Source organism: Gossypium hirsutum, chromosome D08 (assembly GCF_007990345.1).
Source record: "Gossypium hirsutum isolate 1008001.06 chromosome D08, Gossypium_hirsutum_v2.1, whole genome shotgun sequence".
NCBI classification, from domain to species: domain Eukaryota; kingdom Viridiplantae; phylum Streptophyta; class Magnoliopsida; order Malvales; family Malvaceae; genus Gossypium; species Gossypium hirsutum.
Genome location: NC_053444.1, coordinates 35951047 through 36095225, shown reverse-complemented (window position 1 = coordinate 36095225; position 144179 = coordinate 35951047). Strand labels below are relative to the sequence as shown.

The following is a 144179-nucleotide window of genomic DNA, read 5'->3' as shown; positions in this document are numbered from 1 at the left end:
CCATATATTATGCATATTGTTTGAGTGTCAATGCTTAATAATTGTTGACTTTGGGTGAATAATTCCATTGCCTTTTTCGATAAAAAATAATTCATTGATTTAATTATGAACAAATTTATAGTCTTAATATTTAGATTGTTACCGTCAAATATTTTCGGTAGTTGTCCATACTTATTATTTTTAAGCGGATGAAATAATTTTGGTGGAGCCAATATGGAGATCAACAATATTTGAAATTGTGTCTTGTTTGATCACTCACTCCCAGAAAGAAGTCATCTACCTACTCAGGTGTGAATGGTCTTCAAGTGTGAACGCATCTTTAAGCTTTAAGGGGCTTAGCTGAGTGTAACAACCTCGTACTAATTGAGTAAATAATGGAATGGGCCTTATGGTGTACGTCTTTAATGCATTGGATAAAAATAGTCTTCTTCATGACAATCTGTCACGTCACGCTACTGGACAAGAGGACCTTTCCTATATTAGCAATGAAGATGGGATCATTTTCCAGCACCCTAAAGTTACACTAAGTAGTTTTCCTCTCAACCGACCTATCTTCTTGTCTTTGTTCCGGCTCTTAGCCTCTTTAAAACCTTGGTCTACTTATTGTTCCTCTTTCTCCTCCTCTTTTATTGTACATCGTATCAATATGGTCAAGATCTAACTATTTTATTAAGAATAAGAACAATAGAGTTGTCATAATGAGCAACAAATTCACGCTATCGACAACAACTTGGACAAGATCTACAAATACTCGACTGAAGCAAAATATAATAGGTGGCAAAACATGGAATTGTTTGGCGTACAATTGGGAAGTTGAGTCGACCGTGTTGTATTCAAAATCCCGCGAACAAATTGGCCTGTTCAAGTGGGAAAAGCCAATTAGATTCTGTCAAAGGAGATAGTGATTGGATTTAAACTACCCACACAGTTGAAGCCATTAATTCGAATTGGGCTCGCAAGGCTGTCGAAGTCTTAAATTATGGGCACGTGTCACGTGGTTACAAATTTGACAATGGTCGATTTGCAGGTGGTACCAAAACTGACTACAGGAGGAAAAGCTGGTGACTTGAGGCATCCTCAATCACTATAACCAACTTATTGATTGGAAGGAAAGACCTTCTTTCAAGGATCGATTCAAGTTCGGGGTGTACTAAAACTAAGGCTAAGCTTAAAAATATTTTATTTACCATTTATTTTATTTGCTTAAATTTATTTTTGCAATTTCAAATATGTTTTTATTTTATTTTATTAAACTACGTATTTACTTATTTTATTATCTTTATCAATTTAAACCCTTTTTTTTTATTTTTCAGCATTGCCATACATAGATTGTGGGCACGGCTGTGATTGCGACTGTGACAGTGATTCTAGTTACGAAAAAGGCAAAATTGGATAACCAATCCCTGTAGATTCGACCCTGCTGTTATATACTACTATTTAGTGTTATCTTGTCGTAAGAATTTATATTTGGTAGTTTTGACGCCCGTCAATTACCTTACTGGATGAATCGTTTCCCATGCACACAACTCCACCTTTAATAGAATTGTATGTAGAGAACCATTCTCTGTTGGGACACATGTGGAAAGGACATCCCAAATCTGGGATCCACTCAAACATAAGCTCGAAGTTTTTGCTTGTTGACACTAATAAGAAATCATCACCACTTTTGTTAGCCAAATTAGCACCAGCTACATCTTCTCGTTACTTTCAGCATCCCTTTTATTTCTCAGCTTATAACAATCTTCTTTGATGTGCCTAACTTCTTACAATAACGACACTTTTTGTCTCACTTCTTTGATGTTACAAAAACTAAAGTTTGCCTATTTACCTTGCTATCCGAACCAAAAACTCATTGTTGAGTTTTTCTTTACTCAACAAATGACCATTCACATCCTCGAACGAGAGTTTGTCTCTACCATAAATCAAGGTCTCCTTGAAAGACTTGAATGAAGAGGGTAAAGAGCATAATAATGGCATAGCCTGATCTTCATCGTCAATATCAACCTCAACATTCTTTAAATCATTCAAAAGAGTAATAAATTGACTAATGTGATCTCTATGAAGTTCACTTTTGTTCATGTGAAATGTAAATAGATGTTGTTTGTAATATCCTTAAACTGGGTCTAGTAGTTTCAAGTATATTTTTCGGGTTCCAAGTGTGAAACTAGAAATTTATAGGGTTTTTAGTATTTTTTTAATTTAATTTAGGAGGTTAATTTCACCTAAAATCGATTAAACAATAATCTAGAAAATTAAAAAAATTATTTTAAAGATTTTAAATAATCATTAGTGAAAATAATCAATTTGGGTTGAAAAAGAATTTTAAAATAATTTTTATTAGGGGTAATTTGAGTAAAATTTAAATATGAATTAAATAGGATTTAATTGTAAAACAAGGGAAATTTTAGAGTCTTTATATGGAAAATAAACTTTAAAGTTTAGAATTTTGGAGGGAAAGGATTAAATGGTAAAGTAAGGGAAATGTGGGAGTGGCCATTAGGCAAATTTCCGAATTTTTAAATTTCTGGTGGGTGGTTTTAGTTTTAAAACTAATGTATCTAGTCCACTTCTCACACATTTTACATTAGATTAGAGAGTTTTAAAATTTGTTTTCTTTGCATGATTTTAAAGATCTATCATCAGAGAATAGATCCAACCAATTTTCTTTTCAAAATACTCTCTCAATTTACCCAAAATTATTCTCAAAAGTAGCCAAAAATATTCTGAAATTTCTCAAGTTTCTTGAATCAAGATTTTCAATCAACGAATTTAGAGCGAATCAAAGGTAATCTTCAATCCTAAACTTGTTTTTTATGATGATTATAAATATTTTTACATGATTTGAGAGTCAATTAAAGGATTTTTATCAATGTCATCTTCTTCCAAGAACACATGGTTTTTTAATGGTGGATGTTGAATTTTGAGAGGAAATCCACAAATCAAAGGATGTTCCAACTCAAAATGGATCTATTAAAAGGTTTTTGATCTTATTTATCAAGATTAAACATGATTTGTGAGGTAATTTAAAGAAATCTGAATTTTATCATCTTCATGAATCGATTTTCCAGAATTTTGTGAAATTGATTTAAATATGAAATTGATGCTTATTATAAGAGTATTTGGTCTAGTATTGATGATTGAAAGTGTTTAGGAGGGCTGGAGAGATCAATTTTGTGAGAAATTGAGTTTTCAACTTGATGTTACAAATCTGATAAGCTATCTTTGTGAGAGGATTTCGATTAGTATAGTTAATTAAAATTCGTGTTTATTATAGCATTGAAAAGGTGGTAATGTCTACTTTATCTCTGTTGAAGCTTCGAATCTTGAAGAGGACCGAGCTAACTAGAATTGAAGCTTGGATTTGCTTGGTTGATCACTTGTTTGTGGTAGAATAAATTTTGTAGTGAGTGTTTCTAAGGGTGATTTGGTAAATTGAACCTTATTTATATTTAATTAGTAGTTTAATTGATGATTTCAATGGATTAATTATGTTTGAATGGCTGATTTTTGCAAGATTGATATTATATGTACAAGAGTTGAATTTTTATTGAATAATGGTAAGTAAGCATTTAGGTGGTTTTGTGTAATTTAATTGATATTATATGTACAAGAGTTGAATTTTTATTGAATAATGGTAAGTAAGCATTTAGGTGGCTTTGTGTAATTTAATTAGGCTAATTATATTGATGATTAAAGCATTTTTACTGGAGTTTTTGATCATGATATATTGGTGTTACAATTGGTAATTGAACATTGGAAAATGGCAAATGAAATGCTTGATTTAATTGGATGTTAAATGGCTATGTTACATGTTACAGATAAGCATTTTGTCACACTAAATTGAGCACAATAATGACTGATTTATATGCTATGTTCGATTGAATATATTGGCAACATGCATGGTGGATCCATTAGATATAGTTGGCATGCCATAGGATTTGTGAGTACTCACTTTTATTTGTGACATTGTGAGCATATGACTCTAGGTGGACTGGTTTGTTTGAAGTAGATAAAGGAGTGTTGTGCATGAGTCTCCACTCATTAAGTTATTTGAGGAGCTATAAGGGAGCGTGTGCTTCGGCCCGCTTAACTCGATGGACTGTATTTGATATTTGTGAGAGTTCGGAGATCCATTCATCCGATGTATGATCGTCTGATTAAGCCATGAGAAGTGTATGCCAATATATTTATGTGGGATTATTGTTAAATCATTCGATGTTTGTAAGTCATGAATAATTTATTCTTGATATTGTTAAAGCATATGGAAATTAAATTGACATGTTTCATTATTATGGCTGATAATTGGTGATTGATTGGATGTGATTTAAGTATGATTTGAATGTTGATTTACTAGTCGTTTTTATTAACATTCATTGAGCTTTTTAAAGCTCACACCTTCAGAATTCATGCAGTTAACCAATAGGCTTGAGGAGCTAGGGAGCTGAGCAAGAGAGTTCCAAGAGATTTAAGCTTGGTAGAGACTTTATTACACGTTTTAGAGACTGTAATCGAGCATTGTGGAACTCCCGAGAATTAGTTTAATTTTGGTTGTAATTGGACTTTGGACATTGGACATTTTATTTTGAGGCATGTTTGAGTTTAATTATTGAATGATTTACAAGGTATTGTTGCTTGATAACACGATGATTGATAACACGGTGTGTGAGGCATGAAATTTATACTAATGATTGTTTAAATGAAGCTTCCACGAAGTGAGTTACTAGGGATTAAGGTATGCCACTTGTTTGATTTATTCAATGTTTGTTATGCATGAAATTGATTGCCTAATTCTATATAATTGAGGCTTAATTGATATCAATAAATTTAATTGAAGGTGTATGTATATGTATGTTAATTAATCGTAGTTAAATCAGGTTTAATTTCTAATTAAAATATACAAAATCGGGTTTTAAAATGAGTTTTTTGCAAAAATAGATGCAATGGTTTTCACACGGGTGTTTGCTTGTCCACACAGGCGTGTGCTTGTCTACACGGGCATGTGCTTCTCCACACGGGCGTGTGGGTAAGTGACACGAACGTGTGGAAACTAGAGCTATCACACATGGGCATGTGTGATCGACCTAAAAGTTTTTCACGACGCAAACACAGTCATTTAATGGCACATGGTCTAGGGGTCACAGCCGTGTAGGTTTTGAGGGGGTTTGAATTTTTGTCATTTTAAATTGGTATTCTAATTTGTTTAAGTTACAATTTAGTCCTAAAAATTGATTAGTTTAATTAGAGCCTTAGATGATAAGGAAACTTGGTAAAATTTTAGGATTAGTCTTGTAATAGGTAAAATTCAATAAAAACACACTTGATTTATAATTTGGAATAGGTCCTAATTGTTTGTATTTGTTACAATTTAGTCCCTATTAATAAAACTTGAATTAGACATAGTAAACAAACTCAAATTAAGTTGAACTTTTTAGTATTATCATATGTGGTAAAATGACAAAAATACCCTTAAGTTAAATTACCTAGGAAAAAATTAAAATTGGCTCATAATTTGCTTTCACATTAATAAATAACTAATAATTAGATAAGATTGATGTGTTATAAGGTCGGGGTGTGTCTTGGGTGGTTGTTAGCCGAATAGTCACTTAGTCGGGGTGTGTCTTGGGCTCATAATTTAATGTTTTGAATTTGGGCTAGTCCGTCTCGATCGAGTTTAGGGTGTCGCATTGTTTCAATAATAAATAGTTAGCCAGAGACTTAGTCGCATAAAAAGTTTCTAACTTTTTCCACAATGAGGATGAGGTTTTCTCCATTAATACCTCCTATAATACCTTATTCGTGAGGCACAGCTGGATTGTAGACAGGACATTTTCATCAACCTCTTCCCATTCTATTTAATCTAGATTCTCGGGCTTTTTCCAGGTAATGACCTTTTTCAAGCCAGTTTGAACTAGAATTATCATCATCCGAACTTACCACAGATTGAAATTTGTGACACCATCAAACTTCTCAATGTCAAACCTTGTTGCTACCATCATTGAACGGGTTGATCTACAAAAATTGAACTAGCTTTGATGCCACTTATTGGGGATCGACCCAATTAAGCAACAAACAAGTAAAAAATAGCTGAAGAAATTAAGAATTTGAACACACAAATTTAATGTGAAAAAACCCCACCAAAGAGGATAAAAAAACCACGGGCAAAGATAATTTTACTATAATGGAAAAAGAACGAAGAGTACAAAAGATGAAGATAAAAACTAAACCCTAAAACCCGAAAATAAACCTCAAAACGTAAATACAAAATTCTCCAAAAGTGTTTTGAGTTTTAATTTTTAATGGGTGTATATTTTAATATTGTAAAAGAGCCTATTTATAGGCTAAATTCGTAGGTCAAATAATAATAAAATAATCTAGACTAATCAGAGTTCGACTAAAACAAATAAACAGAGCTTAACTAGGAGATTATCTCTCAAATTTGACTGAAATGTGAGGCATACTCAACACATATTGAATCAATGAAATGTATGGGAATAATATTATAAAATCACATTTCGATGTTTTTACAACTTTCCTTAAATTAGTATCAATTATACTTACAATATTAATTCCTTACATACATTTATATGCATTATTATAATTAAATGTGATTGTTATAATTGATGACCTACCTTTTCTTTTATTCATAACAACTCCTATATCGACCAAATGTGAACTCTCTAATCTGGCTAAGATGTTACGGTCAGATTTTGAAGGCTACATTAGTCACCGAGATAGCCTAGTAAAATTATTGGGGTTTTTAAAATGGTCTCTTTAAAAAATTTGCTTACCTTAGAAGAAAACATGTTATCTCTTTTCACTAACACATACAAGTTTTGAAAACTAGTTGATTTTAACATTTTCCTTGTAATAGCAACTATTTTTTAAAACTTGGTTGATTTCCAATTTATTTACTTTTCAAAATCTCATTTACAAAATATTGCAGCAAAAAAGTGATGTTCAAATAAGTTTTAATGAAAACCGAATTTCATGCATCTTTAATTCAATTCCAAAGTTTCATAAGTTTAAACAACTTAAATGTCATGCATGCCAAAATTAACCCAAAACTTAAATCTGATGTTATAGTTCAAATAAAACAACACAATTCCCAAATAATAGAAATTATAATATTATGTCTAAAATATTTTTAATGAAAATAATCCGAGCCGAGACATTCAAATGCCGAGTTCGTGTCCTAACCTTGCGGGTTGTCTGTAAAGATTGAAATAAGAGGGGTGAGCTTAAAGAGCGTAGTGTGAGTTTAAACAGAAGAAAATCAACGCAAAAACAATAAAAATGACATGAAAATAATAGTTCCCAGAACAACCACACCGTATAGCAATACAAAATTTAACAGTTTATTTGAGCATTCTTATGAATGTCAATGCAATTCATGTTTAGCAGTAAAGTTCCTACCCAAACTCCACTACACACCACAGTAAGAGTTCCCCAAAACTCATTTATCCCTACACACCGAATTGTGGATAAACCACTAATATTGCAGATAAAGTGCCAGTAAAAATAGTGGGTAAACCACCATAAATTTCTGATAAAAAATTGTGGATATACTTTTAGTAAACATAGTGTTTGCAGATTTAGAACTGTCAATACTTCCTCCTTTCATATCGTCTCAGTCCCTATGCTATGCAACATGGCACGCTAATAGCGGTACAATATAGAAATAGTAGTCATGCTTATCATGCAATCAGTTTAACAGTAACAATAGGCATACTAAACATGCAATCAGTAAGACAAAAGCAGTGATAACAGTAAGAGATCGTTGAGTATACAGTGACAGTTTGCATGTGTCACATATCATGCATATAACAGTAATAATTCAGTCAATCAAATCATGTATTCCAAAAGATACATGATATTAGGGTCTTAATTTAGTGTATAAAAACTCTAAAAACAATTCGAGGACTATACAAGGACTAAACTGAACATATCACAAATTTCTGGGCAAAGTTATAAAACAAGGGTCACACTGCCGTGTGACAGCCTGATGCCTTTGGAAAAAATACTCAGTCGTGTGGCCATGCCATGTAACAGCGTGAAGTCGTGTAAAAAATGATAAGATTTCCTACGATCAGGACACGACTATGTAATAGGCTGAGGTCACGTGATTCATGAAAGTTCCTAAGATTTACAGGTGCAAATGGCCGTGTAGCCCACCCGTGTGGTAGACCGTATGGCCCTAAAACTTTATACAGTTTGCCACCGACAATACAGCAAAACAAGTTTTTAGCAGCATTTTTAGCGGCGTTTGGATAAAAAATGCCACTATAGATAGAGCATTAACGCCGCTATAGGTCGACCTTTAGCGGCGCTTTGCAAAAACTTAAGCACAATGCCATCGTTTTATGTTGAGCTTTAGTGGCATTAGTGGCGCTTTATGTAAAACGTCGTTATAGATCGACCTTTAGCGGCGCTTTTTAAAAAACGCCACAAAAAAATTAAGCACAACACCGTCGTTTTATGTTGAAAATCGTCGCTATAAATCGAGCTTTAGCGGCGCTTTATCAAAAACGCCGCAAAAAACATTTTATCTGTCTATTTATTATTTAACTGGTTTGTTTATATTAATTAAAATATAATTTATTTTTAATTAAATATTTAAATTCTTCAGAAAAAAATAATGACACGTATAAAAAATTTGAAAGTAAAAACATAGAAAAATATTTGTTAAAAATGGAAAAAAATTAAAATACTGTTATTTAAAAATAATTTAAAATACTATTATTATGTTCAAGGTATATGGTTTAAGGTTTAAGATTTAAGATTTAGGAGTTACTATTTTAAGGTTTAGGGATTATGGGTTTATGGTTTATGGTTTAATGGTTAGGGTTTAAGATTTAGGGGTTAGGGGTTTATGGTTTATAGTTTATCATTTAGGGTTTAAGGGATAAGGGTTAGGGGTTTAGGGTTTAGATTAATTAGTATTTTTTTTAATTTATATATTAAATAATTTCTTATATAATTGTAAAAGAGATAGTATTAATTTTAATATATTATTTTATAGTTAGGGTCTTATTACTGTTCATGGTTTTAGGGGTTAGGTTATTAGGGTTTAAGGGTTAGGATTTTTTATAAAATGACAAAAAAATTAATTTATTTTAGGGTTTAAGTAAACAATAAAATTCTCTTTTAATTACTTTTGTCCCTTGTAATATATATTTGGGGTTTAGGGTGTAGGTTTATGGTTTGAGGTTTAAGGTTTAGGATTTATGATTTAGTGTTAAGAATTTAGTGTTTACGGTTTAGGTTGTAGGTTTATAGTTTAGTGTTTATGATTTAGGGTTTAGGGTTTGATGTTTATGGTTTAAAGGTTAAAGGGTTAGGGTTAGGGTTTATGATTTAAAGTTTAAAGTTTAGGGTTTATGGGCTTAAGGATTATGATTTAAGGTTTAAGGTTTGATTTTAAATAAAATGGTGCTGTTTTTCTCCCTATATTCTTACCCATCATCCAATTGGTCATCATGTATTCTTTTCGACAACTTGTGCACTATTTCATCCTCTTTTATTTATTATTTAGCTAGTTTCTATATATTAATTAAAATACAATTTATTTTTAATTTAATATTTAAAATCTTCAGAAAAATTAATGACACGTAGAAAAAATTTGAAAGTAAAAACATAGAAAAATATATGTTAAAAATGAAAAAATTTAAAATACTATTATTTAAAATAATTTTAAAGTGTTTTAGGTATATGACTAATTAAGTTTTTTAATTTATATATTAAATAATTTATTATATAATTGTAAAAGAGATAATATGAATTTTAATATATTAAAATTATCATTATAGTTTTTAAAGCTTTTTTTGTCATATTTTGAAATTTTTTGTTTTTGTTTTCTTACATAAAAAATTATATAAAATTTTAAAATTTATCTAATTATTTTAAATATTACTTAAATTTTCAAAAATTATTTATTTAAAATTGATATGAATTATATAATAATTAAATATAAAATTGTAAAACAAGTCAATCATTACTGACGTTTATGAGAAAAACACCGCAAAAGGTAAGCAATAGCGGCATTTGGACCAAAAACGCCGCAATTATGTATTAATTTTTTTCAAAACTACGCTGTTTCACTACAAGAATTTAATTTTTTAGTAGCATTTTTACTGAAAACACCGCAAAAGTTATACAATTAGTGACGTTTTTTATAAGCGCTGCAAATATTGCAAAACCAATTTGACTTAAAGCTTCCTTTTCTGAGAGATTTACCAAAAAAAGCCAAATTTTTTTATAAAATTACCGAAATAGGCCGGTTCTTTAATTATTTACCGGACTGGGCCGTTTCCCCCAAAATCGTGCCACGTTGGAGCGATGTCAGGGGACGGGGCAGAAGGTCGCGCTGACTTGGACACGATGTCGACGTGCGCGTGAACAGTGCCCAACGGTCAAAAAATTGACCGTTGCCCCCCCCAAACGGTCAAATTTTTTTTTTACTATATAAACCCCCAACCCCTTTTATTTTCACAAACAAATTCAATATCAATTTCTTTCAAAAATTCTCTCAATTCCTTTCAAAATTTCTCTCAATTCCCTTCAAAATTTCCTTCAATTTCCTTCCAAAATTCTCTCAAACTCTCAAATTCCTTCCAAAATCCTCTCAATTTCCTTCAAAAAATCTCCAAATACATATTAAATTTCTTTTTCCATTAAATTTAATTTTTTTAAGAAAATTTTAAAATTTTTTATTTTTTTTAAATAATTTTAAAATTTTTAATATTTTCAACAATGGCCGGATCATTGATTCGTCTTGATAGGAATCACATATCGGTGGAGCAAATGAACATGGTAAGTATTAAATTTAAATTTTAAATTTTTTTAAGATATTTTTATTTATGTATTTTTAGATATTTATTAATATATTTTTTGTTATAAAAGGCTGAAGATCGGGTATTGGAATGCAATATTCGGAATATGCATGCTCCATCACCGTTAATAGAGAACTACCTGCGGGAAGCGGGATTTTGGCACGTGGCGGCGGTAGGCCGGGGATGCAAGTTGGAGCCGAAACTGATCAGTGCGTTGATCGAGAGGTGGAGACCTGAGACGCATACATTTCATCTTCCATGTGGAGAATGCACTATCACTCTAGAAGATGTCCATCTGCATTTGGGATTGCCGGTGGATGGGCACCCAGTGACCGGGTCTGCCCAATCTAGCAATTGGGAGGCGGTGTGCTACGAGCTTTTGGGCGCCGTTCCGGATAAAATGGATGGAGGTAAGGTGGAGATGGGCTGGTTACGTGCCACCTTCCCCGGTCTGAATGAAAATTCAACCGAGATTGAAAGAATCCGATATGCTCGATCATACATTCTTCAAATAATTGGAGGCTATCTCATGGTCGACACATCACGGAGCCGTGTACATCTAAGGAGGCTGCTAAAACTCGTTGATTTTAGAGCAGCCGGTGAATTTAGTTGGGGGTCTGCCGTCTTGGCAACATTATATCGGGAGATGTGCGGGGCGACCAAACCGAGGAGAGCAAAAATCGGAGGTTGCCTGTCACTACTGCAATCATGGGCACGGTTTCGCTTTCCATTTCTATGTCCTCAAGTGAACCACCCATATACATTCCCACTCGTAACGAGGTAAATTTTATATTACATTTTGAAATTGATATGTAGATTTTGTAAGAATAAAAGAATGCTAAAAATTTATTTAATTAGGTGGAACCATTCGGCAAGTTATCGTGGAATACCGACTGAACTTGAAGATATACGGCTTCTATTGGAGCAACGCTCGGAAGCAGAAGTAAGTATTATTGCAAATAGATATTTCCATACATTCGCTAGTGGATTGATATTTAGTATTTAGTATTATGTATATATGTGATATTTCTATCATGTTCATGTAGTTTCAATGGACACCATACGAGGATCTGGCAGTCCGGGCAGTAATCCCGGAAGAGTTTTTACAAAATCCGAACGTTTGGCACGTGAAAGTGGTGTTGATCAACTATGCAACCGTGGAGCCCCACCAGACAGACAGAGTCCTACGACAGTTTGGATGTAGACAACCGATCCCTGCGGACCCTGAGGAGTTTGACGAGCACCACAAAATCGACCTTCGGCTATTAGGTACGGATTGGCCGTTGTACTGGTCAGTGTACACAGAAATGTGGGAAAATCGGAATGAATATCTACCTACTCGAGAACCAATCATCGTTCCCGAGTTAGCGTGCGTTCCAGAATACATGCCATGGTTTAGGGCCCATGGGAAGCCGTATTTACTTACGCCGGAGGAGAGGCGGCGGCAAATACGTGTCGGAAGGGAAAGGCGCGGGCCTCAAAATCCAAGGGGACAAAACTACGAGGGCAGCCCCTCAACGAGGCCCAGACATTCACCCGGTTCATCATCAGCGACCATGCAATCACCGTCCCCAACGAGAGCACCAACGCAGTCACCTGGCGCAGCCATTCAACAGATGATACCCACGCATTCACCTTTCCCTATGATGCCAGGTATGTTTCCTAGCCCTTATATGTACCCTAACCCGTACATGTATCCTTTTCCGAATCCTATGGCAGGTTGGAGCCAAATGCCCGGATCAGCTCCATTTCCTGTAATGCCGAGCGGACCACCAATAACTAGGCCATCGGTGCAGGAGGGGTCGCAAGGGGGGCCGTCGGGGAGCTCTCCTTTTTACCAATCGCCAGCAACGCATGGCTTTCAAACTCCGTCGCCGTTCATGATGCAAACACCTCCGCATACACTATTCTTTGAAGGTGGATCATCGTCCCAAGTCCGACAACCAGATGCCGAACCGGAAGAACCAGAATCCCCACCGGGGGAACAACAACCGCCGCTGGAAGCTAGAGAAATGAGGAATCCAGCGCGTAACCGTCGACGGCCGCCATGTGGAACTGAATCCCTCGGTCATAGACATTGATTACCGTATTAAAATTAATCATTTGATGTAATGAATTGTAGTAATTTATGATGATGTAATACAAATAGAATTTTTTCCGAGTTATTTTGACATTATTTGATTAAAATCCCTAACCCTACTTAATTAAAAACCCTAATTTAATTAAATTAAAAACCCTAACCTAACCTAATTAAATTAAAAACCCTAACCTAACCTAATTAAATTAAAAACCCTAACCTTATTTTAATTAAATTAAAAACCCTAACCTAACCTACTTAAATTAAAACCTTAACCTAACCTAATTTAATTAAAAACCCTAACCTAATTTAATTAAAAACCCTAACCTAACCTACTTAAATTAAAAACCCTAACCTAATTTAATTAAATTAAAAACCCTAACCTAATTTAATTAAAAATCCTAACCTAATTAAATTAAAAACCCTAACCTAATTTAATTAAATTAAAAACCCTAACCTAATTTAATTAAAAACCCTAACCTTCAATTAAAAACCCTAACCTTAAATTAAAAACCCTAACCTACTTAAATTAAAAACCCTAACCTTATTTAATTAAATTAAAAACCCTAACCCTACCCTAACCTAATTTAATTAAAAACCCTAACCTACTTAAATTAAAAACCCTAACCTAATTTAATTAAATTAAAAACCCTAACCTACTTAAATTAAAAACCCTAACCTTATTTAATTAAATTAAAAACCCTAACCCTACCCTAACCTAATTTAATTAAAAACCCTAACCTACTTAAATTAAAAACCCTAACCTAATTTAATTAAATTAAAAACCCTAACCTACTTAAATTAAAAACCCTAACCTTATTTAATTAAATTAAAAACCCTAACCCTACCCTAACCTAATTTAATTAAAAACCTTAACCTACTTAAATTAAAAACCCTAACCTAATTTAATTAAATTAAAAACCCTAACCTAATTTAATTAAAAACCCTAACCTTAAATTAAAAACCCTAACCTAACCTAATTTAATTAAAAACCCTAACCTACTTAAATTAAAAACCCTAACCTAATTTAATTAAATTAAAAACCCTAACCTAATTTAATTAAAAACCCTAATTAAATTGTAGTTTTACATAATGTTGGATTTCGTAAAATATTTTGACTGGTACTAACATTTAAGAAATTGTAGTAATTTGATAATTTAACCAAAATTTAATACAATTATCAATACATAATTGAATAAAAGGTAATTTCTTCTATAATTACATTCAACTATTGCGATTAGGGCATGATCGACTTGTATGGCCTGGGTTCCTACACCATCCGCACAATTTCTATTGACTGGCTATTTCTCGGATATCCATATTGTTCCGTATTCTAGTGGAGAAAGGTCGACCTTTCGGCTTGCGACGCAATTCTCTATTCGATAACAGCTTAAAAGGAGCAAGAGATACGGGCGGCTACTTACGTTCATCTGGGACCGGTGGGAAAACGTGTCTCCATACGTTGTACATGTTTTCTAATTTGTACACTTCGTCCACATAACTCAGCGGATCCAGACGGAGATTCTGACAGGCTGCAATAACATGAGCACATGGATAACGAAGTGCATCGAACTTCCCACAGTCACAGGTCCTGTTTCGCAAGTGTACACGATATTGGCCGCCAACAACGCCTTGGTGCGGTCTGTCGAACTCCGTCACGTGAAACCATAAATTGTCTCGATCGTGACACACAGCGTGCATGATATTTGCCCTCGCCTTCGCCTTGTTCATTTCTTGAACTACCTTACTGCACCATACATGCCCACCCTGCACCTGGCCTGCATAAGAAGCTGCTCGCTTTGGAAATAGCGCCACTAAACGAAAATATGTCTCTCGCACAACCGCTGTTATCGGTAGATGGCGCGTTCCTTTAAGAACAGAATTTATGCATTCTGCCAGGTTCGACGTCATATGGCCATATCGTAGGCCTCCGTCGTATGCTTGTGCCCACTGTTCGAAACGTATGTTGCAAAGGTAGTCCGCCCCTTCCCTGTTTTGGGATTGCAAGATTGCCAACATCTCGTGGAAACGATCTTTATTCATTTCATACCCTACCAATATAAGAACATAGCGAATATTTTATACCCCTTCTACGAATAAAACTAATTCAATTTAACAAACGAAATAATACAGTTATACAGTAAATACCCATGTTGGTCACTTGTCGTCGTTCCGTCTTAGATGGATATTGCCTGTAGTAGTTCGAAGCAATGTGTCTCAGGCAATATCTATGGTCTGTACGCTGCCACAAGCTTCCCTCTCGATCAAATGCAGCTAGTATACCAGCGCCCCGATCTGAAATAACACAGATATCAGGTTGGGGGCACACATGCCTCCTTAACCTAGAGAGAAAGAAATCCCAGTCATCAGACGACTCCCCCGGTGTTATTGCATATGCAATTGGAAGAATTCTCCCACCGTCGTCCTGTGCCACTGCAACCAGTAACCGATGAGTGTACCTACCGAACATGAAGGTACCGTCAATTTGTACCAACGGCTTGCAGTACGGAAATACGTCTCGACATTGCTTAAAGGTCAAAAATAGGCGTTTGAACACTTGGCATCCACGTAGCAATCAGCCGTTGTAGTACGCATGTTCCGTTTGAAGGTCTGTGATGGCACCTGGGACGTATCTCTCTAGCACCTGACACCATTGCCATATTTCATTATAAGAGGCGTCCCACCCACTATGCATCTTCTCCAATGCCTTTTACTTAGCTATCCAAGCCTTGCGGTAAGAGGGCGTGTACCCCATTTGGCTACGGATATTGGCAATTATCACCGGCACTGAAGTCCGAGGATCTGCTTTTATCGTGGGCAGTATCAAGCTAGCCAACATAGCTGAATCCATTTTCGGATGATCTTCTGAAACACCTGCATAGGGAGGGAGTACATTAAGTAATGCAACATTGGAAAATCCAAAAATTATTCATACACATTCAATACTGTACCTGCAGCACATGTATGTGGACCTTTGTACTTTTTGATCTCCCACAACCCTGTCCTCTTCCTTAACGAGGCGACGATTTTCCATGAACATGTGCCGTCTTGCACCGCACACTTCGCCTTAAACTTATCAAATTTTGATTTAACGACGTGGTAATTAACGCCGTTTTTGATGCTATGCTGTTTCAAAGCACCAATAAAACTATCCTTATTGGTAAACTGATTACCAACTTCAAGTTCACCAACATCTACTCCCGAACTTGTACGATCGCGCACCCGGTGTGGTAGATCTGGAAACTCTAACGCATCATCTGCTGATAGATCGACATTATGCATCTGCACTCATATCACCATCTTCACCTTCTATTGGAATAGGCTCCAGTTCAGAAAATAATCCCACCTCTGCACCATCCGGCCTGGGCTCTCGAGGTGGATCCACATCGGACTTACCTTCTAACCCACAATCATCTGCAGCGTACGACGTCCCCTCACCGGTTGATGTCGTAGGTAGTACGTCATCCCTTCTTCTGGGCATTTGATAACGCCCCCAATTGGATGTAGATTGCCATCCAGTAGAACTTGATGCGGTTCTCCAGCTCGTATTTCTAGCGTCAACCGTCGAGCCACCGACGTACATGTCCCATCCACCGACAGAGTGTCTTAGGGGGATGTGCATTCGACATCGCTACCGAACATGGGTTGTTCCGTATTTTGTAACACGCTAACCGAGTGTCAACCAGGGGTCGTGTATACATCTCGAACACCGGACAGAAATACATCATTTGGTGACGTAAATTGTACATATAACTCAATATAAGTTGCTCCGCTAGCAAGATGAGTCTGCACCATTGCCTCCAAGCTACGAGCACCTTTTATGTCGAACGAGTCATATGTCACCGGATCAACAAAAGAACAAAATCGATACGTCATTGACTGAACTTTCATTGGCGTGGTTCCGGAGATTTTACGCCTAATTCTTTTACGGAGTTCTGTCAAATCTATGTTTTGGCTAAATGACAGTCGCATCGTATTCTCCGACAAAAAAACAACACCATTCTCGGTGTGGCAAACCTCACCATCGTAGTAAATAACAGCACTAATACGTTCACTCATTTTGAAACTCTAAATTTCCTAACCCTAACATAAAATGTTTCTGCTCTGAGTTATGCATTCTAAGAAAATTCTCTGCCTAATTTATAGCCTCAGCCCAAACTTGCTACTGTAGCGAAATCGCGTCCACGAGGGCGCGATTTGACACTATTTGCTCAGAAACGTAAAAAAAAAATATTTCCTACATGACCAACTGTAGCGAAATCGCGTCCACGAGGGCGCGATTTGACACTATTTGCTCAGAAACGTCAAAAAAAAATTATTTCCTACATGACCAACTGTAACGAAATCGCGTCCACGAGGGCGCGATTTCACAATTTCTTCTCATATAGCATCCTTGTATCAGCGATTTTATACTACTTCCTCAGAAAACGTCAAAAAAATTATTTCTCACATGACCACTGTAGCGAAATCGCGTCCACGAGGCCACTATTTCATAATTTCTTCTTAAATAGCATCCTAGTAGAAGCGATTTCCCACTATTTAACCAGAAACGTAAACTCGAAAAAAAATTTTCCTGGACCCTAACTCCTAAAAAGCCTGCACCCTAAACCTTAAAAGCCATAAAACCCAGGCGTAAAAATCAGGGTCAAAATCGCGTTCCCGATACCGCGCTAAGTGACAGGAGGTCGCGTCCACGTCAGCGCGACCTGCTGACGTGGACGCGACCTCCTGTCACTTAGCGCGGTATCGGGAACGCGATTTTGAGGGAAATGGCTCAGTCCAATAAATAATTAAAAAATCGGCCTATTTCTATAATTTTAAAAAAAATTGGGCTTTTTTTGGTAAATCCCTCTCCTTTTTTTTCCCAAATCAGATTTGACTTAAATGCCAAAATTTCATTTCCCCAAGATTTTCCCTCCCATTAATCGCTGCTTAGTTTTCCCTCCCATTTCAAAACCCCCTTTAGAAAATGGTTTTATAAAAAATCCCTTTTTCCCACTTTCCCTCCTCCAAGTTTTCCCTCTTCTATTTTCATTTTTTTTTTCCTTTCAGAACAAATAAGATTTTGAATCTCTTCTTTTGCTTCTGTAAGAAACCATCAAACTCTTTTTTTTTCCCAATCTTCCAAAATATGGAAGTCCATACATCTTTTCCTCAAACCCTAATGACAGCTGATCTACCTCCTTCAGAATCTATAGTTTCTCATGAGCATGTTGATGGGTTCCGTCGAGTTTTGCCATTGGTTCCCGATTCTTTGTCTGGGTCTTCATCTGTTTCTCCAATGGCCGTTGATTCTATTAGTACTGAAGCCAGGGAAAATCCCATTGAAGAAGAAACCGCCGCCGGTCCTTCGCCGGCACCGGCTTCTTCTACTGAATCCGAGCCGTCTAAGAAACCTGAAAACTGTCCGCAAGAGGAAGAAGAAGACGAGAGATGGCCTCATGGTGTCCGAATCCAGGCCTGAAGGTTTACCACCTTCTCAAGGAGGGAAATATGTTCGGTTTGGATCGACTTCCATGCCTACTCAAAAGATTAATAATAGTTCTCAGGGTGATGTGTTCTCTGTTGTTTCTCAGGTTAAGAGATTTTTTCTTTATTTTTGTTGTTCTCCTTAGTTGAGTTGTTCTCCCCCCCCCACACCTTTTTAGTTGGTGATAAAAATTACTTATTGGCTTATTTGTGTTTGGTGCAGGGGATTGGGAGGTTATCTTTGGTAGCTGCATCCGCTGCAAATGTTGTCCAAGCAGGGACGAAGGAGTTCACCTCCAAGGTATTTTTGGGAATTTTAATTATGATTATTGTATTGCATGTCGATATCTTACACTGATTAGTGATGATATTCTCTGATGTTGAATCCTTTTTTATTGATATTTGGATGTTAAAGCTTCTTTTAGATGTGTTGTCATGGTTTATCTTTATACGGTTATTTGATAAATTGTTTTTGACTATATGATTTTACACAAGATGCATGATGAACAATCACAATCCTTATTTGCTCCATAATTAGGCCCCGAATGGTATGTGAAAATACTTGATGTATATAGGACCTAATGTTTAAATATACTATATTGAATAGCGGATTGAGCCTTAGCTTAGTTAGCAACCTCTTTGTTAACAAGGAGAATGTGGGTTTGCACATATGCTCATTTTATTTTTTTATTGATGGGTGAGGGAGTTTATGAGTAGTTTAGGTTTTGTATAAAAGATGTACCATATTGAATAAAATTATGTAAATATAATCAAAATCCTTAATTAATTAATTAATTATTTTTGTTTCTATAACCAAACTATGAGAGAAAGAAAAGAGAGTAGAACAAAAGGGAAAAAAGGAGGAAATTGTAGCAGCAAGTTTCTCTTCCAAGTTAAATTCTTTGACTTCAACTATGCCCCTCAATCAATGGGTTAAAGTTTGTCAACAACAGTTTAAATGTTTAATTTCACTTTATTGCTCTCGTAGTATCTTGTTTAATTTCCAAACTAAAGATAACTTTCACTCCATTTCACCTATTTTCGTTTCTTGTTAATTTACCTTTTTCTGCAAATTAAAGTTTCCAAAGGCACTGTTAGGGTCAAAGATGCTCCTTTAACTTGCTGGATAGCTGGAATGCAATATTCTTTATTTATTAAACCACTAGGCTGCTTGATTATGACAGTTCCATGGAAAAATATAAGAACTTATTAGAATTGTATAAATTGTTCTTTATATTTCTTCTCTTTTCATATAATTTATTATTCATATTTCTTATTGCTTTGCTATTAGAGAATATAGCTGCTGCAAAATAACATGTTTTTTAAGTTTTTTGGTTACAATTTTATGGTATAAGATATAGAAAAAAATCAGTTGAACAAAAGGCATAATTGCATTTTAAAAAGTAACATAAATAGATTAAAAAGATAAAATAACATATAGAAATGTAAAATATTATTAATAAGAATGATATTGATTGAACTATGACGTTACTAGGTAGCTTGGATATAATTATGGGAGAAGTTAGTGTTTAAATGATAAGTTATACCAAAGTAGTACAATATATCAATTCCTTTTACATATTGGAATCTTTGAAAGAGAGGTTTATTGGGTTGTAATTTTATGATAGAAGGTGAAGTAATTGCATTTAAAAATGTAACATAAATAAGATTAAAAAGATAAAATAGCATATAGAAATATAAATATTTATTGATAAAAATTGTGAAGGAAGATTTGCTCGCTAGATTTATGAAATTGAGAATCCTTTCTTAATTAAAAGAATGAAATTGATTATGTCATTATTAGGTATCCTGGATATTATTGTGGAGAAGTTATCGTTGAAATCTTAATTTATACAAAAGTAGTACAAGATATCAACTCCTTTTATTGATTGGAATTTTTGACGGTCTATTGGGTCATATTGTGACTCTTGCTTTGGGATTACCTGGGTTAATTTTGGGCTAACTTCTTGATGTTATGGTTATAGCTTGATGGTTTTGATCTTTTTGTTGCTATATGTACACGGGCTTCGGTTTCTAGAAGTAGATACACAAGGCAGGAATATGATGCTGCCACATTTGCAGGTTAAGGAGGGTGGCTATGATGCCAGGATTAATGAAACGGTTAGTGTTGTCATTGCAAAGACGAGTGAAATTGGCCAGAAGACTTGGGGCATCATGAAAGGAGTCATGGAAATAGCTTCACAGAAGGTTGAGGAATACACTAAATATGGCTTGAACTGGAAAAATGATGGTAACTGGCAACGAAACGATAGCGAGAAGAATGGATATTATCAGGAGTTTAAACAGGAGAATAAGGGATGGAATTCTACTTCTGGTGGACAAACCTCCTCCGGTGTAAATTATAATTCTCATAACTCAAATTCTGGTTGGACATTATTTACTGTTTTTAAAGTTTTTATGTTTCTGTAAATGTAATCTTTTATTTGGAATTGAAAAAAGAAATTTAAAGACATTGTTTTATACAGTAAGGCCTTGTTTGATAAGTCACTGAAAAAATTAAATCAATGAAAATTAAATCATGCTACAGGAAATTTGAATGTTACAAATTTGCCAAAGTTAGTGGCATTTTTTATAAACGTTGCTAAAGAATTATATTTTTAGCGGTGTTTGTGATAAAAGTGCTGTTAAAGGTTATGATCTTTAGTGGCGTTTGTGATAAAAGTGCCGTTAAAAGTCATATTTTTTAGCGGCGTTTGTGGGTAAAGTGTTGCTAAAAGTTATGTTCTATAGTGACGTTTTTTCACATAAACGCTGCAAAATTTAGCGGCGTTGTCTATAACGGCATTTTTTGTGGTGCTTGTGAAAGCGCCGCTAAAAAGTGTCGCTATAGGCCTAAAAAACGCTGCTAAAAGCCTGTTTTGCTGCAGTGCGATTCACTTGGTAAAGAACACTTACCTTTCACCACGAGTCCGATCAACAATCCTTACAATTAGTTCTGACCCGGTTCATCTAAATTCGATCCTTTAATGGTAAATGCACACAATTAATGATTGGTATCAAAGATTTGGCAAGATCCAAAAGAAATTGATTAATCGAACCAAAAGACTAATGAATTTTAGTCTAATGCCATGCTAGCTTATTATTTTCATATCTTTCTCACTAAAAATCTAGTTAATGGGTTAATTATTGTCATTTGTGTCAAGACTAAAACTTTACAATTTGAAAAGTATAAGGACATAGAATGATCTAGTTTGATAATATGGACAAAATTTACAATTGTACACATAGTACAAAACTAGTAATTGAATTTAATCAAACAAATTTAACTTTTACTGTCTAGGTCAAGATTAAAATTTCAAAATTTGAAAAGTATATGACTAAATTTGACCAATTCGAAAAGTAAAATGACTAAAATTGGTCAAATAAAGTATAGAGACTAAATCAACAACTTTTGCAAAGTATAAAGACTAATAATAGAATTTAACCAAAAAAAACTTGGACAATATAATTTATGTATTAATGGTTTAATATGTAAACTTCAATTATATCTCTTAATTTAAGGAATAATTATTAAATATGAAAATAATTGTTTATAGTAAGTTTTGCCTTTAATGAATTCTTTCTTAAAATTAATTTAAAATTAAGTTTGATTTTGTAAAAAAAAAAACCATTACATTTTTACTATTAGTCATTTTATCATATCTTTATGCAAATGTAAATTACAATTTGTAAATATATAAATTACATAATTTGTTAAATAATTATGGTACCCTAAAATGAAATGTGGAGCAATAAATATGAATGACATAAATAACATAAATTGTTAAGATAATATTAATTAATTTTAACATACATAATTATTTTAAAATATTATTCTATTTTATATAATTAGTTTAACAATTTTTTCTATAATGAGTTATTATTCAATTATTAAAGATTTATTTTTTATCATGTATTATGAAAACATTTGTTTGTGGTAATATTTTCTTAATCAATTCTTTAAAATTATGTCAACCTATTTTCTTATGCAAATGTAAATTACTTAAATTACATGTTTAGAGTTTTTAATTTTTAGCAAATAAATATTAAAAGATAATTAATATTTAGTCTTCATAATTAGAATATAAATACACATAATTTTCTTTTTCACAAAACAACATTACTCTAGTACACAAACTATTATAACTTTCGTAACTTTGGAGATCCTATTGTAAGAATTTTCCTCAACTCGCTCAAATCATTTTTTAGTTTTTCTTCTTCTAAACAACATCATTAATTATTATATTATGAATAAATTTTTGTTTTGATCACTTAACTAAAAAAAGTTACAATTTTGTCACTGAAATATTCAAAAGTTTTCATTTAAGTAATCGAACTATTAAAGTGGATGTTGTATAGCTTTCTCTATCTACATTACCTGCACCAATCAACGGCTCTTTTTCACATTCTCTTCTACAATTCAATTTCTTTTTATATGAAACAACTTTAGACGTCACGAATTTGAGAATCAAAATTCAAACAGTTTTTTCTTCGATCTTCGACACTGACTGTTAGATTGACTTGGATCTAAGATATGTTCTTCTACTCGTCGATGATTACTGATCGACAGCACCGATAATCCAATAGTAACTTGGAGCTCGCTGGTGAAACTTTTTTTTTTAAATCAGCAACCCAGTGACTTAAATAAAAACTTCTAAATAGTTTGGTGACTTAAATGAAAACTTTTGAATAGTTCAATGACCAAATTGTAACTTTTTGTAGTTAAGTTATCAAAACAAAAAATTATCCATAATTTACTGACTAATGATATAATTTACTTTTTTTTTATAATTTGGACAATTTTAACATGACAAAAGACTTAGTTGAAATGACGTATTGATTTACACTATCTCAAATTTGATCCATAGTCACCTTTATAATATATATATATATATATATATATATTATAAGCTTTACTATAAAAAGATTTGGTTAAAATATGGAGTTAGTTCTTATAAAAATTTGAGATTTTATCACATTTCGAAAATCGGGTTAGTGAAACCAAGAGTGGTCATGTTCTATTTTTGAATTAAAGTTGTGAAAATTTTGTCAAGTGAGCTAATTCGGTTTAGTGGGTAGGTGTTGGGGTTGTGTGTGTAAGGTTTTGGGTTTGAATCCTTTCCCTTGAATTTTTATTATTTTTGTCTTAACCCCTATCCTTGAAAGTTTGGTTTAAAAATAATTTTCGCTCAATTGATGATAAGAATGAGCTTATTGGTTTAATGGTAAGGCTTCAATTTACCCTTTGGTCTTATGTTTAGATCCTTGTGCGTGCAAATAAGAATATTTTTGCTCATTTCTTGCTTGTGTCGTCTATGTGTTAGAGATTGTGTTAAATTCGAACTCTAGAAAATATAATAAGTGGTCAGAAAATCAGCTTCGATAGGATTTCTTTTGTTTAAATTTTATTCTTATTTGATTTTATTTCTAAGATAATTTTTCTAAAAATTTCTCTCTCCCACTTTCCCTCTTGGCCGTTCCACTTTTCCCATTTTCTCTCATGTCAGATTTATGTTCCCTTTGCTTTCTTCCTCTCATTTGATACAATAATGAAAAAAAAAGAGAAAAAAAATACCTTTTTCATAATTCTATGATTTTCTTTCAATGATTTCCTTTTTTCGTTGTGTACCTTTTGATTGTTCATTGACGCTTTTATTTCGTGGTGTCCTTTGCGCGTTTGAGGAAGTTCGGTAAGGTTTCATTTTGTTGTGTCATACCGTTATTGAGATTAGGAAGTAAATTTTTGGTTTAATTGTTTGGTATTGTTAGGAGGAGATCGAGAAGGAAACGATTTTTCATTGGGAAACTAAGGATTTTGGACATGCCGCTATTGTGTAGGGTACTAGATTTCTCACTGGTGGGATTGCTTCAGAAATCAATAAGGTGTGTAGCGGAAAACTCAAAATATAGTGAACGATGCGATGTCGAAAAACCTACTGTCGATGCCGCATTGCCATGTGGACCACAATTTGGGTTACTTAGGCCGTGTGGGGCACACGGGCGTGGTCAGTTGGGCCGTGTAGGCCATACAGACATGTGGGGCCATTTTTTAGAAATTTCACTTAGGGTCGTATTTATCTATGATGCTTATTTAGCAACTCCATAGGGTCCATATTGTGTAAATAGGACTTGAAAACATGATATCCAATAGTATGATGCCGTAAGTAATGTTGAGAAGGTATGTGATATATATGTGTGCGTGAATGATATACTGATAAATATATGTGTGTGCGTGAATGATATACTGATAATTCTGATGGCATGTGTCTATTTTATTATGTTTATATATGATGTCTGATTATGTTAATTTGTATATCTCTGAATCTGCTATATGACCATACATGTGACATTATGGAGAACTGGTTTGCTTTTGATTTTGCGATATATCTATTATGCAAAAGCATGGAATTCCATGCCTTCTTATTTCAGTTATTGTACTACTGCATGTCTTACATGCTTTTCATTCTGATTTTGTATATGCATGTCATGTCACATTGCATGGGGTTAGGTCAATATGGTAAGGAGGGATTTTGGCAGTTTAATGATCTGCACTATCTGGTGGTTTAATCACACACTTCTGTTCTGGCAGCTTGACTGCAAATATAGTGGCTTGACCATATATATATATGATTTGAGAGTTTAACTGCAACTCTGGTGGCATTGTCCACAATTATCTATTAGTGTGTTTTTGGATGGATGAGTCCTGAGGAACTATAATATGGTGTGTAGCAGAGTTGGGTAGGAAGTTTTTTGAAAATTTTTCATTCTGTTTTCTAAAAATATTGCATCGACATTATCATACATGCACAAAGTTTGTAATTCGAGTTTGGTGAAATTCTCTGCGACATTTTGAATTGTTTATTGTGCTATTTGTGTTTTTGTTTAAGTTTAGTTACAAAGCTTATAGCTCACCCCGCTTCATTTCATCATTTCAGGTAATTGACAGGGTTAAGATTGGGCGGTGTTTAGGAACTCGAATTGGCTTTCTCGCATAAATGGTTTGACTTGTTAATAATTGAACTTTTCTAGACTTTTGGTTTTTTGTTTAATTTTCGAATTTAATTTTGGTCTTGGTTTTGGTTTTTAGGGTGATTTTTATTTTCCAATTAAAGATTTCCATATGATTTTTGTTAATTAAAAATAAATGTTTGGTTTACAAAAATTAAACAAGCTAAGGATTTTCCGCTACAAATTTCAAATGAGTTTTACGAAAATTAATAACGAATGTTTCAGAATATGCCCAATTGGCAAGCTATACATTTTCACTTATCGAGATCACGATTTTCGAATCAACTACTCTGAAATTTCTGTTGCAAATCTAAGTATCAAATTAAGCATTTTTCCATGAAATAAAAAAACTCTACGCGTGATTTCATAAATAACTTGTAAGTGTTTTGTCGAAAATAATATTTTCAGGACTTACGATTTCTAAAACTAGATTTAAATTTCTGAGTTTTTAAATAAACTAATGTAATTTCTCTAGATTCAACCATAACATTTTTCTAATTTAAAATTCCCACTCCAACCATTAACTTTGTTAATATTTTTTTTGTCAAAATTTATCAACTTGACATATTAATTAGGTTGTTATCAGATGACATTGTATATGATTGACAGAAAATAAACATGGTATGTTAACAAATTCTGATAGAAATTACCAAAAACGATAATGATTGGATTACGATTTTCAATTTGAAAAAGTAAAAGGATTAGATTTTTAACTTTTAAAATATAGGCGCTAAATCAAAAATTCTATAGAAATACATGGACTAATAAAATATTTGAACCAAATAATTTTGAATATGTTACCATTAAATAAATGATTAATTCATGATTTGGCTCCTGAAGTATACTATTTTCTCACTTTGGTACAAACTTTTTTTTTTCAATTTGATACCTAAAGTATTTCTCCATTATAGTTTTTAGTCCAATTTCTTAACACTGATTAAAAAAAATTCAACCAATTAATTCATGTCATATGTCTTTAACTTCCACAAAATAAATTTCTAAAAATTCATTTTTTTCAAATAAAAAATATATTTTGGCAAAAAAATTAAAAGAAAAACATCAATTCCCCTCTAAACCCGTCCCTCACCACTGGGGGTGTTCAAATTTTGGTTAAAACTGAATTAACTAGTCAAACCGATCTAACTTGGTTAATCAGTCGGTTAACTGCTCTAATTTGATCGGAGGTCGGTCATTGATTGTTTGGAAGTTCGATTATTGATTAATTCGGTTCGAAATCGGGTAATTAACCAAATTAACCAAACTTAATAATTAATAATATAAATTATATGTAGTTTTAATTTGATTAATTTGGTCAAATGAACATTATCAATTTATTTTTTTAATATGTTTTATAACTGTTTAACTAAAAAAAATAGATAAATTTCAGTTAATTCGGTTAATCGACGAAATTAACCGAAATATTTTGGTTCAGTTAACAGTTAAAGAATTAAAAAGTTCAATTAATTTGGTTAATACTATTTTGGTTTAGTCAACCGTTTGAACACCCTACCACCACCGGTGTTCATCACCAAGACTTAAATCGTCTGACTTGCCAAACATAGTTGCACACCAGTTGTCCCACCTGCGCAACACCGTTTCACACCGTTGCCATTTGCACGACTCCTTTGCCCCAAGCCTTAGATCATTCACACGACTCCATTGCCATTCGTGCGACTTTATGATAAACGTCAGAAATCGAAGCAAGAAAAGATGGAGAAAAGCGGGGAAAATTTTAGAGAAGATGAGAGAATATTGAAATATTTCTTCTGATTTTCGATAACTGCCTCCCATGCAGCACATGCAATTTAAAAGGAAATAACAAAACCAGACGTGACACATTTCAGTTATTTTCAAAACGCACCGTTCTACTAATTCCCAAAACTCTCCGTTTTAATTAAACTATTTTAACTAATTCCTTCCTGCTAACATTTTGACTCGTAACAATATTTCCTCCCACAAACACATTCTTGACCTCAAGGATAAAATTGAGAAAATTTGGATTGAATTGCAGTAAGTGGTTCCCATGTCGCATCCTCCGGAAACGAATTAACCCATTCGACTAACACTTCAGTCACAGCTTGGTTTCCTCTCTTGACTATTCTTCTGTCTAAAATGCGGATTGGTTCCTTAGGCAAAGCACCGTGATCATCCACCAGAGGTAAAAGAGCTTGAGTTGGGGTCGAACCAATGTGTTTCTTCAATTGAGAAACATGAAACGTAGGGTGGATCCGAGAATTTTGCGGAAGTTGCAGAGTATAAGCCACTGCTGCTACCTTTCCAATAGCAGGAAAAGGTCCATAGTACTTTGGCTTGTTTTAATTAAACTATTTTAACTAATTCCTTCCTGCTAACATTTTGACTCATAACACTTCACTGCCTGAAGCCATCGTTTTAACTCTTTAATGCCGTGGACGTTGTTCGTATGACTTATTCCTCCGATGTTGTGGCTTTGCTTTTTTTTTTTTACTTTGATTTGGTTTTTATCTTTTTTGGTTTTAGAATATTGTTGGTTTAGTTCTTTGATCTATTTCTGAAGTTCTTGGATTGATTTGAACACTTATTTTGATTATTCTTGTGGAACTGTTTTCATTCTTTTTTTTCTTTTTTCCCTGTTTAATTCTAATTTAAGATTCATCTGCTTCTTTTTTTCCTTCTTGTTCATTGCATAAATTTGAAGCCATTTTTTTTGTTTATTTACTTCTTGGAAAAAAGAAGAAAGCTTGAATGTAGATTAGGATCTGGACTACTAATTTACTACTTGACTTTGGGATTATTTTTTAAGCCTAATGTAGACGACAAGCCATTTTTTAGCTTTAATCTTCATTGAGCTTAAGGAAGAAGAAGATGGTGTTGATTACTAATTTACAGGACATATGTTGAACAAGATAACAGTTCCTTTAAGGGAGAGTAAAAAATTAAGAAAAAATCATTAAGAAAAACAAATAATAATTAACAAAAATTATAAAATTTTTCCATTTTTTTATAATTTTTATATATTTTTATAGTTATTCCTAATTTTCTATTTTTAAAAGTTTATATAGTTAATAAAAGTAAATGCATGTTTTTATAATATAATGCCACATCATATTATGTAATTAAAGGGAAAAATACCAATAAAAGTCCTTTTTTTTTAAATTACTGAAATGGGCCTATTAAAAATTAATTATAGGAATGGTCCAATTCCCCGAAAACGCGTCCAAGTCAGCGTGTTGTCAGGTGACGAGGCAGGAAAACGCTTCCTCAACAGAGCGCTTTGCCTAGGTGGACATAAAGCGCGCCCTCAAGGGCGCGTTTTGCCCGTGTCTCCTGCTGGTTAAGGTTTTGGGATTTTGTTTTAGGGTTTAGGGTTTAGGGTTAGGGTTTTGTGGTTTTTAGGTTTAGGGGTTTAAAGAAAAAATTAAATAAATAAGGGATTATGGTTTAGGGTTTATTAATTAAATTAATTATAAATTTTTCAAAATAGGATTAGGTTTCGTGTTTATGATTTTTAAAGAAAAACCAATTAAATTAGGGTTTAAGGTTACTTGCGTAAATTAATTAATTTTTAAAAAAAAATTAGTTTAGGGTTTAGTGTTAATTTAAAAAAACTCCCACGTGGACGCTCTTTTGCTATAGTAGCTCCTGAAAAAATAATTTTGAGAAAACGTTTCTGAGCAAATCGTGTCAAAAACGCTTTAAGCAGGACGCTTTGTCAGCAAAAGTACTGAAAGAAGCTCCCACGTAGACGTGCTTTTGCTACAATAGCTCCTAAAAATAATTTCGAGTAGACGTTTCTAAGCAAATAGTGTCAAAAACGCTTTAAGCAGGATGCTTTGACAGCAAAAGTATTGAAAGAAGCTCTCACGTGGACGCGTTTTTGCTACAGTAGCTCCTGTTTGGCCTGAGACTATAAATGAGGTAAAATTTTTTCTTAGATTGCATAAGTTACAGCAAAAAAAAATTAGAGACTCTAAGAAGGATAGAAATTGAAGATGAGTGAACATATTAGTGCTGTTATTTACTATGATAGTGAGGTTCGTCACACCGAGAACGGTGTTATTTTTTTATCGGAGAATACAATGCGACTGATTTTTAACCAGAACATAGATTTGACAGAACTTCGTAAAAGAATTAGGTGTAAAATATTCGGAACGATGCCAATGAAAGTTCTGTCTATTACATATCGGTTTTGTTCTTCTGTTGATTCGGTGACATATGACTCGTTTGACGTAAAAGGTGCTCGTAGCTTGGAGGCAATGGTGTAGACTTATCTCGTTAGTGGAGCACCCTATATGGAGTTATATGTACAATTTACATCGTCAAATGATGCACTTGCGACTGTTGTTCGAGAGGTATACACGACCCCTGCCCGGCACTCGGTTAGTAGGTTACAAAATACGGAACAACCCATGTTTGGTAGCGGTATGGAATACACATCCCTTGCACGACCATCTGTCAGTGGATGGGATATGCACCTCGGTGGGTCGATGTTTGATGCTGGAAATACGTACTAGGGAACGACATCAACTTCTAGTGGTTGGCAATCTACATCCAATTAGGGACGTTATGAAACGCCCAGAAGAAAGGATGATGTACTTCCTACGACGTCCACCAGTGAGGGGACCTCGTACGTTACATATGATGGTGGGTTAGAAGATGACTCCGATGTGGATCCACCTCGAGAGCCCGGGCCCGATGGTGCAGAAATTATATTATTTTTTCAACCTGAGCCTATTCTAACCGAACCTGAGAATGTTGAAGGGGTTCAGATGAAGAAGAAAATCCACGATTTAGGGCATACTCACCTCCAGCCCACATGTATAATGTCAATCTGTCTACAGATGATGCGTTGGAGTTTTCAGATCTACTACACAGGTTGCATGATCGCACAAGTTTGATACTGGATTCGGGTGAATTTGAAGTTGGTAATGAGTTTTCCAACAATGATAGTTTTATTGGTGCATTGAAACAACATATCATTAATAATTGTGTTAACTACCACGTGGTTAAATCCAAAGCTAATAAGTTTGAGGCGAAGTGTGCAGTGCAAGATGGTACATGTTCATGGAAAATCTACGCCTCGTTGAGGAAAATGACAGGGTTGTGGGAGATAAAAAAGTACAAAGGTCCACATACATGTACTGCAAGTACAGTATTTAGGGTTTCTAAATAATACTGTTATTATGTAATGTTGCATTATTTAATGTACTTCGTTGATAGGTATTTCACAAGATCATCCCAAGATGGATTCAGCTATGTTAGCTAGCTTGATACTACCCACGATAAAGGCATATCCCAGGATTTCAGTGCCGGTCTTAATTGCCAATATTTGTAGCCAAATGGGGTACACGCCCTCTTATCGCAAGGCTTGGATAGCTAAGCAGAAGGCGTTGGAGAAGATGCATAGTGGGTGGGAAGCTTCATATAATAAAATATGGTAGTGGTGTCAAGTGTTAGAGAGATACGTCCTAGGTTGCATAACAGACCTTGAAACGGAACATGTGTACTACAACGGCCGATTGCTACGTGGATGGCAAGTGTTCAAATGCCTGTTTTGGACCTTTAAGCAATGCCGAGATGCATTTCCATATTGTAAACCCTTAGTACAAATTGACGGTACCTTTATGTTTGGTAGATATACCTATCAGCTATTGCTAGCAGTGGCACAGGATGGCAGTGGGAGAATTCTTCCAATTGCGTTTGCAATAACATCGGGGGAGTCAGCTGATGACTGAGATTTCTTTCTATCTAGGTTAAGGAGGCATGTGTGCCCCCAACCTGATATTTGTGTTATTTCGGATCGGGGCACTCAAATACTAGCTACAATTGATCGATAGGGAAGTTTATGGCAGTGCACACACCATCGGTATTGTCTAAGGCACGTTGCTTCCAACTACTACAGGAAATATCCATCTAATAGTGAACGACGACAAGTGACCAACATGGGTATTTAGTCTCTATTAATATAATTTCGTTTGTCATTTTGAATTTATTCTAAATGAAATAGTGGTATGTAATATTCGCTATGAACTTATATTGGTAGGGTATGAAATAAATAAAGATCGTTTTCACGAGATGTTGGCAGTTTTGCATTCAATTAACGGCGAAGGCCCGGACTACCTTTGTAACATACCTTTCGAACAGTGGGCACAAGCATACGATGGCGGCCTACGATATGGTCATATGATCTCAAACCTGGTTGAATGCATAAATTTTGTTCTAAAAGGAATGCGCCATCTACCGATAACATCAATTATGCGAGAAACATATTTTCGTTTGGCGGCGCTATTTCCAAAGCGAGCAGTGAGTTATGCAGGCCAGATGCAGGAAGGCCATGTCTGGTGCAGTAAGGTAATGCAAGAAATTAATAAGGCCAAGGCGCGGGCGAACACCATGCACACAGTGTGTCACGATCGAGACAACTTATGGTTTCGCGTGACAGAGTTTGACAGACCGCACCAAGGTGTTATTGGTGGGCAATGTCCAACATTTGAAGACACGTATTCCCACCGGTCCCAGATGAACGTAAGTGGCCGTCTGTATCGCTTGCTCCCTTTAAGCTGTTACTGGATAGAGAATTGCATCGCAAACTAAAGGGTCGACCTTGCTCGACTAGAATGCATAACAATATGGATATCTGAGAAACAGCCAGTCAACAGAAGTTGTGCGGATGGTGTAGGAACCCAGGCCATACAAGCCGATCATGCCCAAATCGCAATAGTTTAACGTTGTTGTAAAAAACTTTGCATTATTTGTATTTTATTAAATCAAATAATATGGAAATATTCAGAATATTGACTTATTTAAAAGAAAATTTATTTTATTAAAAATATTAAAGTAAATTACAATTGCTTTATTCAAAACAGCGTTTTATTTTATTAAATGAAATAATATAGAAATATTCAAAATATTGTGTTATTTAAAAGAATTTCTATTATATTAAAAATGTAAAAGTAAATTTCAATTTTATAATATGAAATAATATAGAAAAATTTCTATTTTATTACATCAAATAATATCAAAATATTCAAAATGTTTGTACAAATATATTAAAGTAAAAATCAATCTCTGTGCCGGCCGGATTCAGTGCCACATGGCGGCCATCGACAATTACGCGCTGGATTCCTTCTTTGTCCAGCTTCCGGCGGGGGTTGTGGTTGCTCCGGCGGGGATTCTGGTTCCTTCGGTAGGGGATCTGGTTGTCAGTGTTGGGACGATGAGCCACCTTGATAGAATAGTGACTGTGGAGGTGTTTGCATCACCAACGGCGAAGCTGTTTGAAACCCATACGGTGATGGAGATTGGTAAAAAGAAGAGCTCCCCAACGGCCCCTTTTGTGATCCCTCGTGCGACGGTGACCTATACATCAGCGGTCCACTCGACGTAATAAAAAATGGAGATAAACCGGGCCATGGACTCCAACCTGCCATAGGACTAGAAAAAGGAAACATATAAGGGTTAGGATACATAAAAGGGCTAGGATACGCACCTAGCATCATCTGAAAAGGCTGTGCTGTGGGTATCGTCGGTTGAAGTGTTGGGCTCGGTGACTGTGTGGGTGCTGTTGCTGGGCCTGCGTGGTCGTCCCTTATTCTTGGATTTAAAGGGCCACATCGTTCCTTTTGGATATGCAATTACCGCTGCCTTTTCTCTGCCGACAGTAAATACGGCTGCCATAGATCCTAAACCATGGCATGTATTCTGGCATGCACGCTAACTCTAGAACAATGATCGGTTCTCGATTAGGTATATAATCATACCGATCTTTCCACATTTAGATGTAGTGTGACCGAAATCTCGGCCAATCCATATGCAATTGTCGTAGGTCGATTTTGTGATGATCATCCAACACCTTAAGTGCCACGAGAATCGGTTGTCGGAATCCAAATTACCGTAATACTCTGTCCAACTGGTGCATCTCTACGGTCGCAAAGTTGACCAATGGGACTTTCACATGCCAAGCGTTTGGATTTTGGAAGTACTCATCTAGAATTACTACCCGAATTGCCGGATCCTCATATGGTGTCCATTGAAACTATATGAATATGATGGAAATGATATACATAATACATAATACTAAATACCAATCGACTATCTCATGATGGAAATATCTATTTTATTTAATACCTACTTGTGCTCCCGACCATTGGTCCAATAGAAGCCGTATATCTTCAAGAGAGGTAGGTAATCGAGCATAACTTGCCGAATGGTTCCACCTAATTAAATAAATTTTTAGCATTCGAATATATTTTAAATCTATGTAATAATTGTAAAATCTAATATAAAATTTACCTTATTATGAGTGGGAATGTATACGGGTGGTCCACTCGAGGACATAAAAATAGAAAGCAAAACTGTGCCCATGACTGCAGTAGTGATAGGCAACTTCTGATTTTCGCTTTATTCGGTCGCGTCGCCCCTCACATCTCTCGATACAACGTTGCCAACACGGCAGACCCCCAACTAAATTCACCAGCAGCTCTAAAATCAACGAGTTTCAGCAACCATCTTAGATGTACAAGGTTCCGTGACAAGTCCGGCATCAGATAACCTCCAATTATCTGAAGACTGTATGCCCAAGCATATCGATTTTTTTCCAGTTCGGTAGAATCATCATCCGGCTCTGAGAATGTGTCTCATAACAACCCATCTCGATCTGACCACAATTAATATTCTTCGGAATAGCGCCCAAAAGCTCGTAGCATACCGCTCTCCAATCACCTGATTGAACAGACCCGGTGACTGCGTACCCGTCCATCAGCAATCCCAATTGCAAATTTACGTCTTCCAAAGTGATAGTGCATTCTCCACATAAAAGATGGAATGTGTGCGTCTCGGGTCTCCACCTCTCAATCAACGCATTGATGAGTTTCGGGTCTAACTTGCATCCCCGACCTACCGTCGCCACGTGCCAAAAACCCGCTTCCCGTAGGTAATTCTCTACCAACGGTGATGGAGGACCATGCATATTACGGATATAGCATTGCAATATCCGATCTACAGATTTTTATAAGAAATAATAAAATAAAAATTATTTAAAAATTATAAGAAATTTCTAATAAAATAAAAATTATTTAAAATTGCATAAATAAAAAAATCTTAAATAATATTTAAAAATTAAATTTAATACTTACCATTTTCATTTGTTCTACGGATATGTTCTTGTTATCGAGACGAATTAATTCTTCGGCCATTGCTAACACGATCAAATTTTTATGATTTAAAAAATTCAAAAAAAATAAAATTAAAGCTTTTTTAAAATAATTAAAAAATTAAAGCTTTTTTAAGAGGAATTTGAGAGGAAATTGAAAGGAATTTGAGAGGAATTTGAGAGAATATTAGAGAGAAATTGAGAGAAAGGATTTAGGTGTGAAAAAAATGAAAGGGGGGTTTTATAGTTTTTTTTACCGTTGGGGTGGTCACCAACGGTAAAAAAAGTAGTCGTTGCTACTGTTCACGCGCGGGCAAAACGCTTCCTCAAGGAAGCGCTTTCTGTTCATGTGGACAAAGCGCTTCCTTGAGGAAGCGTTTTCCTACTTCGTCACCTGACAACGCGCTGACGTGAATGCGTTTTTGGGGAAATAGGGCCATTCCAGTAATTACTTTTTCAATGGGCCCATTTCAGTAATTTTTTAAAAAATAGGGCTTTTATTAGTATTGTGCTCGTAATTAAACTAAAAGCTATAACAATTTTAATGGGGAGGTGGGTTGTGCTTTTTCACCAGGTAGATGACTTCGCCAAGAGGACCCCTTGAGTCCTTATTTGTTTTATCTATAGTGAAGGGCTTTCCTCTCTTATGCGATAGGCGCTTTGGCATAATATAATACGAGGGGCTCGAATTAGTAATGGAGGTTCGCAGATTTCCCATTTGTTGTTTGCAACAACTGTATCCTTTTCGAGGAGGCCACGGCTGCCAGTGCTTTAGTTCTGCGACAGGTTCTTTTGGAGTATGAACAGGCTTCCGGGTTTTCACTGAGTCTAAGTGTTATTTAGGGCTTCCTAGTATGGTGGAATGTAACAAACGGAGAGCTTCTTAGGGGTTGAAGGACCGTTTACGATCTCTGATCGAAAGCTGGTGTGTTTGTCTGCTATCCTAGGGGGAAAGAGGTCTTTATCAAGAGCGTCCTATAATCTATCCCTACTTTTGCTATGTCCTATTTTTTGCCACTTGCTTCTTTCTGTACCAAATTGGAGGGTGCTATTAGCCGATTTTGGTGGAAGCGTCATGGTGGTCGGGGTGGTATTCATTGGGATGCTTGGTCTAAGTTGTGTAAGTCGAAGGATTCTGGTGGTTTAGGCTTTCGAAATTTGGCACAATTTAATGTCGCTCTATTGGCGAAACAAAGCTGGCGTTTAATTAATTATCCTAATTCTTTGTTTGCCAAAGTTATTCAAGCGAAATATTATCCGAGATGTGATTTTATGCATGCTAATTTAGGAACTTACCCTTCTTACCTATGGAAGAGCATTTGAGCTGCGAAGGGTTTGCTTCACTCGGGGCTAAGTTGGCGCGTGGGTACGGGCTCTCATATTCGAGTGTGGGATAATGTCTAGATTCCTGGCTTACCAGAGCACCATTTGCGACATCACGGGGTTAGTCAGTCTAATTTGCATGTGTCCGAATTTATTAATCAGTCCACTAGACAATGGGATGAGCGGTTGCTTACCGATGTCTTGGGAGCTACAGTTGCGAATCTTGGTATAGGGGAATGATGGCTCGGGGGTGTACTTGGTACGGAGGGACTATCGTCTGCTTTAGGCTTCAGACTCTACAGCTATTCCCGACTCCTACAGATTTGTGTACAACAAATTATGGAAAGTACAACTACCAGGAAAAATTAAAATCACAGCTTGGCGAATTTTCAGTGATTACATCCCTAGCTATTACAATTTATACAGCAGACATTTCCGACCTTCTGCTCTATGTCCTTGGTGCCTCGTCTCACCTGAAACTTGTAAGCACATATGTCGTGACTGCCCTTCTGTTACCGGGGTTTGGAACGACCTGCAAATCACATGGCCAGTTGATTTCATTGGAGTATCTTTCCAAGACTGGTTTTATTTTCTTATAGTTATTTCTAACCCTACTGTTTCTAGGCAAATTGTGTGTGCTCTTTGGTAAATTTGGCATGCTCGGAATCAATGTATACATGCAAAAGCTATTTTTCAAGTGCAGGAAATTTTTCGGAAGGTCCTTTGCTATCTCCGGGAACTGGATGTGGTGTAAGAGAGGTTACTTGGTTGGATTCTTGGGGCTGAGTGTTGGCGACCTCGGGAAGGCACAATGCTGAAGGTGAACTTTGATGCTGCTTTTAATGTGCATTCCATGCAGTCATACATAGGACTGATGTTTAGGGACAGATTGGGCAGAGTTATTGGATCCCATTTAGTGCTTACCGAGCATGTTCCTTCGGCTTTTACTGCAGAGGCTCTGGCATGTCTTCATGTCGTTCGGTTGGCTGTGGATCTCGACTTACAAGAGGTGATTTTTTAGGGAGATTCACTCACCGTTATACGAAAGGCCTGCTCTCCTCTGCATGACATCTCAACTATCAGAGCATATATTCAGGTTGTGAAGGCGATGACCTTTCGTCGCTGCTTGTTTGTTCATATCCCCCGTAAGGGTAATTCTTTCGCTCATCTTCTGGCTACGACGGGGCTGTGCGGTGGAGTCTGTTCTTCTTTGAGCAGAGTCATCCCTAATTTTGCTTACCTCGCGGTGGAACGTGAACTGCCGGTGTAATACCCAAATTTTGCCCGGCCCGAGCCCAACTATTAAAACCCAGATATGAAAAAATATCAAATAAATAAAGGTCAAATAATAGTCCAGCTACAATCCAATATAATAGGCCCAATTTCAAAACACCCAAAATTCAAACCTAGACCCAAAATAAACCCTAAACCAAACGTAAACAGATCCCCAATCCCATCAACTGAACCTAAACGGATCCGAACTTGGACCCAATTGGCTAAACCCAGATCACCAGGTCCAAAATGCAACTGAATATCCTAGAATCTCAGAGGGTTCTCGCTAGTGTCGCAACAGGGGATCTGGATCCACGCGCGTGCAACGTCTTTCTTCATGGGTGCTCTTCTGTGGCTCCAGGATGGTGGTGTACCTGCAAACATACACACACAAAAGGAGCAGAGAGAAAAAGCAAAAAATAACAGAACGGGGGCGATTTATTTTTTATTTTTATTTTTATTTTTCATTCTTCTATAAATAGAGACTATAAAAAGACCAAGAGTTAACTGTAACTTTCTTATGCATTCAAAATACAAAAATAAAAAATATAAAGAAGGTGATTTCAGAGTTCTTTTGTTGCTTTTTTTGTATAATAGTTTGTTCTTTTCTCTTCTTTCTTTTTTCGTTTTGCATTTATTGGTTGCTTATTAAAGAAAGAAATAGTAAACGGTAGAGGGGAGGGACGTACCTGGAGGCCGGATTTTCGCCTTCTCTCCGCAGTCATCGGAGTTGAATCGGAGATTGATGGCCTCTGAAAGAGACGAATCGACAGAGCGGCGCATACTTTTTTTTTTTAGTTTAGATTTTCATTTTTAATAAAAGTGATAAGCTTATTTAGGGTTTATTTTAGTTAAAAAGGGGGGTCATTAAAACGCTGACGTTCAGAGTCAATGTAATGACTGCGAAACAGCGCCGTTTGAAGACCCGATCCGATCGGTGACCCGACCCGGGGAGGATCTGCGCATTTTGACTTATTGGTTTATTTGCGCTGAGAGTCCCTTTATGTTTTGTTCAGTTTCAATCGGATTTCTTTCCATTTTTTTTAATTTGTATCGCATATTTAACCTTATTTTCATTTAAATCGATGGTCAAACGGTGCTGTTTCTGCGATTGATTTGGATTATCTCAAAGTTTGCGTATAATTGCTGATTTGGTCCTTCATTTTTAAAATAAAATTTTAATTTAATACTAATTTAGTTTTCTTTATCAAACTTCAACGTTATTTTTTATTCTATTTTTTTATATTATAGTATTTAATATTCTTTATAATATTTATTTTGATAGTGTTTAAGTTTACTATTATTATAGTCTAAATTATAATGAATTATTATTTTAGTTTGCTTTTTTTTTATATTTTCAAAACCATTATACATCAATATTTTGAATCTATTGTATATCATTTTATTTTGTTTTCTTGTTATTATTATTTTATTTTCATTTGAAACTTTGGTTTTAAAATTTATGGATTATTATTTTTAATTTCAAAAACGTTTTCTTCATATTTTATCTTGCTTTCAAAGTTTTTTGAATAAATCTGTTATTATATTCATATTTTTTTATTTTTACTATTGGCTTAATATTATTTTCAAACCTATTAATAGTATTATTTCTAAGATATGATACACTATTCTTTTAAAATTATTATCAATATGTTTTAAATTTACAAACCTTTTTAAAAATTTTTTTATATACTTTTATTTTTTCCAATTTGATACATTATTATTTATTTTATCACACTTAATATATTTTAAGAATTTGACATGTTACTTTATATTTCTCAATAATGTATTTTAGAATATAGTTCCAAATTTTATTTTCACCATGATATCTCGTGACTATTATATCTATATATATAATTTATATGGAATTGTTGGTGTATACAAATAAATGTAAAGTATAATAGATTTCAACTTATAAAATTTTATACGCGTTTCATACATAAGTATCTTATTTCTTAAAGGAAGTTATTTATTTTGCTTGCTTTGGTTTAATTATTTATTATTAAATTGTTTCTAAATATCTTTTTTCAAAAATATCTTTATGAGATTGATTATTGATTTATTAGATACTTAATCATTAATGTTGATGTATTATATGTTTGGTTGCTGCATATTCTAAACTTGGTTTGTTATTCATCATCTGCTTTATATATTGCTATTCAAATTATGTTGTTTGCAAAAATTGCATTTCTTTAAAGCATTACAATCGTTTTATTTCAAATTTCTAAAAAGGGCTTGGTGTTTATGAGTTCTCGAGAGAATTGTGCCCTAACTTACTGGGCTTCAATTCTTCTCAATGAATTTATATCATCAAGTATCCATTTTATTAAAACTATACAATTGTTAAAATAAAGCTCTTAAGATTACAAAATGTTGGATCCTAACTTACTGAATGTGGCATTTTGTTGTCTCGATAAAAATAAAGGCAATATTTGAGGTTTAAGAATTTCGAGAAATTGAATCCTAACTCACTGAATTTTGATTTCTCGATTGACTTAAACAATCAAGTAACCTTCTTTAAACTCATGATTTTCATAAAAAAAGAACACATTTAATTTCGAAGATAGAATTGTAACACCCTAACTCACTGGGTGTGATAATTTATTTCTTCGAAATAAGTACGTCTTATCATTCAAGCTAGTTCATCCAAGTTTTCTAATCAAGGACCGTATTTTTAAAATCTTTTCAAAAATTCGAAAATAAAATATTGAACAATCAAATCGGTACCAATTTTGGGCGTTACGAGGGTGCTAACCCTTCCTCGTGCGTAACTGACTCCCGAACCTATTTTCTCAAATCTCGTAGACAAAATTTGTTTTAAGGTGAGCCGATCACACCCTAATAAAATATCAGTGACGACTCCCATTTATTTTAAAAAGTCGATTCCTTTTTTTCAAATTTAAAAATGGTTTCGACAGCCGGCTTTTAGGATCGACAGGAATAGCTGACTAAGACGATTCTGCACGATTGGGGTTCTTCGGTTGGCTTGGGCAGAGGGACTGCATGGGGCTTGCTGGTTCGGCTGCAGTTGGGTTTGGTTGGTTGGCTCCGAGGGGATCTCTCGCTCTGGACACCGTGGGGTTGTCTGCGATTCGCTGCCGCTACCGTTGGTCACCTCCTTCTCCCCACTTTAGCTGATCGGCAAGCTTGGCGTTGCATCTTTCGGCTTTGGCTGCTGCGAACCACGGATTCTGTTGTTGACAGCTCCTTCCAGGGTTTGTTTTGTTTTTCTTTTGGCGGGAAGTTGCTTGAACTGGATTTGTCTTTGTTTGTTTTTGTTTTTTTGTTTTGGGCTTGGCCCAGGTGTATGTTCGTTTTGTTTTGGATTTCTGCTTGTCTTTTTTTGCTTTGTTTTCCCATAAATGACCCAGTTTACATAATTGGAAAAGAATTTTGAGTACAGGGTCCGGCCATATACCCCTGTCAAGCCCATAAAAATTTGGAAAGTTGAATTAAGGGTAAAAAAGGAATTTAGCACTGTCAAAAGCATCCCCCAATGTAAGAGCCGCGCCACTGCGGCGGCCGATTCCCCCAAAATTCAATTTAAATGTTCCCCGTTTCTCTTGAATCAATCAATTATCCAACCGTTTTTGTTTGCAGATAAAGTGGGAAAGAAAAAGAATGCAGATCCAGGTAAAGTGTAGTTGTGGGGCAGAGAAGTGCCCTGAATGGGCAATTATCGAATTGCAAGGCGTGGTTGAAGTGCAGCCTTCTTTCCAGCATTCTCTCCAAAACCTCCAAATCGGACTGCTTTGCCGCCCTTCTTCCCAGGTTTTTTTTTTGCTTTTTCTTTTAGATTATTACACTGATACGCCCCATTACACTTTCATGTTAACTAAATCTGCAGGAGAATTACACTTTCACGGTCGGCTATCATGAATTAACGGGGTCCAAAGTGGCCCTTAAGAAGCCCATGGTGGTTCTCAAGAAAATTAAGTACATGGACGTGGCTACTTCTTCTTCATCATGCGTAGAGCTCGATGTTGTTGGAGTTATTCGCCACAAGATTTTGTTCAAGACCAGGCCCACGGCCTTGATCTCTGGTTAGCTTTACCTAATCATTTCTGAAAATAAATAAATAACTTTTATTCTCCTCTTGAAGTTGCTAACATAGGCAAAACCTTATCAAGCTTGTATATTTCTGATATTTTATTGTTGTTTTGAACAGGACCACAACCCACAGTTAAGGAAAAGATTAATGCGGCAGGTGCCTGATGGTACTTGAATGTTTCTAACTTGCTAAATGCTTGTTTAATTAACTATGTCAGTGGTGCTTGTTGTTTTGAGATGCTTTCTTTTGTTTTTGCCCCCTTGATCTACTCATCGTCTAGGTAGTCATGTTTTGGCTGTGTAATATTAATTAATTGTTTTATATAAATTTTGATGACACTTGTTAAATCTCCATTAATGAAGTCTTAGCACAGTTGGTAAAAGTGGAGGTTTGGGTTTTAAGTATCTAGATTCAAAATTCATTGTATAGGGTATCTGAATCCCACCATGAGTTGTAAGTTTTAGTTCAGTTACTCAGTTTTAATTTAGATTCTTCCAGTTTTTAGTTTGTTTGTGCTGAACTGTAAAAATTTGATTCTAAACTTTGTGATTATTAAGACATATTTGTATTGGTATCCTTGTGACTTCAAAAATTGGCTAAATCTAGTGTGGTATAATTATGTGTCATGCGAGGCTTAGATTTAAACATGATTCTTGAAAAGTTGGTTCCATGGTATTGTTTCTTGATGTGCTCATTCTTTATGCTATGGCATTTAAAGAGATACTTATCTTCTTCCCTCAACAATTTGTTGTTTATCCACTAACAGCATGCAAACCCAGTTCAAGAAGAAGCTATTTGGATGAAGTGACACCATGTGTTTTATGATATAAATAGCATCATGCATCATGGGATACAACTTGTAAGACATTAGTATCATCTGAATTTCACATATTAACATAAAGCATAGCTGGGCAGAGTATGGAAAAAATTTCTGATTCAACTTTCTATTAGTATAAGATCTAAAGGGATATTTGAAGAAGCTACAAAGCAACTCTAACATCAAATCAAATTTACTGGAAATCATATGTATATATATACTTTACTTGTTTGTATACTGGTGTAAAAACAGATTTAATTATTTTATTTATTTCAATTAAATATAAATAAATGTGTTTACTGGGAATCGAATTTTATTTTTCCTTTTTACTATGTAATGATTAGAAATGTAAGATATATATGAATAGATTCATAGTTTGTACACGGTTTAATAACAAAATGTTACTTTTAACATTAACATAACACACTTTAAAACCCAAGTTACTTCAAAATCAACCCTGAATTGAAATAAAAATACAATATTTAAACATATAAATATATAGGATTACCAATGTTTGATGAAAATATATTTAAAATTTTTAGTCTGAAATAAAACATTAAAATATAAATGAAAAATTAGTTATTATATATAGATTATCAAATAAAAAATAATTATGTCTTATTACAACAATCAATTAGTAAGTTAATTTATAAAGCGGCTTTAGTTCTTAATTAGTCACACTATTACTCAAAATAAAAATATTATTTTATTCTTAATTGTGAAAATTATAATTGTTTAATATCAGGATATAACATTTTTAAATTATGAGTTTATACTTCTATTCATAAATTACAGAAAGATAAGTATGTAGTTTGTTCTCTAAACTTATTCAAAAGTATATTGTTGGTACTTGAATTTTTTTTTTTGTGACCTAGTTGATATCTAAATTTGTAACCTGTCACTTAAGTTGTACATTTGCACTAACATTGTTAGTTTATGTTGACGTGACACTGATGACCATCTAATGATAACACGTGATAGTCTTTCAGTATGACATGTGTTGGAGATAAACTAAAAAAATTAAAAATATATAAGTTAATAAAAAATGTAATATAAAAATTGAATCTAGACAAAATAGCTGTCCAGATGCATCTAAATTTGGACAATTATTTGACCAGATTTATTTTAGATGTATTTTTAGTAAGTTTATATATTTTTAAATTTTTTTAAAAATATATATGTTTTTGGGTTATTGTTATTTTTAAAATATATAAAATATAAAAATATCTACCATTAAATATATATATATAAATTTACAATATAATATATATAAATAAAAAATTTTAAATTTATATATATATAAATATATAAAAGAACTAAAAAGCACATCTACAATGAATTTGACTAAATGTTTGTCCGTATGCATTTGAATTTGGACAACTAGGTTATGGAAAAACATTTTTTTAATTTTTTAATTTATATATTTTAAATTTTAAAATATTAATAATAACCTAATATTTTATAAAAAAATTAAAAACACTAAAAGATACATCTAGAATGAATCTGGATAAATGTGTGTCCCGATTTAGATGTATCTTATATGAATGATGGGTGTCGAAACCACCAAATATAATTGTCTACGCTCTAATTGAATTAAATAGTAGTATAGAGTAGTAGGGTCGATCCCTTAGGGATTGAGATTTCTAATTTTCCTATTTATGTGACAAAATTCTCGAGTCTATGAAGCTATCGTGCCCACGACCTATACGTGCAGAGTTGAAAAATAAATAAAGGGGGAGTTTAGTTGATAAAGAAAAAAAACAAGTATAAAATAATAAGAAAATGAAGGTTGCAAAATAAAATTGAGTAATTTAAATTAAATTGGTAAATCGAATATGTGAATGCTTAGCCTTAGCCTTGGTACACTCCGAACTCGAACCGGTCCTTGAAAATGGATTTCCTTCTTATTAACGATAAGTTAGTTATAGCGACCAAGGACGCCCAACCGCCAACTCTTCCTTGTGTAGTTGGTTTCGGTACGACCTGCAAACCAACACTTACTGATTATCTAACCACGTAACACGCGTTCGTGATTTAAGATCTCGACAGCCTTACATGTAACACCCTAAACTCGGCTTAGATGTTATGACCAGATCTGGAGATGTTACCTTAGTTCATTCTTAATTCCAGAAACACTTTTGATAAACCAGATTCTTATTTATTTAAGTAAACCATTCTCCAATATAAAATTGTTAAATATTTATGGTCATATTCTTATAAAATCTTTTAGTTTTGCAATGGAATTCCTTTTCTAATAGGAGTGTTGGAAAACACGATTTGATTTTAGAAATTCGATATTTTGCAGTCAAAGTAGATTTAGTTTTGGAAACGTTCAAATAGTTAAAATGAAAGTAATACCCAAAATTAAAAATAGTCTCCGGAAACGTCCAAAACAATACAAGAAAACCAAAACAATATAAACAAATTTAAAATAATATAAATAACGAAAAGATGTTTAACCGAGCTCATGTCGCACCGACCTGCATAAGTCTTAGGATTACCTAAGGATCAAACAAACAGAGAATGAGCTTTCAAGCTTAGTGTGTAACATATAAATAAATCAACAGATATCATTTCATACATGTTTCAGATTTCAATCAGGCAAATCTCTTAAAGAAAAACAGTATCAAAACATATCAGAAGCAGATTTACAATCCTACCCCCATCCGATACACACCATCTTCGATTATCCCAACACACTATATAGGGTATTAAATACCCATCCAGTCCCACACACTGCTTAGTGCATGACACTTTTCAAAATATTTGCAACTTAGCTGCCAGATCATTAGGCGATTTATCGCCAAATACATATATACGTGTGGCTAAGCCACCAAATATAACAGATAAATTAAACTTTCCACACTTCTTCCATATACACAAATCCTATCCAAATGCACATGTAGAATTATCAGATATAAAAAATGTACATGTCATACATGCTTTTATAACAGATACAAATCATGCTTATCATATTACAGATTATACATATCGTATTACAGTTTATACTTATCACATTTCAAATCATACTGAGCGACAACATATTAAACATATGTACTTTTAATCGTATTTTACACAACAGAATTCCAAATGTCATGTTTTATAATCTAATTTGCATCATACAGACCCTACGGAAGACTTACGTTCAAATCGTACGACGAGAACAAACCTAGGAAGAAATTCCAAAATTTGGGCACACACGCCCATGTGGTCCACACGGTCCAAATGGCCAGCCCGTGTCTCCCACACAGCCTGGCACATGGCCTCACACATGCCCGTGTAGTCCACATGGCTCAATTGGCCCAAACTGTGTGGCTTAAACATACGACCTACCACACAACCTAACACACGTCCGTGTGGTGTTGACAACCTAATTTTTGGCTTTCGCCGTAGTTGTTTTCTAGGGTTTTCATTACACACCTTGACTGTTTTTTTATGCAAAATCAGCCACGAGACTTCCAGAACCTAAACACATCAATTAGACACCAATTGAGATGATTTACCAAACCCAATTCGCAAAAATCAATATAACCCATATCAAAGTGTAACGAAGAATTTTGACCTAAAACCTCCAATTGATGCCTTAACTTCAAGAAAACAACAACCCAACAGTAATCTAACTCATCGAAGACACGTTTGGTTTAGAGACTCCACCTAAGAAACCAACATCATTACAACAGTACTTATAGCAACCTAAAATCATGAACTACACGCAAACACTACCAACTCTTATTAACTGAAAATAACAATACAACATTTAGATACTTACAATCAGTCCCCTTGAGCACGACAGTTAAAATAACAGCGACAAGGCAAAACGATGGCATCAAGAATGGCTTGAATGCAAAAGGAATGAATCAAAGTAGAAAAAAAAAGAAAAGAAAAGGAAGAAAATTGACTGAAGAAAAAAGTGAAATGCAAGAAGGGATTAAGGGAAAATAAAAAATAAATAAATCGTGGTATGTAAGAGAAGAGTGGAGAATTTTGTTTTTGGAAAAAAAAGAGGAAAATAAAATAATATCAAATAGATTTTTTTAAAAAACAAAATAACCATGTTATCCCACTAATCAAATTTTAAGATAACTATTCAAATTCTCTCAGAATTCTAATTCAATTCAAACTCTTCCCTAACAACGACACAGATGGTAATTTTTTTTTACGCTCACAGGGACTCAAACACAGAATCAAAGGGTAAGCTAACACCTTACCACTAAACCAGCAGGCTCATTCTGTCATAAGTCGGGCAAAAATAGTATTTAAGTCACAAGGACCAAGATAGGAATAGGGACAAAAATAAAAAAAAGAATGAGATTTGAATTCATGACCTCAAACACACATTCAAAGCACTTAACCACTAAAGCAGATCACTTAACTTTGACAGAATTTAACAAACCAAAAATTTAAATTTTTGGGGCATTACAACTCTCCCCCTAAAAGAAATTTCGGCCTTGAAATTTTACCCGATTCAAACAGATGCAAATATTGTTGTCGAATTAGTAATTAGGTTCCCAAGTGGCTTTCTCAGTGCCACGATTCCGCCATAGAACTTTAACCAAAGGGATTGCTTCCTCCTCAAGACTTTAACATCTCAATCCATAATATGAACTAACTTCTTCTCAAAGGTCAAATCCGGTCTTACCTTAATCTCCTCAACAGACACAATATGAGATGGGTAGATTGATACTGCTTCAACATAGAGATGTGGAACACATCGTGAATACGATCTAACTCTGGAGGTAATTCTAACTGATAGGCAATCGGTCCAACTAATTTCAGAATCCGATAAGCCCTAATGAACCTAGGGCTCAACTTACCCTTACGTCCGAGCCGAAGAACTTTCTTTCACGGAGATACCTTAAGAAAGACTTGGCCACCCACAGAATACTCAATATCTCTCCTCTTCATATCCGAATATGACTTCTGTCTATGAGAAGCTGCCTTAAGCTGATCTCAAATAAGTCTAACCTTGTCCTCAGTCTTAGAAACCAACTCAGGACCCAAAACTCGTCTCTCAACCAACTTAGTCCAACACAAAGGGGTACGATACTCACGACTATACAAAGCCTTGTCAGGTGCCATCTGAATACTAGATTGAAAGTTTTTATTATATGCGAACTCAGCTAGTGGAAAAAACTCCTCCCAACTACCATGGAAGTCAATTTCATAAATTTGCATCATATTTTCTAGAATCTGTATCACTCTTTCACATTGACCATTAGTCTGAGGATGGAATGCAGTACTAAAATCAAGTTTCTTCCAAAACTAAGAGTTGAAACGCGGGACCCTATCATAAATAATAGAAATCGGAACATCATGAAGTTTAACAATATCAGAAATGTACAGTTTAGCCAGTTTCTACAAAAAGTAGTGAGTCCTGACTGAAAGAAAGTGAGCAATCTTGGTCAAATGATCCACGATGACCCAAACAAAATCCTTCTTAGTGGGTGTTAAGAGCAACCCATTAATGAAGTTCATAATCACTCATTCCCATTTCCAATGGGGAATCTTAACGGATTGAAGTAAGCCCGAAGGCAGTTAGTACTCAGCCTTAACTTGCTGGCACGTCAGACAACGATAAATGAAGTCTGTTACCTCTCGTTTCAAACCAAGCCACCAGTATAACTCTCGAAGATCTCAATACATCTTATTTTCACTGGGATACATAGCGTATGGGCTGCTATACGTTTTTCGCAGAATAGATTGCCTCAACTCAAAATCGTTAGGCACACAAAGCCTATCACAGTTCTGCCCAAAATTTGAAGTCCTACCTTTTTCAACCTAAAAAAAATCGTGAAATCAAAGAATAATCCTCTAACTATTTAACCCGAATCTGATCAATCCAAGTTGACTTAATTTGCAACTCGACTAACAAACTACCATCATCAAACAGACTTATGCGATCAAACATCGCCCTCAAATCGGTCATCGCTCTACAACTAAAAGCATCGACCACAACATTGACCTTACCCAGGTGATACTCAATATTGCAGTCGTAGTCCTTAAGCAACTCAATCCACCTATGTTAAGGTACAACTCTTTTTTAGTCAAAAGATACTTGAGGCTCTTATGATTGTTGTAAATGATACACCTCCCACCATACAAATAATGCCTTTAGATTTTTAAAGCAAAAAAAACCACATCCAACTCAAGATCGTGCGTGGGATAGTTGTCTTCATGTAACTTAAGCTACCGAGATGCGTAAGCCACTACCTTACCATCTTGCATCAGAACATAACCCAACCCAATGTGAGAAGCATCACTGTAAACTACGAATTCCTTACCAGATTCAGGCTATATAAAAATAAGTGTCTGAGTCAAAACAGATTTCAGCTTCTCAAAACTCGATTGTTACTCATCAACCCATAAAAATGGTGTATTTTTATGCAACAATTTAGTTAAAGGAGTTGCGATAAGCAAAAACCTCTCAACAAATCTTCAATAATAACTTGCTAAACTTAAAAAACTACAGATCTCAGACATATTCCTAGATTGTTTCCACTCAAGCACAACCTCAATCTTTTTAGTGTCAACTTGGATTCCCTCAGCAGACACCAAATAACCAAGAAAAGTAACCTCCCTTAACTAGAACTCACATCTGCTAAACTTAACGTAGAGTTTTTTCTCTTGGAGTAAATTCAGAACTACTCTAAGATGCTCATCATGATCATCTTTTGTCTTAGAATATACCAGAAAACTATGATGAACTAATCCAGATACGGTTGGAACACCCGATTCTTAAGGTCTATAAATACAGCCGGAGCATTCGTCAAATTGAATGACATGACTAAGAACTCATAGTGCCCATAACGAGTCCTATAGGTGGTCTTACGCACATCAACCTCTTTAACCTTTAGCTAATGGTACCTAGGACGAAGGTCTATCTTAGAAAATATAAAGGCCTCACGAAACTAATTGAATAAGTCATCAATCACTGGAAGTGGGTACTTATTCTTTACCGTTAATTTATTCAGCTGACGGTAATCCACACACATCTTTATAGTAATCTTCTTTATAAAAAAATTGGTATTCCCCAAGGGGACACTTTAGGCATAATGAACCCTTGATCGAAAAGTTCTTGAAGCTGAGCTTTCAATTCTATAAGCTCTTTCAATGTCATGTAGTATGGAGCAATAGACATTGGAGTTGTACTCGATAGAATCTCAATACCAAAATCAACCCACCTATCCGGAGGCAGCCCTAACAATTTCTCGGGACAGACATTCAAAATTTCTCTAACTATTTGAATATCCCTAACAAACGAATCCACTGAACTCGAATCTTGCATAAAGGTCAGAAATGCCTCACACTCTTTTCGAACTAACTTTCTGGCTACCAGAGCGAAGATTACATTGGAGAGGTAATCTGAATGCTCATCGACCATTATAATCTCTAAATCATCCTTAGATCTCAGAGTCACTCTTTTAGTGGCACAGTCTAAGCTGACTCGATACTCCACGAGTCAGTCCATTCCCAGTATCAAATCAAATTCTCTAAACGGTAACTCCATCAAATTAGTCGAAAACACAACATCTTGTATCTCCGGTAGAACTCTTCTATAAACCTTATTAACCCGTACTGAATGACCCAGTGGATTAATCACAGAAACCTCACCAGAAGTACTTTCAACTGGATACCCAGATTCAGGGAAACATAACTAGCAATATAAGAGTGTGTTGAGCCTATATCTATCAGTGCAAAATACGTAACAGAATCAATAAAGAACGTACCGACGATAATGTTCACGTTGTCTTTGTCTTCACAGCGTCTTGCCATATATACCAAAGCATGCTATCTAGACTCTATCTAATTTGTACCTCTGTCCGGTACTCTCTAACCCCAAGCCAAACCATTACCCTCTCTGACTTTCCCACGACCTCTAGATGGCTGTTGTATTCTCCTCTGGGTTGAACCAAACTCGGAGTTAGAGCTTGTACCTGATCACAGTGGGGTGACTAATATCTAACGCGATGCTCCATTGACCCGCATCACAAACAAGCTCCTAGTCTTTTCCAACATTTGCCCAGATGACACCTACCACAATAATCCCCACATAAACGAGTCTCAGTAATAGTAATCGATGCCTTAACCCGCGGAGGCCCATCAAATCTAGCCCATTTCTTTAGCCGTTGAATAGAGCTAAAGGGTAAAGGGTCTCAAATCCCTATTAAACTTAGTCCGACCTCTCTTTCTGTCCCTCTTTTTGTGCTTAGTGCGCTTAACCTTCTTAGCAATTTTCACATTGTCCACCAAGACTGTAAAAACTCGCTTCCTCTTGGGAGTTATCAGAACCTTACTATCGTGCCTCAGCCCCTCCTCAGAATCAGTCGTGACTAGCCCACGAGCATATCTGCTTAACCTAAAAACTTTGGCCTTATATTCGACCACAGTTCTACCTCCTTGAGTTAGGCTCATAAACTCGTGTCTACGAGCCTTAACATAACTCGCTCCCACATATTTGTTATGGAAGGCGTTCCAAAAATAATCCCAAGTAATCTGCTCAAGCTGAATACCCTTCTTAATGGTCAACTACCACCATTAGGCTTCATCGCGAAGCAATGACACTGCACCCTTTAATTTCTACTTCGGAGTGAAGTCTATATCGTTCATAATTCTTTCTGTGGCCACCATCCAATATTCAGCCACATTCGGGGTGACCCCAGCAACGCCCCTAAATACCTTAGCTCTATTGAATCAGAGTCGTTTAGTTGCTGACCCTCGACTCCCAGATCAAGAATGGGTACCAACAACCTCTGAAACACTCTCAACATGGCTTCAGACAATGCATTGTCCCCATCCATCTGAGTTTGAGACCTTGTCTCAAAAGTCAGTGTTCCCCAAAGTCTCACTTGTATCCAAATTAAACATACTTTCCATCAAGGATAACTCAGCTCGAGCTCATTTTTGGCACTCGTCGAGCCTATGAGTACCTTGTCCACGTGTTCCACATGTACTAATTATATATTATCTACATTACCATAATTTTATGTATTAGTTTTGATGTTTATTATCAAATATTTTATGTCTAGAACTTTATTAGAAGAGTTTACAAAGTTGTTACAGTCTCTAACTATCGCAAAGTAATTCTAATATTACAGTGTTTTTTCTAAACTAAGAGTTTAGCTAAGACAAAAGTACTTATAGGATCGACACTAGAGGTTCGGTATTCTATAAACTCATTTTTTAGTTTTAAACAGAAAGACTTTTTGTTCGAAAAAACATTTTTTGCAAATAATTTGAACACAAAATCACAACACGAGTTTTGACCCTAGGCTCTGATACCACAAAATGTAACACTTCAAACCTGGCCAGACGTTATGACCAGATTTGGAGATGTTACCTTAGTTCATTCTTAATTCTAGAAACACTTTCGATAAACCAGATTCTCATTTATTTAAGTAAACCCTTCTCCATTATAAAATCGTTAAATATTTATGGTCAAATTTTTATAAAATCTCTTAGTTTTGTAGTGGAATTCCTTATCAAATAAGAGTTTTGGAAAACACAATTTGATTTTGGAAATTCGATATTTTGCAGTTAAAGTAGATGTAGTTTTGGAAACATTCAAACAGTTAAAATGAAAGTAATACCCAAAATTAAAAAAAATCCCCAAAAAGGCCCAAAACAATCCAACAAAATCAAAACAATATAAACCAATTAAAATAACGTAAATAACAAAAAGATGTTTAACCGAGCTCCCATTGTCTCGACCCGCCTAAGTCTGAAGATTACCTGAGGATCAAACAAACAGAGAATAAGCTTCTAAGCTCAGTGTATAACATATAAATAAATCAGCAGATATCATTTCAGACATGCTTCCAGATTTCAATTAGAAAAATCTCATAAACAGAAACAATATTAGAATATATAAGAAGAAAATGTAGGATATAAACTCAAAATATAAGTTTAATAATAATAAATTGAATGATTTGTGTACAATGTAAAAGCCTATATATAGGCTAGCTAAATAAATCTAAATAAAACTCTTAAGTATACTAGAACTCTAATTAATCTAAACAAGAAGTAGTTTTAAACTAAATTTTCTTATTGACATAAAACTCCTAAATAACTTAAACTACTTAATAATTATTAAAAATTCAAAATAATAAAATGGTAAGCTGATAAATACAATATTGGGCTCATATATAATAAAAATTAAGCCCAAAACCCGAATTTTTTGCTTTTGGTTTTCATTTGTTTGTTTTTGCTTTAGGTTTTCATTTTTTTTATTTTTATTGTTCATTTACGCATTCTAACACTTTATTGTTTCTTGTGTTAGTAGGTTAAATCACGTTGCACATTCGTTTCTCAATGCAACAGAATTTTTTAATGTCTAGCCGATTTTGGACTTATAGTGCTATTATGTTTTCTTTGTTAGTTTGATTCTAATATATTATAATTGATTGATATAGGCACTTTTTAAAAGAATAACAAGATTAATTCTTACCTTATTGGGAATTTGATTTTTATTTCTGAGTGCATAACAGTGAGGTTTGGTTAATTTTTCTTTTCTTGAGTGTTATGTTTTTTTCAGGCTTTTCTAATGATTCACAATACTATGGTTGGGAAGTTGAGAAGGGATCAAGAGGTTCAAAATGCTCGAGATCAGTAACGTGACACTATTCTAGACACGATCAGTAAAAAATTAGAACATCTAAGTATAAAAATTGAGTGTTGGAATTGTAATTGGGGAGATAAGATTGATCAACCTCATCTTCGTGCAAATAAGGCTCGACGTGTCTCTCGTGCAAATGATGAAACTTTGGTTAATAATGACCATAAGCAACATTTTTTAGCTAAACCAAAGTTCAATATTCCACTATTCCGAGAGAAGTAAGATCCTGAAGCATATTGTGAGTGGGAATAAAAAATTAAACTTATGTTTCGTTACTATAAATGTCAGGAAGAGGAAAAAGTCCCACGGCGACCCTTGGATTTTCAAATTATGCGTTGATTTGGTGGATTCAACTTGGAATTGATCGTCAAAGAAACTACGAAAGGGTAATTGAAGCATGGGACGAGTTGAAGAAAATTATGCGAAAGTGTTACGTTCCTTCTCATTACTACAAAGAGTCAAAACGAGACTTCAACGCCTTGTTCAAGGTAATCGATTTGTTGATGAGCACTTTAAGGAGATGGAGATGCTTATGTAAAGAGCAAATGTACAAGAAGATGACGAGACTACCATGGTGCGGTTCGTAGATGACTTGAATGTTTCAATAGCCAATGCTCTTAATCTTCAAACCTACATTGATCTTGAGGATGTAGTACACAAGGCCATTGAGATTGAGTAGTAGTTTCAACAATATCAGTCTCGTCCATTTAGTGCTTCACAATATCATAGAGGTACGAGTTCTAATTCTACTTTTAAGAATTCGAAACCCCCTTATGCTACTAATAAGTGGCTGGCAAATTGTGATGAGACTAAACCTTTTGAGTGGAAAAGTGAGGCTCTTATAAAACATTTTTTTTTACATATTCTAAGCAACCCACTTCTACTAAATTTTCACCAAAACAACAAAAAGCTCATGATATGAATGTTTTCCGTGCAAAGGGTGTAAGCACTATAGTTGTGATTGTACCAGGACGAGATTTTTGTTGATTGAAAAAGATCATAAGGGTTTCCAATATCCAATTAAATATCCAACTAGAGAAGAAAGTAAGTATGACTTTGTACCTTTTGTTGATTCTTATCTAGTAGAAAAGATATTTCTGATGACAAACTTTGTGAACCAAAAAAAAGATGATAGTGAGAATTTCTTCCTTGAACCAATGGATTTAGATGAGATAGAAACGTCATGTTCTCCTATTGAGATAGAATATACTGAATTGAATATTCATAATACTTATGAGGGGGATATGGGAAGTGAGGAAAACTCATGTGAAAAAATAGAGAGAAAAGAGACCTTAAGTGATAAAAGTCTACTTAATTGTCCAAATTTAGTGAGTAAAAATCTATATGAGGTAAATTTGGAGAGTTTCCAAGTGGAAAAAGAAAATGAAAAGTAAGAAAATACCCATAAAAAAAGTGAGGAATGATTATGTTTTAACTAACTTTAACTCAAATTTGTTTAGTGGTGTTTGTTTGTTACAGGATTTCAATGATCCTTTGACGGGCTCTCAATTATATTACTCTACTATCGATAGATGATTTTACTTGCGAGAAAGAGGTAAGTTGAACAACGATAATTCTCCACTGGTGCTAGAAGATAAGAAAAGTAATGATACATCGAAAATTGAAATATGTAGGCATACCTTGAATGTTTTTAATAAGTATGCTACTGATTTTATTTTTCCTGACAACATGCTTTCTCATTGGTTAAGTTTCAATAAAAAATGGTCTGAAAGTTCAATTGATTTTATGGGTTTATCTAGGTATTTAAAGTTTACTTTTGGTGCATTCGACAGGTTTATAAAAGAATCTCATGCATTTGATCTTGCAACAAAATCTTCTACCTTAAACTCTAAATATGAATTTTTACGTAATAATATTAAATTACTTGATTTTTATAATTATGTGAAATTCTTAACTCATCATTGGAAATTCTTTTGGATGACCATGAATATTCAAAGAAATTTACAAGTTACTTTTTACTTGAACACTCATGTGCCTAATATTTATTTTTCTAGTGTTGAAGGTTTGTTTTTGAAGGAGAGATACTTGGTCCATGCTGATTTGGGATATCAAAATCGTATCTTTGATCCTGGAGATAGTTTTGGTGCACAAAAAAGCTTAGGTAAGTATTTTATTCATTTTATTGTTATTTATTCTAATCCCTTTTCTTTCTGTGCAGCTAAAGACTCGAGGACGAATCTTCTTGAGGAAGAGGGGAATGATGCGAGTCTCAAGGCACAATTTTAGACCTATGAATGTGATGGACTCACACTACCTCAAGGCCCAACAACAATGTTAAAGGCTAAGCAAATCAAATCAGGATTCGATCAAAGACAAGATTCGAGAATGAATCTTTTCAAGGAAAGGGGGAATGATACATGCACGGATGAGGTGAAATTTATTAAATTCCACTCACCAAACCTGCCAATTTTCAAGCTTGAGAAATCAACAGATTTACGATAACTTTTTTGGATGGGATCCTGATATTTCTAGGTTGATATGTCTCATGGCGTTTGAAGATCTCTCTCTTATCTTCGAAACTTATTTTGAATCACTTAATTTTGAGTTCAGGAGCTCAAGTTATGACCATTTTAGTGAAGACTGCGCATGCAGAATTTCTGAACGGGATTATGACGAGAATTACAAATTTCAGGGTTTTAATTTGAGTTTAAATCATATTGGGTTCGGGTTTTGGGCTTAATTTTTATTATATATGAGTCTAATATTGTATTTGTCAGCTCTTATCATTTTATTATTTTATTATTCCAAATTTTTAATAATTATTAAGTAGTTTAAGTTATTTAGGAGTTTTATGTCAACAAGAAAATTTAGTTTAAAACTACTTCTTGTTTAGATTAATTAGAGTTCTAGTATACTTAAGAGTTTTATTTAGATTTATTTAGCTAACCTATATATAGGCCTTTGCATTGTATACAAATCATTCAATTCGTAATTATTCAACTTATCTTTTGAGTTTATAAATTCTCTTTGAGTTTTTTTTTTAAGAATTTCTCTTGAGTTTCTTTTAGAAGAGTTTTAACAATCTTTCCAGATTGTGGGGATCACTTTCAAACTTTTTCTTACCAAGATTTCTTTCTTAGAGAGGAAATTAGAGCCACTTGAAGGGGGTTATGGATTCTTTATGTTTTCAAGGCTTCTTAGGACTTCTACATACCACGTTTTATCTTTTCATCTATCTTCTTTAGTTTCTTCCTTATTGTTATAATCGTAGATTTGTTATTCTATTTTAATTATCTTAATTATATATTTTAATTGTTTTATCTAACTTAGATTTGATTGTGTTTTAGGTTGTGTCAAAAATCCAAGTTTATTTCCGAACGTCTAGAGCTCTAAGTCAAATCCGCGACTTTGACAAACTTTACGATCCGCTTATGCATTCATCCGTCTCATTCTTTATCACCTAACAACCAACTAAAATCATATTTTTTTCTATTTATAGAGTTTGACAAATTCACAATCAGATTTTTAATCAGCCACTAATTCTGCAACTTTTCAATTTGACCGATTTCATTGCTTCTTATTCCAATTTAGCCCAATTTGCTTGTTTATTTGAACTTCGGTAATGCAATTGCGTCCTGACAAAATTAAAACAATAAGTCACAAGCTTAGTAGTATTCTATTTAAAATTTGATCATAAATAAGTACATTAAACACACAAAATTAGCTTGCTATCACTGAACAACCATTTGTCCACATTTATTCTTGATGTAAAAAATAATTTTTTTGTTAATTTAGATATTTTTAAATTTTTTAATTTATATCTATCACCTGCCATATTGAGAGGTCGCCATGTGTAACCATCGAATCGACCATTAGTGCCACATAAACACAAACTAATGGTGCTAGTGTGGAGGTACCAACCTTAGTGATGGAATGCAAGTTCAGATACCAACTAATCAAAAAAAAAGTTCAAGGGAAAACTACATATTAACTCATTACACAATGAAAAATATAATGGTTATTTGTTTGAAATATTAATAAAGTATTTATTATACCTATAATAAATAACCTAATATTAATCATTCAATATGTCACTTGTCATCCAAGGAAGTCTGCCAACTAAGCCTACCTTCCGTATTTGCTTAAAAACCATGCTATAGATTGTGTGTGTCATATATCTATATCTATACTATTATTTAAACATCTGATTGTGTTGGTATTTGAATCAATCATACATCAACTCAATTGCAAAATTATTAAATTATTCCTACATGTTTTAAATAAATTATATTATTACACAGGTACTTTTACCTTTTTACATTTTCAATAAAATAAGTAAAATATTTGCATATTTTTATATTTGAATCCATTCCATACCATTTATAAAAGGCTTAATGCTTAGTTTGATAATCAAACTATGCATGTTTTTCCACTTTAGTACCCGAATATTTTTTTGTCTGTACTTAAACTATCATTTCGTTACCCAATTCAACCCTTTTTTTTGTAACAACAATAAAAAAATCAATCCCTACATGGTGCCAATTAGAATGTGCACATGGAAATTAAGTTTATTTAAAATAAAAACATTAAATTTAAAATTAAAAAACACATTTGACTTTGACTCATTGTTGATCGATGTTGATCGATGTTGACCATTGTTGATTGAAAGTGACAACTGTTGATCATCCACGTGGTGCTATTAGAACATGCCACGTTTTCTTTTGTTTTTACTTTTTAATATTATATTGATTTAAAATGTGAAAAAAATATAATATATAAATAATTCAAAAGAATTTATAAAATTTATAAAATTATAAAATAAATACATAAATTTTAAAAATTTAAAATAATATATTAAAATTGAAAATTTTACAAAAATTAAAAAATTTATTTAGATTTTAAAAAATTGTTGAAAGAAAACTTAAATGTTGAGAAATATATATTCTACAAAATAATTAAATTTTATTTTGAATTTATATATATATTTCTGAATTTTTAGAATTTAAAATTTTTGAAAAAAAATAAAATTTATGAAAAAATTTCTAGAATATATTTTTGAAAATTTAAGTTTTTTTTTACAATTTTTTAAAATTTAAATATATTTTATTTAATTTTTTAAAATTTTAAAATTTTATATATTATTTTGATTTTTTAAAATTTATATTTTATAATTTTATAAAATTTTAAACTTTTTAAATTTGAATTTATATATTATATATAATTTTTTATATTTTTAATCAATATAATATGTATAATATTAAAAAAAATAAAAAAAGGACATTTGCATGTTCTAATAACACCACGTGAATGGTCAATCGCAGTCAACGTAAGTCAACATGGGTCAACACTAGTCAATGGTTACTCAGTTATGAGTCAAAGCCAAAGGTTTTTTTAAAATTTAAATTTAATGTTTTTATTTTAAATTGCTTAATTGCCACGTGATATGTAAACTCCCCAATCTAACCTAGACGTTATGGTCGAATCATGAAAGTTACATTAGCCACCGAGATGGCTCAGTAAACATTGAGGTTTAGTAAAAAGAGTTAAGTAGTAGTGAAAGCCTCAAGTTTCTTAGAAAAAAAGCATCTCTTATTTTAAAGGCATTGAAACTCAATAAAGTACCAATATGATTTGGATAATCTATCAAACTTTGAAAATTTTGAACAAAACGCTATTGTAAGATTTCAGTATATATATTAATTTAACTTCGTATAAAACTGGTATATTTCGCTTTTAGAAAAAATAATTTTGTTTTAGTTTCAAAATCACATCTAAAATTTAATCCGTTTTAAGAAAACGTTAATTTAATTTAATTATATCATTCATTTAATTTTAATCAACAAAATCAATAGGAAAATTCATATTTATGCCATTTAAAAATAATTTAATATAATGTCTTGAAAACCTTAACCTCTTTTTGTGTTTAATTCTAAAAACATATAAATTCAATCCCAAATTTAACACCTATATGAAAAATAGAAAGTTCATGCCATGATTCATTTGTAAGCAATGCAAAAATCAACAAAGTTTATAAAATGGAGTTTAAAATACTTTTGTATAAAATCCGGTGATAATGCTCCGATTGCCGAGTCCGAGCCCTAATCTCACGAGTTATCTGGAAAGATGGGAAACTAAAGAATAAGCTATAAAGTTTAGTGTGGTCTTAAAACAAAAAACAGATAGCATTTAAACAGTAAAATAGCATACGAATTGCAGAAATCAGAGCATAGCATTTTAATAGTATCATGGCAAATTTTTAGTAAATTAACAATATGCATGAATAACAGTACAATATTCCTACCTATCTGTCTGTTACACTCCACAATAAGAGTTCCCTAGAACTCGTCAATCCCTACACACCAAATTAAAATTTTGCGGCTGAATCACTAGTATAACAATAGATTTAATCAGTGAACCAATCCGACATTTAATTTCTGTACTTCCACCTTCAGTATCCCAATCCCAATGCAATAATATGACATGCTTTTATTAATTAGAAAGCAGTAACTATGGCAATATTAACATGCAAATTTCATGTAATCGGTAACGGATTGTAATTTTAACAGTAGCAATAAATATGCATCAGTAGCAATTGCAGACTTAACACAAAGTTTACGTCTCATACATGATCGACATTGCAATTTAGAAAAATGGCATAATACAAAAGTTAGCTTTACCACACATAGTTTCATACCCACTGAATTGAATCGTCAGTTTTTCAGTACCACAACTAAGTCTATTTTCATATCAGATATGGTATTTCTTAGCAAAACTAAAACCATTAGAACCATTTAATCATTAATAAAATATAAAATCAGCAACCAAATTCTAGAAGAGTCTCATATTCATTCGACCAAATACCAACACATACATGACAATACTAGTCAAGACACACACCTTCACCATAAGGCCGATTGGCACACTTCAAGTTCTAATGTCCATGGAACTAACTAAAAATTTGACTAAGGCAAGTGCACCTATCAATTAATAGTATAGCTACGGTGAGTAAAAATATCGCTCCCATAAAAACTAAAAGTATGAGTAATTACCGTCTTTCTATTATTTAACCGAATAATTCGAGTGATTGATTAAAAACTAAAATTAACTAAATTAATTAATTAATGAACACGAAAAATGACAAAACACGAAAATAATTGAATAACAATCAAGAAGCAAAATAATGCCTAGGAAATAATTTACCTAGATTTCATCTATCACTATCAATCTAAATTACGCAACTGACTCTAGGTTGATTAATTGAATTTTTTTTCTAATTAAAACCCCTATTATTACATTAACTCATGTTATGGATTCCCCTATTAGATTTGAATCTAATCCAGTAGATTTATATCGTCTTATTTTTAGGATTGCATGCAATTTCACTCAATTATGCAAGATCTACTCTTAAGCAGAGTCTATTCTTTCTTTGATTTAAGCACATTAAACATTGATCAATAATCTAAAAATATCTCACCAAGAATTAAGCACACATAATTGAAAACAAGATCTAAGTATTTATTGCGTAAAATAAAAATCAAAAGACAAAATTCATCATTAGGTTCATCTCCCTAGGTATTTAGAATATTAGTTCATACTTGCAAATAAAAACATCCAAAACACAGTATAACCACAAGAAACAAAAAAAACTCATGATGGCTTCTAAGAAATCAAATGCGAGTCTTCAAATCTACTTCAGAATCGACTTCAATGGTATTTTTCGAGTTGTTTTCTTAAATATTCTATGACGACTCACTCCTATCTTTTTATTTTTGTCATATATACTTCTTAGAATGCTAAAAAAACCTAAAAATCACAATTTTTTGTGATTTAGGGTGCAATCCTGTGTAAACGACACTGCCTGCCACATGATTGTGTGGCAGCTTGTGTGGCTCACACGACTGTGTGGAAGGGGTCAGCCTGTATGGCTTCTGTAGGTCGCTCCGATTTTCTATATTTCACTTCTTTTGCTCCAGATGCTCTCTTAAGTGTCAAAACATAAATTTAAAGGATTAGGAGCATAAAAATCACCATTAACATCGAATAATCACCCAAAATCGCATTAAGAATGGAATTAAAACATGTTACTTTTAGCACTTATCAACTTCACTTCCTAGTGTACAAGTTATTATCATGAGATTTAATAGATTTTATAGATCAGTGCCTCATTCCATAACTTCATCTAACTTCTTTGCATTGTGAATAATTGATCTCTCTGGAAATAAATTCACGGGCATATTGTTCATGAAACTGTTTTGAAATTTTTTTAAGTCACAATTTTAAATTCCTAAATAATAAATTTTTGAAGCTTTTATTGAATATATAAGTTTTGAGCATAATTAAAAATTTTTACAATATTTACTTATTAAAATCAAAATTTTATAAGAGCAATGTTAAAATTAATATTTACTTATTAAAAATTCAATATTTGAATATATTCCTTTTCGAAGTTTTAAACATTATTAAAAAAGATTTACAATATTAAACAATGATTTTATCAAATGTTAAATAAGTTATATTTTCTATAATATTTATTTATATTTCTAGCGTTACATTTGACCCATACATCGTATGAATATGCAAGATATGATAAAATATATAATAACATCTTATATGGTAACATATATTTTTCATATATGGTAATATATTTGGAAACGGCTAATTTGCCAAAAAAAAGCTAATTTTTTTTATAAAATTACCGAAATGGGTCGGTTTTTTAATTATTTACCGGAATGGACCATTTTCCCCGAAATCGCATCCACGTCAGCGCGCTGACGTGGACGCGACCTCCTGTCACGTAGCGCGGTACGGGGGATGCGATTTTGACGCTGATTTTACTTTTACGTTTTATGGCTTTTAGGGTTTAGGGTGCAGGCTTTTTAGGAGTTAGGGGTCCCGGAAATTTTTTTTTCGAGTTGACGTATCTGGTTAAATAGTGGGAAATCGCTTCTACCAGGATGCTATTTAAGAAGAAATTGTGAAATAGTGGCCTCGTGGACGCGATTTCGCTCCAGTGGTCATGTAAGAAATAATTTTTTTTTGACGTTTTCTGAGCAAATAGTATAAAATCGCTGATACCAGGATGCTATATGAGAAGAAATTGTGAAATCGCGCCCTCGTGGACGCGATTTCGCTACAGTTGGTCATGTAGGAAATAATTTTTTTGACGTTTCTGAGCAAATAGTGTCAAATCGCGCCCTCGTGGACGCGATTTTTCTACAGTAGCAAGTTTGGGCTGAGGCTATAAATTAGGCAGAAAATGTTCTTAGAATGCATAACTCACAGCAGAAACATTTTAGAGAGGCTAAGAAAGTTAGAGTTTTAAAATGAGTGAACGTATTAGTGTTGTTATTTGCTACGATGGTGAGGTTTGCCACACCGAGAATGGTGTTGTTTTTTTGTCGGAGAATACGGTGCGACTGTCATTTAGCCAAAACATAGATTTGACAGAACTCCGTAAAAGAATTAGGCGTAAAATCTTCGGAACCACGCCAATGAAAGTTCTGTTAATGACGTATCGATTTTGTTCTTCTGTTGATCCGGTGACATATGACTCGTTCGACATAAAAGGTGCTCGTAGCTTGGAGGCAATGGTGCAGACTCATCTTGCTAGCGGAGCAACTTATATTGAGTTATATGTACAATTTACGTCACCAACTGATGTACTTTCGTTCGATGTTCGAGATGTATACACGACCCCTGGCCGACACTCGGTTAGCGTGTTACAAAATATGGAACAGTCCATGTTTGGTAGCGGTGTCGAATGCACATCCCCCCAAGACACTCTGTCGGTGGATGGGACATGTACGTCGGTGGCTCGACGTTTGACGCTGGAAATACTAGCTGGGGAACTGCATCAAGTTCTACTGGATGGCAATCTACATCCAATTGGGGACGTTATCAAATGCTTAGAAGAAGGGATGACGTACTACCTACGACATCAACCGGTGAGGGGACGCCGTACGCTGCAGATGATTTTGGGTTAGAAGGTGACTCCGATGTGGATCCACCTCGAGAGCCCGGGCCGGATGGTGCAGAGGTGAGATTATTTTCTGAATCGGAGCCTATTCCAATAGAAGGTGAAGATGGTGATATGAGTGCAGATGATGAAGAAAATTCACGATTTAGAGCATATTCACCTCCAGCCCACATGCATAATGTCAATCTGTCAGCAGATGATGCGTTAGAGTTTCCAGATCTACCACACCGGGTGCGCGATCGTACAAGTTCAGGGGTAGATCTTGGTGAACTTGAAGTTGGTAATCAGTTTACCAATAAGGATAGTTTTATTGGTGCTTTGAAACAGTATAGCATCAAAAACGGCGTTAATTACCACGTCGTTAAATCAAAATCTGATAAGTTTGAGGCGAAGTGTGCGGTGCAAGACGGCACATGTTCATGGAAAATCGTCGCCTCGTTAAGGAAGAGGACAGGGTTGTGGGAGATCAAAAAGTACAAAGGTCCACATACATGTGCTGCAGGTACAGTATTGAATGTGTTTTTAATTATATTTTTATTTTCCAATGTTGCATTACTTAATGTGCTCCCTCCCTATGTAGGTGTTTCAAAAGATCATCCGAAAATGGATTTAGCTATGTTGGCTAGCTTGATACTGCCCACGATAAAAGCAGATCCTCGAACTTCAGTGCCGGTGATAATTGCCAATATCCGTAGCCAAATGGGGTACACGCCCTTTTACCGTAAGGCTTGGATAGCTAAGCAAAAGGCATTGGAGAAGATGCATAGTGGGTGGGACGCCTCATATAATGAAATATGGCAATGGTGTCAGGTGCTAGAGAGATACGTCCCAAGTGCCATCACAGACCTTGAAACGGAACATGCGTACTACAACGGCCGATTGCTACGTGGATGCCAAGTGTTCAAACGCCTATTTTGGACCTTTAAGCAATGCTGAGACGCATTTCCGTACTGCAAGCTGTTGGTACAAATTGACGGTACCTTCATGTTCGGTAGGTACACTCATCGGCTATTGGTTGCAGTGGCACAGGACGGCGGTGGGAAAATTCTTCCAATTGCATATGCAATAACACCGGGGGAGTCGTCTGATGACTAGGATTTCTTTCTCTCTAGGTTAAGGAGGCATGTGTGCCCCCAACCTGATATCTGTGTTATTTCAGATCGGGGCGCCGATATACTAGCTACATTTGATCGAGAGGGAAGCTTGTGGTAGCGTACACACCATAGATATTGCCTGAGACACGTTGCTTTGAACTACTACAGGTAATATCCATCTAAGACGGAACGACGACAAGTGACTAACATGGGTATTTACTGTATAACTGTATTATTTCGTTTGTCAAATTGAATTAGTTTTATTGGTAGAAGGGGTATAAAATATTCGCTATGTTCTTATATTGGTAGGGTATGAAATGAATAAAAATCGTTTTCACGAGATGTTGGCAATCTTGCGATCCCAAAACAAAGAAGGGGCGGACTACCTTTACAACATACGTTTCGAACAGTGGGTACAAGCATACGACGGAGGCCTACGATATGACCATATGACGTCGAACCTGGCAGAATGAATAAATTCTGTTCTTAAAGGAACGCGCCATCTACCGATAACAGCGGTTGTGCGAGAGACATATTTCCGTTTGGCGGCGCTATTTCCAAAGCGAGCAGCAACTTATTTAGGCGAGATGCAGGGTGGGCATGTATGGTGCAGTAAGGTAGTTCAAGAAATTAACAAGGCGAAGGCGAGGGCAAATATCATGCACGCTGTGTGTCACAATCGAGATAATTTATGGTTTCACGTGACGGAGTTCGACATACTGCACCAAGGCGTTGTTGGCGGGCAATATCGTGTACACTTGCGAAACAGGACCTGTGACTATGGGAAGTTCGATGCACTTCGTTATCCATGCGCTCATGTTATTGCAGCCTGTCAGAAACTCCGTCTGGATCCGCTGAGTTATGTGGACGAAGTGTACAAATTAGAAAACATGTACAACGTATGGAGACACGTTTTCCCACCGGTCCCAGATGAACGTAAGTGGCCACCCGTATCTGTTGCTCCTTTTAAGCTGTTACCGGATAGAAAATTGCGTCGCAAGCCGAAGGGTCGACCTTTCTCCACTAGAATACGGAATAATATGGATATCCGAGAAACAGCCAGTCAACAGAAGTTGTGCGGATGGTGTAGGAACCCAGGCCATACAAGTCGATCATGCCCTAATCGCAATAGTTGAATGTAATTATAGAAGAAATTACCTTTTATTCAATTATTAATTGATAATTGTATTAATTGTTGGTAAAATTATCAAATTACTACAATTTCTTAAATGTTAGTACCAGTCAAAACATTTTACGAAATCCAACATTATGTAAAACTACAATTTCTTAAATGGTTAGTAAGATTATCAAATCCGCAGAGTTATGTTAGGGTTTTTAATTTAATTAAGTTAGGTTATGTTAGGGTTTTTAATTAAATTAGGTTAGGGTTTTTAATTAAATTAGGTTAGGGTTAGGGTTTTTAATTAAGTAGGGTTAGGGTTTTTAATTTAATTAAGTTAGGTTAGGTTTTTTAATTAAGTTATGTTAGGGTTTTTAATTAAATTAGGTTAGGGTTTTTAATTAAATTAGGTTAGGGTTAGGGTTTTTAATCAAATAATGTCAAAATAACTCAGAAAAAATTCTATGTGTATTACATCGTCATAAACTTCTATTTCATTACATCAAATGATAAATTTTAATACGGTAATCAATGTCTATGACCGGGGGATTCGGTTCCACATGGCGGGGGTCGACGGTTACGCGCTGGATTCCTCTTTCCTCTAGCTTCCGGCGACGGTTGTTCTTCCTCGGGTGGTGATTGTTGTTCTTCCGGTTCGGCATCTGCTTGTCGGACTTGGGACGATGATCCACCTTCAAAGAATAGTGTATGTGGAGGTGTTTGCATCATGAACGGCGACGGAGTTTGAAAGCCATGCGTTGCTGGCGATTGGTAAAAAGGAGAGCTCCCGACGGCCCCCATTGCGACCCCTCCTGCGCCGATGGCCTAGTTATCGGTGGTCCGCTCGGCATTACAGGAAATGGAGCTGATCCGGGCATTTGGCTTCAACCTGCCATAGGATTCGGAAAAGGATACATGTACGGGTTAGGGTACATATAAGGGCTAGGAAACATACCTGGCATCATAGGGAAAGGTGAATGCGTGGGTATCATCTGTTGAATTGCTGCGCCAGGTGACTGCGTCGGTGCTCTCGTTGGGGACGGTGATTGCATGGTCGCTGATGATGAACCGGGTGAATGTCTGGGCCTCGTTGAGGGGCTGCCCTCGTAGTCTTGTCCCCTTGGATTTTGAGGCCCGCGCCTTTCCCTTCCGACACGTATTTTCCGCTGCCTCTCCTTCGGCGTAAGTAAATACGGCTTCCCATGGGCCCTAAACCATGGCATGTATTCTGGAACGCACGCTAACTCAGGAACGATGATTGGTTCCCGAGTAGGTAGATATTCATTCCGATTTTCCCACATTTCTATGTACACTGACCAGTATAACGGCCAATCCGTACCTAATAGGCGAAGGTCGATTTTGTGGTGCTCGTCAAACTCCTCAGGGTCCGCAGGGATCGGTTGTCTACATCCAAACTGTCGTAGGACTCTGTCTGTCTGGTGGGGCTCCACGGTTGCATAGTTGATCAACACCACTTTCACGTGCCAAGCGTTCGAATTTTGTAAAAACTCTTCCGGGATTACTGCCCGGACTGCCAGATCCTCGTATGGTGTCCATTGAAACTACATGAACATGATAGAAATATTACATATATACATAATACTAAATACTAAATATCAATCCACTAGCGAATGTATGGAAATATCTATTTGCAATAATACTTACTTCTGCTTCCGACCGTTGCTCCAATAGAAGCCGTATATCTTCAAGTTCAGTCGGTAATCCACGATAACTTGCCGGATGGTTCCACCTAATTAAATAAATTTTTAGCATTCTTTTATTCTTACAAAATCTACATAACAATTTCAAAATGTAATATAAAATTTACCTTGTTACGAGTGGGAATGTATATGGGTGGTACACTCGAGGACGTAGAAATGGAAAGCGAAACTGTGCCCATGATTGCAGTAGTGACAGGCAACCTCCGATTTTTTCTCTCCTCGGTTTGGTCGCCCCGCACATCTCCCGATATAATGTTGCCAAGATGGCAGACCCCCAACTAAATTCACCGGCTGCTCTAAATCAATGAGTTTTAGCAGCCACCTTAGATGTACACGGTTCCATGATGTGTCAGCCATGAGATAGCCTCCAATTATTTGAAGAATGTATGATCGAGCATATCGGATTCTTTCAATCTCGGTTGAATTTTCATTCAGACTGGGGAAGGTGGCACGTAACCAGCCCATCTCCACCTTACCTCCATCCATTTTATCCGGAATGGCGCCCAAAAGCTCGTAGCACACCGCCTCCCAATTGCTAGATTGGGCAGACCCGGTCACTGGGTGCCCATCCATCGGTAATCCCAAATGCAGATGGACATCTTCTAGAGTGATAGTGCACTCTCCACATGGAAGATGAAATGTGTGCGTCTCAGGTCTCCACCTCTCGATCAACGCACTGATCAGTTTCGGCTCCAACTTGCATCCCCGGCCTACCGTCGCCACGTGCCAAAATCCCGCTTCCCGCAGGTAGTTCTCTACTAACGGTGATTGAGGAGCATGCATATTCCAAATATTGCATCCCAATACCCGATCTTCAGCCTTTTATAACAAAAAATAAATTAATAAATATCTAAAAATACATAAATAAAAATATCTTAAATAAAATTTAAAATTTAAATTTAATACTTACCATGTTCATTTGTTCCACCGATTGTGATTCCTATCAAGACGAATCAATGATCCGGCCATTGTTGAAAATATTAAAAATTTTAAAATTATTTAAAAAAATAAAAAAATTTAAAATTTTCTTAAAAAAATGAAATTTAATGGAAAAAGAAATTTAATATGAATTTGGAGATTTTTTGAAGGAAATTGAGAGGATTTTGGAAGGAATTTGAGAGTTTGAGAGAATTTTGGAAGGAAATTGAAAGAAATTTTGAAGGGAATTGAGAGAATTTTTGAAAGGAATTGAGAGAATTTTTGAAGGAAATTGATATTGAATTTGTTTGTGAAAATAAAAGGGGTGGGGGGTTTATATAGTAAAAAAAAAATTTGACCGTTGGGGGGGCAACGGTCAATTTTTTGACCGTTGGGCACTGTTCACGCGCGCGTCCACATCGCGTCCACGTCAGCAGGTCGCGCTGACGTGGACACGACCTCCTGTCACGTCCCCTGACATCGCGCTGACGTAGATGCGATTTCGGAGAAAATGACCCATTCCGGTAAATAATTAAAAAACCGGCTCATTTCGGTGATTTTATAAAAAATTGGCTTTTTTTGGTAAATTAACCTTTGGAAACCTCATTAAATTAGATTTGACCGTTTCAGTTATACTATTCACCTGTAAATACCATCCACATATTCAAAACAATAAACGTCAGTGAACAAACTATTTTCCTATTATTTCTTAAACATTTTCATTTTATTAGATTTTAACAGCTCTTTCTAATTAAATATTGTTCGTAATTAATTGTTTTAGGTTAAGTTTATTTTTATAGCTTTTAGGAGACCAGGACTTGCATAAAAATTCTAAATATCATTATTGGGTGCAGTGATAAAACACGTTTTACTCTAAAAATTAAATTTAAATTTAAAATTTAAAATTTAAAGACGATATTATTGAAAAAGATAATTACAATACAAACTTAGAATATAAATCATAAAATTATTTCTTTCTTAAAAAAAAAACAAAAGAGTGGCTATCTGGCAGGACCAATAGCATCGGAATAAATCCAACAACAACAACATCCATATCTTTCCTAGTTAAGTAATTGTAGTAAAGCATCGGAAGTGGGTTGGTTTGTTATGGCCTTTGTGCTTATCTAAGATTGGCACACAATACTATTATAAACCATAATGGGGTTGGCTCATAGGTTGTGAATCTCCATTAATATATGTAAATATACTTTTCATCTCTAATCTTTGTGCTTATTCTATTTTAATTATAGTTTTAGATATTTTTCTATGTTAAATTTAACATAATTTGTTCTTAGTAGATTCAAATTGATGACACATCTAGTTGAATTGTTGTTAAAGTGATGATGTGACCATTTAGCTTATATGTAAATTTATTATTAGTTGAACATGGCTCGCATAGTCTCAACCGTGTGATTGAATTTGGATCTACTAATAGCATTATAAAAATAGAAGGACCAAATTATGTCAAACTAGAGTAGAGGGATTAAATCGTAAAGTTTAGTATAATAGAGGGACTAAAACATAATTAGACCAACATATTCTCTTTTCTCCCTATAAATATGTAATGAGATCTGCTGTTTTTTGTTGTAGGGAGCAACAAAGGGGGATTTGTTGAACTTTAAAGATATTTCCAGTGGAGGCTAAATGAGTGAAGTTTGAGTGTCATTGCACTGGCAACGGGGGTGCTAGTTTTGAGTCCAGCTCAATCCATGCACTCCCGTTCAATGTATTGCTGAATGTAAAAAGATTTTGCATGAGAAATCTTTAGTGCAACTTGTGCTTCATGCCCTCAAGGAAAATACTGCATCTGCTTAGGTCGATAATCTTTTCTTTTCTTAACATTGTTAAAGAAATTTGAGATATGGCAATATTATTATACGTAATATGTATGTAGTGCATAATATATGATTAATAATTACAAAATCAATATCATTACCCTAGAATTGACTGACTTCTTACTATTATTGTTGTTTGTATTGCCTACCGTAACCTGATTTTTTTCAAAAATATAGGAAAAAAAATCAATTTGGGAATTTAACTTATTGTGCCACATGAAAAGAAATTAGTTATCTTTATAAGGATTAAAAGTGAAATCTAGTGTTTAATATATTTATTACTTGCCATATATTATCTTTTTGATTTTCTTACTCATTAAAATATTTAAATCATATTCCTTATATCCATCAAAATAATTATTAAATCTTTTTTATATCCATGATTCCTTCTTCATATATATGCAAATTTAAAGGTGATAAATAATATTATTTTGTAATAAGAATGTTAATTTCATATTTTTAAAACCAAAATATATACTTGTTAGGGGTGAGTATTCGATCGAGTCGAGTCGAGTCGAATTGAGTCCAAAATATTTCATTTAGCTGAGTTGACAAATCCTATTTTAGCAACCGAACTCAATCCGAATTTTTTCGAATCGAGTCGAGTTAACGAATCTTATTATTTATACTTAATGTTGCATTTAGATGGATCGATTATTTAACTAGTAGACGAAGTACAAGATTATTTAACTACATGAACAATATAATGATTTTGCCTTTTAACTTAATGGGTAAATATTTATCAAAACAACGTAATTTTGTCTTTTCTTAGTCGAATTTTCAGATAACTCGAATTGTGTAATTTATATTCGAGTTAAACCGAAAAACTTAATTTTTTATTCGAATTGACCCGAATAACTTGATTAATACAAATAACTCAAACTATTTAATTTAAAATTTAAATTTTTTATCAAAATTTTCAAATCTAATCAGATTTTTCTCGATTAGAGTGCCAAATGTGGAAATATGAAATTAGAGCATGTTTGGTTGGGTGTATTGGATTAACCAATACACCCCTAATCCGTGGGCCCCACTAATCCCCACTTAATCCCGTGTTTGGTTTGATGTATTGCCTATTACAGGCCTATTACAACACGGATGTAATACTCATTTTCTCTGCTTGAACAACGATTAGCCAATCCGTTTCAAAAGTAAGGATTAGCTAATCGTTTCTGTTTTACCCTCCCCAGCCAAAATCTGCTGCTCCACCCCACCCTCTCCCTCTCAACGTCAACAGCAGTTTTCTTCGAACCAAATCTCCACCGTCTCGCGTTTGGGAAGCGAGAAAGTGCGAGAAAAATGAGCGGACCGGGGAAGAAAGTCTCGATGTCGCGTTCAAAGCATCAAAGAACATTGATTGGGAAGGGATGGCTAAGCTTTTGGTCTCCGATGAGGCTCGCAAAGAGTTCGCTACTCTTCGTCGCACTTTTGATGAAGTTAACTCTACTTTACAAACCAAATTCAGCCAGGTCTTTTTCTTATATTCTCTCTAATCCCTAGCTCCTTTTTAGCATTTTTATTGATTTTTTTCATAGATTTGTTGGGTTAATCCGTTGATTAGATCTTAGGGTTTTAGTTTTTTAATGATGATTTTAATATTTTATATTGAAATAAATTTTCAATAAGGTTGAATTTTTTTGTTCAAGGTTTGATTTTGGAACCTTTTTTTTTTCATTTTTAAGGAAATTTTAGTTTTGTTCAAGGTTTTAGTCCTATCTTGTTAATAATCCGATTTCTTAAGCAGGAACCTGAACCCATTGACTGGGAGTACTATAGAAAAGGAATTGGCTCTCGCCTGATAGATATGTACAAAGAGGCATATGAGAGTAAGTTAATTTGATAGTTATCATATTTGGCCTACTCTCTATCCAATTTTCCAGTCATCCTATATATGGCTATGCTTAGATCAGTTGCAGGTCTGTAAAATCATAAATTGTTTGGCTTCCACATGTTTGTGTTCCTCATGCGGTGCCACTTCCTGAATTTGTTACTTTGAAGATCATCTCTATGGTACAAGGGAACTATTACTTAGTTGGATACTGAATTTGTTATTTGTGTGCAGTTCACTTGTTGAATGCTATTAGCATTTAACAATTTCAGATTAATGCCGTAGATGTTTCATTTCAATAATGCTATTATGTGATCAGATTCTTCTGGAGACCAAAACTTGAGATACTCCTATACTTATGTTCAAAGTAGAATGAAAAATATAGACATCTAGCTACTCAATTCTCACTTGTCTGCAATTTCTAGCAGTCGAAGTAATCATATTTATCATGCTTGTTATAAGCTTTTGAAAAGGAGCTTTGATATGCCCTTTTCATCTAGAACAGTAGTTGCTTGGAATTCTAGACTTGCAACTTTTATTTCTTTTCCTGAAGTATTCATGGCTGGCCTTTTTAATCAAGCGGCAAATTTTAACCTTAATAGGCAAATTTTAATGATAGCTATCAACTTATTTGACCACATACTGGTCCTTAATGGCTATATTATCCTGAAAATCTTCTTGTTTGCCCCTTGAAATTGTTAATGGCTTACGGTTATTGTCTTTTTTCTTTGCAGTAGTTAACATTTACTTTGCAGTAATTGTAGAAGTTTGGGGTTTTACTTGATCTCTTTAGTCAAATAAGATAATGGACAAGAGGAGAAATAGTAAGTTTCATTATCTTTTTTCAAGTTCTCATAGATTTCCAACATCATAAAGCTGTCATTGCTATCTTTGCTTTTTCCTGAAAACATCAAATCAGAAGCTTGTAAGCAATATGAACCTGCAATTGTAATTTGTGTTTTTAGATGTATCTTGATGGTGTTTCATGTTTTCAGTAGGAAAAATAATGAAATTTCGTTTTCAAATATTGCTTCTATACTGCGGCTAGCATCCGAATCCTATGTTTTTGATTAATGTGATAAGTGATAATTATGTTTATTATATGTATATCTAGAGGGAGATTTGTTAATGTTTGCCATGAAATTATATGATAATGTGGTAAGAAGGAAATTTTGTGAAAATATGTTGAAAACCAATGCTAGTTGTTTGAATGAATGAAGTCAAACAGTTATGCATTGAATATATATATGCATATAGCAGAGTTATGCATATGCATTGGATGTATGGTTTTTCTTGTATTGCGCAGATTCTTGGTTGCTTGACTGTTGTTACATTTTTCGGTGCAAGCAACTCGGATGAGACTGAATCAGTAATGAAGTTACTTTGGGACTTAATTAATCCTGGAACTGACTCTAGTGTATGAATTTTAACTGATATTTTTATCTATATATTCTGTAATTTAAATTGGAGCCTAAAAGGATAGGTTTCCTTCTATGTCTCATCAGATTGAAAGGAAAGATTCACTAGCCATTTTAACTGTCATGATATCCGCTTGGTCCTTTCTTCTTTTTACCATTGATGGGTGGAGGCTAAGTCACAAAAATTGGCAAGGGTGAGCCTTTTAATTAAAAAGTCTCATTTATTGTAAATTTTTAACAATTACAACCTCTAGATAGTTATCGTCTTTCTTTTTGTTTTCCATCTACAAACAAATTTGAAATGTCATTGATAGATCTGCAAATTTGGATGCAGGGCAATTACATACTTCTCCAACATATTAGACAGTAACGATGAAGCACTATGTGCAGCAGCATGTGAGGCTCTTGCTTTAGTATTTGAATTCAACTGTATGGAGAAATTCTCAAGTAAAACCAAGGATTCAAACAAAGAACTTAAGGACAACATTATAAAGCAACTCAGAAGCCGGTTGTCAGAAACAGGCAATGAAAGAATTTCTAGTCAAGATCCAAGAACAGGGTTCAATTCTGCCTCGGCTACTTTAGATTTCCTAGAGGTACTGATTTGACTTTGTTTTATGCATATATTTAATAGATTGTATCTTGAGCTGTCATAATAGTCTTAATAACTTTCAGGATGAGAAATGTGCAATCTCATGGATATTTTCATTGAAAAATTCATCTTTTGTCTTTATATTGTTGATTTACTTTTCTAGGCTGGCTTTGTGTAGCTGATCATTTACCTTAATTCCAGCAGTAAACAGGCTGATTTTCCAATGTTTCTATTTCATATAAATGCACTTTTTAGGACTTCTTTGGCACATGAATGACCATATTAATTCTTTTTCATGGATTTTTCTCTCAAACCTTTCTAATTATTATTGTTGTTGATATTTTGATAGACATTATTACTATTTACATTTTTTAAGCAAACCAATGTCAAGTATTGATTTTAAGTTTAGAAAAGCAAAGATACTCCACATCTATAACTGGATGTAATTGATGAGCGTTAGATATAGGTATGTACTTGACATACCCTTGAGTGAATTCACCAATTTTATATTCTGATTTTGCTCGAGTAAATGTCATTAAGTTACCTTGTGCAAAAGATGAATTTGCCTCACCAACATTTGTCAAAGTCCTTGTGCATATTTGAGATGGTCTTAATTTGACAGAAAATGAAGTATAGTTTAACTCTCCTTGCGGTTTACTTGGCTTTTCTTAGCACTTGGCTGATCTATATGCAGGCATCCCAATATATAATATAGAATTCACCATGAGGCTTTATTCTAACAGCCATCCTGTCTGTGGGAAATCTCTCTCAAGTTTTAATGAACAAAAAATAGAAGAAGAAATTCGTTCATATGATCATTTCTGCAAAAGAAATTATAATCCAAATGTTGCACATCAAAGTTACCAAAAAACAACCTTCCAATTCTCCATTTGATAAGTTGCACAGTAATAGGTCTCTGTTCTATGCTAAAAGCAATCCAATTCCTTCAGAATACTTAAAAAACAAATAAAACGGTAAAAGTACTATAGAAGCCATTATATTAGGAGTTGCATTGTATTTTGCCCTTTCCACTGGAAAAATGAGTAAATTACTCTTTATATATTAAATTAAAAAGTAAATTAATCTTTTTATTAATATATGAATATTATGTTTGGATATTATGACATGTAAACTAATATCATATTAGAATAACTAGTTTATAACTTTGGAGTAATGATTCATTGTAATTTTACCCATTTTTATATATTTCTTTAATTTTTTAATTCATCACAAGGTTCATGCCATAGGGGCAAAGCTAAAATCAAAAAATAAAAAAGAACCTCATTGAGGAAGAAAATTCAGAGAATAAGGTAAGAAAACCAAAAAATATAGCAACTGAGAGAATATACAGAGCTATGTTTCTCCGACTCTTCATTTTGCTTGAAGTATCCCTTTTTTATACCCCTGTCAGAGTATTCATTTTTCTTAAAGTATCTGGTTTAAACACCCATGCCCGACGATGAAAGAACCTCTTTGAGAAAGTTATACAATAGATTTATTATATAAATTATTTTAAATTATATAAATTCATATAAGAAAACTTATTATCAATAATTTTATGAAATTATATCTTATTAAATTATATGTAATAATAATTATTTTAAATTATACAAATTCATATAAGATAATTTATTAGTTATAATTATTTTAAATTTTATTAAATCATATATTTTAATTAAAATATATTTAATATTAATCATTTCAAATTATCTTTTATAGTATCATATATTATGATTTGAGTAAATTCATATAAGAATATTAATTATTAAGAATTTTATTAAATTATATATTTTAATTATAATATATTTAATATATTTAATAATAATTATGTTTAAATATGATTAAATTATTTATTTTTGATAATAAATAATCTTATTAAAATTTAAATAACAATAACAATAATCATTTACCAAAACAAATTTATGCTAAGGGTATTCTGGTCATTTTAGTTTTCTCCATTATGCTATTACACCTCTATTACATTCAACCAAACACAGTTTTACTATTACGCCTCTATTCCATTACATTCAACCAAACAGTTGATTTGCTATTACACCTCTATTCCATTACACCTCTAATCCAATACACCTCTAATCCAATACACCTCTAATCCAATACAGCGAACCAAACGTAGTGTTAGTAATAGAAGGTTTTTGTTTTGGATTCCGCAGCTCCGCAAGTCAACATTAACAGCGTGTTTGGTTCGCTGTTTTCCCCCCCTCTGCATGCGTATTCCCCCCCTATGCAGCAGGCCCACCAGGAAACGGTTGTTTGGTTCGCTGTTTTCCCATTCCCCGCCGAATCGGTTACTCCCCCATTACATTGATTGCGCGTAATAGGCATTACGGCCCCTCAGCGCCGATTACCCATTCCGCGTCTTTCCCTTTTTTCTCTTCCGTTTTCTGCCCTCGTCCTCAACGCTGTCAAAAGCTTCCCCAAAGTAATCGACGGAGTCCTCGACGTTGTCAAAAGCTTCCCCAAAGTCGATCCTTCCAAGGTCACCCCTTTTTCTCACATCCATTTCACGATTTATTGTTTGATTTTATATTTCGGTGCTTGGGTGCTTAGGAAGAAATGATTTTGAAGTTATTCTTTTCTGGAACTACTTGATATTTCACCCGATTTATAGTGTTTTATGTGCATTTTTGGGTTTCATTCCCAAAATTGAAAGCCAAATCTTTCACCGGTAATCAATCATTTTTATACAATTTCTTTTCATGCTCATGTTTCCTTGTTTGGGTTTCTTTCAAAATTTCTGAATCAAATTCTGTAGTTATTGGTAGATATTAGAAGAAGATAGTGCTGGTTTTGGCTTTGGGGGATTTACATATACCCCATCGGGCGGCTGATCTCCCTCCCAAATTCAAGTCCATGCTAGTTCCTGGAATGATCCAACACGTCTTTTGCACTGGTAATCTTTGCATCAAGGTATCCCATCTTTCTTTTCCTTTCTGGATTTTTTTTTTGTAGCTGAAATCATAGTTGAATTTGGTTCCACTTCTTTAGCACTTTGGGTTTTATGTTTCTCAGCAAGCAATTGAATATATTAATTTTCTCTTCCTTTTTTGGAACTATGGATTGTTCATTCCTTTGTAGTAGTTATGCTAAATTTATGCCTAATTTAATCTGGATTTCATGTTTTTGCCCAATTATTTTCTCTTTGAGTTGTAATATGCGAAGAGATATTATTTGCTAGTTTGAATTTGGGAAAAGCAGCAGAAGCTACCATACCTGAATTATCAGTATTTTAAATGATCGCCAGCAATTGTTTTATTTGATAATTGTAATTTTGATCCGAATAGCCATTGCTGCTACCTTGCATTTATACATGCAAAGAATGATTCCTGTCATGTTTGATCTGAAATGCGTATAATCACGTGTCAGATACTAGTTTGTGCCCAACTCTGACATGAGTATGTTCAAAATTTTCGAAGCTTTTCCGTATGTTTGAAGGATTTTATCTCAATCCTTTGAATATGTGTAGGGCATATGTGCCACTTTTGAGAAAACGAGAAGAGTCCGTGTAGCATAGCATTAAGTAGGATTGAAGTACATATTTGGTTGAACTTAGAAACATGTAGGAAGTTAGTCACTAAGGGCTAGTTTCTCATTGCTTTTGAAAAGTGCTGCAAAAAAATGCTTATGAAAAATGCTTTTGAAAAGCTTGGTCTAAAATTTAAGAGTTTACTATCTGTTTAGTATTGCTTATGGCTCTAAAAGCACTTTTGAAAAGCTATTTTTCTCTTATTTGCATAGCCAACAACAAATCAAATGAACCTGATTTGTTAGCTTTAGCTTTACGGAAATTATGCCATAGTATTTCTACCAATTGAACTTTTACGGTTTTTGTTTTTCTTATTAAAATTACCACTGGCCCAGCTAATTCGGACTAAAATTTCAGGAAGTTCAAGATTACTTGAAGACACTTTGTCCTGACTTGCATATTACCAGAGGTGAATATGATGAAGATACAAGATATCCCGAGACCAAAACATTAACTATCAGACAATTCAAGTTGGGATTGTGCCATGCCATGGCCATCAGGTATTATTTTCTTCTTTCCGCTGGTATATAGTATTGGACTCTGCATTTTAAATCAGTAAGTAGTTTGCCATTGATGCAGATTATAAATTTATATTGAAGCATGCATCTCCTGCTGTGAAAAATATGTGATTTCATGCTAATGGTGTTAAATAAATATAAAATAATCGTTCATGCCTTACATTTCAAGTTAAAATATGTTCTGTTTGGAAAACTTGTAGACAGAGATCTTGCTCTCTTTTTCTGAAGCTGCTAAAGGATGCACGAAGGATCTACAGTTTTATGCATTTGTAACTTGTGATTCTTGCGGTAAGTAGCGCCTAAAATTTGTTGGAATCATGTTGTGTTCAAGAACCATACAAGCACAAATGTAATCCACTAAATGCATAATTCCAAGTGGAGAGAAAGGTAACCTGGTATGTTCATCTAAGTTACTTACATTTTTTGCAAGTTGATTAATCATAGACTTACTGTTGCTTCTTTGTCCTTCTGCAGCAAGACCTGCATTCTACAAATATGTTGCCTTCATGTTCATCTTGAATGCACTAGAACTGTTTGCTTTACCTAGAGCTTCTTTCTAAAGATCAATATACCGATATTGCTGTGGGAACATATCCAAAAATGTAGAATGTGCTTTACCTAGAGCTTCTTCCTAAATATCAGTTAGTCCTTGATTTTTTTTTCAGTATGTACTATGTGTTATCAAGTAGATTTGGAGTTTGAATATCTACATCTAAATTATTTTCATTTCCAAGCAGAGATCTTTTCTGATCAATTTTCTTGTAACAAAATAAATAGTATCATTGTGTTTGTTATTGTAGAATTACAAGAGTCTTGTACTAATAGAATTTGATGGAGTTTGAATGGCTCACAGGTTTGATGGAGTTTATTTTTTAATTCTTTTTTAATTTTTTAATTATGTTCAATTATAATTAACACTACAAAAATTATCTCAACAAACGAAACAAAAAAAAAAGTAAAATGCTACAAACAAATCATGTTTTCTTTTTTTAAAAAAAAGAAAGATATTTAACACACTATATTATTCAAATGGGTTTTTTTAATAATAATTATTAAGTCATCAATTAATCAAATCCACAAAATCAATTATTTTAGATTATATTTTATAGTATTATATATTATGATTTTAGTAAATTCGTATAAGAATATTTAATACTAAGAATTTTATTAAATTATATATTTATATTAAATTATATTTAATAATAATTATTTTAGATTATATTTTATAGTATTATATATTATGATTTTAGTAAATTCGTATAAGAATATTTAATACTAAGAATTTTATTAAATTATATATTTATATTAAATTATATTTAATAATAATTATTTTAGATTATATTTTATAGTATTATATATTATGATTTTAGTACATTCATATAAGAATATTTTAATATTAAGAATTTTATTAAATTATATTTTTTTATTAAATTATATTTAATAATTATTATTTTAAATTATATTTTATACTATTATATATTATAATTTTAGTAAATTCATATAAGAATTTTATTAAATTATAATATATTTAATTATAATTATGTTTAAATATGATTAAATTATTTATTATTGATAATAATAATCTTATTAAAATTTAAATAACAATAACAATAATCATTTACCAAAACAAATTTATGCTAAGGGTATTCTAGTCATTTTAGTTTTTTCCATTATGCTATTACACCTCTATTCCATTCAACCAAACACAAGATTACTATTACGCCTCTATTCCATTACATTCAACCAAACAGTTGATTTGCTATTACACCTCTAATCCATTACACCTCTATTCCATTACGCCTCTAATCCAATACAGCGAACCAAACGTGGTCTAAGATTTCAGCGTTGCCTTTGGGCGCCAAGAACTTGCGTGCCAAGATCTACACTGATATTTATGAGTCAACAAAAAAGTCAACTAAAACAAAGGTGGAGATAACCCAATTGCATTCGGATTCAACCGGTAATTGAAATTAATGAAAGGGTAGAATTGGTAAAATAAATAATAATATAAAATACTTAAAATCCCCCAAAATGGAAATTTTTTGGTATTCAAAATCAACAGGAGCGATCGGAAGGTACAAATTTCTCTCTCCAATTGCTTTTTCGTTTTCTTTTCTCGGTGAATTTGAAATTCCTTCGGTGAAACCTTAAATTGATGGAAATATTTTCCTGATTGTTAATGGTTATTGGGGTTAATTTTGCCGTTTTAACTTTTCTTGTTTATATTATCCATTTTCTCAGCATCCATCTGAACTGAGCTTGATAGCCTGATCCTTGGACTGAATTAGCTATATACTTCATTCATTTGATTATTGTTTATGTCGCCTTTTGCTTCTTGGTTCTTTTGATTCTAGGTTTAATTACTTGCATGTACTTGTATTTTTTTACTATAATTTCTTATATTTATATATTTAGGGATTTCTGGTTAAGTAGTTGTGTAACTATGCAATCACTTTCGGTTTCATTTTCTTGTGCCCCTGATTCATGCACTAGTTAACTGGTTTAGGCATCATCCATTTTGAGTGTACATTAATTCTTTTTGTCCTTGCTTTTTTTTTTTTTAAATTGTTTTGGATCTTAAGAGTGGTAAACCACAAATCTTTGGACGTATTAGTGTTTACATTTGGGAATTGAGAATCTCTGTGACTCAACATGGCTACTGATTTGCTTATGGATGTAGCCCTAGAATAGTGAGATTTTGCTGCCAGGTTTTGTCTTGATGAAGTTGCCCTTGAGGATTAGTTTATTTAGGATAATTCTGTTTTCCTCTCATGGCCGCTACTGGCTTTTTTTGTTTTTAGGTTTGACATGGTTCTCTGGAGTGTGAGTAGTTAAGCTTTTGCCACATTTGGTGTTGTAACTTCTTTTCTTTTCTAGTACCAAATTTCTGAATTTGTATTGTTATCAACTCAAAAGACTCTGCCTTTGAACTCTTTCCAGTTTGATTCTTTTTTTGACACTCTTATGCTTAATATAAAGTAAAAGCCAGCACAAGCCTGATTTTAGCATGAATTAGTAATTTCGCTCTGCATTATCTGCATAATAGTTTAGTGTTTCATTTTTTTTTTGTTAAAAGTGTAGCTAAGTGATTACAATAATGTTTCATTGGATCAGGACTACTTGAAGCTTGCTGTTAAAACACCGTAATTTTCCAGATGAAGTAATTCAGAATATCTTCCTTGTTCTTTTATTTGGTTTCCTTTTGGCTCTTTTGGAAGCAGACGGGATGAGATGATTGATGGTTAACTTTATCGTATTCAAAATTGCTTCTATCTTTATTCTTTATAGCATATAACAAGATATTACTATATTTGAAGCTTCTTGCATTTCTGGACACTGGAACTTCTGAGCCAAATAGAAATCTAACTTCTGCTTCAACTTTTAGCTTGTTTTCTCCCCATTTAGGTTTCAGCTAACTAGTTCTACATGTGACTTTTTCCTTTTTCTTTTTTTAAATATATTAACAATGCAGATTGTCCGTTTTAAAAGAGAATGGATTGTTCTAATTATGCAATATTCATAAGGTGTTTCTTCATTTTAGAAATGACTCTTTAACATATGAATGCATGGCTTGATATAACTGTAGGTGAGCCCATTCCACCAGCAAAAATAGGTAAAAAATTGCCAATTTTAGTCATATATATGTTATGCCAAGTCTATAATTTAGATGTAACACTTTAATGAGGAAGGATACAGTATACTTATCTAGAAATCAGCCTCATATCTTTGCCTTGATTAGGCTATGCCTGGAGTGCAAATCCAGTTTCTGAAGTAGTCCGAGAACTAGCTGATTTTAAGAAGGATATTCCCATTTTGATCATAGTTGTTTGTTTTTATGCTTCTATTTTGTTTTGATATAGTTAGCTACTGTAACAAGAATTGTAAGTTTTTGTAGTTATAATATTCTTAGTTGTGTTTTGGATCTAATAATAATTCTTTCTTGGGGTAACAGTAGGCGTGTAAGATGGAATGAGGAAAATCTGGGGGAAATTGAAGCAAATAAACCCGTAAGGCAGAAAATAACTGAACCCAAGACGCCGTACCACCGCATGATTGATGACGATGGTATTTTCACTTGCATAGTGATTTACCTCTTGTATTAGCCTACATTTTTGTTTGAGAATTTTAGAAAATGGTGCTTGTGTAATTTTATTTTCACTTTATTTGTACCTTGGTTAGAGCATTAATCTGAACATTGGATCACATTTCTCACCTTATAGTCCGTATCTTGGTTAGGGTCTTTGTCTCCCAGAGGACGTAGTTTCAATGATTGTGTCATTGATGTGGATGCTGAGGAATTATGCTCTGCTTTGAAAGATGTGGCTTCCTCAAGTAGAAAAACAACTGGGCAATCAGGTGGTTGGACTTCTTCTGAGGATGAGGCTGATCCTATGGATCATGATGAAGAAGGTTTGTTGACCATTGCTTTTTAGTTGTCGTTTCTGATGGCATATGGGAAAATGTTTTACTTTCCTTTTAAGTTGGTTAGCATATCTAATGACTGCTTTATCTTTCATGAGATTACAAGGGAGCAATAATCCTTGTTTGTGTGAATGGTATAAGGTTTGCTCTAGAAAACAGGCTTTTGATGGTTAGAGCCTTTCTTGTTTCTCCTAGTGAAATTTATCATCGGACATTTTCTTTTGGAAGGATGTGAGGATGAACTTTGAAGTGGTCAGGATTTACCTGCTGTTGTCTGGTAGAAAAAGTCATGATGTTGAATATTATCATTAAAAGCACTATAGCTTCTAAACTTCTTTAACTTAGCTTGGAATTTTGCACCGTTTTTTTTGTACCCTTTTATCTAGGTTCAAATGATCTGTATGAATCTCTTAGTTTTCTCTGATGCTTTTTAAGCTATTGAGAAAGAAAACAGAAATAAATGACATGATGAAAAAATCACACATTATCCAATTGCAAACAGTGATGAAGGTTCAAGACCACTCATTCCCCTTGCCCTTGCCCTTCTCCTTCTCCTTCTCCTTCTCCTTCTCCTTCCCCCTCCCAATCTATTTTATCTCTTCTAGTTCATCAATTGTGTACAATGTATTGCTTATGCTTAATCCGTGGTTGATGTTTTTAGTCTGTTCCACATTTTTTTGGTTCAAATTTCCAAACAGATCGGAATAGTAAGAGTTTTAAGGAGCAAAGGAAAGCACACTATGATGAGTTTTTGAAAATAAAGGAACTGCGACGTAAGGGTTCTTTCATTGAGGATGAAGATGATGAAGTGGAGGGTGATTCATCATCATCATTAAGCTCTGGTGTCAAAGACATAGGAATTGGGGAAGGTCCTGCAAGTTTGCCCCAAAAGTCTTCTGCAAGTCCTGGGCATCCAGGTAATGGATTGTGATTGTAGAAGTCATCCGACCAGTCAAAGACGCAAAAGCTCGCTCTTTTGACATTCTTTATGGTTGTTTGATGTTTATTTTGATGCACCGCAAAAAAGTTAGGGATTTTCCTTTTTCCATATTTGAGTTCGCTTGTACAAAATTATCTAATTTGGCATGTTTGTATGAAATCTTGCTCATCTAAACTTGTGGTCTTAACAAATAAGCATGATGGCGAAGGATTTGTGACATTGCTGTGTACCCTCATACTTATGCGTCATTGCAAATTAAAGTGGGAGATTTTGATGCTGTACTGTCATCTTTTGCTAGCGGATTTGAGAATGAACCAAGATTCATCCTCAATTTTGTAAAAGAAGATTTTCATGCTAGGCTAACAAAATTGTCTCAAATCGTAGCAGCTGCAAGCTTACCGAGCACACATCTTTTCTCAACTTGTGCACTGTCGAATAAAGGCAGCAATATACCAGTGAGGGTCTTCAAAACTTCAACAATATATAGCTAGTCCAGAAACTGTCATCATGTGTACCGGTAAGGCTTAAATGGCAAGCCTAGCCTAACAAAGATTCAACCATACATCCTAAATCCTTTCCAAGCCCAGTACCCACCTACCTACCTTAGAGTTTAGCTCCACAGCGTCCCAAGAGCTGCGTATAATGGGAAGGGGTATCAGAGTACTTCAAGCACACTAACGATAGGGTAGATTGAGTGCATGAGAATATCATGTCAAACGCGCAAATAACTATGTATTAACCCCACCTTAAATAGGAAAGAGGTCTTTAAGCATATATGATAGTTCAATGTACACCCTTGGGAGCGATGTAGGCAAAATGATGGAGAAGCTAGTGATGAGCGTGTTAATAAAGAGTAATTTTATAAAAAAAAATAAGTGGTAAATTATTTGAAAAACGCTTTTTTTTTTCATTCAACATTCATCATTTTTTTCTGAAATTTTTCTTGTTCTTTCACTCTCCATAATTTTGCTAAATAGATTATCAATCTTTCTATACATTTAAGTATGTTGACTTAATTTGGTAACAATTATTCTTTTCAATTTCAAGTTTATTGATTAATCTCTAAAAAAAATTAAAGTTGTGGTTTTACTTGATAAATTAGGATTTTTAGGCAAGATTAAGTTTTTATTGATGGAATGGTTTTGGGATGTTGATTTTGTATGAGATTATTAATATCTTGATTGATTTATATTTTTAGAGAACATTAATACAAATCCTTGAAGAAATTAAGATTGATTAATTGTATAATCATTTATTTCTTGAATATAGATTAAAAGTAAACATTTTTGTTTGAAAATTATTGTTGCTGGTGTAATTTCGTGCATTGTGTTTTAAAAATTGCATTTTCATAGTACCAAAAAACATTTATAACTTTTATGTTGTGAAGGGAATTATATTTTATCTTATAACTATAGGGGATAATTGCAAAATAAGATTTTCTTTTAATTCAACTTATAAAAATGATATGCATAATTTTCCTTTATTTTTCAGCTTGTATAATAAATATTTAATTACTATTTAAATAGTTTTGTAATACTCTTATATTTAATTAATTTATATAAACTTTTTAGAGGTTTTAATTTTTCAAAAATTGACCCATGATCGAAATATTCTTGCTCCCCCTATTGATCATGGATCTCCACTGGATGGAGCTCGTTGTACTAGTTCTTTCGACAGCTGGCTGTAGCCGTTTTTCGGGCAGCGGAATCCTTCCCTTAGCACCACGGTATTTGACGGGGCTCTTTTTTTGAGCTGCCGAGGCATGGTCTCCCAGGGAGGCATCACATGTCGTTGATAGATGCATCCGCCTTGCGGCGACTTTCGACCTTCCCAAGTTTCTTCTTCGGGGACGACAACTTTTACGCTTGTTGATAGGGTTGCCTTGGTTTGTTTGTGGTTAGGCGTTAGCCCATTGTAAACCTTGGAACTATTATGGTGTAATTATTTGGGCTTTGTAAGGAAAGCTGATGATATTGTGTGTGTTTTGGAAAGAGGGTAATTGCTTGGCTCATTTGGGCTTTTCTGCATTCACCCTCGATTACTTCCAAAGATCACTTGATACCTTCAACCAACCCCAGAGGATTCTCTACTTGCTGCTGATTATCCAGACACAGACGAATCCAGTGTGGAGCTTAAAGTACGATTTTGGCTCTGGTTCAATGACGTTTGAAAAAAATTCAAGCTGATACGTGTCCCGATTAAAATACTACACATGACGTATTGAAATTAACGTATAAAAATTCTCAAAATTTAAAAAATAATAATTTAATAATTTATAAAACAAAATATTAAACATTTTAGACACTTATATATCTGACTTTGACCACTGTTGATCGGTTTTGACCGATAGCTGATCGAATATTAATTTTTTAGAAATTATATAAATGTTTTTTTTCATTTTTTAAAATTATTCTAAAATTTGTATGTATTTAGATTTTTTTATATCCTTTTTAATTTTCTTAATTTAATTATTTTTAAAATTTTAAATTTTTGAACTTTATATGTTTTTTTGGGTTTTTTTAATTATTATTATATATATATATGTTAAAATTTCACATCTTCTCGTAATTTTCTAAAGTTCAACTAAAATTTTTCAAATCTTTATATATGTTTTGAGTTTTATTGAAAATTAACTTGTTTTCTGAATTCTTAGAAACTATATCGACATATTTTACAATTTTATAAAATTTTATTTAAAACAAATTCAATTTTTCTTTTTCTTTTTTTTTTAGAATTTTTAGAAACTATATCAACATATTTTACAATTTTATAAGATTTTATTTTTTTTAAAAAATAATTCTTCCTTTTTTTTTAGAATTTACATATAATTATTAAGAATGGAGCAATGTGCCATATTATAATTTGTTAAAAGTGTCACGAGGTGTATTATAATTGATTCACATGTTAACTATTTTTTTAACACTGCTAATGTCATTCCACTGAGTCTAATGACAAAATGTAACTTTAAATACTATTTTTTTTTAAATGCTAAAGAAAGAAAAAATATACACTTTTAAGCGCCAAATCATGCTTTTAATCCAACATGCAAAAGTAGTATTTGATGTATCAACAAAGATAATAACTGAAGGTTATGAGGTAACATTTTTTTCATGGGTTGTTGTTTGAAATGGTGTATATATATGAATGACACTTAATTTTCTTGATTCAAATTTATAAATTAACTTAAAATTTTAAATTAATTTTTTTTAATTATTCGAGTATTATTATTAAAATCTAGATTAAATACTATTATCATTTGGATATTCAAATTTGAATTCGCTAAAATTCTTTATATATCACCAAAATTATAAGCATTTTGTAATTAATGAATTTAAAATTTCAATTCGCAATCATTATCTAATTCAGTAATGTGAATTCAGTAATGGATATCTAGGACATCTATCCGTATTCACTCTAAACTTTCAGTAGATAATAATTTTAAAACTCAATCAAAATATTATCCAAATTCACCATATTCTGAAAAAAAAGGATCAAATATCATAGACATCTAAATTTGCAATATGAATTGCCATAATCAAGTGTACAAGTTTGGTGAGGTTTTTGAGATGAAGTTTTTGTTAAATAAATATATTTAAGGGTAAATATTTGATATATTATTAGTGAAATTTTTTAATTTTATAAATAGGGTTCAAATTGTATCACATGTACCATTTAAAAAAAAACTTATATCTTTATTATTATTTTTATCCTAAAGGGTATGTGTCACACAATTGTTTTAATATAATGTGTCACACATTTAACTCTGCTTGTGTAGTTTTTAAATTTCACTACTAGTACATAGTTTTTGTTATAACGCTTTTCACTTTTATAAGGATGGGAGATGTCATCAGAACACTTATATTGCAAAAATTTTGTAAACTATTTAAGAAATTAAACTTTGAAACAATTCAATAAAAACATAAAATCTAGATAAATACATTTTGAAGTCCTTGAAATTATTTTAAAAACATTTAGAAATATTTGATGTGTGGTTGGAAGTGTCTGGGGTCAAATATGAATTTTGATGGGCTTGAAATACTTGAAATAGTGTAGTGACCCAAATTCAAGGACTATGTGTAACACAAATTACCCGTATTCAATACCGGAATAGGGTACGAGGCATTACCAAAACACATGCACTTGTAAATGTATTTAACCGAGTTATAAAATCTCATCTAAATTAAAACTTTCAAAATAATTAACATGCTCCTGTAACTTTTCACAGTATATCCTCAAAATGTTATAATCATAATAATTAGGGCTTACGAGACCCGATACATACTCATGCAATTCAATGCTTCATTTCCATTTCCTTCAATTCGTAATTTCTCATGCTCACGATTTAGATTATATCACTAGCAATTTCCATTTAATTCACGTACAATTCAATGACATCAAGTTCAACACTAATACGTATTTACCATTTAACTCAATGTTTATTGATTATACCATTCAATAACACATTTATGAAATTCTCAATTTTGGAATGAAAATATCACTTTAGCTTGAATAACAACATCGTCCTGATATAAATACACTACCACTTTTCCATTTACTTTAATTCTTTTGGGCCCATTTGTCACTTACCATCCTTAATCAAATTAGGGAACGGTTACGGAAAATTGAGTACTTCACTTTCACCTTGCCATAGTATAACTATGGTCTTACATATGATCACTTATCACTTGTCCCTGATCAGATAAGTGTAGCTAGGCTACCACTTATCACTTTCTCACTTGATCAGATAAGTGTAGCTAAGGCTAACACTTATCACTTTGTCACTTGATCAGATAAGTATAGCACTTATCACTTTTTCACTTGATCAGATAAGTGTAGCTAAAGCTACCACTTATCACTTTGTCTCTTGATCAGATAAGTATAGCCGAAGCTATCACTTATCACTTTTCACTTGTCACTTGATCAGATAAGTGTAGCTGAAGCTATCACTTATCACTTTGTCACTTGATCAGATAAGTATAGCCGAAGCTATTACTTATCACTTTCCACTTGTCACTTGATAAGATAAGTGTAGCTAAAGCTACCACTTATCACTTTGTCACTTGATCAGAAGTACTCAAATCCGGCGTTCCGCTCAATTTGATCATTTATTCATATATCAGGCTTACCAACATGTGTTAATTCATAAACCATTCATGATATTATTTCATGCCAAATCATATACTGAATATACCATACACACATACTATGAAACTTTATTTTCACACATGCCATGACCAATAATGCACAAATATAAGTATAATTCATATTTCATCTTTTATCAATTAAAATCAAGCATATGACCAATTATACACAAATCATTCATATATTTCCCAATTTTCCTCATCCTCCTCTCCATTCCACATCCTTAATGTGTATAACACACTTAAACAACATTAGCTATAATTTCACTATCCACTCACATGTATATTCAAAACTGTTTATCCGAGTCAGAGTCACTAAATTATTTTTATCTGGAGCTACAGAGCTCCAAATTAAGATCCGTTAATTTTCCCTGAAACTAGACTCACATATATTCATACCATAAAATTTTAAGAATTTTTTTTTAGCCAAATAGTACATTTTATTCTTTAAAATTTCCCCTGTTTCGCTGTCTGACAGTTCCGACCACTCTTCACTTAAAATTAATTAGCTCATTGTACAGAATTCGGATGATATTTTCGTTTGTTTCTTATAAAAATAGACTCATTAAGGATTCTAACCATATAAATTATAACTCATAATAATTTTTTTTACGATTTTTAATGATTTTCCAAAGTCAGAACAGGGGAACCCGAATTCATTCTGACATTGTCTCACAAAATCTATTATATCTCATGATTTACAATTCCATTGCTCACACCATTTCTTTTATAAGAAACTAGACTCAATAAGCTTTAGTTTCATATTTTATTCATTCTCTAATTCAATCTCTACAATTTTTGGTGATTTTTCAAAGTTACACTACTGCTGCTGTCCAAAACTGCTTTAGTGCAAAATGTTGATTTCCATTTTGCCCCAAATTTCACAGTTTATACAATTCGGTCCTTTCTCAATTAACCCCTCAATTAATCTAATTTTCTCAATTAATACTTTATCTAGACATTATAAGTTGTTAATAAACTATTGAAATTCAGAATTTCCACATATAACTCTAACTTCAAACTCTTTTACTATTAGGTCCCAAACATTCACTTTCTATTCAATTCTTTCAATAAAATCAGCATATGAACAATTTAAAGCTCTAATTTCATGATAAATCATCATATAATTTCAGCACATTTTCATATCAACTTTCAACTTCTTTCATAAAATCAAAAACTAATGAATTTAACAAGTGGGCCTAGTTGTAAAAGTCATAAAAATACAAAAATTTTAAGAAATAGTCAAGAATTGAACTTACTTGTAATAAAAATATGAAGAACCAGCTTGAAGCAGCCCTTCCATGGTGTTTTAGCTGATGTGAATTCAGAAAAATGAAGAGAAATCTAGATAATTCCACTTTGGTCCTAACTTTATTAAGCAAATTTTGCAATATTCCAATTTTTCCCTTAATTCTTCTTACTTTCTTGCTGATTTCATGCCTTTGCCGTCCAGCCCAAATAGACCTTGGGTCTATTTTCCTTTTAACCCCTCTTTCTTTTATCATTTAAGCTATTTAATCATTTCCCAAAATTTTGTATTTGTTACAATTTAGTCCTTTTTGTTCAATTAATTATCGGAACTTTAAAATTTCTTAACGAAACTTTAATACTAACTTTTTAACACTCCATAAATATTTATAAAAATATTTATGGCTCGGTTTAAAATCCCCGAGGTCTTGATACCTCATTTTGATTCTAATTATTTTAATATTTATTTCTAGTGCACTATTCACTATTTCAAAAATTTTCCTAACTTCACATTTAACTTATACTTACTAAATTAATAATATTTTCTACCCATTTGTCGAATTTAGTGATCTCGAATCACCGTTCCGACACCTCTGAAAATTCAGGCCATTACATTTTTTTTTTCTCGTCGGATTTGTGGTCCCAAAACCACTGTTCCGACTAGGCCTAAAATCGGGCTATTACACTATGTATCAATAGATAAAATGTATGTACTGATATGTTGGGTAATGTACTGGTACATAGGTCTTATATATCTGTTCCTAGGCTAGAAACTAGAGCTTTTCAACTACTAAAAGGGTAATTTGGATTTTTTTTTCTAAGGGAATATTTAGAATATTAATATATGAGAATAATTGAGTACATGAATTAATTCTAGCCATTGGATTTGTATTCAAATCAAGTGATTAATTTGGGCCACATATGGGTTGACTTTGACTTTGACTTTGACCTATAATTGCATTTTGTTGGTCTCTTAATGTGTTGGGATCTAGTGCATTTAGTATAGTATTCTCATCTATGTACTTGTAATTTTTAGAACATATTGGTTTAGATAAATATTCATCAATATAATTAATATCTTTTGTATATTATCCTCAATAGTTTTTGCACGCAAAGCAAAATGAAATAAAATGTTAGTTCATTTATTATGTAAAGTTTAACTAATATCAAGCGACATTACATGGTTGGATCATAGTGTGGAAAGATAACTTATATTAGTAGATAATCTAAGCATGTCCTTAGTTTAATCAAAATTGAGCAAAGCAATTGAAAGACCAATATGTCGTCTATTAAGTCTAATTGAGAAAATACATTGTCTTGGGTATCGAAATGGATGACTCCTACAAGATAGAGACATAGGGCACGTTTGGTTCGCTGTATTGGAATAGAGGCGTAATAACAAATCAATTATTTGGTTGAATGTAATGGAATAGAGGCGTAATAGTATTCTTATGTTTGGTTGAATGGAATAGAGGTGTAATAGCATAAGGAAAAAAGTTAAAATGACTAGAATACCCTTAGCAGAAATTTGTTTAGATAAATGATTTTTGTTATTGTTATTAAATTTTAATAAGATTATTAATATCAGTAATAAATAATTTAATCATATTTTAACATAATTATTATTAAATATAATTTAATAAAAATATATAATTTAATAAAATTCTTAATATTAGATATTCTTAATATTAAATTACTAAAATCATAATATATAATACTATAAAATATAATTTAACATAATTATTATTAAATATAATTTAATAAAAATATATAATTTAATAAAATTCTTAATATTAAATATATTCTTATATGAATTTACTAAAATCCTAATATATAATACTATAAAATATAATTTAAAATAATTATTATTAAATATAATTTAATAAAAATATATAATTTAATCTAAAGTTTGAATGTGTATTTACCTAGCAAAAATCAATGAACTATCGTGTAACTATAACCTTAATAATATATGATGTATAATTAATATTTCGTGACTAATTAATAGCATAGAGATAAATATAGTAATGACGAATTTATAGTATACGATTAAAATGCTAATAATTTATAGTATACAATTAAAATATTATAAACAAAATAATAGTAAATGATATATAAGATAAATTAACATATAAATAATTCATATATTTAGAAGGAATAAAGATAAATTTAGTGTGATAAAATACAACATTACTTTGAAATCAAGGTTGCGAATTAGTTTTCGTGCAAGCTTTTCCAAATGCTATATTAATGATATTGAACAAGTAGTAATGTAAAGCTCTTTTCTTATATCCTCCAAATACTTCAACTGATTTCTCCATTTATCAGCAAAATAAAAGCCATCCTGAGCAGCAAAACAACTTCCAAATATAGCATTTGATCCAGTCATCCTCATAAACAAACAAGTCAACCCCCTATTACAAGCCTCAGTTCCTAATAGGCAATAGGAGAAAAACAAGATTCTAGTGGCAACATAATTCCAAAATATATAAACATGCATTTAAAAACTTTTAGATCAAACATCAAATTTACTGGCAATGTTGCAACAAAGCGAAGTGCCATCCTTTTTATTGGTATGAACAGAGAAATAGGTGTCTGGGCATAGCCCCAACAATCTCAATGCTTCCTCTACAACTTCGTCTAGATTCTCGTAGTAAACACCAACATGATCACCTGTTTCATATCTGAAAAGGAAGACAAGTATGAGCTGGTGAAGTTCTCTATTATGTAGCATCTAGTTTTAAGATGGGGATAAGAGAGGAGAGGAGGTCATCATAATTGGAAAAAGAGAAAAAAAACTTAGCAATACAGAACAAAATATTTAGGAAAGTAGTAACTTACGATAGTCCAGTGCCAGTAATATCAAATTCAAGATGGATGCAAGAACGATCAGATGCAGGAGTATGAAGCTCCTTCCTCATAGCCACATTAGACCTTCAAGTTAGAAACAAAAAACCAAGTTAGGTTTCATCAAAGAAGAATACTAAAAAAATGGCCACCAGGATATCTAAAAAAACTATTCCTGTATACCTGCATGGATGTTGAGCATCATAAACAGTGTGGCCATTTGCATTGTTCCAGTTCTTATCCTTGACAGGTGCATTTGCAAGATCATAAAATACTACACGGTATTCCAAAACAACAGCAGTGTATGGGGTAGAAATAGTTGTTGTATCATCGTCATCACGTAGAAGCTGATCTAACTCGGGCCACACTGATTCACGCCTAGAAGAACAACATGGTTCAATAAAGGGTAAATGTAAAAGAATGAAAAAGCTTTTTATTCGAACAGAGGTGATGTTCTTTTTACCAGGCAGTAAAGTCATCTTCAATGCATTGATCATCATCTCCAAGACCCACAGGAACTAGACGTTTTGCTTCTGCAAATATAGTAAGGCCAATTTTAGCACATAGGTTCCCATGCAGTGAAAATTTGATGACATTATGTATGAACCAACTCTAAAAGAATCTTCTACTACATAGCCCCATCATTTTATCCATCTGTGTATATTTCTGTTTGAACATTTGAATACATAAATAGAAACATTTGGATACATGTCAAGACTCACTTCATCTCACTGAAATTAGAATGCACATCTATTCAAAATTATCAAGTTAAAAGATGAATATTATAGTTCTGGATTGCAATGTATATTTAGTGATTTAAGTAATAGTATTGCCAAAAACTTTTGCATTCACCTTTCAATAAAACTTTTCCTCGTGAAATAGTCAAGTGACTAGAGGTGAGTGATAATATAGCTTTTATACTGGAATGATATGGATATTAAGATGCATCATCATAATTCATAAAACGGAAAATTAGTTAGCCAAGGTTAACAACATTTTTAGCATCCAAGTAGCCATTACAAAAATTAAAATTCCATGAATCGAAGTGTCAATTTATAAGCGAGGGGGAGATAAAAGAAAAATTAATAGCGTACCCTGCTCAGTAAGGATTTCATCAACAACCTTCGCAACCTAAGGAAAAATAAAAAATAAATGAACAAATAAAACTAATAAGAAAAACATAAAGAAAAAGTAAATCAAGGAAACACTTATATATAAATGTAGCGGAACCTTGGCGAAGCCTTCGACGGTGTCGGTTTGAGTACCGAAGAAGATAGTGACTTTTTTCTTTCCATCGTCAACTTCATCTTCACGATCTTTAACAATCAGAGGCTTAGGAGGAGTGATTTGCTTAGGTTTCTGAGAACCGGATCTACGCTATTAGATCGAGCGGCGAAACTTTCATTGAACCAGAAAATGAAGACGAAGGTTCCATTTGTTACAGAAAATTAAAGAACCGTAAATGCAAAAGACAAATGGAGGAGAAATTAGAGGCAGAGGAGATCTCTGATCGGCTTTAATGAAATAAATAAATAAATAAAATTTGGCGTTGTTGAGAGTTTGGTGGTAGTTGAGAGTTGTGAGACTTGTTCAGAGAGGGAGCTGAAAAGAAGAAGACTGGGAGGGAAAACAGGGAGGGTAAACTGAAGCACCACCTAAACTGAGCAAAAGGGAGGGATTAGAAATCGGTGGATTTTGGGGATTAGATCAATAATGTATTAGACCCGTAATAACAATATCCTGAACCAAACAAAGGATTAAAGGGGGATTAAGTGGGGCCCACAGATTAGGGGTGTATTGGCTATGCCAGTACACCCAACCAAACATGGTGATAGATGTGATTGACAAGATTGACAGCACATTGGACAAGATCCAAGTAGAATAGATCCTAGATCTATTTATTGATTTATTCACTTTTGACGGTCATAGTGTTGCATATTTTAATCCTGAGTGGATGATGGACTATGTATATGTGATTCGTATACTTTGATGTAAATGCTTGAGTTCAAATAGATAAGGAACAAAAAGTTGGTACATTGGGTATATTGTTTCTGTAGTATGTAGATCACTTCACAATAGTGGAATTCATAGGCCAATTAAAGGGTAAATGATATCCTCTCAATAGCATTACATGATAGATGAAAAGCAACTTGGCCACGAGTAATTTGTATTTGTGATAAATGATTTAATTACTATTTGATAGTAATTGAATTTACATGAAAACAGATGCAATGGTTGCCACAAGATAAAATTATTTGACTTGGTGCCCTAAGTGTAGTATTTTCGTCTATGTACACTTTTATTTTTCTCAAATAGATTGGTTTAATAAAATTATCTATGAATTACATTAATACTTTTTGCATATTGTCCTCAATGGTTTTTGCACACAAATAAAAATGGAAGAAAATATTAGCTCACTGATTATCTAATGTTTAACTACTGCTAAACAGTATTACGTGGTTGGATTGTAATACGAAAAGACAACTTGTATTAGTAGATAAACCTAAACATGTCCTTAGCCTAATCGAAAATGAGCAAACTGATAAAAAGACTAATATGTTGTCTATCAAGTTCAATTGGGGAGATGTTTTGTCTTGGGCATCAAATTAGATGACTCCCAAAATATAGATATATAGATGTAATTACTGGACTGGTAGTACATCGAACAAGATCCAAGTAAAATAGATCCTGAATCCATTTATGAATTTATTAACTTGTGACGTTCATAGTGTGACATACCTTAATCTTAAGTGGATGATGGACTATGTATACGTGACTCATATACTTTGATGTAAGTAAAAGCCTCTGTTCAAATAAATAAGGAACCAAAAGTTGGTGCGTTGGGTATACGATTTTTGCAGTATATAGCATCACTCATAACAATGAAATTCATAGCCTAATAAATAGGTAAATGATATCCTCTCATTAGCATTACATGATAGATAAAAAGTAAACGTGGTTATGAGTCATTTGTCTTTGTGATAAATGACTTAATTACTATTTAATAGTAATTGACTTTTCATGAAAGAAGATGTAATGGTTACCATAAGATAAAATAGGATCATATTGGGAGAACGAAATTATCCCAAATAGATTAAGGATGTACTATGAGGGTAACAAACTTATGGCAAGGTCATTGGACAAGCACTGATTAAGTAGATTTCATAATGGTATGTAATTGGGGGGAGCTATAGTGGAATGACTTTATGACTAAATGAGTTTATAATTAATAGGTAAAAAGATGAAACTTAATTATAAATCATTTGATCTTTAATCACATATGTTCAAACGGATCCCTTTGCTAGCTCGTTGAAACTGGAAATGAATTTCATTCAAAATCAAATGAATAGAAATGATAAGATAGAGAAATGATTTACATTCAAAAATGAATGTGGTTTCTCACTAAGTATGAAAATGGTCTGAGAATTAATTTACGTTTTTTGAATTATTATTCAAGTAAATAATTGAAGTTTAAAAATGGAATTAAATTAATTTTTAATTGTGAATCCTTTGAATGTAGAAATTAAATATATTTTCTCATAGATTCTTTTATGGTAAAGTTGTCATGACCTTAGCAAAATTAGAATTGGATTGAGAAAATTATTTAATTGAAAAATCAATTTATTAATTAATTTAATTTAATTTAATACGATTTATTTTGGGAAATATAAAAATATGCATTGGGTTGGATTAAATTATAAAATGTTGGGTTAAAAGTCCAATAAGCACATATAATTGCACAAGATACAGGAGAGGCCCAAAACCCCTCATAATATGTATGAGGGGCAGGAACCCTAGTGTATTTAACTAGGGTTAGCCACCCCTCTCTCCTAATTCAAATAGGGAATTGATTTTTCTATTAAATAAGTATTATTTGTATTCTAGTAATTCAATTATGGTTACTTTATCCCTCCCTATAAATATATGGCACTGGTAGAGTTAAACACACAAAACTTTAAGATATTGTTATTCTGCCCGAAAATATTGAGAATTTATTTTTAAGTATAAATTCTATTTTCCAAGAATAACAATTCTACTAGTTTCTATAAGAGAGAGAGATTTACTTTCTTACTGAAAGTACGAAAATTATTTCTACTTCTATATTTGATTTATAATTGTTCGACCCACACTCAAAGTAATTCGTAGTACGAGAATAGCGGAAAAATCGTTTGGTTGAAAGCCAAGAACGTCAAGGATCCGTCTCGCACAAAGTACATGAACTTTTTGGGAAAAGTTTATTGCTATAATTATCACAAACCGACTCGATTTTCAAATTTTTATTTTTTTACTGTGCAAGTAAACCGTTTTCAAATCGAAATTTTTTCCAACAAAAATTGAATATATTAGGAGAACAGATTTACCCCGAAGAGATTAAGGATATAATATAAGGGTAACACACTTGTGACAAGGTCATTGGAAGAGCATTTATTGAGTGGATTTCGTAATGATATATAATAAGGGAGAGCTCAGCCAAAATGCTTTCGTGGAATGACTTCGTGACTAAACAATGTTGTAATTAATATGCGAAAAGTCAGAACTTAATTATAAATCATTTGAGCCTTAATAATATATGTCCAATCGATTCCTCAGCTAGCTCGATATAACTAGAAATGAATTGCATTTAGAACCAATAATATGAAATGAATGAAAACAAAAAAGCCAAAGAAATAGATCACATGTATCACTAACTGTAGTGAATGCGTTTTCTCGCTAAGTACAAAAATGACTTAGGAATTAATTTAATTTCTTCGAATTATTATTTAATTAATTGTAATTAATTAGTGATTATGGATCTTTTGAATAAGACAATTAAATATTTTTCCTTATAGATTCTAATATTGTAAAGTAGCAATGACTTTAGCGAAATTAGAATTGGGTTGAAAAAATAATTTAATTGGACCTGATACAAGAAAGATCCAACTTGGCCTTATATCACATAAGGGGTGGCAAACCTTAGTGTTTTGTGGAGGGTGTCACTATCCCCTATACTATAGTTCTACTATGATATTGTATTTTTATTAAATATTTTTATTTAATTAGACCTTATTCAAATAGATGTTATGTTGTAACACCCCTTAGCCTGCTAGGAGACATGGCGTATATCAATCAGCCAAATAAACCTCTCAATGGACTAGGGCGTTACTGATAGACTCAAACCTTTGGCTTAATTTAAATCTTTGAGAAATCAGTTGTAAGGATTCTCCGTTTAGTGAAAGATCATTATTCTTGGCTCATTTAGTAACGTATCTTTGAAGAAAGTAATAGGAATTAATAAAGACAATCTTTAAATCATACACTGCCATGTATGGAAAATACACTTAATAGAAAAGACAAGTTTGTAATATGCAAATCAAGGGAGTTTGCGTACACATGTATAATAAGGGGAAGTTCTACTTTATGACAAAAACAATACAGTTGTGGGGTAAAAACAAAAGTCAAGTATAAAACATTTATATACGGCATCCGCCAACTAGATAACTTGGCTTTATATCACGTAAGGGGCACAAATCCTAATGTTTTACGGGGGGTGTCACCATCCCCTATACTATAGTTCTACTATAATATTTCATTTTTATTAAATATTATTATTGAATTAGACCTTATTCAAATAGATGTTTTGTTGTAACACCCCTTAGCCCGTCAAGAGACATGGCGTATATCAACCAGCCAAACAAGCTGCCCAACGGACCGATGTGTTATTGATAGACTCAAATCCTTTGGCTTAATTTAAATATTTGAGAAATCAATTGTAAGAGTTTTCCTTCTAGTGAAAGACCATTATTCTTGGCTCATTTAGTAACGTATCCTTGAAGAAAGTAATAGGAATTAATAAATGCAATCTTTAAATCATACTCTGTCGTGTATGGCGAGTACACTTAAAAGAAAAGGCAAGTTTGTAATATGCAAATCAAGGGAGATTGGCATACACATGTATAATAGGGGGCAGTTCCACTTTAAGACAAAAACAATATGTTTGTAGGGTAAAAACAAAATTAAAGTACAAAACGCTTATATATGCCATCCGTCAACTAGCCAACTTGTCCTTATATCACGTAAGGGGCGACAAACCCTAGTGTTTTAAGGGGGTGTCACTGTTTCCTGTACTATAGTTCTACTATAATATTGTATTTTTTTATTAAATATTATTATTGAATTAGACCTTATTCAAATAGATGTTTTGTTGTAACACCCCTTAGCCCTTCAGGAGACATGGCATATATCAATTAGCCAAACAAACCACCCAACGGATCGGGGCATTACTGGTAGACTCAAATCCTTTGGCTTAATTTAAATCTTTGAGAAATCAGTTGTAAGGGTTCTCTTTTTAGTGAAAGACCATTATTCTTGGCCCATTTAGTAACGTATCCTTGAAGAAAGTAATAGGAATTAATAAAGGCAATCTTTAAATCATACACTGTCATGTATGGCAAATACACTTAATAGAAAATGCAAGTTTGTAATATGCAAATCAAGGGAGTTTGGTATACACATGTATAATAAGGGGCAGTTTCACTTTAAGACAAAAACAATATGATTGTGGGGTAAAAACAAAAGTTAAGTACAAAACTTTTATATATGCCATCTGCCAACTAGCCATGCATGATACAAAATAGACAAGTGGTTCACTCGCAGACGTAGCTCTGGCGTAATCCCCTTCTATTGGTCTTCTTCCATTACTCAAAAGCTGGGGAAAGAAAAGTAACAGAGTAAATTCAATTGAACTCAGTGAGTTCCAAATAGAGGCAGAATGATTATCAAGTTATCGATAGTAAACCCAAAAATAAAGACAATTTCGAGACTTAGTCATATAGACACATTGTGCCAAGTTGCCAGTGTAATACCCCTAACACGTCTCCATCGCCGGGTTAGAGTTACAGAGCATTACCGAACAATTGAAATAACATTTTACCTCAAAGCATCTCAATAAAATCATTTAACATTATTTAAGTAAATCACATTAAAAAAATCAAACATATACATTTGGGCCTTAACTCGAGCCTTCGAGGCCCTAAAAATAGTTTAGAAATAGTCTGGACTAAATAAAAACAAATCAGAAAAATTGGGAAAAAGTTGAAAATTTTGAAAACAGGGGTCACACGGCCGTGTGGCTAGGTCGTGTGACATAGCCCAAGCTGTGTCACAACCCGTGTAACTCACTGAGTTAGGTTACACGGCCGTGTCGCAGGCCGTGTAACTCTCTGACTTGCAACACACGACCGTGTCGCAGGACGTGTGCTAGGTCGTGTAACACAGTGACATGATACACTAACAATTTACAAATGACACACGGTTGTGTCGCCAGGCCGTGTGACAACCTGTGTCCCAGGTTGTGTGATCCATAATTTGACCCTAAAAATAAGTCATTTCAAGGCCAAAACACACCTAGCCATCCATCCTATTTGTGCACACATTCAATTGACTTAAACATCATTCAAACACTTATAAACATACCATTTCAAACATCATATTTCATATAACCAGTATGCCATTCAAAGGCACCACATTTATACCAAAACATTATTAACCAAACAAATCAATATATCCATACTTCAAGCACAAAACCTAGTTCATTTTTCTACCAAATGATATCACAAATGACCATTTACATGCCACCACAAACATACCAAAAGAGTCTTATATACAAGCACTTAAGAATGGCCAAAATGACTTAACTTGCCAAGGTTCCAAAGCTCATCAAACTAAATATAAACTTGAAAACCAAATACATACCAAATCAACCATTACACATTCAAGAAATACCATTATAAAAGGGGTCCTATACATAACCTTGGCCAAATTACTCAAAAATTACCGAAATGGTAGCTGGATAGTGTGATTGATCCCCGACAAGCTTTCAATCGATCGAGCTTCTAATAATCTATAAAACAAAGAAAAATAACTACGTAAGCAACTAGTGCTTAGTAAGCCCGTATAAACTCAAACATAACTTACCATTTCTTTAACACAAATTATAGAATAAGCATAATATCATTACCAAGACCATAAGTTTAGTAAAAGCCTATACAAGCACCATCAAACTCACAAGTTTGTAGGTTCATCCATGATACATATGAGTTCAAACATATAGTAAGTAAATTTCATATACACATAATTTAATTCATCAACCTTTTCATAAGATCATGAATCATTTCATTTATATACTTACCATGCGATTTCTTTTACTTACCCATTGAACCATCTAGAATTACATTGGATACTTGAGAATGCTCACACATTGTGTGCCTTTACATATAACCGTAACTTTTCCTTTACATCAATACTCACACGAGCTATGAAATGGGACTGCTCACACGAGCTGTGGGTCGAAATGTTAGCTACACGATGCTGCTCACACGAGTTGTGGAGAATCTGCAACAAATGCAGGACCTCAGCCATCAGTAGGACATTTAATACTAGCACCCGAAACATGAAATCCCTAATGACATGTCATTCGTATCCTAAGAATTCTTAAGGTTCAAACGGGATTCGTTATTCGTCAATTACTTAAAACACTGATACATAAACATTTTCAATTCCGTTTATATTAACACAATATAGTAAATAATCAATTTAGCTATCATTAATACGATTATAATTCATACGAACTTACCTCGACAACTAAATTCGTAGAAGTATAATTTTAGACTAATCCGAAGCTTTCACCTTCCCTCGATTTAAGTCCGACTGTTGTTTATCTTGATATAAATAGATAATTTCATTCAATTAAGTACTTCAAGTATTCAATTCAATTCATAATTCATATTTATGTAAAATTACAAAATTACCCTTAATATTTTAACTTTTCACAATTTAGTTCTTAAGCTCATAACTTGAATATTAATCATTTTAACCTAAATCCATATTAACCAATGCTACAAGGGACCTTGGAACAACCCATAATTACCAACATTTCATAATAAAACCCATGAATTTACACTTTCAACAATTTAATCCCTATTTCAAATTCATCAAAAATCATTTAACAAAATAAGTTTGTTTAACAACCAAGATTAATAATCTATCAAATAACTTCAAAACATATTAAAAAAAAACAACCATGGAAGTCCCTTAACCCCTAAAAATTTTGTAAATTAATCCTCAGGCCAGCTAGATTAAGTTAAAACGAACTCAAAAAAATAAAAATAATTAAAAACGGGGTTTAAATTCATACCATGCAAGAGTAAAATGCTTGACCGAACCTTTCTTCTTCTCTAATGGCTATTTTAGGTTGTATAAACAAAGATGGAGAAGATAACATCTTTCTTTTGTCTTTTATTTACTTAACTTTTCTCTTATTTACTAAATTACTGCTTTAACCTTAAAATTAATAAAAGTTTCAATAAAACCTTGTCCATAACTATCCACTAACTTAATTAAGGTATATTTACTATCTAAGCACATTAACTTTCCTTTCCATAGCGATTTATCCTTTTTAACTAATAGAATTCAACTTTTGTATATTTTTCAATTTAGTCCTTTGTACCTAATTAAATATTTAAACTTCAAATTTTCTTAACAAAACTTTAATAAAACTTTAAAATAATCCCTTAAATATTAAATAAATATTAAAATAATAAATCACTCATCAAAATTATGGTCCCAAAACCACTGCTTCTAACACCACTGAAATTGGGCTGTTACAGCCAGTACAATTCTTTGGCGACAACACTTCGCCAACATAATACATATAGTACCTTGACAGATACATACCACCAACTTATACATACTTCTCTCAATCATGTATGTTTACTTATGACCCAACTTTATGCTAGCCTCAAACTCATATTTCAGAAATCAGAATTGTGTATCAACCATAATCATTTTAATATTCATATTCCTTGTTAAATTGAACATGTGTTCTCCCACAAGGTCGGCTCGTGATCTGCCTGTCTGGTTTGCAATAAAGTTGCCTTATCGGAGGCACTACAAATAATGCTTTTTTCTACTTTTTCACATGTCACAAATAGTCTGGTACTAGGTTTAGACACAAGGTGGCTATTTTTACCTCGACTATGGTCATGTTCACACACACAACACGAATTTATTACACACTCGTCAATACAAGACACATCGACCCATCTTTATTAGGGACAACTTACCTTTCACGATCCACATATCATAGAATTTTCACAACTCAAAGGAAATAATAAGGAACTCACTAGAAACTTCAGGGTAAAATTTACTTTATTAGTCTTTTACCTCAATTGTTTGGACATTTTCTAGCTTTTTGAGCTAAATAAGAAAAAATCATAATTATCAAACCATTTATCTACTAAAAATTGATTATGCATGCATTAATGCAAAGACGTAAATTCCCTCAATGTCATCCTAAGGGTTTTCAAGAAATTACCAGTCAGCTGGTACTTATCAATGGCATTTGACAAGCTTCTAGAAACCTTCCTTGTCTCCTCTAGCAAAAGATAACTAAAAATTTTAAAGACGTATGGAAGAGCATAGAGAAACATGTTGGCTATATGCATCATTTTATAGCACAGACAGCATAAAATAAACTTAGTGGGAAGGTAAAAGATCCCACTATCGCCCTTGAAATCTGTAACTAAGCTTGCCTAATAATATTTGAAATCTAATCTTTTACCAAATGCAACTACTACCACTAATCATAGTGGTAAAACATTGCTTGTACACTTAAGCAACCAACTAAATAGGTCATCCAACTATCTAAACATATCAAACTGTCATCTACAGTATCTAGTTCAATTCCAACTAGGTTTCAACTAGACTCTAACGATACTCACCGAGCTATCGTTTCCATGTAAAATAATTCTATCGCTCTGCAAACTAGCAAGTTCACCCAAAACATCTAGGGTTGGCGGATCACCTCATAAAAGAGTCCACCAAACCTTGGAACTCGCCAAACTATAAAGTTTGCAAATGGAGAATTCCAACAAGGTATCTCTCAAAAGGGTGTGCTGACAAATTCACACAACACTCAAACCCAACACTTTAGCTGATAATTCACCCCATTTCTACTTTGGCTTACTCGATTATACACCGACAACACATCAATATGATATATGCCGAATGGGCCATTACAACTCTCTCCTACTTAGGAAATTTCATTCTCAAAATTCTTCCCTGCGAATAGTTGAGGGTATTGCTCTATCATTAAACTTTCCCTCTCCCAGGTGACTTCTTCCATATTTTGGTTTCTCCACAACACTTTTACTAGTGGAATTCTTTTATTTCTCAATTCTTTCACTTCTTTTATCAAAATTTGAGCAGGCTCTTCTTCATAAGATAGGTTAGGCTTTACTTCTAGAGTTTCTACTTGCACCACATGGTTTGGATTCAATCAATATCTCCTCATCATGGATATGTGGAACATGTTATGAATATTCGAAAGTTCTGGCGGTAGTGCCAATTTATACGCCACTAGACTAACTCACTCCATCACCTCATATAGTTCTATAAAACATGAGATTAGGTTTCCTTATTTTTCCAAATCTTATAACTTTTTTCTAGGGAGAAACCTTCAAAAATACATTGTCTCATACTTCAAACGAAATATTCTTTCTTTTTCTATCAACGTAGGCCTTCTGTCGATCTTGAGTAGCTTTTAAATGAGTTCGAATGATCGAAACCTTCTATTCTATTTCTTGTATCAAGTCAAGACCAATTATCTTTCTCTCACTGAGCTTTAGCCAATAGGTGGGAGATTTGAACCTTCTTCCATACAATGCTTCAAAATGCGACATTCCTAGACTGGTATGATGATTGTTGTTATATGTAAACTTCGCCAATGGAAGATATTTTCCTAGTTAATTCCAAAACCTATTGCACAACTTCCGAGATATCTTCGAGAACTTGAATTACTCTTTTTGATTGCCCATTCGTCTGAGGATGGAAGGCGGTACTGAACCATAACTTTGTTTCCAAAGATTCTTGCCGCTATTTCCAAAACCTCGATGTGAACCTTAGATCTCGGTCTGACACTATGGACATTGGTATGCCATGGAGGCGCACAATTTTAGATATGTAGAGTTTTGCAAATTTTTCCAACGAATAATTTTTGCGCACAGATAGGAAATGGGTTGACTTAGTAAGTCGATTTACAAGCACCCAGACTGCGTTCTTCTTAGTAATATTGAAAGGAAAACCCAAAACAAAATCCATGGTAATCTGTAACTTTACCTAGTTTGTCGAAAATAATAAAATTGGAGGAACCAAGCTCAAACTTGGGATTTCTAGGGATAGCTACATTACTTAACCGCTAGGCAAGATACTCAATTTTGTTTAAACTCTTACAATATTTATTCTTAAAACGAGGCGTGACACTTGCTAGGGTTTGGAGCAAATTTTCACAAAATAAAATTGATGCAAGGGAAGAGATTTGAACCTGAGTTTCAAGGACAAATTCACTAACACTTAACCATTAGGCCAATAACTTTCTTATTTAGCAAATGCATAATGGTAACATTTTAAATCGGGGCGTGACCACTCTTGGTTTCACAAACATTGATACTAACCCAATTTTTGGGATGCGACAAAAAATGATATAAACTTATATATATTATCAAAATATAAAAACCTAAAAAAATTATAAAAATTATAAAATTAATAAAACATATGTAAAATATTTAAAATTTTATAAAAATAATAAAATTATTAAACTTTATATAAACTCATAACAACTATAAAAGAATCAATAAGGGAATTGGTTCGAAGAAAGCCATTAGATTGGTTGACCTAGGAACTAGGTGATTGAACTGATCTTTTTAATATTTTTTATTATTCAATTTTTAATGTTTTATTTTATTGAACTGGATGGACTAGTTGAATTGACAAATCAATGGCTTGACCGTTTCGGCCTTCGGTTTGATTATGAAAATCTTGGTCTGAATATTTCATTCTGGCATATGCTAGTAGTTGGATAATAAAATTTTTGTTTGATAAAAAATATTAAAAATAAAAAAAATCAGTTCAACCACCTAATTCCCAAGTCAGCTGATCTAATGGCTTTCTCTAAACTAATACCCTTATTGATTTTGGGCTAACTAGTCCAACTGACTGATTCGATCCAATTCAAGTTTTTTATGCTTTTTTTTATAATTTTTATAAGTTTATATCAATTTTAATATTTTTATAGTTTTTTAAGATTTTTAGTACGTTTTTAAAATTTTAAATAAAATTTATTAATTTTATAGATTTTTTATAATTAATTTTATTTGATTTTTAATATTTTTATAAGTTTTAATAATTTTTATAAATTTATATCAATTTTAATATTTTTATTTTTTGATGATTTTTTTTTCTATTTTTTATAATTTTTATGAGTTTTTAATCATTTTATGTGGAAAATAGTAGATTAAGCCAAAAGCCAAAAGCTATCACGTGCCATCATCTGATTGATTCATCAATTTATTTTAACAGTCAACAGGGTGAATGATAGAAATCGTTAACGAAAGGATTTAATTGATTATTTTAATTAAAAAATAAATTTAATTGAATACAAATTTAATACATGAGCATAATTAATTTCTTTTATATTTTTAAATTTTTTTTACATATAAGCATAAAAAAGATAAGTTGTTATATTCAAAAAGTAATAATAAGTTCTGAAATCTTCTTTTAAAATTCTGCTTTAATTTATGCGAACGAATAAGCTTTTTTTATTTTCCTTGGAAGTAGCTCATCTTAAAAGAATTTATCCAAGTTACAGGCGTCGGTGAAAACTAGCGAGTATAGAACTTAGGTACTCGCTCTTAATTCCTCCATTGTCAATTGGAGTTTTTTTGTCAGAATAAAAAAGTGAAATACCACCTACGCCTGCACTCTATATAAAACCCTCCGATTTGGCTCAGAAACAAAAATGAAACCCAAAAAGAAGATTGGTAGAAAATTTAATATACCCACCCACCACCAACTGTTTGTTTCTCGGGAATCCGAGAGAGAGAGCGAGAGAAGAAAGAGAAGGTTTGTCTTTGGGGCTTGGCTTCGAAGGCGAGGGTGGGCATGGAGTCGCACGTGCCCAGCAACCGAAATGAGGCATGGACGGAGGAGAAGCATGTGCACTTCTTGAACTCCATGGAAGCATGGTTCGTCCGTACAATGCTTCAGAGTAACGACCGCTATAATCTCCGTCTCGACCGTCACTTGCCTGATAGCTCCGACTCCACTCTCGATTGCAAACCAAGGACAAAGCATTCCACTTCAGGTAATGTTTCTCATCATCGGCCTTTGTTTTCTTCTTCTTCTTCTTCATGCTGCATTTTAGCACATATCTTCATATACCCATGGTGAAACATGGGTAAACTTTATCATATAACAAAAGAAAGCGTTTTTTTTTTCTTTCTAATCTCTGAGTTAGACCTTGTTTGTTTGGTTTTCTTTTTAATCGTTTTTAGTTATTCTTTTGACATTGTTCCATTCTGGCCTTTTGGGATACCCCCTCCCCCACAGTAGCAGTACATTTCATTGGCAAAACTAGAAGCAAAATGAAGAAGAGTAGGCCTGTTAAAAGATCAATGAGACCATCATCTCAGCCGCATGATTCATCACAAGATCAGGTTGGTGATCACTCTCTCGACCATTTAGAGACACTGATGAGATGGTTCAAAATCAAGGTGCTGTGAACTGACCTAGTTAGCTGGAAAGTTCAAATATTTACAAAACAGATTGTCTTGACTTTTTTCTGACATTGATGAATTTTTTTAGTCTTATCGAATCAAATTGCGTTTCACCTTACTGAATTGCATTCATGGGTGTGGGTTTGATGGTTTGATCTTTTGTTCACAAAGCAAAGTCCCCAAATTTGATGACTGACTAAGGAGTTTGTGTATGTGCATGTGCTCAGGTGGTGCCACAGTTAAAGAATTAAGAACAGAAAAGGAGATAAAGATGAGAAAGACGTCCCCAGTGTTTTTCACTTGCATCCATCAAATTTATTTGTGTTTTAGGACTTTTTTTTTTCTATTAATTTCTTCTCCATTGCTTCTTTGCTTTTTAAATGTATGAACAGCAGCAGTAGCAGCAGAGTGAGGTTTGAATTGTGAGTATATGTACTATGAAAAATGGCAGAATTCTGCCTTCCTAAATTATCCAAAATGTTCATGTTTTTCAAAGCATCCGTATTTGTGTTCAACATATGATGGGCATGAAAGTAAGTGTTGATTCGAAGATGATATTGTTGAGAGCTGCAGCCACGAGTCCTAAAAGAATTAAATTTTATGGTGATTAAAATGATATTTCTCTTAATTTGTTATAGAAATAAAAAAAAGATGATATTTTACCTGGTTATTGGACAGCCTTTGAGACAGGGAGTTGAGTTTGGTGGTTCATGGAAGATATTTTTACAATTATGTAACTTTATGAGCGGGATCATTTTGCTCTTAAAGTGTATATATAAAGAGTGGAATATGGGATAAAAGGAGAGGGCGGCATACAGGGACAAATAAAGGAGAGAGATATAATGTTGCACTCTGAGGCACGCCTTATCCTGATGAGTGTGTTGGTTACTTACGGATGTGTTGAAGTCATATCAGATAAAGTTAGAAAAGGGCAATATCTTACCTTATCTATTCTTACCAAGTTTCGCATGGCAATTGGCAAATTACAGTGATTTTGGCTAACAGGAAATTTAACAAATGTTAATGCATGCTTACAACGGTTTTCTCTGTTTAGAAATGTTTGGTTGAGTTCGGATTTAAGTGGTTGAAAAGGTGAAAGATGTCATATCCTGATTAAACTTAAATAGTAAAACATATAAAATATATCTATAAATACAAAAACAATTAATAATTAAATTTATAATATAAGATAATGTTACGATTGATATGATATCTTAAATAAATATCATATATCTATTTAAAATTTTAGTTATTGATTAAATGATTTCATGTTTATATATTTGAAAATTAAATGGAGAAGAGGCTATCAAAACTACACTCAAACTGCCAATCATCTAATATAATTTACTTATATTTAAGCATTTTTCGAGTTATTCTTATTTTTAATTACATTGTCAAACAGTTATAAAATTTTTAAAAATATTAATTCTTTTAATTATAATTAATATTTTTGTTTTTTTCATATTTTTATGTTACATTTAAATAAAACAATTACAAATTACAAATATAAAGATAAAAGACTTGCTCAAAAATATTAAAATATAAATTTATTATCACTCACTTATTAAATACAATTTTAGTAAATTTAACAAAATCTAATTTTTATTGATTCTAAAATAAAAGTGAAAAAAGATTGTTCCCTCTCAGAAAAATAATAAAAATGAAAAGAAGAGCAAGCGATAAACATATTTAGTGGGTCTTGTTTAACGTAATCTGTAGTTTGAGGCGAAGTACAGAATTTAGAGCTGACATGGAAAAAGTGCTATCATTTCATTCAATTCTAAGTGACATGAAAATATGATAATGATAGATATTGTACAAAATCATGCGCAATGTCTGTGTATATATATTTAAATTAAATTTTCAACTCTACATATATTTCCAGAACTCAACCTACCCCTTCATTATTACAATCGTAGCTTTATTATGACCTTTTTAACCCCCACCTAATTTTTTAATTATTTATTGCTCAAGATATTATTTAGGACCAACTATCAAAATAATAATTTTTGTTCATATTTATTTCTTTTAACGTAGTTTTTCTATATTTTTCATTTGTCAAAAATATGTGTTGGACTAAATTGAATGTGAAATATATTGAATTGGGTTAAATTTATCTGTATAGATCCAGCCAGACCTCGTACGGAGTTAGATCGAGGCAAAGAGAAAATCTCAGATTAATCGCCTCCGTATCTACGTATACTCGTTGAGGCAAGTTCGTGTAATTAAATTGAGTATTTATATGTTTTAATTGAATTATATGTGTGTGATTTGTATAATAACCATGTATAAATACCAATCGCATATCTGACGACGTATATCGATTACTGAGTCTCGTTTGAACTTTAGGAATTTATAGGATACAAATAACATGTCATTAGGGTTACCAATTTGGTTGAGTTATTGCATGTGCTGCGGATACACCATAGCTCGTATGAGTTTATCGATTTGCAGCTCGTGAGAGCTTACTGATTCTCAGCTCGTATGAGCTTACCGATTTGCAGCTCGTGAGAGCATACCGATTCATAGCTCGTACGAGCATACATGTACAAAAATTGATGGATTACAGTTTAGCACAATATGTGTAAGCTATCTCGAGTATCCAACAATATTCTAAATGGTTCAATGGGCAATGTTCTAATAAGATATGACATGAGTTCAATACGAACTATTACAGGTATACATATGAATTAAATGAAAAATGATATTACATGGTATATAGGTATATGAAATGGATGATACATGTATATGGAATTTGATTAATTGTTTAACTCATCAATAACTTAGTTTATATATGTGTTTACATGACTAACATGGTTGATGTATATATGCTTAGCCATTTGGCCAATATATGTTGGGATATGCTTTGTTTACTTATCTTATATGTAAATAAATGGTAAGTTAAATTCTATGTTATACGAACTTACTAAGCTTAAATGCTTATTCTGTGTATTTTCCATGTTTTTAGTGAATCAGAACCTTGTTCGGGTTGGAAGCTTATCGGAGCTATATCACACTATCCATCGACTCACTCGGTACTTTCAGTTGGTTTAAGTTTGGTTATAATGGCATGTATAGGTTATTTTGGCTAATGTTAGCCTATGTGTTTTGGTTGTGGAAATGACCATTTGGTTGGTTTGCATTTTGGCCTTGTGTTGGTGAAATAGTATATTTTGATGTGTATATAAGTTGCCTTATAAGGTTGAGGTATGGCTTGATATGGTAGAATGATGGAAGGTAAAATGGTGGTTTGAATATGCATTTTGTGTAAGCCTTAAATGGTTGTGAATTGGTATTTGTTTGAATGACTTATATGGTGTTTTTAGTGCACAAGTTATATGTGAATTATATGACCATTTAGAGCTAGTTTTTGTTTGTTATATATGGAACATTTTGGTATGTTTTTAAAAGGTAAATCAAGTGGCATAATATGGCTTAGTTTTGGTTAAGCCTTTTTTGGTTAAATGATCAAATTGTGTTTATATTTGCACATGTTTATGAATTGTCATTTGAGGTGCCTAAGGGCATATTGGTTGTATGTGAATATACTACATGTTTAAGGCTTGATTTTTCTTGTTTTGGATGCCTTAAAATGACTTGTTTATATGCACAATGTTGAGTGCAGGTTGATGCCAAATTAGGTGAGAAATATGGCTTGTAAAATGACCTATTTTCGTCCACACGAGCAAAGACACAGGAGTGTGTCTCAGCCGAGTGTCACACACGGCCAGGTGACACGGCCGTGTGTCCCCTGTAGTTTTCAAAGGGTTGCAAGTCAGGTTGGTACACAGCCTAGCACATGGCTTGGCACACGGGTGTGTGAGGTTACTTCAAAGGGTACACGGCCTAGCACACGGGTGTGTGGCTTGACTGAGTAATCAAGTTAGAGAGTTACACAGGCACGAACACGACGTGTGTCCCTATTTCGAATGCCCACATGGCCTGAGACACGGGCGTGTCTCTTGACTGTGTGAGTCACACGGCCTGGCCACACAGTCGAGTGACCCCTGTAGCTTTGAAATTTTCAATGTTTTTCGAAAAAAATTTTGAGTTTTCGATTTAGTCCCGACTTGTTTCTAATGCGTATTTAGGGCCTCAATGGCTCGTATAAGGGACAATATGTATGATTTTGATTGGTTTTATTATGAAAATTGATATGTTATGAAATGTTTGAAATTTCTGTCTGTTTGATCCGTAAACTCCGGTAATGCTCCGTAACTCTGTTTTGGCGACGGATATGGGTTAAGGGTGTTACAAAAAACATAAAATTCATGAAAACGAGTGGAAATTGGACTTACATGAAAGGATACTAAGTGCCGAATACTTAAGTTTTAACTATGGTTTTTCTCTTCTTCAACTTTCGACAAAGAACAAGAAAAGATGATAAATTTCATTTTGTTTTTAGTTTATGTCATATTATTTTACAATTTACTAACTTACCCTTTTAATAATAACTTAACAACTAATCAAATTAAGTCCATATTTGTCCATTAACATCTTGTATGGTTTAATTACTACATAGATCCATCAACCCACATTGTACTAACCATTTAATACTTTTAACTATTAGAACTAACTTTTCAAGCTTTTACGATTTAATTCTTTTTAATTAATTAACTATCTAAACAATAAAATTTCTCAACAAAAATTTAATATGACACTAATGACCTTGTAAGTATTAAATAATTAATATTTATGGACTAACACGTTAGAATTGTAGTCCCGAAACCACTATTTTTGACACCACTAGAAATCGAACTGTTACGAAACTAGATACTATTGACGTGGAGAAGAAAGCCTTCAACACCATGGTGGAACATGAAAGATTGAGGGTTAATTCCCAACACCAAGTTGAAACTAGAAAATCCAGTGAAGATGTGCACGTAACAAGGGAAATTCGTGACTGTGTAGAGTTAAATGTGGAAAAGTCGTCACACTTTTCGAAAATCATAGAAAAGAGCCCTCATCATGAACCAATCGAAGACAAGTCTTTGCTAAGAGACGTTTATTGGAGGAAAGGGAACTAAATAAAAGTTGAGTTTGTAATTCCACCTTTAAATACCCTTCAAGAAATGCAAAGAGTGAGATAGAGTTAGAGGAAAAAAGGCTTGGAAGGAATATTGGGAAACAGCCTAAGGCGAGGCACGATTAAATTTTGACATTAATGAAAAATGTTTCGATTAACCGATTGATGAACAAATGAAGGATTAAGGTTTCTTAGACTTCGTGGAAATTTCATTTCGGTGGAATGACGGAGAGTCCAGAATAGTATTTTAGCTACACCCTTATGAATTTAATTCTCGTTTTGTGAATCATCTGTGTTTAGACTCAAGATTTACCCTAATGCTCTCGAAATTTGAAAAAAAACTCAATATATAAATAGAAAGACAGTGGAATCGCGATATCCAACATAGATATCGCAATACCGCTAATAGTTAGAAAATGAGGGATTTTTGAAATTTTTCTCGTTATCGTGATACCCAATCTTGAATATCACAATACCTAAATCGGGTCACAATAAAAATGGGTTATATCTATGTGAACCATGTGTTTTTAAAATTTTTTAAACCCCTTTACCCTCTAAAACCCCTAAATCTTCCCACTTAACATCTTATTTACATATTCTACTCCCATTCTCAACTCATTTCTCCCCAAAACTTTCATAAACTATCAAAGAGGTCTCAAGGGCACTTTCTTTTGTGTATTCTAGGGTTTGAACTCTAGCTTAAGAATTTTTCCATTTGCTCTAACCTTGTGTTGTAGATTCCTAATACAAGTATAGTTGGCACAATAAGTGGTAATTGTAACAACCTTTTTTCAATGGTTTCGGGACCATGATTCCGATGAGTGAGTTAATATTGTAATGTTTATTTAATGTCTATAGGGTTATTTTAAGGTAATATTAAAATTTTTTTAAGAAATTTTAATGTTTAGTTAGTTACTTAAGTAAAATGGACTAGTTTGTAAATGGTACAAAATTTGAATTCTATTAGTTAAATGGGTTAAATGGCTTTGGAAATGTGAATTATGGGACTTAGTGGGTGATTATACCCAACTTAATGATAGTGGGAAAATATGGGCATGTGTTTGGCAATTTATAAGTTTGGAATATAAGGGTAAAATAGTAAATTAATAAATAAAAGCATAAACAAGTAAGAAAATATGATCATCTTCTTCCATTTTCACTTGCTATTGCCAAAAATCACCATTGTTAGGTTTAGAAACATTCGACCAAGCTTCCTTTGGTGCATGGTAAGATTTTGAACCCTGTTTTTAGTGATTTTTATATTTTTGAGCTTGTTTTTATCTTAGTCTAGCTAGTCTAGGGGTTAATTTGCAGAACTGTTAAAGGTTGAGGGATTTACTATGGATGAATTTGAATGTGTTTTGAGTTTAATTGATGGATTATTAAACTTGGTTGTTAACTAAACTTATTTTGTTAAGTGATTTTTGATGAATTTGTTTTTAGGGATTAATTAGTCAAAATAATAAAATTCCCTGTATATTTTATGAAATGAGAAAAAATGTGGATTGATATAAGTATAAGGAAAATTCGGCTTGTAACACCCCTAACTCGTATCCGTCGTCGAAATAGGGTTATGGAGAATTACTGGAATTTACATTTCAAAACTATCAAAAATTTTAATCATTTAATAACTCAACATCAATCATAGCAAAATCAATCAATATCATTCATATTGTCCCTTGTACTAGCCCTCGAGCCCATAGAAATGCTTTAGAAATGATTCGGAACTAAATCAGAAACATTTAAAATCTCATGGAAAAAGATAGAAAATTTTACACTACAGGGGTCACACGGCCGTGTGGTCAGGCCGTGTGACTCACATGGCTGAGACACACGCCCGTGTCTCAGGCCGTGTGGACATTCAAAGTAGGGACACATGGCCATAATCCAGCCCTTGTCCATGCCCGTGTAACTCTCTAACTTGAGTCACACAGCCAAGCCACACGCCCGTATATTTATCCACAACCTAGATAAATTCATCCAAAACTTATATGGTAAGCTTGTATAATTTTAAACATACATTTCATTTCAATAATGAACTTTATAAGGTAAACATAATCTATATCAATGCCACAAGATTTATCAAACCTTCCATTTACTTACTTTAGCTTAAAAGACATTATCAACTCAAAAATTAGTGTATTTATCCACAACCTAGATAAATTCATCCAAAACTTAAGTAAATTTCTCAGATATAAGTAAACCCCTTTAACTCATCACATTACATCTCAATTATGAACTTACCGTTTTATTACATTCCCTCACTCGTATCATTTGCATAACACAAGACATAAGCATAAACATAGACCAATCACACAAACTTGACACAAGCTTATTTATCATCACCAATACACCAGTTAGTGCATACACTCATAATTCACTCGAAATATCATAAGGTAAGTCATATATATGAATAACATCACTTGAAATCATCAATTTCACGAACATAAACATACTTTCATTGAACATTACCTTTTTATTCTTTTTCATAGATTCATGACATAAGTCTTTTGAATACTTACTGATCCTTTCCTTTTCATACTTGTTGAATCAAATGAAATAACATCGAATAATGGAAGTAATATTTTCAGTACAACTTACCTGGTACAATACATTGGCACGATGATTGCCAGGGTCAAAGCCTGATACAACACACCGGCATAAAGCCTAATAGGCACAAAGGATGATATAATACACCGGCACGAAGCTTGCTAGGCACAAAGCTCGAATATCACTGGCACAAAGCCTGCTAGGCACAGAGCCTAATTATCACTGACATAAAGTCTGCTAGGCACAAAGCCCGAATAATGTTACATTTTTATTTCTTAAAACATAGCTAAATGACATTCAAGATTTAACCAATAATGAAATAGTATGAAACATTTAATTCAATTAAAAATAATTGTATAATGAACTTACTTGGCTAAATTGTAGATATATCAAAGTATAGGGACTTTTTGATAATTTTTTATTCTCCTCGATTTTCTACTCGATCTTGATCTAAATCAATAATTTCATTCAATTTATTAATTTAGATAGTAAAATAATGTATTTCATGCAATTTTTTCATTTTTACATTTTTACAAAATTACCCCTAAATTTTTACTTTTATTCAATTTAGTCTCTGAGCCTAAAACATACAAATTAACCATTTTTACCTAAAATTGAGCCTGGTTGAATACTTATGGAATCTTAAACAGCCGATTCATGCAACAATTTCACATCAAATCCTTGTACTTTTACTATTTTAATAATTTAGTCCCTAATCGAAAAATTTATCAAAAGTTATTTGATAAAATACTTTTAAATAACAACTAGTATCTCAAATTCATCATTTAACATCTAAAATCACAAGGTTCATCAATGGAAACATTCAAAATATTTAACAGTTTCAAAATTGAAGGTACGGGCTAGCTGGTTCTAGTTGCAATGATTTCAAAAAAATAAAAATTATTAAAAACGGGTAAGAATTACTGACCATGCATTAGAATATATGCAAGTGAACCTTATAAATAACAATGGTGTTTCTTCTTGCCCCATTCGGTCATGAAAAACAAAGAATGAAGAAGATGGCCACTAATTTCATTTGTTTATGTTAAAATATTTATTTAATTACCATATTACCCTTGCTTATAAACTAAAATTGTTTAAAAATTACACCTTGAAATTTTCCATTAATAAAAAAAGTATAATTATCTTTTAAAACCCTAAAATTTATGGTTCTTTAACCCTTTAATACAATTAAACTAATAGCGATTAACTTTTTTAACTTTTACGATTTAGTCCTTTCACTTAATTAACCATCAAAATGTTAAAAATTTTCAACGAAACTTTAATACCAACTTAATGACACTCTGTAAATATTTATAAAAATATTTACGACTCAGTTTATATAAACGAGGTGCCGATTCCTCATTTTCTAAAATCACTTGACCTTAAGGTTTAACACTTAAACTTAATAAATCGCTTATATAACATAAATTATCAAATTAAAAACCTTTTTAAAATCATATTTGACTCGTAAATATTATATAATAATATTACGAACTTACTCGTCGAATTTGGTGACGTTGAAACCACTATTTTCGACACCAATAAAAAATGGGTTGTTACAACTCTCCCTTCTTACGAAAATTTCGTCCTTGAAATTTCTCACCTGATAAAAGTCATCACATTAAAACTCACATCTCAATTTAGAACTCGCTTCAGAACTCATATTAAAACTTGATACTATATATGAACTTAACTGAGCAACTATGATGTTCTCCTATCATCACTTTATCATTAGTAGTATAACTACCGAGAAATTCCCAGTAATCATCTGTCGAAACATAATCGAGAAACTCGTATTACCAAAATCTGACTGACGCTTCTAATATGTTTGCATCTGTAACTTTCAACTGATACATATTTCTCTTTCATGGAAAGCGTCAAGCAATATTATTTAACACAAGCGCGAAAGCTTCAACTATTAAGACGACTTTAACCCATAATGACATTTCCCGATTATAGTTGATCTAATAGATATATTTCTGTACCATGTCTTTAAGAATATGAATTCTTCATTCACACTGTCCGTCTATTTACTCGTGAATTCACAAAATTTATTCCCGAATCAAGAAATAAGCTTGAATTTAATCAACTTATCTAACATTTCAAATGAATAACCCGTTTCTGAATAACACAATTGAGTCGATCTTAATTATCGGATAATAACATTTCAAAATAATCCCTTCTTCTTGTTGTCAAGAACATCTAGATATATCATCTATCATAATTCCCTCAGAATACCAATCGAAGATCTCTACAAATTGCATTAATTCAAACGGAACATAACATCCCATTTTAACTCGTTGACATAAACAAGATTACTTGAGAAATGAGAACTATCATGCGAGATTGAGCTCGATCTTCCACATCTATACTTTTGTTGTCACCTAACCCTTTAATGAAAGTTATAAATGGGATATATAATGAAACTAATTCAATTATTAACATCGAACCTTTGAACCATACTGAAGCCGTAACCATTAGATGAATTAAAAGCATAGTGCTATAATAAAATCGACATCACAAACATATAGATAAAATAATACCTCAAATATCAATAGTGCAATCCGAGACAAAAGAGAAAATTGAATATAGTACCAGTAACAACCAGTGCAGTAATACAACCTCTATAATCAAAGATCTATATAACCCTACTCTTATAATCCGATAAGAAATTATACCTGTAATAAATATACTTATCTCAAGTCAATATATATATCCTTTATAGATAAACCACCTTTGATAGAATAAACCATAAGAATGATAAGAAAGCTGAGATAATGAAATCCAATATGTAAAGCTTTACTGAATCTCTGAGAATACGACACATATTGAATGATAAAGAGATCGATGATACCCTAGAGAAAATCCAGAAGAAGAATATCGTTCATACGCACTAAAATCAGTTGTGACAGAGAAAACATAAATTGTATATATATAATTCAGAGCATCAACCAGAAGAAGAAGTAAAATAATATCATATGAGTCTTATTGTTGAATATTCTACCGAACATAATAAAATAGAATGCCAAAGAAAAATAGAGTAATGTCGATCATAATCAACCAGACTAACAATACTTTTGTTTAACATTATGGTTAACTAGCATTCTCTTTAGGATAAAAATCACATCTGAACATAAACAATTGCATATGCCTCTGAGGAAAAGAATATATAGAATACCTAGAAGATATCGTTATAAGTTACACAGCCATAACCATTGCATTCAGATACCTTTGTAGTTCAAACACTATCCCACTGACTTCTAAAGTCATTAATAATCCCACATTATCCCGTTCATTAAAGAAATCAGTTTAGAAGAAATTTTGGTTAATCCTTTCTTTAGATACCCTACCTGAATAAGTCGATTACCCGTGAATAACTTATTCTTTAACAGCGACATTGCGTACCCCGAATGATCTTTAGAAAAATCAAATATCTCTTCTAGAATCATCTTTACCTACTAACCCATTCTCGACACTGACTGCATTATTATTCATTCAGCCACTGAACTTTTCGATTTCATACTTGTGGGATTAATCAACATAAATCTTGTAAATTTCGTTGTATAAGATTTTGAGGGTGACGAGTAGAGATCGTAAAGCCTCTAAATTTGACTCTCATATATATATACACAACATAACATGCATCATTAACATAACATTATAAACATTTATTCATACCTTCATGAGTTTCTACTCATCATTAGCAACATTTTTACTCAGATACTTAAATATTGCATTCAGCATTATGAAAACATCCTTGTCTAAAAATGAAAACATTCTCACCAGAGTCGGGAGATATCACACTATCACAGGTTATATAATGACATGTATTTCTAGACATCACACATGCTACGTTTAGCCCGAGAACCGACTAAATTGTAGCTCTGAAACCACTAAATATAACACCCTTAACTCGTATCTATCGCTGGAATAGGGTTACGGAGCATTACCGAAGTTTACATTTCAAAAATATCAAAAAATTTAATCATTTAATAACTCAACATCAATCATATAAAAATCAATCAATATCATTCATATTGTCCTTTGTACGAGCCCTCAAGGCCATAGAAATGCTTTAGAAACGATTATGGACTAAATAAAAAAACATTTAAAATCTAATGGAAAGAGATAGAAAATTTTACACTGTAAGGGTCACACGACCGTGTGGCAAGGCTGTGTGACTCATACGGCTGAGACGCATGCCCGTGTCTCAGACTGTGTGGACATTCGAAGTATGGACACATGGTCGTGTTCCAACCCGTGTAACTCTCTAACTTGAGTCATACGGCCAAGCCACATGCCCGTGTGCCAGGCCGTGTAACACTCGAAATGAAACCTCTAAAACCAATAGGGGACACACGACCGTGTGGCATGGCCATGTGTTACATAAGGCTGAGACACAAGCCCGTGTCTTAGACCGTGTAGACAAGAAATTGACCAAAATCAAGCCATTTCTTTCACCCACCTCAATTATGCACCTAAACACAATTTGCACCTGTGACCAAGGAATCAAAACATATCTAAAAATGCATAAAATGACCAATTCAAGTGATCAAATTCCATTCAACCAATATGCCATATAGGTACCTCAAATGCAAACATACAAAATTACTTAAACCTATACATGTACTTGACATATTTCATTCATCAACACCTAAATAATTTTCATCTCAAACTTATCATAAATTGACCTATATCACTTCAACTTAAACTAACCATTTGTACCATACCATTCATACATTATAAGTACCAAACTATCATAATGTAACCATCATTCACACATCCATGTCTAAGCATTTAAACAAACATCAAACACTAGTCCACTTATACATGCCATTATAACCTTTGCTAAAACATTAATAACTACCGTTATAATCGCTGGACAGTATCATAGATCTCCGATGAGCTTTGAAACCGATCAAGTTTCCGGTAATTTGAAAAGTAAAGGAAAAATAACAATGTAAGCAATGAATGCTTAGTAAGCTTGTATAATTTAAAACATACATTTCATTTCAATAATGAAGTTTATAAGGTAAACATAACCTATACTAATGCCACAAGATTTATCAAACCTTCCATTTACTTACTTTAGCTTAAAAGACATTATCAACTCACAAATTAGTGTATTTATCCACAACCGAGGTAAATTCATCCAAAACTTAAGTAAATTTCTCAGATATAAGTAAACCCCTTTAACTTATCACATTACATCTCAATTATGAACTTATCGTTTTATTACATTCCCTCACTCGTATCATTTGCATAACACAAGACATAAGCATAAACATAAACATAGACCAATTACGCAAACTTGACTCAGGCTTATTTATCATCACCAATACACCTGTTAGTGCATACACTCATAATTCACTTGAAATATCATAAGGTAAGTCATATATATGAATAACATCACTTGAAATCATCAATTTCACGAACATAAACATACTTTCATTGAACATTACCTTTTTATTCATTTTCATAGATTCATGACATAAGTCTTTTGAATACTTACCGATCCCTTCCTTTTCATACCTGTTGAATCAAATGAAATAACATCAAATAATGGAAATAATATTTTCAGTACAACTTACCTGGTACAATACATTGGCACAAAGACTACCAGGCTCAAAGCCTAATATAAGACACCGGCACGAAGCTTGCTAGGCATAGGGGTCAAAAATATCTGACACAAAGCCTACTAGGCATAGAGCTTGAATATCACTGGCATAAAGCTTGATAGGTATAGAGCACGGATATCACCGGCACAAAGTCTGCTAGGCATAGAGCTTGAATATCACCGGCACAAAGCCCGAATATCATCGGTCCAAAACCTGCTAGGTACAAAGCCTAATTATCATGCTAGGCATAAAGCCCGATTATCACAGAGCCCGACTAATGTTACGTTTCTATTTCTTAAAACATAGCTAAATGACATTCAAGATTTAACCAATAATGAAATAGTATGAAAAATTAAATTCAACTAATAATAATTGTATAATGAACTTACTTGGCTAAATTGCAAAAATATCAAAGTACAGGGGCTTTTTGGTAATTTTCCATTCTCTTCGATTTTCCACTTGATCTTAATCTAAATTAATAATTTCAGTCAATTTATTAAATTGGAAAATAAAATAACATATTTCATGCAATTTGTCCTTTTTTACATTTTTTCAAAATTACCCCTAAAGTTTTACTTTTATTCAATTTAGTCCCTAAGCCTAAAACATACAAATGAACCATTTTACCCAAAATTGAGCCTAGCCAAATACTTATGGCATCCAAAACATCCCATTCATGGAAAAATTTTACATCAAATCCTTGTACTTTTACTATTTTAACAATTTAGTCCCTAATTAGAAAATTTATAAAAAATCACTTGATAAAATACTTTTAAATAAAAAATAATATCTCAAATTCAACATTTAACATCTAAAATCACAAGGTTCATTAATGTAAACGTTCAAAATCTTTAACAGTTTCAAAACCGAAGGTATGGGCTAGCTAGACCTAGTTGCAACGATCTCAAAAACATAAAAATTGTTAAAAATGGGTAAGAATTACTTACCATGCATTAGAATATATGAAAGCCGAACTGTATAAACAAAAATGGTGTTTCTTCCTCCCACATTCAGTCATGAAAAACAAAGAATGAAAAAGAATTTCATTTGTGTATGTTAAAATATTTATTTAATTACCATATTACCCTTGTTATAAGCTAAAATTGTTTAAAAATTACACCTTGAAACCATAAATTAATTAAAAAAGGTATAATTACCTTTTAAAACCCTAAAATTTATGGTTCTTTAACCCTTTAATATAATTAAACTAATAGCGATTAACTTTTTTAACTTTTACGATTTAGTCCTTTTCACTTAATTAACTATTGAAACGTTAAAATTTTCAACGAAACGTTAGCACAACCTTAATGATACTCTATAAATATTTATAAAAAAATTTACGCCTCGTTTTATATAAACGAGGTCCCGATACCTCATTTTCTAAAACTACTTGACCTCAAGGTCTTACCACTTGAACTTAATAAATCACTTATATAACATAAATTATCAAATTAAAAACATTTACGTTTTTATATTAAATAATAATATTTACGAACTTACTCGTCAGATTTGGTGGCCCTAAAACCACTATTTTCGACTCCAAGGAAAAACGAGTTGTTACATGGCTAACTTGGGTTTCAATTAAAAATGGTTGAATTGCAAGTTTCACATTTAAGGAATAAATTACACAAAGGGTAAAACATTTGTTGTAATTTTGTAATTTCATATTAAATTGAGTTGTGAATTAGAATTAATGATTTTAGACTATTTGAAATACTTAATTGAGTTAAATTACTATTTAGATCAAGAAAAGAATCAATCAGACTTGAATCGGAGGAAAGCGAAAGTCTCGAATTAGTTTTCTATTTTGTTGTAACAATCGTGGTGATTGAGGTAAGTTCGTATAATGGTAAAATGAATAATTTATAATTTGAATAAATGTTTAGTTAATGATATACTTTGTTTAATTATTATTGAATAATTACATGTTAATCAGTGTTTTGGATTAATTTTTAATGTTTATTCAATTGATGAATATTTGTGAAAAATGTTAGTTGTTTGGATATATATAATTGAAATCATATAAAGGGAAGAATTTAAAGGATTAATGTGCAAAAGTGCACCATTTGAACCTAAAGAATTCTTAGGATTTAAATGACCTGTCATTAAGGATTATACGGTTTTGGGTGTTGGTCCTGGATGTGTTATTGATGGCTGAGGTCTTGCATTTGTTGTAGATTCTCCATAGCTCGTGTGAGCAGCATTGTGTAGCTAACATCCCGACCCACAGCTCGTGTGAGTAGACTCATTTCACAGCTCATGTGAGAATTATTGAAAAGGTTGCGGTTACATAGAAAGACACACTTTGTGTGAGCATTCCCAAGTATCCGACGTTATTCTATATGGTTCAACGGGTAAGTAAAGACTAATGGAAAGGTTTGAATAAAAACTTATTGTTGATAATGACTTTATGAAATGGAAAGTTTAGTATATACAAATGGATGGAAAAAAGGGATTCTAATCAAACATGTGAAGAATGATGTATGTATGTAATTCATTACATGGTATATGCCATGTTTCTTAAATGTTTTACATTTAAGTTATCTACTAACTATGTGGATTTTTGTGAATAGGAAAGTACAATGTCTATATGATTTAATGAACATTATCGAATGAATTATCGTTTGATGACCAGTAAGTTTAAGTTGTTTTATACGAGCTTACTAAGCACTAGTTGCTTGTGTAGTTATTTTTTTCTTTATTTTGTAGATCATCGGAAGCTCGATCGATTGGAATCTTGTTGGATTCGTATCACACTATCCAGCAAACACTGTAGTAGTTTTTGGTTATTTTAGCTATGGTTATAAATGGCATGTATAGGACTTATATGTAATGAGAGTTCTTGAAAATGCTATTCAGTTATCTTGGTATGATTATGCCTTTTGTGTACATATTTGTTTAGACTTGTAATTCTTTGGAAAGATTGTGCCTTTTGGGTCACTTTTAAGTGCACTGTAATATATGGCTTGAAACATGTTTATATGTGAATGAATTGGTTAAATAATGTGTGGATGTGGTGATGCATGTGTAGGGTATGATGTGATTTTGAATTAAATGAATTGGTGTGAATTATGATGCCTTTGAATGACATATTGGTTAGAACCTATAGGTTGATTAATTTGGTATGTTTTCAGTGTGTTTGGAGTTTTGATCATAGGAATGAATGTGTAAATGATGTACCTTATTGGGCAAGAATTGGTGTTGTAATGCTTGTTTTAAGGGCTAAATTTAGAGCACACAGCTTAAGACACAGGCTTTCACATAGCCGTGTGCCACACATGGTCACCTAACACGGCTGTGTGTCATTTATATTTTAGGCGCAGGTCTCACACGGTCTGGCACACGGCCTGCGACAAGACTGTGTAACTCAACATCAAATGCACATACGGTTTGACACAGTCTGTGACATGGTCGTGTGGCCCTATTTCGAATACTCACATGGGGGCACACAGGCTAAGAAACGGCGTTGTGTCCTTACTTTTAATGTTCACACGGTTTGGGCTATGTCACGCGACCGTGTGACCATTGTTTTCCAATTTTTCATGTTTTTTCCAAAAAATTTTGATTTGGTTCAAATTGATCCTTGATTGGTTTCAAATTGTTTTTAAGGCCCCGAAGGCTCGATTTAAGGCCCAAGTGTGTATGTTTGTTATGATTGTAATGAGTTATTGGAAATTAATATTCAATTGCATTATTGTTATGTTTTGAAGTTAAAGGTTCTGTTTTGTATAGTAATGCTCTGTAACCCTAATCCAACGATAGTGTTACAGTAATATTCATCACAGTGTAGCAACTTTATCTACCACTACCTCGAGAGCCTAGTAATCATTCATCGCACTGTAAAGTTAACTCAAACTCCACCTCTTTATACACTTGTGTTTTTAGCTATTTACTGATTCAATATATCAGAAGTTCAAGGCAATCCAGCAAGAGAAAAGGAGGCAAAAACTCGAGTTGGAGAGAGAACAAACGCAATTATTATCACCTGCGTCAAAAATAGAAAATATGCTTGCAAACATTCAAAAATAGCTGGATGAGATAGTAGAGGCAATGGGTAATGACTCAAAAACAATCGAGATGATGAACTATGTGGAGAAATGCACCAGCAATCACGGGGAAGAAAAACCTATGTGGTCGATGATAATGGAAAGACACATTGTTCAAGAAAGGTAAGAAAGGAATACAACATGTGCATCTACGAGAAGATAAGTGATCAATTTGGGGGAATTAAGAGAAATATTGAACAAGGTTGCAAAAATTCAAATATGAAACGAAAAGGGAAACAACTGATGGAGCCTGAGCTAATCTCGGATGATTTCAATTAGTTACATATCTTTGCATGTTATTTATTTTTAATGCAACATGTAAACTATTGAATATTTTCGGATTTGTTTTGAACAATTTTTGTTTTGTGTTTTTCATTGTTATTTTGTGTTGGTTTGTTTGTTGTTTGTTTTTCTTTATGAGTTTTTCTTATGTGCAGTGAATTACCCTAAAAGACTACATGACATATAGAGCTTCAACAAGGAGGTGGACGTCCGAGCTAGTCTAATGCTCCATTCTAGGGAAGTTCAGTAACTTCCTATCCATTTTTTTTACACATTGGTAACAATTTGTAGTCTGAGTGTGGAGGGGTGCACATATGTTTTTATGGGTGTTTATGTTTTATTTTCTTATGCTTATTTGTGTGTTTATATTAGCTTTTATGCATTTTTCAAAAAAATTTCAAAAATTCCAAAAATATTTTACGTTTTTGTGTTTAAATTTTCCAAAAATCCAAAAATATTTCTTATTTTCATTTTTAATTTTTGTTATTGCATGGTGCTTGGACTATAATTGAGTAATAAATTAGTAATTATACATAATAAAAGCGTATATAGGATTGCAAAACTTGTAAATTTTGAATGATACTAGATAATTTATTGCTCTTAATTGTAGATTAATTAGTTCACTTAGTTAATAGGTATAATAGATTAGAGGCAATAACCAAAATAAAAATGTATAAAATGTACCGTAGGATGTATAAAAGATACAGATCCATGTAGACAAATAATTAAATTTGCTAATTGTTTGTTTAAATAGATGCATTCTTAATAGATTGTTGCTAGGTGACTAATCCAAGAAAGACCGTAGGCATTTTTTCTATAACCTTGAGCCTAAAGGACCAACCTTAAACATTACATTATCCCTAGTTCCCAAATTTGAGCCGTACATTGCCCTTCTTAATAGACCTCTATGTCTGGAACCTTTAACCAAATTAAGTTCGAAACTCAACCCTTCACAGGCCTTGAAATTTGTAACGCACTATTGAATGGACATCAGGCCATGGACATCAAGGTTAGGTAGGAACATTATAGAGGTTTCTCATAAAAGTGTACTCGAGTGATTAATGAAGAGGGATTGAATTAACTCGTAATTGATTCTTGCTAGAGATTGTGCTTAAAAAGAAAATGAAAGTTTGAAAGAAATAAAGTGAGAGTCAAAAGCATTGTGAGAGAAAAGAACAAATAAAGTATAAAGATGCTCAAAATAAAAAAAAAAAAGAAAAAGAAAGGAGCATAAAATAGTCTCAAAATCATAGTGCACAAAAAGGAGCTAATATCAATAATTTTTTCCACATTGTTGGAGAAATAAGAAAAGTGAGAGAAGGAGAAATAAGAAATGTGAGAGAATGAGAAATAATGTGGTGAGATGTAATAATCACATTTGGGGAGAATTGGGAACAAAGTCATGTGCTATACTATTCATAGTGCTTTAACCGTTTTGAGATGAACTTTCTTTGAATCCGTACCAACCTTAGCCTCAAAACGTTACAAGTCTAAAAGACCTTTGGGACCCGCATAAATCACCGACGCATAATTTGTATATAGCTTGCATTTGTTGGAACAAACATGAATAATTCTTTCTAAATATCTATGAGCGATCTGTATAATTTATTTTGACGGATAAAATTTGTACATATGTTCATTTACATTGCCTCTACCTCTATTGACACTTTAACTTCTTGAACTAATAATGTTTACATTAGGAGTAAGTAAATTAGCTAGATATCATTCTTAAATTTTATGTGAAGTAATTCTTGTATAAATTTGATATTGTACGGCTATATAACTTAATTACCTAATTTAGTCCAAGGGTCATCTTTTTGCATGTTTTGTGTGTTTGCTTGAGGACAAGCAAAGACTTGAGTATGGGGGAGCTGATCTGCCCCAAATAGACGTGGCAAATTAGGCTTTTTGGACACATTTAGGAACTTTTTCTCGAGCAAAATAGAGATTTTAGCATATTTTTTCATTATTTTTTTATTTTCATATTTTCGAGTAATAAGTGAAAATGTCTCAATTTTGTCTCTTTGTTTACCCAAATTGGCTGATAGTGCCATTGAAAGGTCTAATGGAGTGCTCTAGGGACTTGTCGAAGGTTGAAAACGAGCGAGAATGGTGTCTAGGGTAAGAGTATTGTGACATCCAACCTCTGGAATCATGATACCTCCAACAATGTAAAGGATCAAGGATTTCTTTCAGTGTTATCGAGATATCCCGTTAGGTATCACAATATCTGCCTTCTAAGGAAGACCCCAAGTTTCAAAACTACTCAAGATATCGCGATAGCCTCTTCTGGGTATCGCGATATCACCTTCGTTAAGGGGACAAACTTGGACAAAAAGGGCAACCTTTGTCTACCCAGCCCACCAATCAAATAAGTCCAGTGTAGAGGTATTTTTGGCATAAAAAAGTCATCAGAATACACTTCAAAACAACCAAAAATTGTTGAGGAGGAGAGAGACACAAATTAGCTTAGTTTTAGGTTTAGTTTTCTTTAGTTTTTTCTACACTTTTCTAGGGTTTTTATTTTTCTCTTCTTGTACCTTAGATTAGAGTTTATTTTTATACATGTATTTCATGTTCTTGTTGATCTTTATGTTAGTTAAGTTACGTAACATTGTAGCTAAGGTTTATTTACAATTCTACCACCTATACTTTGCTTTCAAGACCCTTTAAGCTTTAATTTTATGTATTTTAGTTTATTTTACCTTAAATCTATTAAAGTTTGTTCCTTTTATGTTTCTTACTTTAGATTTTCTTGTTGAATGTTGTTGGTTTCATGTTATTTAAGTTTTCTTGCATTAAAATCTTAACTTTCATCTTTTTCTTAGACTTTCTTTTCATGACTGCCTTGTTTTCCATGTTTATGTATATTTTCTTTACTTTGAGCATGTGTAGCTAAATCTTTAAGGAGGTTGGTTGATGGAGATGGTGATAAACTAAAATCTTTGGACAACGGGCTAAACCGTAACAAATTGGACTAATTTGAATAGAACTAAGAACTTAGGTAAAGACACCCCTAAGGGAATATTGAGATAAAGTGAGACCGGAAGGTAATCTTATTGCACACCCATTCGGTAGTCTCAAATTAATAGGTGAGATCGGAAGATTAACCAGACCTAATTTGTCTAAGTCGGTAAAATTGAGATAGGAAGAAAAAATGGAGCCACATCGAAGTAAACCAACCCTCATTAGTTATTTGTTAGATAGTCCCTCTATTTTTACATTTCTTGCACTTTAATCCCTCCTAGCGTACACACTATCACAACAGAACCTGAAACATGAACAAATAATTTGTAAGTCATTGCAAACTTAGTGAGTTTTAATACAGAATACCTTGCAGTTTTTCTAGTTGAATTTCTTATCTTAAAGTTTGTGATTACCACTGTCTTTGGCGGATTCATTCAAAATAATGGATATATACCTATACACCAGCTTCCATACTTAACATATCACTCTCACTTCACTTTTTGACTAATTCCAAATCTTATCATTTGATATAAAGCTTAATCCTTCTTAGAACACAAGTTACTTTTCAAAAGAATATCTATACACAACCCTCTTTCATCATATTTCATCTTTAAACAAACACTTCACATTTTTCCAAAATGATTTTTCTTTGGCGAATAATTACTAGCTGATCTTACACTTGGAGAAGTTCCATATTGGGTTTAACAACTGTTAGACCACCAACCAGATCGTATCCTGAATCAAACCTAAAACAAACTCATACTAACGATAAAATGTTCTAGATCGTTTGGAAGAATTCCATACATCCATGTTACATAACACAAGAACGCTCAAATTGATAAATAGTTCAGATTCCAAATAACCCCAGAATAAGATATGATATTATTCATATTTGACGGATACCTGATAACTCAGATTTAAATCCTACATAGCATAGACAAACTCAAACAAACAAACACTTGTACTTTTATAACTATGAATACTTCCATATCCTATACTGACAAACTATTATAGTAGATTCCCTCTTTGGAAATACAAATATATTCTTTATTTTAGGAAATGTCCCTTAAGGCTCATTCAATATCATCACAAGACTAACCAAACCAAGTTAATTTCAAACGCATCAGATCCTAATCATAGATTTTTCTTTTGAAGAGATTTGAAGACTTACCTAAATCTTACCACATAGGCGAATAACCAGATTCTGCCATGTAGGCATCCCCGAATATGCCATATAAGCATTTCATAATTCGCCACAATGGCAACACAGGATATGCCACTAAGGCTTAGCAGATCCCACTACATAGGTAACACACAGAATCACATGTTTACTATCCCGACGAACTTCCATAGAAGGTTCTATAGGTTTCTCCATCATGGACTTATTCATATCTTCATGTCGTGATCTGTCAGTTCGGTTTACATCTTAAGAGAGGCATCACCATGAACATTCTTATTATCATATTACGCCATGGGTCTCAACCTCATGGACTTACACATATTCATGTTGTGATATGTCATTCTAGTCTTCATCTCAGTAGAGGGAACACCATGAATGTTTTACTTATCATATAATGTCATTGGTCTCTACCACATGGACTTACACATAGCCTCATATCGTGATCTGCCAGTCTGGTTAGCACTATAACTGCCTTACCAAAGACATTACAAGGATGGTTTACACAAAAGTTACTTACCCAAATTTGTTCAGATACTTGACTAATGCTTACTTTCTCATATCAAATAATCATAGGCTAACTTACAATTTAAAATCTTACTCAAAAAATACCTTACACATATTGTCCTTACTCATGAAGAATCTTTATATTACTTCACATACATACTTACCAGTTGTTCCATATATTTTCTTTATATGTATTTCTAATTGAATAGTCCACATACAAGAGCCAAGATGGAGATTCATTTGATAGTCACCTTGATTGCAGCTTGGAGTTCCAAACTCGAACATCCCTCTCGAACCAACAACAACAACTCCTTAAAGAACATAAAACCACGATTAAAACTCATTTACAAACAAATGACTAGCATCTCAATTATAGACAACCTACATGCAGGGTCTCTTATTCATAACTCACTGTTCATATGCTTCCTGCGATCCTTATTCTTTCAAAAACATAACATGTAGAGCTATCAAACTTTCTAAAAGGTGGAACATCATGAAGAAAAGATTTTCAAATCAATTATGCTTAAATCATTTTTCTGAAAAACATTGTTTGATTTTAATAGAAATATCATCAAAGAAAAATCTTTAGTAAATTATGTTTAATTTAAATAAATGATCATAGTATTTCTAGTTACTACTTTTGGTAGATTTGATAAGAAAACTTACCTTGTAAATTTTAAAACATTATTTTGTAAAAATTCTACTTTTCAAAAATTCACAGCGGATTAAATAAAACTATGAAATCTTTTTATTACAAATTATTTTTGTTTGATAAAAACAATTGATATATTAAAAACCTGTGATTTAAAATTTTTAAAATACAAAGTTTATGCATGTATTTTAATTAACATATCAAAGTACTCATGACATAATTAAATCAGTCCAAAGTCCAAAACATTCCCAAAAAGTGTTTTAAATACTTTAATTTAATTAAATTTGAGAATCTCCTCCAAATACTACATCCAAGTCCTATCCACGAGTATTATTTAAAAATTTTAAGAAAACTAAGGGAGTGAGCTAATAAGCTCAATATGAATTTTATATCAAGCTTGTTAACAAGAATTATAATAAACTGAATAAAAATATCACATAATACATAAAAATAAGTTGTGCAGACTATTATGAGCATGATTATGACAATGCAATATTTTATAAAAACATATATGCAATTTTTTTCAAAATTTCCTACCTATCTCCGCTACACACCAAATGGAGTTTCCCAAAACTCATCCATCCAAAACATACCAACAGATATATGTAGACAAAGCCACCAGAATTGCAAACAAGCTGCTAGAACAAATGTGTGGTAAAACCACCAAATAATGTAGATTATTAAACTGCCAAATCATCCTCCTTACCTTATAGTTCCAACCCCATGAAATGTGAGATGGCATGCAAACTCAATATGAAAGAAGTAAACATGTTAAACATGCAGTCGTATACAAATCAGAAATTAATAGCCATGGTAATCCATGCTTTACAAAACATTGATTTTGAAATTTCAATACGACCAGATCATAATAAACTAAAATGCCATGATGTCACATACCATGAGAATTAGAACATAATCACATATTAGTAATAAATAACATAACAAATCAAAAAGATTTAAGTTAAAATACACACCTTAAATCCACATAATCATTCACCATGTTATATTATGTTTCTATATAATACTTCAATAATATTTAATTTATCATATAAACAACATAAACAAAATCATCATTTTCACACTAAATACTTGAATAAACACACACCTTTAACTTTTTGTCCAACACGGAATATCCTAAACCGAATTTGAATTCTTTAGATCCAAGTACATCGAGACTAGACTTGTACCTAATGTAATCAAATTAAAAATTAGAAGTCACTCTTAACCTTAAGAAATATTGCCCAAATTAGTAATATCCAAACTTACACATTTTGCTTGTAATCACCATTTACCCTTAATCCACTTCTAACAGAACTCTCACTTTGATATCACAAAAGGTCTACGATTCTCGGATTAAATCCTTCAATCTAAAATATTCCCTTAGAAGAATATACAACCACTCCCAATAATTAAAACTTCACAAAACAAAATATAGATTATTCCATAATACTTACACTTTTATTTCCAAAATTATGAAAAGAACAACTACGATTGTTGATGATCTAAATTGGTATGAGAATCTAGTCATCAAAGAAAAAGAAAGAATTAATAAAAAAATTATTTAAAAATAATAAAATGAAAAGAACAAAAAAGAGAAAAAGTAATTAAAATACGATAGTTACTGGCAGTGATCTGTGGCAGGAAACGGTGGTACACGATAGTTGAAATTGTTGTGATTCAAAAAGATGTTGAGTAGAGAAAGAAGAATAGTCAATTATTTAAATCAACAGAAAAGAAAAGAAATGATAAGAAGAAAAAAAAAGAAATAATAGATAAGAATGATGGTTCAAAATGAAATATGGTGAAAAGTGATGGTACAAGGTGGTTTTCATGATGGTGATATGGTGGTTATGGGTGGCAAATGGTGGTGGTATGGTAAAGGAGAAACGTTGGTCGACACACAACAATAGAAAAATAAAATAAAAATTGAGGAGAACTTCCAAAGGAGGGTGGCTCACGGTGGTTGATAGGGAGGAGAAAAAGAGATAATTTGATTGTAATGCCCCAAAATCCCTTATATATTTATTTTTGTATGTTTGTGACACAAATATCTATCTGCTTTAGTGGTTAAGCGTTCTGGAAAGTGTCTGAGAGGTCTCAAGTTCAAGCCTTAGCTTGGGCAAATTTTTGTTTTTAAATGAATAAACCCTTATCTCTAATCAGTAGGCTTATAAATAAATGTTGGTAAAATATGACAGAATGGGCCTGCGGGTCTGGTGGTTAAGTGGAGTGGCAAAGTGCTGGTGGTCTTGAGTTCGAGTCTTGGTGTGTGTAAGGGAGTGTTTTAGTTTGCTACTTGTGTCATTTGAGTGTTCTAGTTTAGCCGAAATGCTAAAGAGTTTGAGTGGAATTTGAATTAGGTGGTTGAGGGAGGGGTGGACAGGTTTAGGGAGTGGATTAAGGGATATGGTGAGAAAATTAAGGAGTGAGAAGTTTGAGAATATCCAAATTGTGGTTGTAAGTTCGGCTCTCCCCCTCACTTTTTCATTTTCTGACAATTTATTCTCTGATGTTTTGTTTCCCCATTACCGAATGTTTTTTTCTTTTTCCCTCACCCTTGTCGTTTCTCTTTTTCTCTCTAAATTCTAACGTTGTCGTTTATTACCTTCCCCATCTACCGAAACTTCTGCTAGATTCCCCTTCCTCTTATTTTTCCTTTTTGCAATTTCGACTTCTGCTCATCTTCCCAAATATTTATGACACTTTCTGTTGATTCCTTTTCTACCGTTTTTCCTTCTTTTTCTTTTGGGTTCTGGCGTTTCTCACTTTTTCTTCTGCTGCTGATTTCTTTTGTTTTCTATCCTTTGTCTAGTGGCCATGACTTGTTCTTTTGAATCTTTAAGCATTGACGATAAGCTCTACTAGTTTATTTATCATCTAGTTTTTGTTCTTTGTCTAATGGGGGTTCTAATTCTTGATTAGGAGGCCAGTAAGTGGCTACGGAACTCTTCTCGATGCCATTGAATTGTAAATCCACTGGTATTCGATCGAAGGTAAGGTTTGATGATTGAAGTTGATTGGGGTTATAACTTTGTTTAGTTCTTTTAAGTACCATTGATATTGGGTCTTTTAGAATTGTCAGCAACGAATTGTAAGAGTGGTGACCTATCTCGTTCGGTTCCGTAGTCGGGGGTTGCTCAGTTTGAAGGTAAGTGACGAATGGATTGAATGAATCATTGTCAATGTTTTGATTTCAAATTAACTATGAATTATGACTGATTGTGTGATTTGTTTATCGATTATAGGTGCTGGTGACATCGAAAGTGCTTTTAAGTGACAAACGAACCAAGTGTGTAAACACAACTCTGAAAACAGAAATCGACAAAAAGCCAAAAAATATGATTGTCGATGCCACACTGGCATGCGGCTGCCTGTGTGGTAGGTCATGTGATCGAACATGAACGTGTGATCAATAAGGCTGGCCATGTACGATTCATGGACCGGGCCAAATTGGGCTGTGTGGGCCACACGAGCGAGTGGGCCCCACACAAATGAACCACATAGACGTGTGAGAATATTGGGCCAGGCCGTAAGATCCACACGACCAAGGCCATTTTGGGCCGTGTGGGCCTACATGGGCATGCAACATAGGCCGTGGGCCTATTTTTACTGTTTGACTGCTATGGTTGCACGGGTTTCTCGAGTCGACTGTGGACTTATTGTAGGGTCGGTAAGCTTACCTAGACCCCTAATTGACTGAAATGACTGAGTGACTGGTATGATTATGCATGTGATTAAGCATGATGATGTCCCACTAGTTTGATATTGTATGCCCTGATTTTATACATGATATTATGTTTTAGCATGTCATATATGTATATTGCATTGCATTGGGGTCGGGTTATATTGTTTGAAGAAAGTTTACTGAAAGGCCTTGAGCCTAAATTACTGGCAGCTCACCTGCAAACTACTGTCTATTGCCGCATTCGGTACTTTGTGGAGTGTAAGGATGGGTGGGTTGATTATATCCCTAAATGGAGCGTAGGGTTGGACGGAGTTGGAGTGTAGAGGCTGGCTGAGTAGGATTTGATACTGCATATCTGTTACTATACTAAGTATTGATACTGTAATGGGCCAAGACCCAAATGTATGACTGCTTCTGTATTGTAATGGGCTAAGGCCCTAACTGAAACTGAAATTGAAACTGAAACTGTTACCGAAATGGGCTTAGGCCCAGACTATGATTGCATACTGTCTGCTTGTTTATATGGGGATTACACACTGAGTTTTCATAAACTCACCCTTCTGATTCATTTGTTCAGGTAATCCCCAAACTTAGGCGAATCAGAACGGCGGGGGACTCAGCTATGGCCACACGACTCCTTTTTACTGTTTCTTATTTAATTAGGTTTATTTTTTAAAAGTTTTATTTGGGGTATTTTTCTGTAATAATGGCCGCTATGAGTTTTTACTCAAAATTTGGATTTTATACTGCTTTATGTTTTATATCTGCTAGAGGTAGATAAAACACGGGTTTTTAAAAGAAATGCATGTGTTTTAGCAAAATACCCACAAGGACAGAAACTATTTTAAAAAGCTTCCGCAACGTATAATATTTTGCAAAATAACGACTGAATAAAAATCACTGTTTTAGGATTAATAAAAGATAACGACGTGATCTAAATGGAAAATGTTTTAAGCAAAGTTACGATTTTTCAACACGAGCATCGGTTTTCAAACACACTATCATGTGACATCGCCAGATTCGGCCATAACATCCAGGCCGGGTTTGAGGTGTTACATTGATGACAAAAACAAAGAATGTCTTATCCAAAATGCTACCAAGGGATGGCTTCAACTTGCAACTCAATTCAAAATCCAAAATTCAAACTCCCAACATCTCATTCATGAGGAGACAAGGGAGTTAGAATGGATTGATGGTGAGTTACAAAACATAACATGAATGGCTTTGAAAATGGATGTTACAAAGTTGGAAAGGAGTTACATCCATGCACACATATATGGACGGTTTGCATGGCTAGGTTGACCAACATTTGATCAATTTTTTTTTGAAAAAAATGAGAACATGGAGACTAGAACTTAGTTCACTAAGGAGTTACTTAAGGTACTTAACCACTATGTCATTCCACTTACTTGTTAATGAACTAACAACAACAATTAAAATTTTGGGATGTGACAAAAAACATCCCTAAACAAACCCTTTTCACTATATATATATTTCGTTCTCCCTAATGGAACTTGACAAGTGTCGATTGTATCCAAAATTTCTCCTAATAAATGGCTTACAAAATGAGAGAAATATAAATGAGGATTCTGTACATATATTATTTGACCTATCAATTCAGTTGGCTCCTAACCAGATCACATTACAAACCCAATTAGCATAGTGCTCAAGCAAAATGGGTGTACCATACTTTTGGCAGTAATCTTACTAAGCTTATTCTTTGCTTGTCATATTCTTTTCTTAAAAAGCAAAATACCCTGAGATAAAATCTTTAATTACTTTTATGGTGGATATTGTACGCCAAACTCTAATATGCTAGAATACTGCTAATAGGCGGACTACACTATGCCAAACAGATAACTTCACATGTACATATCTTCTAATTGGATCCTCCAGATTTGGTGGTGTGATAATGTAGCCTAATTGAGTTTATATTTAATGAAAATTTGATGATTAACTATTGTGTTTACCTCAGTAAAGGCAATAGAAATGAAACTTATGATAAGTGAAGAAAAATGTATGAAAACTTAAGTATATATGTATGTATGTATGCATGTAAGCATGTATGTATGTATGTGTATATGGATATGTTTGGAAACTAAAGTAGAGAATTACATATTATATGAAGCATTTATGAATATTTAGGTATGAATTCCATAAAATGATAAGTTAATAAACCATAAAAGTGTAAGTTGAGCCCTATAAGTTGATTAACTTAGATGAATTTATTAATAGTATTAAAATGTGGTTTAACTGAATTGAAAAAGACGTGTTTATTGAGGACTCAACATTTACCAAGTGTAGGATAAGTAGGTTTATCCATTGTTACTTACTGAGCTTATTAAGCTCATGCATTAGTTGTTTAAACACGTAGATACTGGATTTTTCGAAAAGTTGTTTTTCCAACTTGGAGGCTTTGCATCACCTTCCATTAGAGGTTATTATGTATTTATAATAGTTATTATGGTATGTCAATTTTTGCATGTGCACAGCGACTTAATTGAATATAGTGTTTGTAAATTTGATTTGAAATTAAAGTCATTTTAATGTAATTATTCAAACTTTATTCTGTTATTTGACTTGAATGTGTTTACACTTTTTTTTATAAGTTAAAATGTTTTTTCAAATTGAAATTTTATGTTTTGGAACATATGGTAATGATATGGACATGTTAAGGCTTGATTTTAAGTGTTTTTTAGTCAATTTTCAACTTCAAGGGCCTTGTTTGGCAAAATGCTTTCCAGAATAGTATAGGGACCTAGGTTTGGACCCTTAGGCCTTAGGTATTGATACCTAGGGTCTTGATAGTACTATTGCACTGTTTTGTGAAAAAATGATCCCTCCAAGGCTTATGTATTGTCTTGGGCACCTCCGATCACCCACCGGACCACTTCAAATGATTTTAAATTGATTCTGTTGGAAAAATAGATTTTTTGGAAGCTTTGAGGCATATTTTTTATTCGTAAAGGTGGATATTTGGATCATAAAATTATGGTTTTATATTCTACTCCATGAGACCTTTACAACGATATATCATACGCTCAAAATACTTAAGTGATAAGTGAGAAATTGATGCTCAAAGTAAGCCACTTGTGAATTATGTTGAGGAAAATGAAAAGATTAGTCCCATATTGGTTAGATATCAAGTGTGGAATATGTTTATATATGTGAACCAACTTGGTGATTATTGAATGACTAAACTAATGTTCTCCCTCAATAGAGCTCCTTTAATTCAAACATTAATTTGGGTTTAATGGCTCCATTAGTCAAAATTTTCCATAATCTGCAAGCAAAGATGCACACTGAAGGTGGCCGAATCTGTCTTAAGGAAACTGTGAAAACAAGCTTCAACTACTAGTCCGTTTTTCCTGCCTACCTGTGAGTATAATATTTTGATCCAGTCTTTATTTCTGTTTCTTTTTAGATTTCATATATGTATATATGTATATCTATATTGTTTTCGTTCGATCTTGTGATTTAAATAAATATTTTACATTACTGTTTATTTCATTAACGTGTCTGCAACAGATTCTAAAGCCTTCAAACTATCTTAAAATTGATTTAAGAATTTTATAAAAATGTTTTAAGGTAGAAGTAATTAGAAAACCTCTATCTTTCCTTAACTTGAATGACCCCTGTTTTAACCTAAGAAACTTCAAACACTCGTTTTACGACATAGAAATGTTTCTATAGGTTTTCAAGTATCTAAATGATTTATAATTATGTTTAAAATTTTTTTAAACATTCATGTATGATGCAAACAAGTACTTTAATAATAGAAAGATTTTGGTCAAAATTTGAAATTCTTTCGATAGCACTTATCATCTATACCGTACGTTGAAACGGATGAAGATTGTTACAACCTTACTCCAATGTCCTAGTCACATTGTTGTTGTAACTACGGTTAGACTTCCTTGCGGACTACATTATATAGATGCCGATCCTCGTACTAGCGTCCATGTGATGGGTGCTATAAAGTTATTTTGCCAGCACAGTGTCTTGAGACAACACTCTACATGACGTTATACAATTTAAGATTCAATCAAAGAGTTGGAATCACCCATAGAACTTGTCAGTTATGCTTTGTTTATTCAAAACAAAATAATTCACCCATATTTGATTTCATATTCAGTTTCTCCTCAAACTATATCCTTTTATTTTATTTTTAATGTTAAAGAATAAATATGAAAGTGGTGGAATTATGCTTCTCGGCATTTATTTGTGTTGGGCTCTTGAATCCATTTAAGACCCAAATGCCCAAACTGCGAAACTCTTCCTAAACATAACATAACTCAAAGTTTGTAAAACAAAAACCTCTTTTGGAGAAAAACACAATGTCATTGTTACCCTTCTTTCACATCTACATGCACCTTCTACTCTAGGCCTTGCTCTCTCTATCACTCACTCTAATCCTCACTTTCTTTAAAATCCCTATTTTCTTTCTCACAGGTCTCCACACTTACGTCCACCCTGAAAAAGCAGGCAGCGCCAACAATGCTTCCTTTGGTCTTAGAGCTGCTGCTCGTAGACCTTTCTCTGATTCAGGGTCTCAACTTGATGGTCACCATTATTTGTCATCAATACCCAATGGGGAGCTAAAAAAGAGGAACAAATCTAAAGTCAAGTTCGATTTCGATGAGAACAATGCCCATATTTTTAGGCTGAAACTCGAAGAGGGTCATCCTCAAACAAGGCTCTTTTTCAATGAGTATCGAAATTCTTTCGATTTCTCCTTTCTAGGCATTTCATGTTTGTGTCTTTCCAAGTGTTTAGGTGAGTCTGAGCCGGGTTTTGGGGTTCTCATAAATGGGAACTTAATACCGGTTATTTTTGGATTTATTGGTTTAACCAAAGCGTTTTTGGCACTTACAAAGATATCGTTTGAGAACTCTGCTTCTAAGAGATCAGAGAAGTAATTTAGTGCCATTTTTGGCGTTTTGGGGTTTCTTGTAGGGATTATGATTTGTTCTAGAATTGGACTGCCAGTTTTCGATTTCCATTTCGATTCAGTTGAAGGGTCTTGGAGGATTCTTCTTGCTATTTTGATGGGATTCCTTGCTAGTTTTTTGTATATGCTTGCCGGCAAGAATGCACGATCCTTTTGGCTTGGAACTGATCAACTTAGGTGGAATTTGTCCATAATTTCTTGCGGATGGTTTGCTAGAACGATTTTATATGCCAATTATATGTTAACTTTGTTGACAGCTTTACTTTGGATTAATCCATTAGCTGAAATCCTTGTTAACAAGAATAGTTACAATGGTGGGGTTGCTGACAAATTGGTGGGAAATGTGGGTTTCTCAAAATTGGATTTTACCAAGCTTAGGATTTTGTGCTTATTGCTTTCTGCAGTTTTACAAGTTGTGGCTTTACGTTCAAACCTGTAAATGTTTTTGAATGAAGCAGTTTTGTTTTGGTATCAAAGGTTACATGCCAGTAAGGCCTCAGATTTGGATTTTAGCCGTGCAAAAATTTTATTGCACAACCACTACTTATGCCTTGCAGTTTTGCAATTATTTACTCCACCGATATTGGTACTTGTTTTTCTTGGATTATCTCAGGTTGACACTAACTCATTTGACAAATACAACTTGGTTTGTGGTTTATTGCCTTGTTCTGATTTTATTGAAGAAGCATCCTTATTTATGGCTTGGTGGATTATATTTGTGTGGGTGGTTATTACATCAGCTAGTCTGGTTTTTTATTGCCATGCTACTTTGTATATTTTCTGATAACTCAGTTTGTTTTGCATTAGCCTTTAGAATTTGGCCCTTGGCTTGGAATTTTTGCCTAATTTTGGATAGAGATTGTTTTGCTTGAACCAGATTATTATAGATGTTTTAATACATGGGGCAAGAAAACTGTTTTTGGATGGTGTTTCATTTTTGTTTATTTCATTTACCACTCCTATATTCTTCCCTGTTTAAGGATGTAGTTGGAACTCTTTAGAAGTGTTCAAGTGTAGGATGATGTGAACTACAGTTGAAGCTTTTTCAGTTTCATATCTATCACTAGTAAGAGAGGCATAAATGGCTGCAGGATGCATATCTGGATTTCTGAGCAACTGAGCTACTACCAGGTGATATATTTGTTATCATTGCTCCATATAAATAACTGTTTATAAACCAAGCAATATAATTTCCCAGCACACTATCATCAATGTTTTCCCTCTATACTATCATGTGGAGTGTAAGGACTGTGTATTGCTTTATGATATCTTGACCTGCATTTTGCTCTCATAAGGTACATAATGTTTTCCCATTACATGCTACAAAACTATAATCCTATCATTAAGCTGCCATGTGAAAACATGCTATAATTGATATAAGTTTTTTTACTATTATTTAAGTAGTATGATTTTGGATGAATAGTTTTAGATTATTTAGGGATATTAAAGTGTCTGTTCCTCACTATCTGTCTTCGACTTTTGGAGTACCTTTACATGTCCGTATTTATAGTTTTAAACTCAAAAGCTATACAATTGTTTGCAGTGGCTTTTTACGTTTGATTGACAGACTACTCTTATCATTATCGAGAGGTGTATCCTGCTTGTCTTGTATATATGTAGGAAATGGAATTTGTTGCCATGACCTGTGAGGAGAAACAGAGACCTTTACCTTATTCTCTGCCTCCCTTAAAAGTTGGGCTATTGCTACCTTAGCTTAGTGTTCATGTTTCCGGTCTAAGCTGAATGATGAGCTCTTTAGATGTTCATTCTGTTCTGATTTTGAAAGCTGATGATTAGGTAGTTTGATGTATGACAGATGAGCTTCAAAGGGCAGTCATAATGTATACATTTTAAGATCTTTGAACTCAATGTTAAATCACAATACTTGAGAACTGTTTGTAAGTCATTTTGATGGAAAACATTTGCAGATAGTACAAAGTGTTGGTGATTTTAGGTTTCTTTCAGACCCCGGATTTAGCCGATAATCTGACCATCTATTACTAGTGTCTGTCTTTAGGAACCTTTTGCGCGGTTAGCATCAGAATTTATTGTTATTCCTCAGAGTTAAATGCAACTAGATAGAAAAAAGAAGACTAAAATTAATTTCCATCAATATTTAATCTATACTATCCAGATTTTTCATTTTCTTTTTCAGTCTTCGTATTCCACATATATTTAAGAGGGCGTTTGGTTGGGGGGAATGCATGCGTATTCCCCCTATGCAGCGGGCCCACAACCAAACGGGTGTTTGGTTTTCGCTGTAAAAGGATTACAACCTGAATCGATTACAGCCTATTACCCTCATTGCCTGTAATAGGCATTACGCCCCCTCAGCGCCGATTAGGTATTCCGCCCTCTTTTCATCTTTTGTATTCCATTTTTTGCCCTTATTATCAAGCTTCCAATTTTCCCACGTTTCCTTGCAGAGGTAATTTCTTTTCCCTTCCATCGGTTCTGCCATCGGTTCTTGTTCATCGTTTCTTTTATTTTCTTCATTTTATCAAGAATGAAAAACCGATTTCCAGAGGTATTTTCATTGTTTCCTAAAAATCAATTTCCCTTTTCTTTCCAGAGGTATTTTAGCAGCTTGCACTCTTCCCCGATTTATTTTACAGGTTAGTTTTCCTTTGGCTCAAATCGACAATATTTGTTTTTGTTCTCCTAAACTTTGGGCTTTTCTTGGACTGTTTGTATTGCATGTTCGATTGAAAAAATTGTTCAATCCTTAAGCTAAATAGTTTTATGGGTTGCGTGTTATGTTCTGCTTACATCTCTTAAGCTAATAGTATGTGATGAAATCCATTTTATGGATTGGTTGTCTGTGATAAAGTAAAATTTTTATGGGTTGCTTGTTATGTTTTGCTCCTGATTGCTGTTACGTAATGGCATAATCAGTGGTTCTGTTTCTAATTTAGCGTGATTAAGGATGCTCAGGTTATTTTGTGTTAACTTTGTTGCAACTATGCTGATTACAGTTGAAGCATTTGAAGCATTGAAGCATTTGAAATGGCATAATCAGTAGTTATTTTGTGTTAACTTTGTTGCAACTATCCTAAATACATCTATTGAAGCATTTGAAATGCCCTGAATTTAGACGATAAAGTGAAATTTAGAACGTGATTCTGAAGTATAAAGTGGAAGGCATTTTGTGATTGGGATTAGTTTTCAATTATTTAACTGCATACCAATATATTTAAAAAGCCATGAATTGGAATTTTCCAAAGCAACTTGTATAACCTTATCATATTTTAGTGTGCGATGGTGAAGCTTTAAGAAGGCTCTTAGTTTGTTCTTAATTGCATGTATCATGTGAATACCTACAACACGGAAGCAATGGAGTAGAGTTTGCTAGACAGAGATTAAGACATTTGGATATAAAAAAGAATAAACAAAGTAAAAAAGGGAAGTCAAAGGAAAAAGTTATCTATGTTACTCGGACTAATGTGAGTGTTGGATATAAGTGTGTATTCGACATTGGCATGTTTTACTTTAAAGTTTTCCAATTTATTTGGAGTGCCTTTGGACGGTCATACACCCATACCTTTGTTTGGATATCTGTCCAACATGGGTACTTCAAGAAAAATTAAGACTTGGAGCAACATAGTTGAATGGCTTGTGATTTCAATATATAGATGAGTTGATGTTTTCGAATGTTATCTATTCTCTGCCCCTGTACTCACTTTGCTATATTTGATTTTCCGTTTTTATCCTATTGCTTGTTACTCTTTTTGATCCAATTTTTTAAACAGTAGTAAACTGTTTGATAAGCATGAAAGTGAAACTGTTAGCAGATGATTAATTGGGACGTGGACGCGATGTCCCCCGCGCGTGAACAGTACCCCAACGGTATAAAAATTTGACCGTTGCCCCCACCCCAACGGTAAAAAAAAAACTATAAAACCCACCACCCCTTTTTTTTCCACAAACAAATCCTATCTCGATTTCCTTCCAAAATCCTCTCAATTTCCTTCCAAAATTCTCTAAAACTCTCAATTTCCTTCCAAAATCCTCTCAATTTCCTTCAAAAAATCTCTCAAATCCATATTAAATTTCAATTTTCCCTCAATTTCATTTTTTTAAAAATAATTTTAAATTTTTTATATTTCGGCCATTGATTCGTCTTGATAGCAATCACATATCGGTGGAGCAAATGAAAATGGTAAGTATTAAATTTAAATTTTAAATATTATTTAAGATATTTTTATTTATGTATTTTTAGATAATTATTGATTTATTATTTGTTATAAAAGTCTGAAGATCGGGTATTGGAATGCAATATCCGGAATATGCATGCTCCTTTATCACCGTTAGTAGAGAACTACCTGCGGGAAACGGGTTTTTGGCATGTGGCGGCAGTAGGCTGAGGATGCAAGATGGAGCTGAAACTGATCAGTGCGTTGATCGAGAGGTGGAGACCCAAGACGCACACATTTCGTCTTCCATGTGGAGAGTGCACTATCACTCTAGAAGATGTCCATTTGCAATTGGGATTGCCGGTGGACGGGCACCCAGTCACCGGGTCTGCCCAATCTAGCAATTGGAAGGCGGTGTGCTACGAGCTTTTGGGCCCTGTTCCGGATAAAACGGATGGAGGTAAGGTGGAGATGGGCTGGTTACGTACCATCTTTCTCGGTCCGAATGCAAATTCAACCGAAATTGAAAGAATCCGATATGCTCGATCATACATTCTTCAAATAATTGGAGGTTATCTGATGCCCGACACGTCACGGAGCCGTGTACATCTAAGGTGACTGTTAAAACTCGTTGATTTTGGAGGAGCCGGTGAATTTAGTTGGGGGTCTGCCATCTTGGCAACATTATATCGGGAGATGTGCGGGGCGACGCGACCGAGGAGAGCAAACATCGGAGGTTGCCTGTCACTACTGCAATCATGGGCATGGTTTCGCTTTCCATTTCTATGTCCTCGAGTGAATCACCCATATACATTCTCACTCATAATGAGGTAAATTTTATATTACATTTTGGAATTGTTATGTAAATTTTGTAAGAATAAAAGTATGCTAAAAATTTATTTAATTAGGTGGAACCATCCGACAAGTTATCGTGGATTACCGTCTGAACTTGAAGATATACGGCTTCTATTGGAGCAACAGTCGGAAGCAGAAGTAACTATTATTGCAAATAGATATTTGCATACATTCGCTAGTGGATTGATATTTAGTATTTAGTATTTAGTATTTTTTATTATGTATATAACTAATATTTCTATCATGTTCATGTAGTTTAAATGGACTTCATACGAGGATCCGGCAATCCGGGCAGTAATCCTGGAAGAGTTTACAAAATCCGAACGTTGGCACGCGAAAGTGGTGTTGATCAACTATGCAACCGTGGAGCCCCACCAGACAGACAGAGTCCTACGACAGTTTGGATGTAGACAACCGATTCCTGAGGACCCTGAGGTGTTTGACGATCACCACAAAATCGACCTTCGGCTATTAGGTATGGATTGGCCTAGATACTGGTCAAAGTACACGGAAATGTGGGAAAATCGGCATGAATATCTACCTACTCGGGAAGAAATCATCGTTCCGGAGTTAGCGTGCATTCCAGAATACATGCCATGGTTTAGGATCCATGGCAAGCCGTATTTACTTACGCCAGAGGAGAGGCAGCAGCAAATACGTGGCGGAAGGGAAAGGCGCGGGCCTCTAAATCCAAGGCGACAAGACTACGAAGGCAGCCCCTCAACGAGGCCCAGACATTCACCCAGCTCATCATCAGCGGCCATGTAATCACCATCCCCAACGAGAGCACCGACGCAGTCACCTGACGCAGCAATTCAACAGATGATACCCACGCAATCGCCTTTCCCTATGATGCTAGGTGTGTTTCCTAGCCCTTATATGTACCTTAACCCGTACATGTATCCTTTTTCGAATCCTATGGCAGGTTAAAGCCAAATGCCCGGATCAGCTCCATTTCTTGTTATGCCGAGCGGACCACCGATAACTAGGCCAGCGGCACAGGAGGGGTCGCAAGGGGGGCCGTCGTGAAGCTCTCCTTTTTACCAATCGCCAGCAACGCATGGCTTTCAAACACCGTCGCCGTTCATGATGCAAACACCTCCACATACACTATTCTTTGAAGGTGGATCATCGTCCCAAGTCCGACAACCAGATGCCGAACCGGAAGAACAACAATCAGCACTGGAGGAAGAACAACCGCCGCCTGAAGCTAGAGGAAGGAAGAATCCAGCGCATAACCGTCGACGGCCGCCATGTGGAACCGAATCCCCCGGGCATAGACATTGATTACTGTATTAAAATTTATTATTTTATATAATGAAATAGAAGTTTATTTTATGTAATACGCATAAAAATTTTTTCGAGTTATTTTGATATTATTTGATATAATTAAATAGAAGTTCTATTTGATGTAAAAAAATCCTAATTTGT

General features: G+C 33.5%; 6 protein-coding genes, 3 long non-coding RNA genes and 2 pseudogenes across 21 annotated transcripts; 9 read left to right on the top strand and 2 right to left on the bottom strand.

Annotated features, from left to right (window-relative positions):
* The first annotated feature begins 17890 nt into the window (after positions 1–17890).
* LOC107917696 (probable ADP-ribosylation factor GTPase-activating protein AGD6) lies at positions 17891–20856 on the top strand. The gene is made up of 3 exons (XM_016846982.2): positions 17891–18482; positions 18599–18676; positions 20458–20856. The coding sequence occupies exons 1-3, from the start codon at positions 18111–18113 to the stop codon at positions 20803–20805; spliced, it is 798 nt and encodes a 265-aa protein (XP_016702471.2). The 5' UTR covers positions 17891–18110; the 3' UTR covers positions 20806–20856.
* Positions 20857–23825: 2969 nt separating this feature from the next.
* On the top strand, positions 23826–25534 carry LOC107919130 (uncharacterized). Its single transcript, XR_001690362.2, has 3 exons — positions 23826–24065; positions 24145–24258; positions 25311–25534. It is a non-coding gene; the product is annotated as an uncharacterized lncRNA (long non-coding RNA).
* Positions 25535–40577: 15043 nt separating this feature from the next.
* LOC107917671 (putative uncharacterized protein DDB_G0287975) lies at positions 40578–42279 on the top strand. 3 transcript variants are annotated; one of them, XM_016846973.2, is made up of 4 exons: positions 40578–40879; positions 40956–41151; positions 41277–41325; positions 41926–42279. In XM_016846973.2, the coding sequence occupies exons 1-3, from the start codon at positions 40730–40732 to the stop codon at positions 41321–41323; spliced, it is 393 nt and encodes a 130-aa protein (XP_016702462.1). In that variant the 5' UTR covers positions 40578–40729; the 3' UTR covers positions 41324–41325; positions 41926–42279. The 3 variants fall into 3 exon arrangements, with proteins under 3 accessions (XP_016702462.1, XP_016702459.1, XP_016702466.1); XM_016846970.2 differs by lacking the exon at positions 41926–42279 and having other exon boundaries at positions 41277–41733; XM_016846977.2 differs by lacking the exons at positions 41277–41325; positions 41926–42279 and having other exon boundaries at positions 40956–41156.
* Positions 42280–70449: 28170 nt separating this feature from the next.
* Positions 70450–71265, top strand: LOC107895940 (ATP synthase subunit d, mitochondrial-like; annotated as a pseudogene).
* A 913-nt stretch (positions 71266–72178) lies between these two features.
* LOC121220329 (uncharacterized) lies at positions 72179–73229 on the top strand. Its single transcript, XM_041100010.1, has 5 exons — positions 72179–72199; positions 72348–72458; positions 72547–72653; positions 72794–73055; positions 73215–73229. Exons 1-5 carry the CDS (start codon positions 72179–72181, stop codon positions 73227–73229), a joined length of 516 nt encoding a protein of 171 aa, XP_040955944.1.
* A 2014-nt stretch (positions 73230–75243) lies between these two features.
* LOC107957559 (uncharacterized) lies at positions 75244–77839 on the top strand. 3 transcript variants are annotated; one of them, XR_001700492.2, is made up of 5 exons: positions 75244–75548; positions 75835–75979; positions 76953–77095; positions 77314–77508; positions 77588–77839. It is a non-coding gene; the product is annotated as an uncharacterized lncRNA (long non-coding RNA). The 3 variants fall into 3 exon arrangements; XR_001700493.2 differs by having other exon boundaries at positions 75825–75979; positions 77314–77500; XR_005916683.1 differs by having other exon boundaries at positions 75247–75548; positions 75825–75979; positions 77314–77839.
* On the bottom strand, positions 76871–77667 carry LOC121219795 (uncharacterized). Its single transcript, XR_005916684.1, has 2 exons — positions 77532–77667; positions 76871–77135 (listed from the first exon to the last, which is right to left on the bottom strand). It is a non-coding gene; the product is annotated as an uncharacterized lncRNA (long non-coding RNA).
* A 1274-nt stretch (positions 77840–79113) lies between the features above and the next one.
* LOC107941846 (protein phosphatase inhibitor 2) lies at positions 79114–82692 on the top strand. 8 transcript variants are annotated; one of them, XM_016875470.2, is made up of 5 exons: positions 79114–79188; positions 80228–80273; positions 81066–81178; positions 81350–81523; positions 82234–82692. In XM_016875470.2, the coding sequence occupies exons 2-5, from the start codon at positions 80269–80271 to the stop codon at positions 82464–82466; spliced, it is 525 nt and encodes a 174-aa protein (XP_016730959.1). In that variant the 5' UTR covers positions 79114–79188; positions 80228–80268; the 3' UTR covers positions 82467–82692. The 8 variants fall into 8 exon arrangements, with proteins under 8 accessions (XP_016730959.1, XP_016730958.1, XP_016730960.1 ...); XM_016875471.2 differs by lacking the exon at positions 79114–79188 and adding an exon at positions 79192–79295; XM_041098136.1 differs by lacking the exon at positions 79114–79188 and adding an exon at positions 79193–79467.
* An 8317-nt stretch (positions 82693–91009) lies between these two features.
* Positions 91010–92001, bottom strand: LOC107919113 (NADPH--cytochrome P450 reductase). Its single transcript, XM_016848644.2, has 3 exons — positions 91895–92001; positions 91706–91798; positions 91010–91548 (listed from the first exon to the last, which is right to left on the bottom strand). Exons 2-3 carry the CDS (start codon positions 91783–91785, stop codon positions 91380–91382), a joined length of 249 nt encoding a protein of 82 aa, XP_016704133.2. The 5' UTR covers positions 91786–91798; positions 91895–92001; the 3' UTR covers positions 91010–91379.
* A 13338-nt stretch (positions 92002–105339) lies between these two features.
* On the top strand, positions 105340–106797 carry LOC107917612 (uncharacterized). 2 transcript variants are annotated; one of them, XM_016846933.2, is made up of 3 exons: positions 105340–105887; positions 106133–106239; positions 106527–106797. In XM_016846933.2, the coding sequence occupies exons 1-3, from the start codon at positions 105686–105688 to the stop codon at positions 106548–106550; spliced, it is 333 nt and encodes a 110-aa protein (XP_016702422.1). In that variant the 5' UTR covers positions 105340–105685; the 3' UTR covers positions 106551–106797. The 2 variants fall into 2 exon arrangements, with proteins under 2 accessions (XP_016702422.1, XP_016702427.1); XM_016846938.2 differs by having other exon boundaries at positions 105382–105887; positions 106136–106239.
* Positions 106798–137146: 30349 nt separating this feature from the next.
* On the top strand, positions 137147–144168 carry LOC107908718 (uncharacterized; annotated as a pseudogene).
* Positions 144169–144179: the final 11 nt, after the last annotated feature.

What these genes read in the sequence shown, in the direction of transcription:
- LOC107917671 (XM_016846973.2), top strand. Translation starts at nt 40,730, where the DNA reads ATGCAGATCCAGGTAAAGTGTAGTTGTGGGGCAGAGAAGTGCCCTGAA. An exon ending in TTTGCCGCCCTTCTTCCCAG is followed by an intron (nt 40,880 to 40,955) that starts GTTTTTTTTTTG and finishes CTAAATCTGCAG; the next exon opens with GAGAATTACACTTTCACGGT. An exon ending in GCCCACGGCCTTGATCTCTG is followed by an intron (nt 41,152 to 41,276) that starts GTTAGCTTTACC and finishes TGTTTTGAACAG; the next exon opens with GACCACAACCCACAGTTAAG.
- LOC107917696 (XM_016846982.2), top strand. Translation starts at nt 18,111, where the DNA reads ATGAGCATGTTGATGGGTTCCGTCGAGTTTTGCCATTGGTTCCCGATT. An exon ending in TGTTCTCTGTTGTTTCTCAG is followed by an intron (nt 18,483 to 18,598) that starts GTTAAGAGATTT and finishes TGTTTGGTGCAG; the next exon opens with GGGATTGGGAGGTTATCTTT. An exon ending in CGAAGGAGTTCACCTCCAAG is followed by an intron (nt 18,677 to 20,457) that starts GTATTTTTGGGA and finishes CCACATTTGCAG; the next exon opens with GTTAAGGAGGGTGGCTATGA.
- LOC121220329 (XM_041100010.1), top strand. Translation starts at nt 72,179, where the DNA reads ATGAAATTATATGATAATGTG. An exon ending in TGAAATTATATGATAATGTG is followed by an intron (nt 72,200 to 72,347) that starts GTAAGAAGGAAA and finishes TGTATTGCGCAG; the next exon opens with ATTCTTGGTTGCTTGACTGT. An exon ending in ATCCTGGAACTGACTCTAGT is followed by an intron (nt 72,459 to 72,546) that starts GTATGAATTTTA and finishes ATGTCTCATCAG; the next exon opens with ATTGAAAGGAAAGATTCACT.
- LOC107917612 (XM_016846933.2), top strand. Translation starts at nt 105,686, where the DNA reads ATGGAGTCGCACGTGCCCAGCAACCGAAATGAGGCATGGACGGAGGAG. An exon ending in GACAAAGCATTCCACTTCAG is followed by an intron (nt 105,888 to 106,132) that starts GTAATGTTTCTC and finishes CCTCCCCCACAG; the next exon opens with TAGCAGTACATTTCATTGGC. An exon ending in ATGATTCATCACAAGATCAG is followed by an intron (nt 106,240 to 106,526) that starts GTTGGTGATCAC and finishes GCATGTGCTCAG; the next exon opens with GTGGTGCCACAGTTAAAGAA.
- LOC107941846 (XM_016875469.2), top strand. Translation starts at nt 79,145, where the DNA reads ATGGAAATTTTTTGGTATTCAAAATCAACAGGAGCGATCGGAAG. An exon ending in TCAACAGGAGCGATCGGAAG is followed by an intron (nt 79,189 to 81,065) that starts GTACAAATTTCT and finishes TTGGGGTAACAG; the next exon opens with TAGGCGTGTAAGATGGAATG. An exon ending in CCGCATGATTGATGACGATG is followed by an intron (nt 81,179 to 81,349) that starts GTATTTTCACTT and finishes TATCTTGGTTAG; the next exon opens with GGTCTTTGTCTCCCAGAGGA.
- LOC107919113 (XM_016848644.2), bottom strand. Translation starts at nt 91,785, where the DNA reads ATGAGGAAGGAGCTTCATACTCCTGCATCTGATCGTTCTTGCATCCAT. An exon ending in ATTACTGGCACTGGACTATC is followed by an intron (nt 91,549 to 91,705) that starts GTAAGTTACTAC and finishes CTTCCTTTTCAG; the next exon opens with ATATGAAACAGGTGATCATG.